This window comes from Vigna umbellata, chromosome 5 (genome assembly GCF_029865625.1).
Source record: "Vigna umbellata cultivar VRB3 chromosome 5, Vumbellata_1.0, whole genome shotgun sequence".
In the NCBI taxonomy this organism is placed as follows: Eukaryota; Viridiplantae; Streptophyta; class Magnoliopsida; order Fabales; family Fabaceae; genus Vigna; species Vigna umbellata.
The window spans coordinates 22,605,207-22,749,385 of record NC_142169.1 but is presented as its reverse complement, the minus strand read 5'-3'; the positions used below and the strand labels follow the sequence as shown (position 1 = coordinate 22,749,385).

At 32.9% G+C, this 144,179-nt stretch overlaps 11 protein-coding genes and 1 pseudogene across 17 annotated transcripts in view; 9 read left to right on the top strand and 3 right to left on the bottom strand.

Annotated features, from left to right (window-relative positions):
• The first annotated feature begins 1,220 nt into the window (after nt 1–1,220).
• On the top strand, nt 1,221–6,535 carry LOC124846339 (putative galactinol--sucrose galactosyltransferase 2). 3 transcript variants are annotated; one of them, XM_047323575.2, is made up of 15 exons: nt 1,221–1,414; nt 1,970–2,105; nt 2,304–2,511; nt 2,758–2,999; nt 3,319–3,409; nt 3,511–3,559; nt 3,647–3,738; nt 3,832–3,939; nt 4,096–4,218; nt 4,316–4,868; nt 4,987–5,054; nt 5,155–5,289; nt 5,376–5,593; nt 5,689–5,777; nt 5,859–6,535. In XM_047323575.2, exons 2-15 carry the CDS (start codon nt 1,979–1,981, stop codon nt 6,219–6,221), a joined length of 2,466 nt encoding a protein of 821 aa, XP_047179531.1. In that variant the 5' UTR covers nt 1,221–1,414; nt 1,970–1,978; the 3' UTR covers nt 6,222–6,535. The 3 variants fall into 3 exon arrangements, with proteins under 3 accessions (XP_047179531.1, XP_047179532.1, XP_087972262.1); XM_047323576.2 differs by lacking the exon at nt 1,970–2,105; XM_088116136.1 differs by lacking the exons at nt 1,221–1,414; nt 1,970–2,105 and adding an exon at nt 1,440–1,544.
• Nucleotides 6,536–24,983: 18,448 nt separating this feature from the next.
• LOC124846342 (polygalacturonase-like) lies at nt 24,984–29,260 on the top strand. Its single transcript, XM_047323580.2, has 9 exons — nt 24,984–25,383; nt 25,479–25,604; nt 27,199–27,366; nt 27,492–27,512; nt 27,626–27,833; nt 28,123–28,204; nt 28,308–28,416; nt 28,495–28,614; nt 28,693–29,260. Exons 1-9 carry the CDS (start codon nt 25,114–25,116, stop codon nt 28,927–28,929), a joined length of 1,341 nt encoding a protein of 446 aa, XP_047179536.2. The 5' UTR covers nt 24,984–25,113; the 3' UTR covers nt 28,930–29,260.
• A 6,896-nt stretch (nt 29,261–36,156) lies between these two features.
• On the top strand, nt 36,157–37,980 carry LOC124846340 (zinc finger AN1 and C2H2 domain-containing stress-associated protein 13-like). The gene is made up of 2 exons (XM_047323577.2): nt 36,157–36,424; nt 36,984–37,980. Exons 1-2 carry the CDS (start codon nt 36,326–36,328, stop codon nt 37,755–37,757), a joined length of 873 nt encoding a protein of 290 aa, XP_047179533.1. The 5' UTR covers nt 36,157–36,325; the 3' UTR covers nt 37,758–37,980.
• A 3,253-nt stretch (nt 37,981–41,233) lies between these two features.
• On the top strand, nt 41,234–49,187 carry LOC124846344 (protein SEMI-ROLLED LEAF 2-like). The gene is made up of 20 exons (XM_088114968.1): nt 41,234–41,511; nt 41,607–41,988; nt 42,482–42,556; nt 42,666–42,781; nt 42,963–43,077; nt 43,225–43,353; nt 43,884–43,931; nt 44,294–44,499; nt 44,589–44,785; nt 44,893–45,185; nt 45,391–45,540; nt 45,640–46,059; nt 46,253–46,402; nt 47,024–47,096; nt 47,417–47,544; nt 47,639–47,839; nt 47,925–48,023; nt 48,108–48,224; nt 48,331–48,558; nt 48,737–49,187. Exons 2-20 carry the CDS (start codon nt 41,827–41,829, stop codon nt 48,899–48,901), a joined length of 3,072 nt encoding a protein of 1,023 aa, XP_087971094.1. The 5' UTR covers nt 41,234–41,511; nt 41,607–41,826; the 3' UTR covers nt 48,902–49,187.
• A 1,284-nt stretch (nt 49,188–50,471) lies between these two features.
• Nucleotides 50,472–52,091, top strand: LOC124846343 (uncharacterized). The gene is made up of 3 exons (XM_047323581.2): nt 50,472–50,539; nt 51,558–51,665; nt 51,748–52,091. Exons 2-3 carry the CDS (start codon nt 51,572–51,574, stop codon nt 51,891–51,893), a joined length of 240 nt encoding a protein of 79 aa, XP_047179537.2. The 5' UTR covers nt 50,472–50,539; nt 51,558–51,571; the 3' UTR covers nt 51,894–52,091.
• A 2,775-nt stretch (nt 52,092–54,866) lies between these two features.
• On the bottom strand, nt 54,867–58,999 carry LOC124846337 (Leucine-rich repeat protein kinase family protein). 2 transcript variants are annotated; one of them, XM_047323574.2, is made up of 3 exons: nt 58,684–58,999; nt 55,847–58,463; nt 54,867–55,601 (listed from the first exon to the last, which is right to left on the bottom strand). In XM_047323574.2, the coding sequence occupies exons 2-3, from the start codon at nt 58,182–58,184 to the stop codon at nt 55,276–55,278; spliced, it is 2,664 nt and encodes an 887-aa protein (XP_047179530.1). In that variant the 5' UTR covers nt 58,185–58,463; nt 58,684–58,999; the 3' UTR covers nt 54,867–55,275. The 2 variants fall into 2 exon arrangements, with proteins under 2 accessions (XP_047179530.1, XP_047179529.1); XM_047323573.2 differs by having other exon boundaries at nt 58,713–58,999.
• Nucleotides 59,000–76,390: 17,391 nt separating this feature from the next.
• LOC124822592 (putative disease resistance protein RGA1) lies at nt 76,391–84,150 on the top strand. Of its 2 annotated transcripts, XM_088092192.1 has the most exons (3): nt 76,391–76,761; nt 76,885–78,479; nt 83,057–84,150. In XM_088092192.1, exons 1-3 carry the CDS (start codon nt 76,456–76,458, stop codon nt 83,667–83,669), a joined length of 2,514 nt encoding a protein of 837 aa, XP_087948318.1. In that variant the 5' UTR covers nt 76,391–76,455; the 3' UTR covers nt 83,670–84,150. The 2 variants fall into 2 exon arrangements, with proteins under 2 accessions (XP_087948318.1, XP_087948319.1); XM_088092193.1 differs by lacking the exon at nt 76,391–76,761 and having other exon boundaries at nt 76,768–78,494; nt 83,069–84,150.
• Nucleotides 84,151–84,630: 480 nt separating this feature from the next.
• Nucleotides 84,631–89,840, top strand: LOC148197940 (uncharacterized). The gene is made up of 3 exons (XM_088092191.1): nt 84,631–87,653; nt 89,238–89,339; nt 89,449–89,840. The coding sequence occupies exons 1-3, from the start codon at nt 87,379–87,381 to the stop codon at nt 89,612–89,614; spliced, it is 543 nt and encodes a 180-aa protein (XP_087948317.1). The 5' UTR covers nt 84,631–87,378; the 3' UTR covers nt 89,615–89,840.
• Nucleotides 89,841–93,503: 3,663 nt separating this feature from the next.
• On the top strand, nt 93,504–96,343 carry LOC124819795 (putative disease resistance protein RGA1; annotated as a pseudogene).
• A 1,283-nt stretch (nt 96,344–97,626) lies between these two features.
• Nucleotides 97,627–126,120, top strand: LOC124819797 (Insulinase (Peptidase family M16) family protein). The gene is made up of 26 exons (XM_047291377.2): nt 97,627–97,930; nt 98,054–98,129; nt 98,773–98,840; nt 103,296–103,387; nt 103,457–103,530; nt 103,619–103,662; nt 108,937–108,988; nt 109,908–110,030; nt 110,125–110,237; nt 110,328–110,490; nt 110,798–110,890; nt 111,134–111,219; nt 111,530–111,616; nt 111,710–111,813; nt 111,992–112,094; nt 112,260–112,355; nt 112,454–112,643; nt 112,754–112,815; nt 113,520–113,624; nt 123,412–123,613; nt 123,691–123,899; nt 124,538–124,662; nt 124,739–124,790; nt 124,880–124,966; nt 125,331–125,453; nt 125,613–126,120. The coding sequence occupies exons 1-26, from the start codon at nt 97,811–97,813 to the stop codon at nt 125,853–125,855; spliced, it is 2,892 nt and encodes a 963-aa protein (XP_047147333.2). The 5' UTR covers nt 97,627–97,810; the 3' UTR covers nt 125,856–126,120.
• A 6,132-nt stretch (nt 126,121–132,252) lies between these two features.
• Nucleotides 132,253–135,027, bottom strand: LOC124819798 (putative disease resistance protein RGA1). Its single transcript, XM_088091600.1, is given in 2 exon segments — nt 132,253–132,465; nt 132,530–135,027. Coding segments are annotated over 2 exon segments (2,499 nt in total). The 5' UTR covers nt 134,951–135,027; the 3' UTR covers nt 132,253–132,387.
• A 5,899-nt stretch (nt 135,028–140,926) lies between these two features.
• The window catches only part of LOC124845132 (putative disease resistance protein RGA3), an 8,418-nt gene continuing 5,165 nt past the window's right edge, over nt 140,927–144,179 (bottom strand). The window contains exon 2 of one of the 3 annotated variants that reach the window (XM_088115513.1): nt 140,927–141,979. In XM_088115513.1, coding sequence (XP_087971639.1) covers nt 141,459–141,979 — 521 coding nt within the window. In that variant the 3' untranslated portion in view covers nt 140,927–141,458. Of the gene's footprint in view, nt 142,025–144,179 lie in introns of all 3 variants that reach the window. The other 2 variants (XM_088115514.1, XM_088115515.1) reach the window with 2 other exon arrangements.

Sequence of the window (144,179 nt, the reverse complement as noted above, 5' to 3'; positions counted from 1 at the left end):
TGCTATAAAATAATTCAGCGAAAATAAAAGTAATATTTTAAATTATCTTATTCGTATTATAGCAGATATTTCATTTCTAATAAAATTACACATTTTTTAATACTAGATGTTTAGATAAACACTATTATTACAATAATGACGTTACTTTTGGCCTCATAAAAAGCTGTGGTTTTTATCACGTTGTTCCCAAAGGATGAACAAGATATGCGAATATTTGGGGGGCTTCAATCACGAATCACGAATAAGAATAATACAATGTATTGGTCTACCAGATTGGAATAACCTATTTTATATATTCATGATAAATATATAAATCCAATTTTGATAAAAAGTAAACAATAAATATAATATTGTATAATAATAATAATAATAATCAATGTTGTTTACAATAAAATAATATTTAAATGTTTAATTAATTTTTTTCCTGAAATATTAATAAACAATATAATAATATTTATTTTAAAATTTTCATACCCAATATTCTTTTTGATAATTGGTGGTGAAGAAGCAGAGTTCTGAGATCCTGTTTGGGCTGCTTGGTAGCAGTTCAATTTCCAACATGTTTATAATTTCACTCAATTATAAGACTACTTCCCACCTATTTAAACTTACCCCATAGTTTTGCGTGCAATTTCCTTTCCCTCTCGGTAACCAAATTAGCTCTTACCAATAATCGGTATAAAATCTCACTTGTTCAAATTTATTTTATATTAAACTCTCTTTTTTGAAAAAAAAAGTTTAATTTGGTTTATAATAATTTAAACTAAAATTTATCACCTTCTTGACGCACTCCATAATATGCAAAAAGGAATAGTTATTTGGCCATTGGGAGGTAGAACAATAATTTAAAACATGTTTAATAGTTTGCTCTTGCAAAACAAACTATTGTATTTTACCAGAACATTACATGCAATTGATATTTTCGACAAAAAAACTATTCTGATTTTCCTCAAAGAATTGACGTATTTATCTCAGAATTATCTAGATCAATTCAATGTTCCAAGAATCCTGCTTCAACACTTCACAATCACATGTGTCCACGTAATCATCGACGTCTTTTTCGGCCGCCATTATCATCACAATGATCTTCCTTCTTTCTACATCAAGTCACAATCACGTCACCACGTCTTGATCCAACGCCTCACAACACTCCACGTGTCGGAATCGGAATGCACACCAAGCCTCCGCCACGCTATAAAAGCCACCTTCCTCTGTGTTCATCCAATATCTCGCACCAAAATTTGAGAAGCTAGTGATCAATCTTCAGCCCTGTGCTGAGTGTGTTTCTTCGTTCCTCCACCTTCTTCCATTGGAGGACATTCTCCTCCAGGAATATAGGATAACACTTTTTCTCTTCTCCAAATTCTTAAGTTAACTCTTCCTTCATTATCACCTTCTCCTGACGGTAACTTTGGTGAGTTCAGTTTTTCGTTGCGTAGCAGTAACTGTAATTTTACTTGGAGGAGATTTATGAAATCTTGCTTTGGATTGCGCGTTGGAAATTAAGATTTTCTTTTACTATTTCGGAGGAGACCAAGTACAAGGTCGGGGTCACGCTAGATCTCTCTAGATTCTGTTAACGTTGTCTTTTTTTTCGTTGACAAAACTGCCCTCGTGTCTTGCGGAAACTGCACTGTTAGGCAGTACCCCCAGATGATTTCTGATGCTATTTTCTTTTGTTGCAACTCAGCTTTCCTAAAAGGAAGAAAAAGAAACTGCACCGATTAATTATAAAATTCTATTTCAGATGAAGTTTGGTTTTAGCTTTTGCTATGTTCTAACTTCTCCTTGTTTTTTAATATGTCGTCGATTTTCTTTAACCAATAGTGAGACCAGAGTTAGGGAGAAGTATAGCAACAAAGCATGATTGCACTAAACGACAAAGATAAAAAAAAAAAGGAAGGACCATATTTTTGTAGGTTCATTTTAGAGTTTGATTGTTAATTTTCTTCCAACTTTTGGGGTATAGGTTAAAAAGATGACGGTACTAAAGACAACACCAACGCAGTTCCCTATGTGGATTCCTCCATTCCGTGAACCACGTCGCTGTCTATCTAACATGTGCTTAACCTTTGGCATCCATCACCATCGTCATAAGCCCCTAGGTCTATAATACGAAACTCCTTAACAATTTTAGACTGAGTTAAGTATCATGATAATATACATAAAAAAAATCAGCTTATGTGGTATTTTGTAGTTTTTGGAGTCTTAATAATTGAATATTTGTAAATTTTGTTGAGATGCAGTGAATTTTAATTTTTATAATATAATAATCTCTGTGTTGTTTCGATTTGGTCATACAGTTGTGAAGTGTTCGAAAATGACTGTCACTCCTAAGATCTCCGTCAACGATAAGAAATTGGTTGTTCATGGCAAGACCATATTAACAGGAGTACCGGACAACATTGTGCTGACTCCAGGATCTGGAAGTGGCCTAGAGACTGGTGCTTTTGTTGGTGCTACTGCTTCTCACAGCAAAAGTCTCCATGTCTTTCCGATGGGTGTCTTGGAGTAAGTTCTTCTTGTTTTTTCCTCACTTCACATGTAGTCTATATCACATCCAACATGTTCTATTTTCACTTGTCAGAGAAAGTAACGAAATTGTTATAATTTGCTCAAGTATATATAAGCGTAGAAAATTTGACAGTAGCAAGTTAAACTGGATGTGTGTTTGGATCTGTAACCATAAGTGTAGGCTTTGACATTACATGAATTGGTGATTTCTAATTTCTCATTTCTGATATAATCTTGGAATAGGGAGCTCCGGTTCATGTGTTGCTTCCGGTTCAAGTTATGGTGGATGACTCAGAGAATGGGAACATGTGGGAGGGATGTTCCACTGGAGACACAGTTCATGCTGATTGAGAGCAAAGAGAGTGAAGTGGATGGAGAGAATTCTCCAATCATCTACACTGTCTTTCTTCCTCTTCTCGAAGGTCCATTCCGAGCTGTTCTTCAAGGCAATGACAAGAACGAGATAGAGATTTGCCTCGAGAGTGGTGAGTAAACTCTTGGCCATGCAAAATGGTTTGGTGGTGAAAGGCTACATAGAAGTCTTCCGTCGTGTCATAACATAGTTTAGTGCCATAGCTGCTGTTAATTCAGTTCCTTCCCTTCCCTTCAGCCATACTTTTAAGGGGTGGAGCTGTCATTTGTGGATTGAATTGAGCTGCATAAACTTCTCTCGATGAGTCAATCAATTGAATCAAACAAATGGAGTTTATAGCTTTGGTCCTTTGGAGAATATGTATATATAGCATGGCGTCCCAAAGAACCGAAACGACCCTTTTCTTTTTGGTATGTGGTATGGTTTTGCAGGGGATAACGCTGTTGAGACTGATCAAGGCCTTCACCTAGTTTACATGCATGCTGGGACCAACCCCTTTGAAGTCATCAATCAAGCAGTGAAGTAAGGCACCCCCGTTTGTGTTTTCCATCTAAATTGATTACAAAACAAATAAGTGTATGCTGACAATTATATTTACTGATTCCTTCTCTTGTTCTTTCTAGGGCTGTGGAAAAACACATGCAAACTTTTCTTCACCGTGAGAAGAAAAAGGTAAGACCCTTTTCTCATGGCTCTAGCTATTATGCCAAGCTAATACATAACGGATCTTTTTAACCTTTTATTGTTGGTTTTTTGCAGTTGCCATCTTTTCTTGACTGGTTTGGTTGGTGCACATGGGATGCTTTCTATACTAATGTCACAGCTGAGGGTGTTGAGGAAGGCCTGAAAAGGTAATTAGTAAGAGAAATTGAGTACATGTTTCTCATTAACTGAAGAAAAGATGATGTTTATAGAACACTGAAATTTGTTCAATATGATTACAGTCTATCTGCGGGAGCTACACCACCACGGTTCCTAATCATAGATGATGGCTGGCAAGAGATTGAAAGTAAACAAAAGGATGTTGACTGTGTTGTACAAGAAGGGGCACAGTAAGATTTCTCTGTTTCTGTAATTGATTACTATTTAGTGACATTTTGCTTAATTCAATACCTATCTCAATTATAAAGTCCTAATGTTCAAGAGAATACCAATTGTTATTTTTGTAATTTATCTGATTAAATCACTATAAACCATGATGATTGCAGGTTTGCTACTAGGCTGACTGGTATTAGAGAGAATACTAAATTTCAGAAGAAAACACACGACAATGAGCAGACATCAGGTCTGAAGCATTTGGTAGAAGGAGTAAAGCAGCATCACAACGTGAAGTATGATCATGGATCTTTTAATCCTTTTCAATATTGTTTAAATAGCTTGCCTAATCAAGTTTCTGAATTATTGATTGGTTCCTCTGTTCATGAACAGAAATGTTTATGTATGGCATGCACTAGCTGGTTATTGGGGTGGAGTGAAACCAGCAGCAACTGGCATGGAGCATTATGACACTGCCTTGGCATATCCAGTGCAGTCACCAGGTGTGCTTGGAAACCAACCAGACATTGTCATGGACAGCTTGGCCGTACATGGCCTGGGCCTAGTGCACCCAAAGAAGGTTTTCAACTTCTACAATGAGCTCCATGCTTACTTGGCTTCTTGTGGAGTGGATGGAGTGAAGGTTGATGTGCAGAACATTATTGAGACCCTTGGTGCTGGACATGGTGGAAGAGTCTCTCTTACACGAAGCTATCATCACGCCCTTGAGGCTTCCATTAGTCGTAACTTCACTGAGAATGGATGCATTGCTTGCATGTGTCACAACACTGACGGCCTTTACAGTTCCAAGCAGACTGCTGTTGTGAGAGCCTCTGATGATTTCTACCCTCGTGATCCTGCTTCCCACACCATCCATATTTCTTCTGTTGCATACAACTCACTTTTCCTTGGAGAATTCATGCAACCAGATTGGGACATGTTTCATGTGAGTAGAAATGTGCATTCATCTTAATTGATATTTTACCCTCTGCCCTCTTTTTTCCTTGGTAAATTTTCACGAGCTATAAATATTCTTGTTAACAAAAAGATCTTTGTGATTTCAGAGTTTACATCCTGCAGCAGAATATCATGCTGCAGCTCGTGCAATTGGTGGATGTCCAATTTATGTGAGGTATAGTGATGTTCATTCATTGCACTTGCACATCTTTTCATTACATGAAATTGGCACCATTGTTATGCGTTTTTTTAATTTTTTTATGATGCTTTTCCAGTGACAAACCAGGCAACCACAATTTTGATCTTCTTAAGAAGCTGGTTCTTCCTGATGGTTCGGTTCTCCGAGCACAATTACCAGGGAGGCCAACTCGTGATTCTCTGTTTGTTGATCCAGCCAGAGATGGGACTAGGTTTGTTTATTTAAATCTTCCTTCTTTATAAGGCTATGTTCCATAGACATGAATTGGTGACTCATTTAATAAACTACAATTTTCAGCTTGCTCAAAATCTGGAACATGAACAAATGTTCTGGAGTTGTTGGTGTATTTAACTGCCAAGGTGCTGGGTGGTGCAAGTTAGAGAAGAAAACTCGCATCCATGATACATCTCCCGGTACACTAACTGGCTCTGTCTGTGCCTCTGATGTTGACCTTATCACCCAAGTAGCAGGTCCTGAATGGCTTGGAGAGACTATTGTTTATGCTTACAGATCAGGTACTATTAATTTACTCTGTCATTCCCTTACCATCAGTTTTAGTATATACAAAGTATGTGTAATACAAGATGAAATAACTATCTCCAAATTTCAGGTGAGGTGATTCGGCTATCAAAGGGGGTTTCTGTTCCGGTGACACTGAAAGTTCTTGAGTTTGAACTTTTCCATTTCTGTCCAATCCATGTGAGGATCCACTATTAGCTTTAGATTTTCTGTCTGACTTTGACGTATGCTTAACTTAACTACTATTGTTTTATTGAACAGGAAATAGCACCTGGTATTTCATTTGCAGCGATAGGGCTACTTGATATGTTCAACACTGGAGGAGCTGTGGAGCTGGTTGAAATTCACAGAGCCTCTAACAACAAACCAGAACTGTTTGATGGTGAGGTGTTATCAGAATTAACCTGTTCTCTGAGTCCTAACCGAGCAGCAGCAGCAACTGTTTCTCTTAGAGTCAGGGGAAGAGGCAGGTTTGGAGTTTACTCCTCTCAACGCCCAGTGAAGTGTGTAGTAGATGGCTCTGAAACAGACTTCAACTATGAGTCAGAGAGTGGGTTGGCAACCTTCTCCATCCCAGTTCCTCAAGAGGAGATGTATAGATGGGCAATAGAGATCCAAGTTTGAGTCTTTTTTGAAGACCTGGTGTTTGATGAAATGCCGTGTCAGGAAAAGGGTGTTGCTGTAGTTAGCATTGACTCATTGAGGGAATTGTTGGAGACATGGGGGTGGTGAAATACCAAAAAATAAGTTGATTATAATAACTGAGTTGTAGAGTAGCTATGTTGTAGTAGGGAAGTGCTTTTGTTGTAATTTAATGCATGTAGTTGAGAGTAGCATTTCATCAGTGGGAGAGAGGAACACATAATGATGTCCATCAAGGATGTCCCATGTTTTTTTCCTCTGAATAAAAAGTTCACGTCTGTTCGAGTTTTATGTCAGTTAAGGATGTCAGTAACAGATTTAAAAGGTGAATTTGGATGATATCTCAATGATTTGTGTTTGCGTGCACAATAATAATATAAGCAGTAATCTAGAATTCAATGCGCTAAAACAATACGCAATAATGATGAAGAAGTACGCGAATTGCAAAAGGTAAATCTAATCAAACTTTGTGAGTGTACCATCAACTTCAACTAGTTCTTACCTTGCCCAGAAAAATGCTAAGATGGAAGGTTGTGTAGCAAATACTTCCATTTCAACTTTTTAGATAATTTGCTTTTACGTTTCAAGGCGTTTAAATATTTTATTTTTTATTTTTTAAATTTTTATTTCAATAGATTCTATTTTTAATTTTCAAGAAATTTAAATATTTTATTGAAATAACACAATTCAAATTTATTAAGTTTTGAATTTTTTATTTGGATATAATATTTTGATTACAAAAATATGTCTACACAACATTTATGTTGTCTATGAAAAATAATTTCTATAGATATTGATAAAATAGCTGATGTTCTTTAAAAAAGTATCTCGTTAATTTTAATTAATAGGATTCTCAAGCAAAATGATTTAAAAATAGTTTTAGCCTACATTAATAAATAAATAATCATAAAAATATTAATTGGAAAATCACTTTTATCAACAATAAATATAAGAATTAGGGGTGGATAGGGATGGACAAAGTGTACTATATTACATTATAGTATAAAAGTTTATAATTAACTATAAAACAGTTCTGTTTTCAAAATAAATATATTAAATAATTGAATTATAAAACAGTTCTGTTTTCAAAATAAATATATTAAATAATTGAATTGAACTATTAGAGGTAGTTCAATGAACTATATTTTAGTTCACTGTAATACAGTAAACTATAGTGCAGTAAGCAAATTTAGTTACACTATTTTTCTGACTTATGATAGCAATCTAGTCTTATTCCTTGAAGTAGCTGTCATATCCAAAAATCTTGATCAACTCACTTATCAAACAGATAAATCTTGACCCTATTCTTTTCACATGCATCTTGCTTTTCAGTTGGCAAACATCACACAACTTGTCATTATTATCTACCGGTTCTCTTAAAAGAATTTCTAAGCTCTTTAATTCAAGAAAACTTCATTTCATATAGACCCGGAGAACATGAATATAAAGTGAACATAGATTATGCTAGCTAGTAAACCAGAATTATGTCAAATGAGATTAAATCTAATTATGAAGAAACTTTCTGAATCCAATATAATAAAATAGATTTAATAATGAATCATCATAATGTTCCTTTTTCTATGTAACACTGCAAAAAATAGAGGGCTAGACTGTAAAATAGTGCAGCATATCATAAATTGAAATTGTCTGTGTTTAGAATCATTGAAATTGAAATTGACTGTAAAAACAAAATTTCCATGGACAGTTAAACTGGTAAAGCAAGTGGGAATATATGCAGTACCAAAAAGAAGAACACCATCTTTTGCAATTTCAAAGAGCTCACTGGTTGAACGGTCAATAGGAAGACATTTCTGAAGGAACTCATCCTTTGCAAGATAGTGATTTATATGTGTTATATATGATGCTTTCTCAGATTCACTAATTGTGTGAAGCAATGTGGTTGTAGCTGCCTTGAGGAAAGTTGGGGCAATCTTTGGATTACTTCCAGCTCTAGAATTTGAAAAAGTTTGGAATTTCAAGTAGACCTGTCATCATTTGCATCATTATTCCAGTTGGATCAGAATTTGACGCAGAAAACATTAGTTCAAAGTAAATTTTCTTTCTTTTTTTACTATTTCAGTGATATTGAATAGATTTAAGATTCGAAACCATGAAAACAGATGGATCCAGATAAAAAACAAAAGGTGTTGGGTAACAGCGGTACTTGTTCCCTCCTCCGTGAACCCCAAAATGGGCACTGTGCGGAAGCGTAAAAATAAAAGCGTATGCGTAAGAAAAAATTAACACTGAAAATTTTAACGTGGAAAATCCTCTCGAAAAAAACCACGGGACCTAGTCCAGAAAAATATCTCTACTATGAAAGTAGGATTACAGTGTTTCTCTCACTCTCTGAGGATCTCTCAATTAATCTCACCCTCTCGGATGGTATACAAAACTCTCACTTTCACACACTCACAAAACAGACTCTCTCTGTTTTTCACTCACACTAATGTGGCTTCACTTCTCTCTTCACCGGTTTTGATTCTCGGTGGTTCTTCCCTTGCTCTCTGCTTCTTGAATCTTCACGCTGCATTCCTTATTTATGAAAGAAGAAAGATGCAAGAAAACAAAAAATGGTTGGTGTAGTGGAGCACTTCATTTCCGTGAAACAAGGAGAAATGGAGACATTTTCTCCAACTTTCGGTGCACTATACTTTGTTCAGCAAGTGGTGGATGGGTCCCTTCTTTGTTTTATTCCAACAAAACTCCCCCATAAAACAAAAATGGGTCTTCCATCCCTTCTTGACTTAATTTGAAGGTACCAAGATACCAGCACCTTGGCAACAGTCTTCAACCTTCTTGGTTGGTACTGATTTAGTCATCATGTCAGACCAATTCAAGTCTGTATGGATTTTCTCTATCTTCAATTTCTTCTCATCCAGCGCTTCTCGTATCCAGTGATACCGCACGTCGATATGCTTCGAGCGTGAATGGAACATGGGGTTCTTGGTCAGATGAATGGTACTTTGATTATCACAGTTCACCACATAATCATCTTGATTATGTCCTAATTCACTTAGGAAATTCTTCATCCATAACATCTCTTTAGAGGCTTCAGTCACCGCTACATACTCTGCTTCAGCAGTAGACAATGTCACACATTTTTGTAGCTTTGACTGCCAAGAAACAGCTCCCCCTGCAAAAGTAATCAGATAACCTGATGTTGACTTCCTTGAATCGACATCTCCAGCCATGTCTGAGTCTGAATATCCGATTAGCTTTAGATCTCCATTGCCAAAACACAAGCTTCTTTTGGCAGATCCTCTTAGATACCTCAGTATCCACTTAACAGCTTCCCAATGCTCCTTTCCTGGATTCGACAGGAATCTGCTCACAACTCCTATAGCATAGCCAATATCTGGCCTTGTACAAACCATTGCATACATAAGGCTACCCACGGCAGAAGAGTAGGGTACCTTGCTCATTTCTTCTTTTTCTTCTTCATTCTTTGGACATTGAGACTTGCTGAGTTTGAAATGTCCAGCAATTGGAACACGAGCAGATTTGGCATTGTGCATGTTGAACCTTTTGAGAATCTTCTCAATGTAATCTTCTTGAGATACCCATAGCATTCTTCTAGAACGATCTCTGGAGATTTTCATTCCAAGTATCTTCTTTACTGCACCCAGGTCTTTCATTGCAAAAGACTTGCTTAATGCCTTCTTGAGAGCAGCTATTTTAATTTTGTCCTTCCCTACAATCAACATATCATCAACATACAAGAGAAGTATGATGGACTCACCATTTTCATAATGCTTCACAAACACGCAATGATCTGCGGAGGTCTTCTTGAAATTATGTTGGATCATGAAGGAATCGAATTTCTTGTACCATTGTCTTGGAGCTTGCTTCAGACCATAGAGGCTTTTCTTCAGACGACACACCAAGTGTTCTTTGCCCGGTTCTTCAAAACCCTCTGGTTGCTTCATGTAAATTTCTTCTTCTAGGTCTCCATGTAAGAATGCTGTCTTGACGTCCAGTTGTTCAATCTCCAAGTCTAGTGTTGCTGCCAGACCGAAAATTGCTCTAATGGATGTCATCTTCACCACTGGTGAAAATATTTCGTCGAAGTCTATTCCTTTCTTCTGGTTGCACCCCTTCACGACAATTCGTGCTTTGTACCTTGGGCTTGGGTTGTTCTCTTCATTCTTGAGCTTGAACACCCATTTGTTCTGCAATGCTCTCCTTTCTTTTGGTAATTCTACCAAATCATAAGTCTGATTTTCCTTTAAGGATTGCATCTCTTCTTCCATGGCTTGCAACCATTTGTCTTTGTCTTTCATCTCCATTGCTTCTACAAAGCTTTGAGGTTCGCCTTCATCAGTAAAATTAACATATTCATCTGAAAAATACCTTCTTGACGGTTGCTTCTGTCTTGTTGATCGTCTCAATTGGGGTTCTTGCGGAGCATCCTCAATTGGTTGATCTTCCGTCAGATTAGGTTGATCTGTTTCTTCAGCCATTTCATCAAGTTGTAACTCTGGTTCAGCTTGATGAGTCTCTCCCCCTAAGTTGTTCATCACAATAGGGCTTTGATCACTTATCAGCTTAAATGTTGGTTTCTCCACTTTCTTGATGTCTAGGATTGTCTGATCTTCAAAGAACACCACATCTCTGCTTCGAGCAATCTTTCTGTTTGCAGGATCCCATAATCTGAAACCAAATTCATCTCTCGGAGAACCAAGGTATATGCACTCTTTCGCCTTAGCATCGAGCTTTGCTCTTTCATCTTTCGGAATGTGAACAGATGCCTTACATCCGAAGACTTTCAAGTTGCGATATGAGGCCTTTTTACCGGACCATACTTCTTCTGGTATCTTACCGTTTAATGGTCTTGATGGTGATAAGTTGATCAAATCAGCTGCTGTCACCACTGCCTCCCCCCAGAATGACTTGGGAAGTTTTGCGTGAGACAACATGCTCCTGACCTTCTCGGCAATCGTTCTGTTGAATCTTTCAGCTACACCATTCATCTGAGGTGTCTTGGGAGGTACTTTCTCATGTTTGATCCCATGAGTCTTGCAATAGTACTCGAACGGACCTCTATACTCTCCACCATTATCACTTCTCAGACATTTCAACTTTCTACCAGTTTCACGTTCAACTGAGGCGTGAAACTCCTTGAAGATTCGTAGAACTTCATCTTTTCTCTTCAATGGATAGACCCACAATTTTCTGGAGTGGTCATCAATGAAGGTAACAAAATATTGAGCACCACCAAGGGATTTTTCAGATGTTGAACAAACATCTGAGTGTACAAGATCCAAAATATGCTCTTTTCTTCTTCCATTTTCAGATCTACGGAAGGACACTCTATGCTGCTTACCTGCTAAGCAGTCTTCACATAATTCAAGTGGTTGTCCTTTTATACTTTGGAGATGATCTTTCGCAAGGATCTCTAATCCTTTCTCGCTCATGTGGCCCAGTCTTTTGTGCCACAACTCCTTACTTTCTTCTTGAGCAACATTTGTCTCTCCTTTGTATATTTGTCCTTGCATGCAGTACAAGGAGCCTTCCTTCTTTCCTCGAGCAACAATCATGCTTCCTCGGCTAAGTTTCCATTTTCCATCTCCAAACTGGTTGTTCATTCCAGCATCATCTAGCTTACCGACTGAGATAAGGTTTAGACGCATCTCTGGTACATGTCTTACCTCCTTCAGCACAAGTTTGTTTCCATTTTCTGTCGTCAAAGTCACTTCTCCTATGCCCACAATTTTGCTTGTGACATGATTTCCCATCTTCACTGTTCCAAAGTCTCCTTTTTGATAGGATGAGAAGAATCCCTCATGAGGAGTAACATGGAAAGATGCTCCGGTATCTACTATCCAAGTGCAATCATCAAAAGCAATATTTAGATAGTTTACCTCAGTGATAAGGAACACATTCTCATCATTTGATACCACCGCCGTTGTGGTCTTTTCTTCCAGCTTCTTTTTGGGATCCACCACATCAGGGTGTACAGTTCCATTCTTCTGATCTCTCTTCAGGAATCTACATTCTGGCTTCTTGTGACCATCTTTTCCACAATAAAAGCATGTCAAACCTTTGGAACGAGACTTGAATCTTCCTCGTGACTTTTCACGTTTTCCTTTGCTTCTGTTTTCACTCCTTCCTCTATTCTCAACAACATTGGCTTCTGAGTGACTACTCGATCCCCTTTCTTTCCTTCTGGATTCTTCATTTAGTAAACTGTCTGTGATGTTATCCAGACTGAGCTTTCCATCTGGTGCTGAGTTACTGAGAGTGACCACCAACGTGTCCCAACTCTCCGGTAGAGAACTAAGGAGTAAAAGAGCTTGTAGCTCGTCATCAATCTTCATATCCGCTTTCATTAACTGGTTCACAATACCTTTGAAGGTATTGAGATGCTCGATCATATTCTGGTCGTCAGAATACTCCAACTTTACGAGTCGTCTGACTAGGTGAGCTTTGTTCCTGGGAGTCTTCTTTTGAATCATTGATTCAAGCTTTGTCCATAACTCATACGCATTGGTATAAGTCGATACATGCTCAAAGAGACTTCTGTCGATGTATTTCCGAATCATAGCCACCGCTTTACGATTCAGAATCTCCCAGTCTTTTTCGGTCTTCCCTTCCGGAATTTCCAGATTTGTGATCGGCTCATACAAATCCTTGCAGTATAGATGATCTTCCATCATCGGCTTCCAGTAGGAATAATTATCCGCAGTTAGCTTGAACATGTCTCCTTCCATCTTGAGTTTCACAGGATTTCTGACTTTTTTTGAACCGGTAGCTCTGATACCACTGTTGGGTAACAGCGGTACTTGTTCCCTCCTCCGTGAACCCCAAAATGGGCACTGTGCGGAAGCGTAAAAATAAAAGCGTATGCGTAAGAAAAAATTAACACTGAAAATTTTAACGTGGAAAATCCTCTCGAAAAAAACCACGGGACCTAGTCCAGAAAAATATCTCTACTATGAAAGTAGGATTACAGTGTTTCTCTCACTCTCTGAGGATCTCTCAATTAATCTCACCCTCTCGGATGGTATACAAAACTCTCACTTTCACACACTCACAAAACAGACTCTCTCTGTTTTTCACTCACACTAATGTGGCTTCACTTCTCTCTTCACCGGTTTTGATTCTCGGTGGTTCTTCCCTTGCTCTCTGCTTCTTGAATCTTCACGCTGCATTCCTTATTTATGAAAGAAGAAAGATGCAAGAAAACAAAAAATGGTTGGTGTAGTGGAGCACTTCATTTCCGTGAAACAAGGAGAAATGGAGACATTTTCTCCAACTTTCGGTGCACTATACTTTGTTCAGCAAGTGGTGGATGGGTCCCTTCTTTGTTTTATTCCAACAAAAGGGAATAAGGCGATGCATAGTGCAGATACAAAATTCAAAAAGAAGCCACAAGATCCATAACCCTGAAAAGATGATTAGCAAATGAAATTGACAAAATAAAACTCACCTTAAGAAACAATTCAAAAACAACTTCATCCTCAGTGTTTTGATACAAATCCTTCACACAAGAAGCTTACTCTTCTTCACTCATATTCTCTCCCACCACCTTCAACCTTGACATCTTCGAAGCAAAATCTACAATCACAAGCCTCCCACACTCTCCCTCCTCATGCTCATGAACTACACAAACACACATTATTGAGTGACTCCACACCATGTATTTGTAAACCAAGCAGATTGTCTCAGAATTTTTTATATAACTACTATAAAAATAGTGACTACTATAGCAAAAATGTTTCTTCCATCAAGTATTCAAAAACTTTAATGACCCTAGTCAGAAGCTGATTTACAATCCGACATGACCTTTGCTCAAAACTGGACACTAAAATTTATCATATAACATATATGAGAAGAGTGCAAGTAATAATTAAAGTGCTTAAAGTACTACTGGCCTACATAGAAGTTACGAAACCAAAACCTCGATAACTAACAAATTGTCGCAGAGCTTTCTTAAAGCACTGAAATGATCTTCTAATCATCCAAATTAGTAGCAGTTAAAGGTCCCACTTCATCTTGAGAGATTATCTCTACAAAAATAAAATAAAATATTTTATCATTCTTGAACACTTAAAATATAAATTAAAAAATATATAAATTTGTCATATAATATCACCTTGCTCAAATTTATCAAGTTCTTTAGGATTCTCATAAAAAAATATATAAAAATGTGTTCCTTTTAGCTAATCTTGTGTGCAAACAAGCACTTTCACTATTTTAGGTGTTAGACAACTACGAGAAGGACTAACCACTCTTCCTCTTGTACTGAATGCACACTCTGATGCTATGGTAGAGATAGAAATGACTAAAACCTCTCAAGCCATGTTCGTAAGGATAGGAAATCTATTCGAGTTGACTTTCTACCAATGTAAAATATCAAGCTCAACTGACTTTATATAAGGTCCTTTCTCAAATATTTATCAAGCTCTGATATATAATCAAATCTACATCTTGTAGCTCTTAGGTAGAAACTCATGCCATGAGGATCATCATCTAGTTGAGATTCATGTTGGCTACTTTGAGAACCCTCCTCAACACCTTGATATTGTTCATAAAGTGTTTTTAAATATGACAGTAATTTTGATTTCAATTCACTAGCCATACTAAATTCAAATAGGTAGTCAATGAAGTAATTAATAAAATCCAACTTACTCTTAGGGTCAAGCACAACAATAATCAATAATGAGATATTAATTCTATTAGCATTTCCCTAATATTTTTCATACTTACACTTCATCTCATTGCCATCAATCTTATGCTCACATCTCTACTCTCAAAATATTGTCAAATCTTTTTACCAATTCCAAACACTTCCTTTATATACATATGACTGGTGACATAAGAAGAACAAAAAATGCGTAGGATAGAGTCATAAAACATATTTAAAAATGCTAGAACATGTTAGGTACAAACAAAGTCTCACATCAGATAAAACAAGAGATGAACATGAGTTTATATACACATAAGATACCTCCATTGATAAGAGGCTTTTTGGAGTGGTACCAAAAGCAAATTCATGAGACCTTTTGGTGTGTATGTTGAACCTCCCAACAAATTGTATCGGAGCCGATAATATGAAAGAGAGTAATATTGCTCAAACTATATTATTTAATCTAAAAATATATATAAATTTTAAAATTAATTATGTTTAAAGAATTTCTCCACAATACATAAAATATTTGGTATAAATAAAAAATTATATAAATTTGTGGAAGTTATATCTATCTAAAGCTACGATTATTTTTCTCCTTTTCTTTGTTTTGGGTAACATTGTAAAATATTGAGAGTGGTAAATAAAAACTAACTCTTTTTACTGAAAAATATATTCCTTCGCTTTTTTATTATTATTTTAAAAGTAAACCAACCTATTATGGTTCTGAAACTACATTATGTGAATATTTTGTACAAAATTAATTTGCTTGAAAAGAACTAAGTAAGGCATGGAGTAGATATTATTTAACATCTCACATTCCAAATAGGTAATATCTTTCAAAATTTATTCTATACATCATTAATATAATTTTTTTAAAAATATTAACTGCTGGACTTAAATGTATATTTTTTAACCTATTTTATAGTTTGTAATAAATGTCTAAATTCAATTTTGTTATTATTTTAATAATTATATATTTTACTTTATTTCATCAGTGCAGTGAAACTCACGAGAGATACTAACTACAACAGTGGTTTCTCCTATAATTCCATCCTTTCTTTCCCAATATCTTTTACAAATTCTTCATTCTTTCCTTGGAATTTCAGTTTTCATTTAAAGTTCTTTCTATTCGCCGTAGCTGACAAAGGAAAGGTTAGCTCAATATCTTTATAAATTTTTCGTGGCTTTCATCTATAGTTAGTTAAAGTCTTTTAGGTATCCTACCAACTGCCAACGTGATTAAATGTTTTTAGATAAATTTATTTGACAGAAGTTTCTATATATTACAACTATTTTAATTACAGTATCATTTTTTTTGTTTAAATTACAACTAGATAAGACTAAAACCATTTATTTAATTGCTTTGGACAACTTTCTCCATTCCTATCATCTCAAAATATTTCACATATTAACAATTTTTATCATTTATAAAAAAAAACTTTTGTTTAACCAATTCTATTTTCTGAAAATTATATTATTAAAATTTATGAACACAGCCACAAAAAGTAGACTAATATCAATACATGGTTTTCTTGTTTTTTAATAACATCCTGATTTAGTAAATATTGGCAGAGAAATTGTGAAAAAATGCAGAGGGTTCGTTTGACAATGAGAATTTACTATTCTCGAAATTTGAGACGAGAATAAGTGAGGAGACAATGAAATTTGGAATTTGTCTAAGGAAAAAAAAAGATACATTTTATCTACACTTAACTTAAATTATGATCAATGTTTTGGAAGAAAAACAATTATAATTAACACCAATTACTAATTATCCAAATTTAAGTTAACAGAAAATACCATAAGGTTGATGAAGAATCAATATAATATTAATTTATAGGTAACATTGACATATCTTAATAAAATAATAAATTTAACTATCATTAACAAAATATAATTATGGTTCACTTTTACATGGAAAAATTCCGTTAATATTAATAAAAAAACCGTCGAACCGGGAATATTTGAACTTGAATCAACACTATCTCCATTAAAAAAATGTGAAGAAAAATAAATAAATTTGAAAGATGAAAAAAATATGAAAAACCTCGTAAACTTACTTTTTAAATTATATTTAAAGTATTTAATTTTAAAAAATAAAATTATATCATAAATATTTATAATGTTAATTTCTTTCAAAATTTTATATCCAGATAAAATATTATATCAACTTTAAATTCTCTATAAAATTAAATTATCCTTCGAAAAGTTACATGTGTAAACATACAATAAATTATCAGATTTTGGATAAGTACAATATTATGCATCTCTCTAATATCACAAGTGATTATAAAAATGTTTGGAAAGGTATTTTTATAAAAACTTCAGAAAAGGGTAAAAAAGAAATCTGACTTTGTAAAAACTCTCCCATCTGGTTATTCAACTTTTTATTTTAAATTATATAATTATTCATTTTACCGATAAGAAATTTCTATAATGCCAAAAGAAGTTATATAGTTCCTCCACGAACACGAGGCCCAATATATCAATAGATATTGGCTTTTATTTCCTGCAACCTCACAATTTATTCTCGAACCTCCAAATTTTCAAAATAACTATTTTACCCATCCTAAAAGTGATTTCTAGATTATATATTTTAGAAAAAATTTAGAACAAGTTTTTAAAATTTTCAAAATCAAATTTTCGAACTAAGGTTTTCAGAACAGAATTTCTAAAATAAAATTTTCAAAATGCATAAAATGCATTGTGGAACAAATTTTTTAGAATAAAATTTTCAAAATAAACTTTTCTAAATGCATATATTGTCATCTTAAACCACTTTTCTAAAAATATATTTTGATGAAATATGTTTCATGGAAAGAATTTTTCACAAGATTAAAATGTATTTTTGAATGAGTTTTTTTTCATCTATCTTTCTTTTGAACAACGATAATGATGAAAGTGACAATAATGATGATAGTGACATCGTTTTCTGTATATTAGAACACAATGGACTTATTTTGTAAGTGTTTCAAATAAGGTGTAGAAATCTTTAAGTTTATGTATACATTTTAGTTTTTTTAGAATGCATTGATAAATTCTTAAGTTGTAGAATTGTTTTATATATATATATATATATATATATATATATATATATATATATATATATATATATAATTTGATAGATTTAGTCTCTTTTGGATAATATTTTTTTATAAAGTAAATCAATGAAATTATTTTGTATTTGAATTGTATTTGTTGTTATATATAGGTAACAATAATGCTATAAATGGAGAAAAAACTAAAAAAATATTAAAAATATTCATTTATTATGACAATTATAAAGTTTAATTACATTTTCTATATCAAGTACTACAGGTAATTTTCATAATAAGTTGAACTTTTGATAAGTGTCTAAATTAAGTAAATTTTAAAATAATTTTAGCATTTATCTTGTTTTAATTTTGTTTAATTCACCTTGTTTTTCAAATTTAAGGATCATAATAGAGTTAAAGTGAAAAAACAAAGAAATTGTATTAGAATCATGCAATTCTGGGTAAATTGTGATTGTTGCAGTTGAGTGATAAAAATGAGGTAAATTGTGATTGATGCAGTTAAGTGGTAGAAATGGTGTTAAGCACCAAAAAGGCAGTTAAGGAAACTCTTCTGAAGAGAAAACCTCAAAACACCCACCTTTAGAAAGATCTAAAATGTAACTTGTATAGCTTGAGCCCAAAATGTGTGGCTTAAGTCTTAAGAAACACAATTTGGAAAGATATGGAATGAAACCTTTGTGGCTAAGTGTCAAAGCTAGTGTTGAACACCACCCTTGACAATTTATAAATACAAACATCATGTTCTCATTTTAGGTATTGAGTGGAGAACTAAATATGTAGTAGTAGTGTAGACATACAATGTTGAAGGCTTGAGAGAAATGTTTTCATTATAAATATTATGTCTAGATGATGTTGGGATTGTATTGCAATATTCTATTAGTAGTTGAACTCTATCATGTTGAAGTTGGATGTAATCAATTATAACTCTCTATACTTTTACTTCTTGGATATTTATCTATATTTTCATTTAATCTACTTGTGAATTAGTTTATGCTTGTTGTTGGATGAATTGATCACTCGTTTGATTTCACTAACTTGGGATTGTGTAGGAAGTCGTTCCAAGTTGTAGTCCAACTAATTATCATTCTACTTTTAGATATGATCTAAGGCTCTAGGTGGTTATGAAGTCCTGATCTTAATGTAAATAATTTATTTAAGCAATTTGATATGGTGTTATCCTTTGATCCTATAGAAGAAGAGCTTGAGGAAAAGTTATTGCAATTCAAAGAACATATGACAATATCAAAGAGCAAACACAATGCCCCATGAATATTAGAATTCAAAAGAGATGAAAATTATAGCTTAAAGCACATTTATAGAATAGTTAAGGGAGTTAAAAGTATTTGTAGTTTTCTTTTAATTTTCAAGTTATTTTTGGGCCTAATGTTTTGGGCTTTCTTTTAGGGTTTTTTAAGTAGCTTAAACATTTGTGCTTATATATAGGAACATCAAATACACTTGTAGGCACCTTGGTTGGTCAATATATGAATTTTGAATTCAATAAGAGAGGATTCTCTTTATTCTTGTCATAGAACTCTGATTTTTATCAAAGATGGACTTCTTTGTGGCGAATCTTCATGGACTCATCAATCTACTAAATTGTGGCATCCTCTTACTTTGGTTCTTATCAAAGATGGAAATATTTGTGATGAATCTTTATTGACTCATCAATATGCTAGATTGTAGTGTCCTCATCTCTATCTTAATTTTGCATTCTTTCCTAATTTATTTTTCTTTGTACTAATTGAGGATTCAAATTTAGAAGGGATCGTTTTTTTTATATAGGATCGTATCACAATCACTAAGAGATCATATTGAAATTTCATGATCTTAGGCTTTAAGTGCTAGGAATAGACCTAGAATTACATTTAAAAAGCACTTTCAAGACAATGAATGATTTGTGTAAGTACATAGACAAGATCAGTAGCGGCGCAATGGGAAGAGGATAAGATGATATCTAGTCATAGCATCCACTCAACTTAATCTATATAATATATACTGATGGATTTTTGGCATTTAATAATTTCTGACACACTTTTTGATTTGTTAGTTAAATTTATCAATGAATATTTTACCAACGAATTTTTTTATCATCGATAGTCTATCGGTAAACTAGAATTAGTGACATATTTTGTTATTATTGACAAATTTTGTCTACTACTGACAAATTTTGTTTGTCAGTAATTAATGACTTTCTTGTAGCGTATAAATGACAAAGTCTTTGCACAATACTCTCATTTGAAGAAATAATTGTACACCACATGTGATGAGTCGCTCCATGCGAGAATCCAAACCAAAGGCAGCGGAGGCAAGTGCTAGTGATTTAGCAGTAGTGGTGTAGGGGTGAAATTAATGGTGATGGTGATGTTTGAAGAGCTCTAGGTGAAGGGGAAGAACTAGCTCAGATGGCCTTCCACTGGAAGGAAGCTAGATGGAGAGGGAAAGATCATTTGGGTGACTTTTGGCAGAGTTTCGGGTGCTGGAAAATGCTTCAGCAAAGTAAAACTCATTAATCATCAAAAGTGGTTTTTACAAGTGACCTAAGGTGAATTTATAGGATATTCACCTAGCTTTGTACGGTGCTGATGAAATCAAAATATGGTGGATCACAATCCACGTGGCAAAGCAAGGAAGAAATGCTGAAATCTAGAAGCAGCACGAAATACATGTGCTAAATAAAATCTGCCATGTTGTCGTGATTTATTTCTTCTTCTCTTGATCTCTTCTATCCTTTCCCTTGTGCTGGTTTGGCCCATTATGGATCATCTAATTGGGCTCCTAGCTTCCACTCAAAACGGATGAATAAGGCTTGTCCTTCTAAGTTTAACTCTTCCAAGTCATGTTGGAGCTTTCTAGTTATGCTTCGAGTGATGGGTCCGTGATTGGTCTTGGAACCCAAGTCATCAACATGTAAGAAGGTTATTGCAAACATATTAATAATTCTAGTCAAAATGTTTTTACTTTAAAAAATATTCGTGTTACAGTGACAATGATCAAGTTGTTTTTCTTTGAAATTGTTTGTCAAAAGTTTATGACAAATTTCTAGACACAAATTTTTGTTAAAAGTTCATTATCCATAAAGGAAGTGAAAATGACTTTACTTGAAGATTGAAAAAAACAAATTACCAATTCATATAAAGAAACTATCTTCAAAGAATAAAAGAAACAAAGAAAAGTTTTCAAAGAAGATGGTATAAATTATGTAACAAAAATAAGAACAATAGATGTCATAACTAAATTGATGTGAGATATGTTCTTGAGTTTTTGCAAAAGTTTAATTTCATTAAGCATTTTATACTTTGTTGAGCATATCAAGATGAAGGTGGAGTTTACAAGTTTCTAGAGGTGCCTTAATAATTATGAAGATGGACATATTATATTAATAACCTCCAAACCTATGCGCCAAAGTTGTTTTTTAGTGTTTAATTGTTAGTCTGCGCATAATTTGAAGCTTCTCATAATGCTCTTTATAAATTGTTACATTATCTTTGTTAACATCACCGCAAAACGAGGATTTTGTAAGATGTTCATATTCTCATTTTTATTTTCCATGCTTTGAAAAATACATATTTATTTATAATAATTTTTTCTAAAAAATTCATTAAATAGACATAACACAAGTCAAATTCACATAAAGAATTAACATCATCTTTAATATAAAACCTTAAGATTTTTAATATGCTACTAACTTTTTTACATCTACTTACTTAAAGTCCTTACTTTATTATTTCCATCATCAATTCACTCAATTCCTATTATTATGAATAAAAGAAGAGCTAAATGATCTTCTTGTCATCTTGTCTCAAACTTCTCTTCACACTAAATTTCTTATTGGGACTTCCTTTTTACAAAATCTCAAACATTTCTTTTTTCATATAAAACAAGTTCCATTATATACAATAACATACTTTTGTTATCCACTTTAAAAATTCAACTCTTCGTTCTTGGCCTCATCTAATACCTCATTCTAATAATAAAGCACTTTCTAAAACATTTCTGACTTCTAAAAATGCACTTTGAATTTCATCAATAACTTTATTCGATGACTATCTTATTGTGAAGAAAAAGACGTCTTTTAAACCCATCTTTTAGTTTGTTTGCAAACTTAGGATGATAAACACACCATTTGTAACGAACAATTTAGAATTAATTTACGAAAATAACACATATATACAATAATTAGAAAGCATGTAATTGAAAAGATATCTAACCGAACTTTGTAAACGATCAACTTCAAGTTCTTACTCAGTTATGCTGCCAAAGATATGGTAAATAAGCTGGTGATGTACGTTACGATAACATATTATCGTGTGCTCCATACTTAGAGGTTTTCTATCAAAAAACAAAATCATGATTACCATCTCATGCAACCAACAAAATTCCTCCATCTACATTATGAAGCCCTATTGTCCAAATAAATCATTATCTCTTTGGTAGAGGTAACACTCCTTAATTTAGGCTTTTATATAAATCAAATTGCAAATAATAAATATATGAAATAGGGAGTATTAATTATGGTTTGTCGATAGATAATATTAAAAGCAAAGTTTTTTTTTAATCAAATCGCAGGTCTCTTTTCTTAATACGATTCTCTTTCGTAGAACCAGTTGCATTGTTTATCATTGATTTGTGAAAAAGATATATATTAGCACATTATATGAACGTTTGACTCTTTTCTAAAATTCATCTCATTATAAATCTCACATATAACTAGTAATTTATGTACAAAAATTATATTAAATTTACTTGACTTTATTATTGATTCTTATGAGACTGTAGTCGATTAAGAAAAAACGCCAAACAAAAGATTATAATAATTTAGTAGATAATAGTTTGCGTATAAAAAATTAAAAGATAATAATCCTGTATACCTAGAAACTTCAAATATCATTATAATTTTAATTATTCAGTTATTATAAAATTAATTGAATAATTTATATTTCTAATAATGATGTAAAATCGTATATATAAATGGTGCGAGGTAAATTCAAGAATAGAGATAAACGAAGGTCGTTCTCAAACTGAAGCCAACTCCCTTCTAAATGAAAGTAAAATTAAGATTAGAAAATATTGAAGTTGAATAAAAATCATACAAATCTATTTAGATGACCAGATTTAGTTAACATGCTTAATCCCTTCTGATAGATGGGTTACTTGTTGAATAATTCTTACTAATTACAAACCCTATCATGCACATGCATATAGTTGTTAAGGCGGTTTTACCATAATGAAAATTAACCATTTTTGCTTATATATTTATCCGTTGAATACAAGAGAGATGGAGTTTCAGGGAGGTCTGGCATTTCATCATGACATGAATATAGTGACAAAAGCTAAGGAAACCTTTAGCCACAATAAGTTAATGCTAAGTTTCAAAATGAAATGTCTTCTACTCCAAAACCATCTTAAGCATTTTACGACAACTAAAGCTGTCTTGTGATAACAATGCTAACAAATATACCATTGCTAGAAGGAAACCATAGATTACACGTTTGAGGTACATGCGTGTCTCAAAAACCCATATTCCTCGTTGTGACAAGCGTTTGTGTGTTGGGCTGTATACTTCATCACAATCATCACCATATATGCTACTTTCATATGATCATCGAACAAAGAAAATTTCCAGAAATACAATCATTCAAGTATTAACTGTAATTAATGTCACGATCGTGTACCTAAATATTCAATGTCAATGGTGTACAATGTTATCTACTTCAGAATTAAAAGAATAATCATGCATACAAGATTCAAGCTCACGCAACCATGTTAATAGTTTAAAACCGAAAATGATTACTAGGAGAAAATACACTGGAATATTTAAGCATTTCAATGCCAGCACTCATTATGTTTTCTTTTAATACGCAATGTGTGGGGTGTTGGATATTTTCATATGAATGATGAATTACTAGGTTTTTCGTAATTCTTAGGAATTTTCCAAAATATATAGATAAAGATATTGATGGAGCTAATGGAAGGACGACAGGAATTATAGAGAGGGAAAAAACTTTGAATTTGTGTTGTCTTGAAATATGCTCTAATTAAAGAGAGATAATATGTTGACACTCAAAAAGAATGAAATCACTTGACAACGACAACTTCATATATTAATATTTTAATTATATCTTTTTACATTTTAATATAAATTATTTTATCATTAGAATAGGTTATAAAGTGAATGTATGTTGTTTTATGTGGTGTGAAAGTATAATTTTTCAAAATTAAATAGCCAAGCACAAATCGAAATATATAATTGTTTAACTTGATTAGCTTAAACTATTTTAGAACCTTTTTCTCAATATAAAAAAAATCAAATTCAAAGTCTTATATAAAGAGAAGTTATCTTGTTGTAACTATATAAGCTAACAAACATTACGTATGACCACCATGCTGTAACTATCTAATCTAATAAACATCTACATGTATTATATGAAGCTGTTGCATTATTAATTTGAAACTTTTTTTTTATAATTATTTCAATTTATTTACTTCATTCAATCTTATTTTATTAAATTATGTACTTCGTATAGGACATTAATTTATTTGATTAATACCAATTTAGTGATCAATCAACAACTCAATTTATATATCAATAATTTTTTATTTATAAATTAATATCTAAACTGATTATAGTGATTAATTAATATTTTTTCTCTAAACACATTATAAAGAATTCTTAAATTTACATTAAAATTAGAATAAGAAGGACTAAAAAAAAGAACGAAACACATGATATACATTACATGTGCATAATATATTAATGAGAAACTCGTAGATGAACATTTTTTATGAGTATGAGAAAAAAGTCAATGATTACGGATAATCCTTTGGTATGAATACGGTAATATTTACGAAATATTTATATTTTTAGGGCATAAAGGCATGTGTATAGTATATTAATGTGAAAGTCGTACGTGAACATTTCGATACAAGTATGGAGAAAAAGTGAAAGGTTAGGGACTGATCCTTTCGTATGAATCTGGTATATATGCATAACATATCAACATCTTTTTTTTCCTTAATTTTTTTTCTTTAATTTCTTTTGTCTATAAATACACAAGCTCCCTTAACTCGTAGTTCCACACACCAAGCTACCAAAACCATTTTCATCAAAACAACAGTCTCAAAAACCTTTGAAAGAACAATATATCTATTTTCTTCTATTTTTCTGATATAATAGACAATAATGGCCCTCCTCAAACACCTCCTCTTCTCCTTCACCATTTTCATCATTTCTTTTGTTTTTTGTTATGGCAGCTTGCAAGAGGACCCACTCACCAGTATATATGTTCATCATTCACCTTCCGTTGATGATGGTGGGACATTATTCAAGAACTTCAACAAGCAAAGCGCAAATGTTTTGAGCTTAAACAGGTTTGAGAAGCGTGGCTCCCTTAAAAAGGTTAATGTCAATGATTATGGAGCTAAGAGGAATGGTGATACTGATGACTCAGAGGTACTTCAACAAAACAAAGTTTTTCTTCTTCTTCTTCTTCTTCCTTTTAGCTTGCACAGTGTCTATTATTCATAATTGGATGTGGGATATTTCAGGCTTTCAAAAAGGCTTGGGATGAAGTATGTGATTCTGGGGAAGCAATTCTTGTGGTGCCTAAGGACAATTATCTTCTCAAACCAATAAGATTCTCTGGCCCTTGCAAACCTAACATTGAAGTCCAGGTTACTTACACTGAAATTACGCTTTCTCCTCATTTATGCTTCGTCTATAACGCAAAAAAAAAAAATTGTATTGTAGACAAATTTGAAAAGAATTTTACAGATACAGGAAAATTTTATAAAAGGCATTTAGGCTAAGTTATGGAAATCAAACGACTTTAAATGAATTCACTTTGACACATGAGTCAGAAATGAAGTCGTACATCTCTAAAACGATTTCAGACTTTGTCTTGTAGTCGATTCCAGAAAGCTAAACTTGTACATAGGAGACATGACTTCATCTGAAATAGACAAAGCTCTCTAATAATTGATTATCAAAGAGTTTTAGTGTTATTACAAGGAGTTTTTTTTTTGTTATGTGGGCTATGTTCTATCTGAAATAGACAAAGCTCTCTAATAATTGATTATCAAAGAGTTTTAGTGTTATTACAAGGAGTTTTTTTTTTGTTATGTGGGCTATGTTCTTAAATTGTATGTAATTAGTAATTATTATAATTTTCATTTAAATATAAAAGAAATGTTAATTTGTATATAATTAGTAATTATTACAATTTTCATTTAAATGTAATAATAGAAATGTTAATTTGTATATAATTAGTAATTATTACAGTTTTCATTTAAATTTCTATAAACAATTATTAATAGAAATTTTATATTTATATAATATTTGATTTTATTTCAAACAAAACAATTTAACATAAGATAAAAAAGTATCATTACAACAATTAGAGAAGTCTTAAACATTCTTAATATGAAACATTACAAATGACATAAAATTTTAAATATACATCTATTTTTTATTTTTCTTTGTTCGAGTATGTAACTCTATGATTTGATGCCCTCGTATTGTTTAGTAAGAGTTGGGAGACGAATATCTCTACTAAACAATACGAGGATATCAAATCCTGAAGTTACATAAACGAACAAGAAAAAATAAGAAATAGATAGATATTTTATTTTTTATATTATTTGTAATGTTTTATATTAAGAATGTGTAAGACTCTCTAATGGTTGTAACATTACTATCTTATGTTAAATTGTTATGTTTGAAATAAAATCAAATATGATATAAAATATAAAATTTCTATCAATAATAATTTATATAAATCTAAATGGAAACAGTAATAATTATTAATTATATACAAATTAACATTTCTATTATTACATTTAAATCGAAATGGTAATAATTACTAATTATATACAAATTAATATTTCTATTATTATATTTAAATGAAAATTGTAATAATTATTAATTATATACAAATTAACAAACATAACCCACAAAATAAATAAAAAAACTCTTTGTTTTAACACTAAAATCCTCTAGTAACATTATGAGAGATTTTTTCTCAAGGTAAAGTCTACAACTTCACCTTTGACCCATGTGTCAAGGATGAAGTCATGAAAAGAGTACAATTTCTTCATTTGTAGTTGTATGAGCACCCTACGCCTTGCCTAAAAACTTAATTTTTTTACGTAAAATATTAATGTTTTTCAAATTTTTCGACGTGAAAAAACCCAAAAAATTTATTAGTTAGTCAGTATCTATATCAGTGACTTCTGTTAACAAAAATGAACTACTGATGTAAATTTTCAGATTTCTGGAACACTTGAAGCAGCAGATGATCCATCAGATTATGACGAGGACAGCAGACACTGGCTTGTGTTTGAAAAAATTAAGAACCTGTATGTTTATGGTGGTGGAACCCTCGATGGAAATGGCAAAGTATGGTGGGAAAACTCATGCAAAAAGAACAAAAAGCGAGTAAGATATTACGATAAGTCCAATATTATTTTATTCAGTTATTATATACCAATACTATCTACGTGTTGTGTTAATTTATATTCAAAAGAATATTGATTTATATATTTTTCTGCTTTCTTTTGCAGCCTTGCAAGGATGCTCCAACAGTATGTGTAGCTTTGTCAAAGACTATCAAGGAAATTGGATTGAAATTAATATAAAGCATATAATATACTATGTTAGCTAAATTAACGATGATTTAATTATTTTTGTTTTGTAGGCTCTGACTTTCGATAGGTGTGAGGACTTGACAGTTGAGAACTTGAACATAGAAAATGCTCAACAAATCCACGTTTCATTCCAAGACTCCGAGAATGTTAAGGTTTCTGGCCTTAACGTGAATGCACCAGAGGACAGCCCCAACACCGATGGGATTCATGTCACGAAAACAAAAAACATCCAAATCTCAGATTCTGTCATTGGAACTGGTATCCCAGATGATACAAATATTTCATTTGAGCAAACGTTTTCTTTTTTATTTTCATATAAAAAGCAATATCTGATCTTTTATAATTTTTCTCAAAAATATATAAGAAATAAAATAACATATTTATAATTACAAATAAAATAAACGACAAATGCTTATCATTCTCAAACCAAATGGTGGCAATTAAAATCTCAAATGTAAAACCAGAATAAATCATTTCACATTAAATGTTGACTGTAAAATTTTGTATATATCTTTTTTCATAGATATCATTATCATTATCATTTCAGGTGATGATTGTATATCTATTGTACATGGATCTAAAAATGTAGAAGCTACAAACATTACATGTGGACCGGGACATGGTATCAGGTAATTAGCATCACATCAACAAGTATCTCTTCAAATACTATTACAAACTTTCCATATGTTATTCTGTATTAATTATTTTATTTGCAATGGTGGGCTGTTTCAGTATCGGAAGCTTAGGTGCAGGAAAATCCAAGGATGTTGTTTCGGGAATAAAAGTGAACGGAGCCAAGATTTTTGGAACCAAAAATGGAGTTAGAATCAAGACATGGCAGGTAAAAAATAATTTGAACTTGTATATATGTGCTAAAAATGAAAGTCAACACAATCTTTTGGGTCAACCCTATATGCAGGGAGGTTCAGGAAGTGCTAGTGACATCAAGTTTCAGAACATTGAGATGAGCAACGTGACCAACCCCATAATAATAAATCAGAATTACTGTGACAAGAAAAAAAGGCCATGCCAAAAAGCGGTAAACATAAACAACACTTTTGCTAATGTTGAAACAAATTGACATGTATCATTATTATTCACGAATGATTATACATAGGGCTCGGAGAAATCCGCTGTAGAAATCAAGAATGTGGTGTACGAGAACATCAGTGGTACAAGTGCTTCTGATGTAGCTGTGAAGTTTGACTGCAGTGAGAAATTTCCATGCCAGAAGATAAAATTGCAGAACATAGACCTTGCATGTGAAGGAGGAGATGATGCTGAGGCTCTGTGTAACAATGTTGATAAGTTATCTTACATAGGACACGTTAAGCCTCGTTGCAGTAAAGAATGAAACTTTTACATACTTCTCGTATATATGAATAATACAACACGTACATAAATAAATAAATATAAGTCATTTAATTTTTGGATGGCACAATTTGGAAGTTATTTTTAACTTCTGAATTCTGCAATCTGAAAATTCATTTTTAAGAATAAAAATTGGCTTTTGAATTAGATAATTAAAAAAATAGACATTATTTTATATAGGTAGAGGAAAACAATTACAGAGGTGCATAAAGAAGCTCTCTTAGGCCCATTGTAAAATCCAGATTGACAATATCAAACCCAAATTGCTTATGGCTTCATCTCTGATTAGTAAAAAATTGTCTTGCCCTACTATTCATGTCAGATTTTAGAGAAACAATTGTTCTCTCATTTTTTATTCTTTATTCTCTATGGATTCATTAAAGATTACTTTTATTTGTTAGTAAACCTTTATTTATCGTGAAAATTTTAGATAGCATTAACTTTATTCATATGAACTTTTGAGAGAAGTTTGAAGAGGCTTAAACGAGAATAGTTATTTTATGAATTTGGAGAGATTTGCGAAAAAAGAAAGAATGAAATTACTTTAATTTAATCAGTAATTTGAGATTGAATTTTTTTTAAAAGACAGTTAAGTATTTGGAAAGAATATTGTATCACTCACTAATTCTAGACAACTCGAATATGGTTGTCTCTGTTGAATAATACATGTAATTTATAAAAAATAATAATTTGTTTCTTAGTGTTAAAAGTTATGTATAGTAAAAACAATGTTTTTGCTACCCGAATATTAAAAAAAAAAAGGAAGTTACGTTTTATAATTAAAAAATATAAAAATTATTTTTTAAATCAAAGGAGTGAGCGACGGAACCTCGCCCAATTTAATAAATCATTTTCTCTAGGATAACGTACACGTTCTTTATATTATTTTTTCATCATCCTGCGACCAAAATTCTTATAAAAATCATGATTAGTTTCAAATCCAAAATTTATACTGAAAAGGACATAGTGAATGTTTTCTAACAAAGATTTGATAAGAAGAACTAATCAATGCATTGAGTTGAGTGCCACAATTTTTGTTTGAGTTTAAAAAGAAAAATAGAAAACACGCGTTGTAAAGTTTAGAAACCACGCTACTTTTTCTTCTTCTTTCGGTTTAAGGATCAAAGTGCATGACTTGTTAAATGGAAGTTATACTTCATAAAGCTTCTAGAAATAATATTTTGGAAACTTTAACTTTTAATCATCTAACTTACTATCATAAAGCTTCATTGTTGTTGTCAATATTTGTGCAAAATAGGTTAAGAAGTTGAGAAAGTGTTAATTTTTTTTTACCAATAGAAAAGTTTAGTTCTCGGAATAAAATGCAAAACTCTCCCTTTTAACTAGTTGTTGAAGCAACGGTAAGATTCCAATAGGGGAATGAAAGAAAGCTTGGAAACTCTGTTTGGCTTTTTAATGGCATGTGTAACGGCATGGAGAACTTTTGCTTTGTACTATTGAATAGCAACTTCTTGCCATCATGCTGGTGGCATCTTTAAACACACATTTCAGATTCTATGAAAAAAGTAAAATCTAAGGGGCCAAAGTTGCAATCACCTGAAAATTTCTGGGACACAAATTAAACCTTCTCATCATGACTGCTTCCACTAACCTTCTCATAAACAACAGTGTCATGTTTGAAAAATAAATCTCTTGTAATGCTGAAAAACTGTAGTTTCCCTTTCTTAAAACAATCCCATCAACCGTTTTTCAACTAAGATAAGCTACAGACAAATAAAAAATGGCTTTAATGCTCAAAGACAAATTTTCAGATTTAATTTGGTTGATTAAAAACTGAAATACATGCATCCTTTATTTTCCCCTTCTGTTCTCTGTGAATCTCCAAGTAGTACTACTAGCATGTTACATCTTTACAAATGTTGGAAGATGTTTTGTAATATGCTCTTTTACTGGGACGATGGTGTTGAAAGAAGAAGAAATGAATGAGCAGCAATATAAAACCAAAACAGAAAGTCCAATAGCACAACTAGGTGAATCTAACATGAATATAGGTTCTGCAACTGACACAATGCTACTCTATACATCAGTTAAAGCTATGTAACTTTTCCCCAACATTTGTATCACTTGGCTAGCCAAAGCAAAGCATTTATCAACTTCTATACTGACTTACAATGTTTGTGTTAGAATAGAATGCATCTGATAAGAGCTTTTCTGATTCATTTACTTGCATCCCCTGCTGGTGCTGGTGCTTGTGCTGGTGCTGGTTTTGGTTCTTCTGGTGGAGATGGAGGTGGAAGTCCTCCATCAATGCAACTTCTACACTTCTTTTCAACCCATCCTTCAATGTCGTTCTCCCCATTGCCCCCAAAGTGCCTTCCACCACACAGTCTAGCAATCATTCCTGCAATGACACCCACTATTGTGATCACTGCTATGACCACCACAAGTGTCTCAATTGACCTATGTGAATAACGGTTTGGTTCCACCACTTTGGGTGGTGTCTCAACAAAGGGCTGCATTTCACTCCCCATCTTGAACAAAATGATTCTGCTCAACTCCAACACAGCCCTGAATATAAAGATGAAATCTTGATTGGCCCAGTTGAAAATGGTGACCCTATAATGACATATATTTATTGCAAGTTAAGCAATAAGAGAAAAATGGGGAAATGAGACAGCACAAAGTTGGATTCTGGTTTCTGAATGTCAAGCATAGAGTACACAGTAATGGTGTCAAAGTGAGTGGGGTATCATTAACTACTACTGATAAGTGAGAAAATGTGTTGTGGCTATAAAATAGGATTCCAGTGGTTATGAATACATGTCATTTTTTGTCTTTGGTCTTTTTATGTTATTATGTTGCATTTCTTTTTTGTTGGTCTGCTTTATTTGACTGGTTTCCTTGTAAAATAAAAGAAGGTGTGACTTTTGAGGTGCAAAACATAGATGAAGGCCAAAAGCTTCTGACTCCACATTAACTCGTTAATAATATATGGTTTGAAATGGGACTTATAGCTTGTCAGAGGAGGGTGGGGGTCTTGGATTCAATGGATTGCATTGCAATTTGTAACCTCAACCTCAAATTATTTGATTTCTCTTCCCTAGTTTGTCCTTTGTGATGTCACATGTTAATGTTCAATCTTTTAGTCTGTGACCCCCCAAAGAACCTAGTGATTTTGTTTGTTTTTCCTCTTGAAATTTTCCCTAGGCTTTTCCTCGCTACTAACCTTGTCTTTTATATGTCTTTAGCAATTTGAGAGTTATGAGCTCTGCATTCCCCTCTGTGACTCAAATTGGGTGGTTTGTCAAGTTGTAGAAACTTTAATGAGTACGATCACCTGAGCATTGAAGAGAAGGGACATCCTTCAATGTGACTCATCAGACACATCTGTCACCTCTACATGCATGGACCATCGTAATTTGCTTGACTCAGATATATTTGTTCTATTATCAAGATAAGAAAAACCACCATTTTTTTCTTCAAAAAACAAAATAGAGTCTATTTTGCTTTCTGTAATTTCCATATTCATTTTCATTCTTTTTGGGTAAATTTGGTTATGTTTCTCTAAGGGGTATATGGTAGATGACACTTGTGGGTGTTAGTTTACCTGTCGCTGTTTCAGGCATTAGTATTTGCATGTTGATTCAGTAGTGCAAATTAAAAATTATGACCCATATGAGGACGATTCCTCTAAAATAATCCATCTTTGAAATCTGGGATATTTTTGAAATCTTTGAAATTATATGGAGATGATTCAAAACCAACCATAAATTCATTTAAAAAAGTTGGACTTACATTAATTTAAACATCATATATTTCTAATGATGGTTAAAAACTCATGGATTCAAAATTTATAACACAAATGTATAAAAAATAAGAAAAAAGAATTTATACAATTTGTACAATAGTGGTATTGGTGGAGTAAAGTTTAGGTTAATTGTTTAAGTAGGAGAAGATTTTATGATACAAAAATTAGAGATTTCTTTTTGTGTGAAGGCTTTTTATGAAATTATACAACTTCAACATGACATGGTAAATTATTCAATTTGTCAAGGGTGTGTTACATTCAATTCTATGTTGATTCCACTCTGAATGACTATGTGGAGGGAAATTGATTCAAAGATTTGATTTGTATTGTTGGAGCAAAATTTTTTCATTATGAAACTATGTTTAGGAACGTGGAAACTCTCTTGTATATTCAATCAACTAAGCTCATAATTTATAGAATTGTCAGTAATGTTAAGAGTGATAAATTTGAAGACAAATTGATCGATAAAAGTTTCATAATTTTTTTTTGTTAAAGGAAATATATTATCTAATTTTATTCATGAGAAACAAAAATATTTTTTCTTTATGAGTATAGAGTATAAAAAGACACATACATATTTTAATGACTGTATATTATATAAGAAATAATTTTGAATGGTTGAAAAATGTTTACATCACAAATTGAAAAACAAAAATGAAAATCATAATAATGACATGATAACCCTCCATGAATGTTATGTGATATTTTCTAATCATTCCAAGGCTTAAACATCTGTTTATAAATCCAAATGTTGCTAATGAATGACATGTAAATGAAAGGAAATGTGCTGAGTTCATTCATCTAAAGTAGATTATTTGTTTTATAATAAAACAAATTGTTCTTGAATAATGTTTTATACACTATGATATTGTTCTATTATCCAATAGTTTTACATTGCTTAGGAATCGATACTAAAAGTAGTTTAAATATTTCTTCATCCTTTCATCCTCTGAGGTGTCTTTTAAGGACAAAATCATGACATAACTCTAATCTCCAAACCAGACAATATCTTGGAAAGACGATAATTTACTTTAATCATATCACTCGACAGACTTGGGATCAAAACATATACAATTCATCTACATTGTGTTTGGATGAGAAAATTTAGCAATTAAAAGAAATTGAAATACATGGTATTTAAATTATTTAAAATTTAATTATCTTCGTTTCTTAAATATTTTATTTGGATTGAGTAATTAAAATATCTTATATTCCTTTTTGTTTTTTATTTGGATAAAGCAATTTGATTTTTATTTTAAGGAAAACTTCTATTTTAAAAATACCTGAATAACTTAATTCTACCTTTTAATCTTGAACAATAATTCTTAACATTAAGTCTGACAAACTCATCCCGACCTTGGTCCGAGTTGACTCGACTTAATCTTCAGTTCAAACTGATTTGTCTTGACTTTTGATTTGGCAAACACATCTTACTTTCGACCCAAGTCAACTTGTCTTGAACTTCAATTCGTCTTGAACTTCAACTCGAACCAACTTAACTTAGGTTTTGCCTAGATCGACTTCATGCAAGGCCGACCTAGGACGACCTTCAACCACAATTTTGTTTCTAATTATATTCTTTAATTAATTATCTTTTTAAATTAAAATATTTATTTTACCTATTTCACTCTTTAAATGGACATTTTTCTAAATTTCATATTTTTTTAATTTATTGTTTTTTAAAATTTAACCATTTTTTAAACTGAAATAACTATATATAGTAAAATCATCTACAAAATAAATAAAATTTATCTATAATAAATTATAACAATTATTTATATATTTTTTATAATTATCATAATAATAATAATTTTATTATTTTTATTTTCATAAAAAAGGTAAAAACATGTGCATAACACATGTGTGTGTGTGTATATATATATATATATATATATATATATATATATATATATATATATATATATATATATATATATATATATATATATATATATATATATATATATATATATATATATGGGTTTGCTAACGCGCGTACGCCTGTTTTTCAGTTGGTACATTTTAGCAATGTGTAGCGGATTTTAGTAGAAAAAATATCCTTATATATCATGGATTCTAAGTTTTAAGATTAAGGGTATTTTAATAATTTTCATTCTCAAAACTTAAAAAAAAAAAAAAAACCCCAAACCCTTACTCACCTCTCTCATTCCTCTCAATCCTTTATCTTTCATCTCTCTCACTCCAACCTTTTCTCTGTCATCCCTATTGTACCCCAATTGAAAAATCAGAAACACTTGCCTTTAAAAAATTTGTCTTTGTAAAGAGTTGAGTCATTGACATATTTACCTTCAGGCAAAGGTTCATTCAAGATCTCTTCAATTTCACTATCTTCACTAACCTCTCTAATTTTATCTGCATAGGTTGAATCATCATCTCTAAAAAAACCTTCAGGCCAATTACCAATTCTTTCGGATGTCATTATGCTTGTGAAAATTAGATAAAATTATATACAACAAAAATTATAAAATGAAAACTCATTATAAAGTCATTTTTTGTAAGAAATTGTTTAACAACGAGTGTTTCTGATTTTTTTTCCAGGCCAATTACCAATTTCTTTGATGTCATTATGCTTGTGAAAATTAGATAAAATTAGATAAGACAAAAATTATAAAATAAAAACTCATTATAAAATCATTTTTTGTAAGAAATTGTTTAACAGCGAGTATTTCTGATTTTTTCCAGGTCAATTATCAATTCCTTTATGCTTGTGAAAATTGGATAAAATTAGAAAAGACAAAAATTATAAGATGAAAACGTAAGATTGTTTAACGGCAAGTGTTTCTGATTTTTTTCAATTGGGGCTACAGTAGGGATGATAGAGAAAAAATTGGAATGAGAAAGAGGAAAAAGAAAGGGTTGAGAGAAATGAGAGAGGTGAGTAAGGGTTTGGGGGTTCTTTTCTTTTAGTTTTGAGAATGGAAATTATATTATAATCCATGATATATAGGGATATTTTTGTCTACTAAAACCCGGTACACATTGCTAAAATATACCAACTGAAAAACAGGCGTACGCGCGTTAGCAAACCCCATATATATATATATATATATATATATGTATTAATGTCCACTGTTTTAAAAGGATTCGAGTCATTTTGTTGACAACTATGCTAAATTGAATATTCAGTAATAACGGAAATTATCATTTTAATCTTTTAAGAGTTACCTGATGTACCAAGGATTTAATATTTCAATTACAATGGTTGTTTTGTTCAATTTCGTAACATTGTGATGTTCATATTTGGACACACTGAAGTGACAAGAGTGACGGAGTGGAAACGGCCGAACAAGAACCAATTAGTGTGTTATATTATTATTATCGGAATTAATTAAAATAGTTAATATTATTGCTAATTATATTTTAATAATAGATTAGATGACTTTTGAAGGAGACGATTCCCTCCTTTTCCTGGATTTCTGGTTAACTCTGTCATCTCTTTCTTTCCACGCTATATCCTCTCAATTCAACCCAAAAAAACATTCTCTCTCAAAATTCATATTCGATTTTCAATTTGTGAAGGGAAGGAGAGAGGGGGAGAGAGGGAGAGAATTCGTTTTCTCTCCTCTGCGTTGGGTAAAGCTTAATTTGGATGGGGACTCCGGAATTTCCAAATCTCGGCAACCATTGTTCTGTTTCCGATTGCAGGCAGCTTGATTTCTTGCCCTTCACATGCGATCGCTGTGATCAGGTTTTTCATTTCTCTCTCTCTCTTTTTTTATTTTTTATTAATTTATATGCTCATATTCTATCTATTTCATCATTACATTGCATAGTTATATGATTGCATTGAATCATTTATATTTCCGCGTTTTTACCTGTCAAATTTCAGTTTCAAATTTTCGCATGAATGAAAGGAACATAATTAGAAGATCTAGTAATGGTGTTTCTAATGCTTATTCTCTATAGAAATTTATCTTATCATTAATAAAGATGATTTTGTTTTGTGTCGTGACTCAAAATCAAGTAACTGGTAGAATTGTGGATTTCTATTCTTCTGGTTTACAATTACACTTTCACTTCTTCTCTTCAATTTCCTCAATTTTTTGTGAATTTCTTTGTTTCTTTTTTGTGTGTATTTGATCCTATCGAGCAGAGGGTCTTGTTGAGTAAAGGCATTGATTAGGAGATTTATAAATATAAAATTTTATTGTCAGATAAAATTTTGTGTTACTTGAAAAGAATGCAATAAAACTTATAACAATTTATGAACTCTTTGGTTGAGCTAACACATGCACAATTTCTTGCAGATATATTGTTTGGAGCACCGAGGTTATATTGAGCACAAGTGCACAAAGCCCAACAAAGAAGATGTCAAAGTTGTCATATGTCCCCTTTGCGCAAAAGGAGTTCGCCTCATTCCAGATCAAGATCCCAACATGGCTTGGGACCATCATGTTAACATTGATTGTGATCCATCAAATTACGAAAAAGTGACAAAGAAGAGAAAATGCCCTGCCCCTGGATGCAGAGAGGTATTGGTATTCTCCAACACCATCAAGTGCAGGGATTGCCTGGAAGACCATTGTTTGAAGCACCGGTTTGGCCCTGATCACAAATGTTCTGGTCCCAAAAAATTAGAGACAAGTTTTTCATTCATGAGTTTATTTAATACGATTAAAAAAGAGGAGCCAAAGCCCACTTTAACTTCGACGGCATCATCTAAGTGGACTTCAAGCTTTCTCAGCGTGGCTTCTAACATTCGTGCCTCAGCTGAAGCGAGCATGTCAAAATTGAGCAATGAAATTAACCATGTTTGGCTGGCAGCAAGGGATAGTGCGGGACCGAACAGTGGCAGTGGAAATAAAAATGACCTTCAAGAGGAATCTTGCACTCAATGTGGTGTAAAGTTTTCCTCTGCCATTTCTTTGGTGGATCATGTGCAACAAGTTCATGAAAGCAATGGGAAACCAGTAGGGGTTAAGAAGATTGAGGCATGCCCCAAGTGTAGTGGAGGGTTTGTTGACCCGGTATCCCTAGTGGAGCATGTTGAGAGAGATCATGGTGGTGGTTCTGGGGCATAGAAAATTCAAGTTTTTTAATGAATTTTCTTTTTATACGTATTATTCAATCACCATTTTGTTCTGTTTTATAGCAGAAGAATGTGAATACTAATTTGAAAATGAGGCTAGATTTGTTCCCAATGGTCTTGTAGTTATGTCATTATTTAATGTCTAGATCACTATGTCATTTCTTCAAACATTATACCTTCATGTTTAGAATCAATCGAATGGTTTCGTTTCGGCCTGTTTCTCAATTCAATCAAAATATTTTTAAATATATAAAATTTTGATATATCAGTGACTGAAATTTAGCTAGATTTTCATATGAAAATATGAAATCTCCTTTTCTAATTTCCGTATCTGGAAAGTCCTTATTTTTTCAATGTTCGCTCTCTCATCCTATTTTTATAAATAATTAAAAATATTTTACTATTACAACTTTTAATTACAATAACAACAGTATTTTTCTTATTGAAATTATTAAACATCAAACTATAAAAAATATTTGTTGTCATCATATTTCTTTTTAGTTTTTTCAATGAAGATGATTCCATGTTTCGTATTTCAATAAACTTTACATTGGAAATTACTGACCTAATACAAATAGAGTTCATTTCCGTGTATAAATATATTAGATAACATATTAAACAGGTTAAATATGTTTTTAATTTTAAATATTGTTTTGATTTTAAAATTAAAGAAATTAAATTTATTATTTTAAAATATTAATTATTGGTTTAATTAATAATTTGTTTCCTATATTTAAATTTATAATTCATTTTTATCTATATTATTTTTTCAATTAAATTCAATATTTATTATAAAGATTTTTTTAAAATTAACATTATTCAGATTATATCAAAATTTGAAAAGTATATCATGTCAAATGATTTAAAATGTATAACAGGTCAAAATTTAGATACACATATAAAACCATAGGAATATTAAAGTAGATGATAATTTAGATTTTAATAATTAACAAATTTTAAATCGTATTAATATCTTTTTAATGAAAAAAATCAAATTGATATTTTAAAAAAAATATAAAATCATATTGAGTTTTTTAAAAAAAACAACAAAGATTCAATAATCAAATTATTAATTAAACCTAAATTATTCTAGTTATATAAAAGCTTTACAACTTTATCATACATTTATATATATATATATATATTATATATATATATATATATATATATATATATATATATATATTTGTGTGTGAACGAAACTTCCCTTTTTAACTTATTGTTTTGACGTGGTGTACCATTCAGAATTTGCGTTAACAGTTGCACATGCTGCAGGGAAAAAAATTCTTGGTGAGATACTTCGTGTAGTTGTTGTATGGAAAAATCACATTAAGTTATCTCCAAGTAGCTTTCCAAGATTTACTAACCTTTTTCAATTAAAATATTTTAATAAAAAATTCCTGCAGTTAGATTAAATCAAAAAGTGATTTCACAAAAAAATTCAATTATGCATATAGAGAACAATAAGAGAAATTGCACTACCATGTTCCCTTCTCCTGTATTTATCCACACAAACTCGTACTTTTATTAGTTAATTTGAAAATTATCAATAAAAATAACATATACATATTTAAAACCTTCACAAGCAAACAACGTGCAAATGGTTAAATACGTTGTACAATATTTAGAACATACAAAAATTAAGAGTAGGTGAATTGATTTCTTAATAAAAACATATAGTTTAAAAAAATTTCAAAGTTACAATATTCTTTTATCATAATAACATTTAAATAAAAATGATAAGAAAACAAAAATTACACAAATTATTTTATATTAGTTTAATTAAAAGATTCTACATTGAATTGTTAATCACTCTTAAAAGAGATTAAAGATTAAAGTAAAGTGAGGTTATGAGTAAGAAAAATTTAGAAAATAAAACACTTCTTTTGATAAGAGATGAGAAACACCTTTCCTGAAATCTACAAGAGATTAAATAAAGATACATCTTTTAAATTACAGGTTGAGATTAAAAAACATTGAATCACACAAGATATTATCAGTTTTACTTAGCAACTTCCTATCTATTTATAGATGCCATTTTCAAAATTAGAATTAGAATATGAAAAATTAACTTACAATTGTCACTAACATGGTAAGCAACAATAAACTATTCTTGCAGTTTCTCCAAAACAATTTTTCTGTGCAATAATCAATTAGTTTAGTGAGCGTTATTAGTGCTTTTGTTGCTTGGTTCTAGCTTTTGGCTTCTGACATTCAATTTTCTTCATCTTACTTAATATACAAAAATGATATGATTTCAATAACTAAATTTATAATCTTTAATGGAACTCTTGAATCTAAACATGTAGTCTTTAATATAATTCTTGAATCTAAACATTTTTTAAGTATCTAAGAATTCTTCGTAAATTACTATTGAATGTAAGCATTCTTTAATTATTTAATAGTTTTCCATAAATCATTATCATGAACTTTGACTTTTTCTCATTTATTATCATCATTAAAATTTTACTAGTATATCATTAAAATTTTACTAGTATTGAAGATTGGGAATAAGACGTTGATCTTCTTCTTTAATCAAGACAAATGACTAATTCATGTTCATTTTTATAGCATGTAAATAATATGTTTTTGTAAGTAATGATTTCACTAGTATAAAATTCATCAACCAAAACATATATATAAGTGACATATTAAAATTATCAACAGACTATAAAAATAACAATATATATTCATGAAAAACTTTCATTGTTAAATATATATTTATTTTGAATTGACTATATTTTGTTTTTTTATTTCTTAGACCATGGATTCTAACATATGATGTCCCCTAGCTTAAGTGGAAACTTAGGCTAAAAGCACTCAATTTGATCTCTCTCTTGTTCTTTGGTGTTTCAAATGAGTAATCTCTCTCTTTTCTTCTTGAGAGTTCCCTTTACTTATAAATGTGCCAACTCCCCTTTATCTTGTTTCGAATAGCTAGTCTCTCTCTTTTTTTCCTGACGAGAGTTCCTTTTACTTATAAATATATCAACTCTCATTTATCTTGTGCCACTTGGGCATTTATCTATCCCATGATCAGGCCGTTACAATTTCTCTCTCGTATCCAAGTATGAATATTAATTAACTAATTTATCCAAGTATGAATATTAATTAACTAATTTATCCAAGTATGAATATTAATTAACTAATTAAGATTTATAAAGTACTGAAACAATTAAATATGTTTTAAAAAACCGCCCATTTTGTCACCTTCAACTTTTAAGTAAAAGGTTTAAGAACTTTTGAGATAAAAATAATTTGTTTAACTAATAACAACTTTTAAATGTTAACTATGTAAATTTAATAATCCTCAAAATTTGAACTCACAATTTAATAATTATAAATAAAATAGTGACATTACATGTCTTGAAAATAGATTAAGAAAAAAAAAAGAGAGAGAATTGAGAATGATTAGGTTTTTTCTTTGTTTAAATTGAAGGATAGACCACTATTTGTGAAGGGAGGGAATGTGCAAATTCTCATACCGAAATCGTGCTAATTAATGAATCAATAAATGGAATAAATAGAAGAAAGTATTGGAAGAGGAAGAGGAGGGAAATGATCCCTCACAAACCGTTTCATCAACCTGCAATTTTCCTTTCCTCCTCGATTCCACCTTTCTTTCATTCCAATCAATGTTTCCTCCTTCACCCCCATACACATGAATTTTCAACATCACATTCTGTAATAGATTCACACCATCATTTCATTTCTCATTTCCATGTTTCAAGGGATTCCCCACCCTGGTGCCTTTCCCTCCTTCAATTTTACATTATTTACCTCCCCAATGTTTTTATGACATTTTTCTCATCAAATTCTGATGTTACATTAATTTTTGCAGTTTCAGGTCCAGATTGATCGATCACCTGCAAAATTTACTACATATGTAGGCTTGTGGTTGAATTGAAGGGATACCCTTTTGATATTTTGGCCTTTCTTTCCCTTATGCATGTTCAGAATCGGACTTTTTTGAGGAAGGGAAAGAAGGCAAAATTCTGAACCAAACTTGTTAAATTTTGTAACTTTTTCCATCATTTAATTGGTTTTTGGTTTTGGTAACAATGAGAAAAAAAGTGACTAATAAGGTCTCTGGTGTTCTTTCCCGCCAAGTTTTGCCTGTTTGTGGCAATCTTTGTGTCTTCTGCCCTGCTCTGAGGGCAAGGTCAAGACAACCTGTTAAGAGGTATAAGAAGCTCATTGCTGATATTTTTCCTCGTAATCAGGTTTGTTGTTTCTGTCTTTTTTTCTTTTCTTCACTTAATTCACCCTTTTCTCTTTAGTTTCATGTCTCCCTATTCATTACATATTGTCATTTCAAGACTAGTTCATTGTCCAACCCATTTATGTTTTTGTAGTTCAAGTTTTGGATACTTGTCTCCACAAAAACAACAAATAGTTCCTCATACACTTTTCCTCGTTGTTGGTGTGAAAATCCTACTAGAGCACATATTGAACAAGCAAATAAATACAAACTTATTTTAATCTTGAATTGAGGTAGTTAAGTAGGCTAGTGAGGTTCAAGGTATGTAAACAATTCAATTCAAGCACAATTAAATATGTAAAATAATGCAAGCTTGATGTATATATACTAAAAGATCCATGCTTACGTGTCAATTAATGGCCTTAGTCTAATTGACTTATTCATTCCTTTTGTGTTCATATTTGTCTCTCAAAATACCTACGACATTGATTTTACTTTTGTTTATGAGATGACAGGAGGAAGGACCAAATGATAGGCAAATAGGAAAACTATGTGATTATGCTGCCAGAAATCCTTTACGCATACCAAAGGTATATGCAACCTTTAAACAAAACGTTCATAAAGTTTAAATGTATTTTATTATATATCTTGCATATATTGATTCTTGTATATGTTCACTGACGTTATATAATTTATCAGATCATGCAGGTCCTTGAGCAAAGATGCTACAAGGAGTTACGAAACGAGAATCTCCATTCAGCCAAAATAGTGATGTGCGTTTACAGGAAATTTTTATTTTCTTGTAAAGAGCAAATGTGAGTTCATATTTCTATCATCTTTACGCTTGTATATAGATGGATCATGTCTGTTATAATATATCAGAAGTTTTTGGTTTATCATGTATATGTGTTAGAATCAATTCATAGTAATATTTTGAATACATAGTTGTGAACTTATTTTTCATAGTTGTGAACTTATTTTTCTTTGTTGACACAGACCATTGTTTGCGAATAGCTTGCTAAGTATTATTCACACGCTACTAGATCAATCACGTCAAGATGAAATGATAATTATAGGATGTCAAGTTTTGTTTGATTTTGTAAATAATCAGGTTGGTTTTTATTGTTTCTTCTACAATTACAAGTCTTAAGTTCAATAATTTGAAAATTATAATTCGATTTTCATTTCTTGTATCCTTAAGAGTTTTGACTAGAAAAACATATATGTAAGGCTATATATACGTTTATGAAATTTGCAGAATGATGGAAGCTACCTATTCAACTTAGAAGCTGTTATCCCAAAACTTTGTCTATTAGCCCAAGAAACAGGGGATGATGAAAGGGCAAGAATCAGTCGTTCAACTGGTTTGAAAGCACTTTCAGCAATGGTATTTATTTAATAATAATTTCACCACTGTTTTTATTATTAACTCCTTTATCGAATAATTTAATTCTAGTATTTTCATCCACCTTTTTATAATGGGGTAGTTGCAATTTTGCTTTATAACTATTCCACATTCCAAATAAGTTCATGTTATCTTTGTATTTTAACTTCGATGATCCAATAGTTGCTTTAAATTTACCTTAGTCCTAAGTTAATTCCTACTGTGAATCTAAAAAGTGTTTTTTTTTTTATATTTTTAGAACTAATTTTATGGTCAATTGACATGTTTGCTTACCAGTGTAGTTCACAATTTTATTTTATTTTTATATTTTTCGTGATCATTAAAAGCTCTTATATAATCTGGGTTTCATATTGTGACTTAAATTGACTGTGATAAGTATTTGTTTCTTTTTGAATGGAATTGATTTATTTCTGTGGTATTTCCCTTTTTTTCAGTAATTTCTCTCCTTTCTTCAATTTTAGCATAATTTATACACACATCCTATTGAATTAAATGACTATTTTGCTTTATAGGTTCGATTTATGGGTGAAAATTCTCACATGTCGGTTGAATTTGATAACGTAAGTAAACTTTTACTTTTCAATGTTATGAGTACTTAGTTTTGTAATATTTGCGGATATATAATGTTTAGCCTGCATCATGCACGTGCTCGCTGCCATCTTATGCAAAATTACATTTTGTATGCACACACTCTCTAAATCTTTATAAGATTAATTTGCAAAGAAATGTTGGTAATAAACCTAGTGTTAGCCAACATTTTAAATTGAATTTTTATACCATTTTTCTACTATGTTGGAGTTAAAAAGAGTAACAGTTTATTACAATAATTTGCATTATTATATGTTCATTACTAATGACTGTATTCTTATATGTTATCTATATGGGTATTAATATATTAAAATTTTCAATCTATTTATTGTAGATCGTTTGTGTTGTCTTGGAAAATTATGAAATTCCCAAGGACAATTTATCAAATACTGATGATGATGAGGAAAAAGGAGTGGAGAATACGTGGGTCGAAGATGTGATGGTCGATGAGGATGAAAACTCTCCTTTGCATGATGTCAAAACGAGGAACCCTTCGTGGACGAAAGTTGTTAACGATAAAGGCGAATTGATTGTAGCCATGTAATTATTTTTATAATAGTAAATATTGGCAATAAATTTATGCTATCTTGCACTTATCTCATTGGCTTAACATTCGTAAATTCACACAGGGAAGATGACAAGAATCCCGCTTTTTGGTCTGGGGTTTGTTTGCATAATATGGCCAACTTAGCCAAGGAGGGAACTACTATACGTCGTGTGATGGAATCTATATTCCGGTACTTCGATAATGGAAACTTATGGTCTATAGACCATGGCCTTGCCATTTCTGTTTTGAAGGATATATTATTTTTGATGGATGATTCGGGTAGACTTACTTATTTCATGTTACACTTCCCTTGTATCGTATGATGTTTTGTTGATTGTTACTACTTTTTATGTTTTCTCTTTCATTTTGTCTGCATCTTGTTGCAGAGAAAAACACACATGTGTTGCTATCAATGTTAATTAAACACATGGATCATAAAACTGTCCTTAAAGAACCTCATATGCAACTTGACATTGTCGAGGTCACCACTTCACTTTCCCGATATGCAAAGGTCCAACCTTCTGTATCAATAATTGGTGCAGTGAGTGATATGATGAGACATTTGCGGAGGTGCATACATTGTTCCTTAGATGAGTCAAAGATGTCCCCCGATGAAATAAACTGGCATAAGAATTTCAGAAGAATTGTGGATAAGTGCCTTGTAAAGTTGTCAAATAAGGTACACCAATTTTTACAGTTTTCATTCAAGTTTATACTTAAACTTCACATGACAGCTGAACTGGAAATGTTTTGAATGACTAATATGTATGATTTTTGTTGCCATTAAAACGTGGTTGAAGTTATAATATATGTAGTTGTACACAGTATTACATTTATCATAAAAAGTAAAGGAAGAGATCTAACCTTCTTCTACTCATGAATAGGTTGGAGAAGCAGAGCCAATTCTTGATGTTATGGCTGTGATGTTAGAGAACATCTCAGTTACCACATCAAACTCTAGAAACACAATCCATGCTGTAAATAGAACTGCTCAAATTGTAGCCTCCTTACCTTATAAGTCGAATCAGAATAAGGCAAGTAGTGGATATTCTCGGTGTTGGTCTTTCTTCTATGATTCATTGCTTTGATTTTTATGGATAAATTTGCTTATAAAACCTTAATTTACATCCCAGGCATTCCCTGAGACCTTGCTTCATCAATTGCTCCTGGCTATGGTCCATCCAGATCATGAAACACGAGCCGTAGCTCATCGTATCTTTTCTGTTATTCTTGTGCCAGCCTCTATACTTCCTGGTCGGAGCTTGTCGATTTCTGACCGCAAGCCATCAAGTGTTCCACGAACTCTCTCACGAGCAGTCTCTGTTTTCTCTTCTTCAGCCGTCTTATTTGAGAAGTTAAGACTGGAGAAAGGTTCAAGTGAAAAATCAATTCAGTATAAAGAAAACAATTCTGGAGAGGTTGACTCAACTAATAGCAATGGTGGGATCGTAAACAAGTTAAAGTCAATGCATAATCGGGTGAATAGCATAAATAATCCTCCCCTACAATTCGAAGTTGATGAAATTGCTGCAAAAAATGATGATAAAAACTCGGTGAGTCTCACATTGATTAGTTTTCACTAATGATTTCATTATTGGAAACATAGTAGTTAGATGATTAATTCTCACATTTCCAATATGGGTGAATACAAACTCCCACTCAAACCACTATGTGCTTTTCTTAAATTATCTTGAGATTGAAGTTATCAGGGTTAACAGTGTTGATCAATTTTTCACTTGTATATAGATGGTTGCTGCTCTTAAGCTGAGTAGGGTTCAGATAAATCGATTACTATCATCAATTTGGGTACAATCTATATCTCCTACAAATGTGCCTGCAAATTATGAAGCCATTGCTTATTCATACACTTTGGTGCTGCTTGTTTCACGAGAAAAGGTGATGATTAGATTCTTGATATTGTTTTCTTTCTTGGTATAATTTACTTTTTTTTAAGGGGTCCTCTTTTTATGATGTTTTGTGCTTTTTTTCCCCTTTTATTCATGAAAATGTGCATTTACATCATTATTTTTTATTCATATTTAAGTTTTTGAATGTTTCAATCCTCGAAGCACATGGAAAAAGTAGGGAAATGGATAAAAATAAAGATGGAGAATTTGGAATAAAATGTTCCATTACATGGATTAGTTATTGATGGCGTTAAATTAAGCTCCTATTTGTGGTCTGCATCTTTGATGTAATATCATCAATTATGTTACACTTTACTTTATTCATCTATTGTCTACAATTATTTATATGTCCATAACAACTGTATTGTGATGTCTATTTTTCATATTATATTTGTGAATTTATTATGGAATGTTAAGGTCCACCATGTAACCTAAAGTCGTAAACTATTCACCCAAAGATATAATATGTATGTTAGCATTGCTTTAGGATCTTACCATTAAAATGGAGAAATGGTCAAGGTTGTTTAGAGTATTTTCATTCTTTCGTTTTAATGAACGGGACTTTCTTTTCCTTCAAAATTATTTTCCAAAATTACTTTGCCTTTTGCAGAATTCATATCATGAGTTACTGGTTCGAAGTTTTCAACTTGCTTTTTCTTTATGGAATATTTCTCTAAAGGAAGGTGAGTTATTCATATTATAGTTAAATTTGATACATCCGATATATTTATATTGGACAACAAAATCATTCTTCTTTTCTATTACTAAAACTATATATTATACTCACACTTACAATTGATCATTAAGTGGTACTGTGCTTCTAATAAACATTAGCCAATAATTTGTATACTATAAAAAGGCTTGGAAATTGTAGTTTGGTGAGGAGTCTTCGAAACAAAAGTACCATATGGTCGTTCATTTTATTAGAAAGCAAACACATTTTATTACCTTTGTTGTTGAAATGTTAGTTCTTTCAGCTCTTAGTTCCTAATTTATATTGTAGGGTCATTACCACCATCTCGTCGAAGATCACTCTTTACTCTGGCTACTTCAATGATTGTGTTTTCTTCAAAAGAATACAACATTGACCGTCTTGTCAAAAGTGCCAAAGGAGTGCTTTTGGATAAAAAGGTAGTGTCCAAACAAAAGTTTTCCGACGCCTTACCTTATTATTTGTAAATGTTTTCACCATATAACCTTTAATGTTTTCATCAACTGAATTCAGATTGATCCTTACCTTCAATTAGTTGAAGATTATAAGTTGCAAGTTGTCAACTTTCCACCAGAAAGTCTAACCATCATCTATGGATCTAAAGAAGACGATGATAGGGCCACACAAACGCTTTCCGAGTTATTGGGTTCTATTAACGAAACACGAGAAATCTTTGCTTCTGAAATCATTAAGTGCTTGGAGATGTTTGCAAAAGTAAAACTTTCACTTGTGTTTAGGACTGTCAATAGATAAAAATAGTTGAATTTCTGGACATGATGAACCTTTATCATTTATGCAGGCCGAATTATCTTCAATTAAGGAACAACTGCTGGAAGACTTTGCACCGAATGCTATAAGTGAACTTGGATCTCAATTAACAGTGAATATGGCCACAACGGTGACTTAAATGAATTTCTTTTTGGAGTTAATAAACTTATGTACGTTCCTAATTACGATTGACAGTTAATTTCACAACTTACAGGGTGCTTTAATGGCTGACGACTTCACTTTTGAACCATTTGAAAGTCAAACTAAACTAAATCGTGCTTTATCCGTAGAGGCCCCTAGTCTTCTAAGTGCTAATCAACTTATAGACCTAGTACGTGACCCCTTCTTTATTGTTGTACATTTTCTGTGTTCTTTGTATTGTGTTTTAAGTTCTTCTATTAATTACACAAAAAATTGGCGTTTCACTTTGAATGTAGGCTTCGGAAACACCTAATCCAGCTGGGAGGATTTCTGTATCAAACGCATCTTTCATGCCATACAATGATATGGCTGATAAGTGCGAGGTGCTTTTGATGGAAAAGCATAGGATGTCTAGATTGATGAGTGCCCAACAAAAGCAAGATAGTTTAGAGGACTCTCTTCTGATGAATCAAGATAACGCATTTAAAAACATGGAATCCTCTAACCAAATGGATTTCCAGAAGGTAGTTAAACTTTCATGCTTACATTCAATAACTACGTATGCTTGTTTTTGTTTTTACCTAACAAAGGTTTATTATATTATCTGCATAAAAATGTATGGTTGTACATCAACTGTATGACATTATAAATGTACCTTGAAAATAGGCTTACCCTTCATATACACATACATTTGAAATGCAGGTGGGCATTCCTCCCTTTGACGATAATGTTGGTGTGGATTTATACAGAGGAACTTCTGGTGCTCTTCCAATGTTGTGTGCAACTGAATATCAAACACATCCTCATTCTTTCCAACTTCCAGCAGCAAGCCCCTATGATAACTTTCTAAAAGCTGCTGGTTGTTGATCTTGTAGTTATGCTAAATTACACACTTTACAAGCTAGTAAAAAATTCATGATGAAGGAAGTGAGCAGTGGATCACAAAGGGAAGGTTTTTAATAAGAACTTTACTGGTGGACAAGGCAAAGATATATCAAGAAATATTAGTATTCTTATTCTGATCATATGTTCAATTTTGATACATGATTCTGTATAAACTTTCTTTATTGATTGGTATGTTGTCGACTTAGGCTTCATACTAAGCAGCCCTTGTAAAATGCTGAGTATAATTTCAGTCTGCATTTTGTGTTCACTATGATCTAATGTTTACTGCTAGATTGGATAAACTTATTCATGAGCATATGTAGAATTAGAAGAAAAAAAAGTTGTGTAATTTAAAATTAATTCATAAACGAAACCATTTATAAAAATGATTTTCGATTAGATTTTTTTCAATCTGATTTATACCTAATGAATACATTAATTTTAGTTTAGGAGGATGATTCCTTTTTTCATTTTTTTTTATTTTCTATATTTTAAAAATCTTTTATAAAGAAGTTGATAGAAATCAACTGGTATAGAAGTTAAATACTGAATTTAATTCACTGGTTTTCCTATTTCTCTCTGTCTCCATAACTACCTTAAAAACAGTTATGCTTACCCTCTAACCAACATTAAAACTACCAACTAATTAAACAAACTGTCAACAATTATTACAACAACTATCTTATTTTCTGCAAACCCTGTAGATCATTAAAATTGGTTTCTTTTCTTATAGTACTTACTTATAATAAGATGTAATATAAGTTTCCTCCAAACAAACTTTATATTAAAACAAGATTTTAATTGAATACATATACCAACACTTTTTTCCTCTAATGTTGATATTGGATTATGACTAAAATAAATATCTTTCCCCACGATATTGTGCTTTATAAAAGTGAATTGCAAGAAAGGATATTGTAACAATTTGAGTTATTGTAACAATTTGAGTTATGTTCAAAGAATTGTACAAAAAAAGTTATGTTAATAGAATTGCAAAGATTAAGTTTAGTTAATTTTGGTTGGAAACTGAATCATAAATTGAAATTAATTAACTGTGTTTGTCACTGTAGTAATAGTAATGGGAGTTGAGTGACTGTTCTTCACTACTAGTTAAATTAAAGATATAATATGAAATAACGTTAAAACATAATAATGAATGCTCATTTATTTAGTTTTTTTTTATGATTTGTTGATTTTAACTGATCATTTAGCTCCATATTGTTAATAAATGTTGTTGGCTAAAATATGATTGCAAGCATAATAAGAATGTGGAAGGCACAAAATAAGGTTTAAGAAATAATAATCCATAGTAGATCCACAAAAAGTTAAAATATAAAACACATCTAATTTGATTTCCTGAAAACTTACTTTCAGAATATATATTTTGAAATTTAAATTTAAATATTTCGGAAAAATAATATTTAAAAAAATATATTAATAAATTTGGAAGGTAAATATAAATATCAACTGACGTTGAAAATAGTTTGGGCCGTAGAATAATGGGCCGAGTTGGTAAAGTAGCCCAGCCCATATATGTAGTGAATGGAGAAAGTGAAGTAGAAGCGTTCTTGTTTCTCTTCTTCCATTTCGTTCTTTCGCTCAATAGATCTCGAGCTTCAGGTACGAACCCTAGACTTCTTCTTTTACCTTTTCGATTTCATGCCTCGCATGAATTTATCTCAAATGTCTTATTTTTTCTCGTTTAATTATCCTCTTGGCTGGGTCGATTATCTGAAGATTCAATAGACTCCAATTAGGACCGGATGTAACTTCTTTTTTTCCAACTTTTAAGTTTTTATTACTTGATTCAACCAATACATGGCACGATTAGGGATGTGTTGCTTTTACCAAATTTACATTTTTAGTGCAAATTTGATTTCAATTCCACAATTTCCCCTTGAAATTTGCCTAATCTTCTGTAAACTGGTTTCTGTGAGAATGCCTTACCTTTTCTATGCTCAGTGGTTCCAATGAAGAAGCCTGTTTGCTTTCTCGTGATGGACTTTATAGTGTAAAATGTCTTTTACATAATCGCCTAACCTTTAGGCTTATTAATATTTTGGATGATAAGTCTTAAAAGTGTTCCCACATGCAATATAAAGGTTTTGTTCTTACAACTTTCGGTTGATGTATCATTCCATATGATTTGACTCCTCACGGTTTCTGTTTTCTTCAGTTTGTCATGTTAATCTATTCAACCATCACTTGAAGCTAGCATTTTGTGGGTTGCTATCTAATATCCTTGAGTCTCGAGTTGTTCGTTTGTTTTGTTAATCTATACAACAATCTCCTTAAGCTAGCATTTTGTATTTGTTTATATTTGTTATTGAGGGTTGCAGTCTAATATCAGAGTCTCGAGTTGTTAGGCTGTTTAGCATTTAAACAGCATGTAGTTTTTGTCAAAGGGATTTCCGCTTTGTAAGATTTTGGGAATGTAGTTGCTTTACCACTTTAACCAACACGATTTCATTCATTCTTTTGGTGCCTGTGTAGTTTAGTGTGAAATTCCACCTTGATTGTATTTTGCAATTTATTGTGTCGTACCATCTGTTTAATTGGATAGGAGTTGTCTCTGCCATTCATGTAGCCGTTTTCTTTCGATTTTGAATTTTGATTTATTTATTCTTTTGTTTTTTAGCGTATTCTGCAGTCATGTCAACCAAGTATATCGTTTCTGCTATTCTTGGATCGTTTGGAATTGCATGGGTTTGTGATTATTATGTTTCAGAAAAAAAGATATTTGGAGGTGAGTAGAGTCTTCCACCTGAAACAATTTGCTTTCTGGCTTTGTTTTTACAGTGTGTAACTCCCCTAACTGATTTCTTCAGGTAGTACCCCTGGCACTATTACAAACAAAGAGTGGGAGGAAGAGACTGACAAAAAATTTCAGGCATGGCCTCGTACGGCTGGTCCACCAGTTGTGATGAATCCCGTAACTCGCCAAAATTTTGTCGTCAAGTCTCGTTCTGAGTGATAAATTTTTGTTCATGAATTTTGAGTTAATTGGTGCACCTTGATCATGGGATATGTTTCCATAAATGATGGTCATATGTTTGAGGTAAAACTCCTCCAGTTCAATTAGTGTTTCTATGTTTTAACGTAAATGTTTACTTGCTTAATAAAAGGTTGTTTAAACAAAATGGATTGATTAATGCATATTCTTGTATTCAAATTCTCTGTTTAGTCTCTACCTTGCTATGAATGTGAATCAATGCGTGAAAATTATGTTTAGCAGAGGTATTCTAAAAAATATTACTAGTGGTATATGCTACTATCGGGTGCATTTAGCCAGTGTCATTCGGTGAGAGCAATCAACTTTGGATTGTTTCCCCTTGCTTTAAAATTACAAGTGCGGTGTTGAACGTATGGTGGTTGATTGAATTTTTCCATGCGAATTGATTGGTTTGCATCATGGTCCATTATCAGTAATTTGTGAATCTCTCACCAAATCCGAGTGAGGGTGTTCTAAGAGCAAGTTTTAGCTTTATTCAGCGGTAAAACAACACGCAGAAAACTCATTCTTAATATTGTGTGGAAAGAAAATTGCTGATTTACTTAATTTCTGCTCTTTTTGGTGGCTTTTAGAATTTATTGTTGGGTGGCAGCTGGAGAACCTCGTCCTTTGACTTGACGAGATGTGATAGTGTTTGGGAGGAAAAAAATTGGATGAGTTGTGAATTGAAATTGTTTCTTAAGAAATGAAAGAGGCTTGTTTTAAGAAAATTCGGGGCTTGTATCCAGGAGAATGCAATACTGATTACAATTTTCAATGATCTAAAAGAATATTTAACAAAATGTATAAGTCGTTGGTTTTGTAATCATGACCGTTATTGCAGTTTATTCTCTAAAAGTGCATTTCCCGAATTTAGAGTAGCCAAATTAATTATGCAAAATTGGGAATGGATTATGAATAATTGGAAAACAAATTATTTGATGAACCAGCCATTGATAATTTGACTAGTGGTGGACAAGCTGGTTGGTTGGACAAATAAAGTTATCTCTAAATTTCTTGCTGATTTAAAAGGGAACTGAATGTAAAATTGAGTCATTGGTTTAGGGGAAATAAAAATATATATTATGTTGACGTTTAAATTAATTGATTTGAAGAGACTAATAATCAATTATGAAAAATTATTCACAATGGATTATAATTGGGAAAATAAATGTTTTTCGTAATAAAATAATATTTACAATTGATTATCATTGATAGTAAAAATAAGCTTATTGTTAAATTTCTTTCTTGATCTATTGAGAAATCGTGTGTTGCGGGATTTGTATGTTTATTTCTCTTCACTTATATTTTCCATTCCTCCTTTCGATAAATGTCATTAAAATTTGGCACAATCATATGTTAACCCAATTTTTTTTATAACATCAAAAGAAAACACGTGCCATTTTTATTTATTTTTAAAATACATCAATATAATAATAAATAAATAATGAATTTTTAAAAAAAATAACATGTGTATTGGTTCAAAATATTATCAAAAAAATTGTGTTAAAATATTTTTTTCTAAACTTTGTTTTTACCCGAGTGATATTACACTAACTTTATCTTATTTGTAGTTTGACAACTGAAGTAAACAAAAACAAGTATCTAAAATTCAATATTATCTCACAACTCAAATATAAGGAAAACAGTCCAAAGAATTAAATATAGACAAATTTCAATCCTCTAAACCTTATTTATTCTACTATTTTAAAACTACTTTTATTTTTAGATCAAACGTAATTCTTAAAAATATAATTTTCCGACATCTTAAAAGTAAAAATATATCTTTTATTATATATAGAAACAAGATAAATTTAACTACAATTCTTAATTAGCATTAAAGTAATTTATTTTACATATAAATTAAGTCCAAATTTATATAAGTTTACTCGAATTACATATTCACACTCGGACACGTGCAATGCGAAAATCATGTCACTTTGTATCAAACACCATGGTGCTTCTGGGTGGACATGCGTATGTATAATATAGGAAGAATGGAAACCAAACATGCCGTTGAAGTTCATTAATTTAGGTTTAAATAAATTTTTTTAAGTGTTGATTTGTATTTTAAATATTCAATAAATCCTTTTTCCAAATAAAATACCTAATAACTTGTACTTTTTTGGTTTAAGTTCATAAAAAATGTATTTGAATTTTATTTTTATTATCATATTGACTCTTGTAATAGATTCCTTGGTTTTTTATATATGTGCTCTTTCAATTTAATTTTTTATCATAGAAATTTATATATATTTTTCATATTTTTATTATTATAGGTAATAAAAGAAATTTAATAAACGTAATTTTCAATTATTCAAAATCTCAATTTACAAGTTTCAACTTTATAATATACACATCAGTAGTAGAAGGAAAAAGCTGATAACAAATATTTATATTAAAACATTTAATTTATTAAGTACCTAATATATGCTTTCTTTTATTAAAATTAATCATAGAGAAACTAAAATTTATTAACATTTTATTTAAAATCAAACTAAGAGACGGCCACACAAATATACTCGTAAATTAGTGTTGATCTTTGAATCAAGCTTCTTTCGCAATCCAAATGAGTGATATATATCCACATCAAGGTATCATGGTCCTACCAAACAAAAACCTGTTCATTATCTATACACCAAAAGGAGATCACTAAAGGTACATATGCCACAGAAGACAGCGACCATAGTAGAAAGATGACATGTATCTTAAGATTTTTAATTATGCAGTGAATACTTTGAAAAGGAAAATGTGAGGTCACACTATGTAACACATCAGAAATGAATTTTCAACTTATGTTTTAAGTAAGTTTAAAAATATAATTTATAGTAATATTTTGGACAATGAAAGGTTTAGTTATGTATGTCAAAAGTGGTAAAACATATCCAGCAGAATGTGCTGCATGTGGACAATTCAGTTGTATAGTCTGTGATCTCAAAAAAAGTAAACTAAAGATTCTCAGTTTCAATGGGAACAGATTGATTGATAGGTGAGATCTCCCAAATGAGTAAATACAATATGAAAACTGTGATTAGATTATATGCAAGAGGAACTGATATATCTTGTTTCAAAGTCCTTGCATTTATCCTCCCTCAACCTAACCATACTGTCCAACTCAAATAGATAAGCTAGCTGCCATTTTACAACTAACCCTTTGGACAACCTAGAAAGGTGAAGTTCTATCAATGCCTGAATTTACTTTCACACCACCTTCACCATCTGAAGTAACTCCTCATACAAGTCTACTATTTAATGTTGTTGTATTACTCATCAGTTCCTCTGTATCCATGAGATTTTGCATACATCAAATCTTCAACGACATAGACTACAGCACAGAATAGAATACTTGAGTAGCTTGCTGTTCTCAGTTTTGCTTTATTTCCCGTAGCATTTCCACTACATTCTTCATTTTCGGTCGTTTGGCTGGTGTGTTGTCGGTGCACAGCAATGCAACCTTCAAAGCAGCAAGCATTTCTTTCCTCCAGCTAAAGGAAACTGTGCTAAGCCTGGCATCCAATATCTGCTCTGGAGTTTCTCCTCTCACTGGAGCACTGTGAACCCATTTCACCAAATCTACACCTTCACCAAAATCCTCATCAACTGGTAATCTGGTTGTGAGGATCTCCAACAGAACAACACCGTAGCTATAAACATTTCCTGGTGCTGTCACTTGCATGGTATATGCATATTCTGCATTGCAGATGAAATGTAACATGAAGCATGCTAAACACAACAAAAGTAGTAGAATTTAATTTGTATGTAATTTAATTAACCTCACAAACCAATTATAAATCATCATTACATTCACATGAATTTTAATGTAATATTGTCAAAATAATTAACTATGTGTAAAGAGATGATAATGCAAAGACTATATACTGTAAAAGTTAATAGGGTGAATAGATGGGAGAATTGCATGTCAGAAAGTAGCATACCTGGAGGTATGTAACCGAAGGAACCAGCAACTGCACTAATACTTGCAGTGCCTTTGGTTGGATCCAGAAGTTTTGAAATCTCTATCTCCCCAACTAATGGTTTGAAATTTGCATCCAAGAGAACATTGCCAGAAGAAATATCAAGATGGATGATTGCCACATGATGAAGGAAAGCCAAACCTTCTGCCACGCCAATGGCAATGGACAATCTAGAGGGCCAGTCAGGTTGATATTCAGCTTTCCGGGTAGATTCATGGAGAAGTTGAGCCAGTGTTCCGTTTGGAAAATAATGATGCAAGAGAAGAGCAACATCTTCATAAATAACATAGCCAATGGGACGCACGAGATTATCATGACAAACTTTGCTCAGTCTTTCAAGTTCTCTAATCATCTTGTTCTGGTGGTGGATAATAGTCTTGTCTACAGACTTCAATCTCCTAACAGATAAAACCACCCCAGAAGGCATGATTGCCTTGTAAACTGTGCTGAAAGTCCCGCTGCTGAGCTTATTAGAGTCTTTCAGAGTTGCTTTAACAACAGCATCAAGGTCTACTGCTTGCTTGAGATTATCAACAAAAACAGTCCCTGCAATTATAGTTGGGTTGTCGTTGATGCTCTCATCAACAATCTCAGCATCTTTGGCTACTTTTTCTTGCCTCTCTCTGATCATAAACAGCAAGACAACTATAGTTACTGACATAAAAACAGCCAAACCAGAACCAATTACAGCTAGTATGATTCTGTAAGAAACCCGATGATGGTAAGCCTTGTGATCATCATAAAGGGTTCCACATGAAGGATTTATAGGCTCTCCACAAAGTCCTTTGTTGCCCAAAAAACTTGAACTAGGACTCTTCTGGAATGGTACAAATGTTGGTACCAGGCCTGCTAACAGATTATTTGAGAAGTTCACCTCTATCAAGCTCAACATTCCCTTAAGTTCAGGTGGGATATTACCCGATATTCGATTGTTTGAAACATCCAGTGAAACAAGTTTGTCCAGTTTTCCCAATTCAGGGGGCAGAAGTCCATGAAGATGATTGAAGCTCAAATTTAAAGCTATTTGTAAGTTCCTGATGCGCCCAATCTCAGGAGGAATAGTTCCAGTCAAAATATTACTGCCCAATTGTAATTCAAGAAGTTTTGCACAATTACCAATTTCATGGGGGATCTCTCCTCTTATGAAATTCTGATCCAACAGCAAGTACTGCAACCGGGTGATATTGCAGATTTCATTTGGTATTGTCCCATTGAATCTGTTGTTGCTAATATCAAGCTTGTTAAGATTTTTGCAACTCAGAATTGATATTGGAATATCGCCAAATAGGCTATTTCCAGAAAGAATTAATTCCTGAAGATTCATAAGTTGTCCAAAGTCTTGTGGAATTGTTCCAGTAAATCCATTTGAAGCCAAATTCAAGAGAGTAAGATTAGAACACTGAGAAAATTCTGCCACCACCTCACCAGAAAGATTATTATTATCAGCTTCAAAGTAGGTTAGGCTACTAAGATTTCCAATGGTCTTAGGAATGGTACCTACTAGATGGTTGTTTCCAATTCGAACGCTGGAAAGGGCTTTGCAATTCCCAATTTCCTCAGGAAGTTCGCCACTAAAATTATTCTGGGTGAGAACCAGAACTTCCAGCTTCCCTGGAACAAAAATGCTAGCTGGTATTGGACCTTCAAGCTGGTTAGAGTGCAAGTTAAGTATTTGAAGCTCAGAAATTGAGCCTAGATCATCTGGAATCCTGCCATCTAAACGGTTCTCATAAGCAGTGAAAAGCCTCAGATTAGTTAAATTTCCCACCCAGGAAGGTATAAGACCACTCAAATGATTACTAGAAATTTGAAAATCTTGCAATTTCTCTAAGCCCTGAAGTTCCATTGGTATTTCTCCCTCAAGCACATTATTGGAAAGGTTCAATGATTTGAGGTTTCTGAGACCACCCAACTGAGGTGGAATTGAACCTTGGATCTTATTTGAAGACAAATCCAAAACTTCAAGATCAGATAAATTTCCAAAAGCAGGAGGAATGAATCCATCAAAGTTATTATTTGAAAGATCAAGCCGCTTCAATGCTTTGAGCTCAGACATTAAAGTTACATTACCTCGAAGATTCCGATGAGACAGATCCAAGCTCTCCACCATTGAGTGGTTACCACAGTTGACACCCTGCCAAGTGCAGTAATCTGAGTTGTTGGCATCCCCCCATCCAGGGACCCTAAGCTCTTGGTTGATGGCCTGTAATATAGCTTGCTCCTGAAGCTCAGCACCAACAAGCTCAAAACATGACATGCACCAAGCTAGCAGAATGTGTAACAAGCATAGAGCTTCCATCACTGTACACCGTTCTCTGCTGAAGTGAAGTGTAAGTGCTCCCACTCCACTCAACAGTGCTTTTCTCCAAGAGGCAAAATCGTTATCAAAACTCTACCAAACACTGTACCACAGCATTAACAACTCTTGTCTCTTGTTCTTTTCACCATAAAAGTCCACCTTTCCTTCACGATGAATTTTCCCTTTTCTTGAACGTGAGGATTTGGAATCTAGTATCCCCTCAGCTGCTGCTTGCTTGCACCGCTTCAAGGGAAAAACCTTTATAAGCTTTCACCAACCCTGAAATGAAGTAAATAACCCCATAAACATATCAACATCTAGGAGAAAACCCATTTGAGATTTGAGAATAATGAAAAACAGTGCTGCCATTAAAGTCCTGCTATTACCCAGTTCCAGAAAAAAAAAATTGGAGAAAAAAAAAAGAGAGAAAGCTTTCACTTTCAGTTGAAAGAAACCAAGAAGGATAAATAAAAGAGACAAAAGGGGAAGCATTATGAACCGTGGGTTGCATATGAAACATTGCCATACTTGGTAGCAGAAGAAAACATGAACTGCAGAGGTAACAGAGAAAGTGACTACAGCGGTGCAGAGGAAAACTCCTTCAATCTTGAGTGAACAGTGAGTGATGAAATGGGTGAAGGAGCTAAGAGAGAAAGAGTTCAATGCTTTATCGCAGGGTTCACGGACCAGGTGTTTTCTAATGTCTCAGAGAGAGAGAGAGAGAGAGAGAGAGAGAGAGAGAAACGGGAATGAAATTCTTTGCCATGTAGATGTAGGCATCACGAGAAATGGGCAGTCATCACTGAATGAAAGCTGCATAAAACTCCTGTCTCATTGCATGTGGGGCACACTTTAACACAGCGTTCTCTGTTTGGGACGGAGCATAATTGGGCGCCATCAATTCTCATCCTCAAAAATCAAATCTTTATTTTCTAATGTTCTACTTTCTATTGGTGAAAAATGAAAAGCAAATAAAAAAAAATACCCCAAATGAAAATCTAAATAGGAAAATGCATTTTTCATTGATAAACTAAACTTTAGCCCTCCCTTCACTCTGCATGATATTGATGCCAAATAGCGAACAAAAGTTGGCTCGGTAGCAGTAGAAAATTGAACATACATTCTTTGAAAAAAAAAAAACGTGTGCTTGATTGTCACTGACATTTCAGTAGTTTTTGTAATCCATAAAAGTGTAGTTTGAGTCATAAAGTCCTCAATGGTCCTTACGAGTTTTTGTAACTAAATTTTTAAACTTGTTATAGGTAAGAAAATGTAGATATTAACCAAATGCAGAAAATGATAGACAGTTTCTGTGTTTTCAGTGTTGTGAATCTGTGTAGTGTTTAATTTGTTGTTACATATTTAAAGTAATTGAGAAAATGCATAGCAGAGATGGTGGAGGGATGTCAGAAGCTAGCAAATATTTTCTTGGTCATAGAAGGAGGGGAATAAGGGCCCGGATGGGAAATTAATTTGCTGTGCCTATTGTTTCTTCCCAAAATTATCATGGATTTGAGAAGACAATAAAGTTGTGCTGCAAATATCACATTATCTAATCCTAGGATTCCCTCAATGTAGGCTTATTTTATATAGGGAATGAGACTTCCCTTTTTCAGAATATATTTCATTTTTTGTTCAATAAATATATCTAAACAATTTTCACAGAGGTTCTGTATTTCTGGGCCCCTATCTACTGCTCCCATTCATGCATCTTATTTTCACCTAAATGATCAAAACTTTCTTCTTCCCTATAAACTTAGCCTACATTTCTAGCATTCATGAATCCAGTTTCTTCAATCATGAAAGGGAAACATTAACAAGCATGCATGATAAAAGGGTTTCGGTGCATGTTAAATCAGAAAGATAATTAGTAACATTCTGTTTATATCTCAGTTATAGTACACCAATGGAGCCAGTGATTCCATCACCATTCACCAAGTTACAGTGTCAATTATAAGGTACTTGGATGTGTTTTGAACTTCCCTCACTTATATGTGAAACTTCTAATCCTATGAATTCAAAGCATTCAAACTTGGAAGTTTACATATACTCTAGAATGTCAATTATAAGGTATTTAAATTCATTTGCTACCTACAATTCACCTAAACTTTATTTCAAGCATGATTGAGCAATCAAACTGGTCAGTCAGTCTTTCTTATGGTGCTTTAAATCTCTACCTTCACCTTAATGCTGATATCAGAATCTTATCTTTCTTCTTGAAGACAACACTCAACACAACTCAAACAGTTATTGAAATCAATGCAATATTGCCATTGGAAAGCGAAATCTCTTGAATGGAGTGAATAAAATGACATGGTTGCGCAAAGCAGTGAGACAAACCATATGCTTGCTAACAAGTGGCAAAATTCTATGTTTTACCTTAATTCTCTGTGTGTCATTTTTAAATGGCAGATAATACATCACATTAACTAGGTACACCATTAATTACTATTCGTGTTTAAAAAATTCACTGGTGTCAAAAAGCATATTACTTTAGAAAGCATATTTTGTCCTTTAATTGTTCTCTCTGTCATCATTACCATCGTTAATTACTACACAGGTTAGCATTGTATACTTTATATAAAAGGTTATTTTATACAAGTTTAATTAAGTTTTAATTGTATGGTAAAATTTGATTATCTTTAAGTGACTTTCCATTAAATTTGTTCAGATATATTGAATATGTAAAATTCATATATTTTTTAATTGAATTTTTCTATTTAAATTAATAAAAGAGTTAACCCATGTAAATAATGATGTGGAAGTATTAAGAAAGTATAACATCTTTATCTAATGGATTTTTAATTAAACTAATAAAAATCATTGTTTTACATTAATCATAATACTATTTTATATTAACCAAATAATTTCATAATTTTTTATACATGAAAGTAAGTAAGACTACGAAGTTTATTTTATACAAACCACACTCGCCTCACTCAATTCATAAAAATATTAAACAATATATATTAATTAAAAAATATAAACATTATAAATATTCTCAGTAGATTAAAAATATGTATATATTATTATTTTTCTATCTTTCTGAACTTCTTGTTTTATTTCTTTAACTTTATCATTTGATATTATATAGGGTATTTTTTACTGTTTCTTTTCAGCCCTGTGTCGAAAATTAGGATGTAGATGTATGATTTTCATTACATTATAATTTAGCAGACAAAAGTTTTGAAAAAAGTCAATATCAATGAACATGGTTGTGGACCATGTGTCTGCAAAGAAAGCGGAGAAAGGGGAAAGTGTTACTGTTTTCTCTTACAAAGCATGATAATGACGAACGATCTCATTCACCACAGATGTTATATTTGAATTTCAACAAAGGTATGGCAAAAATCAGAAAAAGTAAACAATCAATTATATTAAAATATAACCTAATCTGATCACTCATCCCTTTAATATTAATGTGGTTTATGCTTTAATATAATAGCACTTAAAAACCTCCACATAAAACTGTTAAGACTACAAGTATATAAATAAAAAATTAAATATAAAGAAAAAAAATCATAAATACTAAATTTTTATTGTTTTTGAATTAAATTAAAATTGCTCTCATATAAAGTTTTGATGAATTTTAATGAAATAAGAGATAATTTATATGCGAGATTAACATTATTTTTAATCTAAAATCTTAATATTTTAAGACGTAAGTAGTGTGAATTTTTTATGAGTCATATCTTATTTACGTTGTTTTTGTAATAAACATTTTCAAAAAGTCTTGTCGGAGTGAAATATTTGTTTTAATAACTATCGAATCAAAGACAAACATGTCTTATTATAATAAATAATACATGTAAAATGGTATTTTTATTATTAATGTTTTTTCACGATAGAAAAGTATTAATATAAAGAAACATATATGTGAAAAAGAGATTGTTGTGAATTTAAAAATAAATCCAAAATTTTACATTAAATAAAAAAAATTAAACACCTTATAAAATAATACCCACCAATAATATCGAATCTTTTCTAAAAATCTATTAGAAATATGATAAATTTTGATCTAAAGGTTGATTTTTCATCAGTATTGAAAAGTAGGAAGTGAGAGTTTGAAAGGTAACGATACTTTGACAACATTTTTTTGACAACATTTTAATATTATCTACGTGTCATTCTGTGATTGGTCTATATTGGTGTTTATGATTATTATTATTCATTGTGGAATAATTTTGGATCAATCACATAATGACACGTAGACAATATTAAAATGTTGTCAAAAAAATATTGTCAAAGTATCATTGTCCGAGTTTGAAGGGGTAAAAGAAAAGAAAAGATTAAATGAAATAATTTGATATGGTGAGTGGGACCAAAGCAATGGGCAAGGGTGTAGAGGCATCTTGGAGACAGGTAGGTCCATATGACAGTAAGGTGGCCACCATTATACATTATCATATCAAAAGAAACTTTAAAACAATGTTGCAAAATTCATATTCTTCCTTCACAAACTTTCCCTCTTCATTAACTTTCTCTTACAAAAGCCAAGGACAACATCATGCTTCTCCGTCCTAACACATTTTTTAAAACATATTTCATTACTTTTCTTTTTTTCCTACCCAAATCCCTCCAAGATTTCTTCCAATTTTCAAAACTTATATCCATCTTTATTATAACTTTTTAATCTTATGTAATTACGCTTATAAATATGGCTAGAGTTTAATTACTTGAACTTTTAAGGATGTTAAACTATTTTTTTCTTCAAATGAATTATATTTTTTAATCAAATTGCATTTTTAATCGGATAGACTGGTTGATTAGTTTTGTGGACCTTCCTTATAACAACCCCTTTTGTTTTTTTCAAAAACAGAGTAATGAATGGAAAAGTTACTTGATAAATAATAAGTTAGCTTTCAGATAATAAATTAGATTTTAACTTTGAATCTAAGTTGGTACCCTGTTTTGTTGGATTAGAAACGTGTAGTAATTAAATTAGTTCATAAATGAGCTATAACTTTTATTATATAAATGAAATGTATGCTTCTAACTAAAAATATATTACTATGTTATTGTAATTTTATATATTTTTTTCAAATAATCGAATTCTTATTAAATATTTTATTATTTTTATTTATTTTTTTAAAATTTATAAGTGCTTTCTTTTGTTGTATTTGGAGAATTTATTTTGTTTAAATGAGATTATATAACGAGTACGAATTAACTTTATTTTTATTTGTTTTTTATACACTTTTTTCTTTAAATTTTTAATTTAAATTAATGCTACATAATTTTCTTTTTACGGTGTCCCATAACTTTTTTCAATTTGTAATTTTTTTTTTAAAAATTTTGAAATACATAAAATAAAAATATCCATCAAATATATAAAAAAAAGTGGAATAATTGTTATCTCAATATAGTTGAGATAGGTAATAATAAACAAAAAAAAATTAAGAATAAGATGAAAATGTATTAAAATATATATAATATATAAGCTACTGGCTACAATCTATAAACTAATGGAAGTAGTTTATAGCTTATAAGCTAAAAGCTTCTAAAATAAGCTATTTTAAAGTACTCATCAAATACTCTTGTGTTGGTTGAACTAGTTTTTCAAGTTACTAAAATAAATCAGTAGCTAACATGTTAGTCTTACAAAACATAGTCTTATAGTCCATAAGTTTGGAGACTTGCGTGCAAGTCCATGTTTTATACCTAATCCTAAAACATCTAAGACACATCCCTAGGAGCATTCTATTAAGTAAATTTGAACATATCAAATTCTAAGAATGACCTTCTAGATCTGTCTCCATATTTTAAATTATAATTACTGAATCCTCTCATAATCCATGTATTAAAAATAGAACAAATAAACATATTAAAATATAATCCTAACAATTTAATATATTGAAATGATTTTTAATCAAAAACAATTCTAAGGATCACTTGTTTTTCTTCAAAATTTTAGATATTCAACATATAAATAAAACAATATAAGAAGAAATTAAATTACCAATATAAAACAGAGGATAACAATATTATATATTCATTTATAAGTAGGAAAGAAATAATTCATTTGATCCTAAATTTTTTTACATATGGTAACTTTTCAACAAATGAAAATGACAAGTGTAATAACAAAATTCTAAAACTATTAAGTTGATTCAAAAATGACATGTAACAATAAAAAAAAAAGGCATTTATACTTATATTTTTTATATAAAAATAGACTGACCATTAAGAGAAGATTCAACATACATAATTATATAAACATAACAAATTTTATAGTCTTTCGAAAGATAAGTATCCTAAGATATTGTTCATAAAATTTAGATTTGTAAAAGTAGTATATGCTTGTTATTCGAGCTTCAATTAAACACATTCAATCAAAATAGAATATACAATTTAATAAAGGTTGTATGAATTAGTCATAAAACAACTATAGCAACATTGACTACACACGTAATATACGATATGGTGAAAAGTATGACATTGAATAAATTTGCAATTATAAGAATGAAGGACTGGCACTTAAAGGCTAAAGCATGGGTTGAATTTAGAATGAAAATTGCATTAGTGAAATGATAGTACTTGTGTAGAGTTGAGTAGTTGGGAGTTATTTAATAGTTGAAAAGGGTAGCTTTACGAAGAAAAGTGATAAAAGAAAATAAAAACGAAGCGGAAAGCAAATTAATGGTATGATTATTCGTAAAACGGGTGTGATGTAGCAATAATGAGAGTGTTATAATAGAAATGGTATGATATGATGCATTGATGATAAGTAGAAGAAGAAAATGAATGTAATGGAAAGACATGATTGTAGGAAATGCATGTGCATGGATGATGGGTGTGAGAGAAAGTGAATTGGGAGATTAAGATGGAAAAGCAATGAAAAAGCATAATGTAGTGATTGAGACGAGGCTCTCCCTTTAGTAGACATGCATCATGAACCTTCTATCATTTCTTGTCTCACCTCCCTACCCATCAAAACCACCTAAGCTTTCCCTTTTGGATTTTTCTTAGCTACTTCCCCCCACACCCCTATCTCATTTATTCAAAACCATTCATCCATTTATAAAACATATTTCTCATTAACATCTCCTCTACTCGACCAGCTTCTCCTCATTATTCTATTCAAATTAATGATTAATGATTTAAGTTAAAATACTATTTCATATTCATATTTTTTAAAAAATTATATTTCATATTTATATTTTTTTAAATTTAATTTTTTAAATTATCTTTTACTTAATTTTTAATTAGAAAAAAAAACTAATGAACTAGGTCATTTTATTTCATCTTTGATCCATCAATTTCACATACTAAATTGATCAAACTAAAATAAATTTTAATGTAGCTCTTGTTTAATTTGCTTGACACTAAGATTACATACTAAACACATGCTATAAATTTTGTAATATAGTTTATTAATTTGGATCCGATAAACTTAATAATTTTATTAAATATATTAAAGAATTCTTTTTACCAATATGTAAAAGGATTAGTCGTTACACTTAAGATTAGAACCCAATATGCGGTGAATCTCACCCACAATATTTTGCATTAAAAATACTCCTTTTGTTAAAACAAGATCGTATAAGCAAATCTTGTTTTGGAGTTTAACATATTTATCTAACAAAATAACGTCTATAAATCAATCATCTAGGATAAACACATTGAATGTTATATGTGTAAACGCTATCCTAAACGTTAAATGTTACTCCAATCATATTTTGCCTAGACGCTAATACACATATCATGCATAAACACTTATGAATGTGTAACTCTTTTAACGCATATACGAAATAATAATGTATTATCTATTGTGTTGTACTCTCTTTTTCTGTGGAGTTCATTAAAGTACATAGCTTTATTCAAAAGTTATGCATTGGATTAGAAGAATGTTAGGAGATATATAGGAAGATATTATGAGAATGTTTCCTCAATGCTTTCTATCTGACGTATCTCTACAAGCAGTACAATTGTCTCTATAAGAAACAACATAGCATCTGACTTTGTACCTAAAGGCTACCCACCCTACATGAAAGTCAAAGTAACGAATCTTTTTTGAAGAAACCTATATAAGGAGGTGTGAAGAGAAAAGTAGAACAAAATTTATTATTGCTCTTACGTTGTCAACATTCTCTGCTTAGGTCGTTTAGACTTTCTTTTTGGAAAAGAAAAACTTTATTACAAGTTTTCAAATATTCATTGTATTGAAAATATATCCTCTCTAAGAGAGTCATTATATGATTTATAAAAACACTTTTTTGTTTTGTATATTCAAAAGTAAATTAAAATATTTATTAATTTAACTCAGTGGAGTTAAACGATCTAATGGTTGGACTAGTGTAAAATAAAAAATGATAAAACTGAGTTAAGTTAGTTTGTAAAACCAAGATTGATCAAACTCGTTTGTAATGTTTTAAAATTTTAAAGTAATTAAGAAACAACGAGATATAATTAAAAAATTGGAGTAAATTAATATATTCAAGTTTTTTTATTTGCAGTTTGAAACTTAAAAATGTGTATTAAACTACATAATTTAAAATAGTAATTTAAAAATTAAATGTAACTTCTGGATTTTGTAATTCAGTCTTGTAAGACTCTAGAGTTCTATAGAGAAGCACGTCGAGGTGGCACCGGCGTGAAAACAAGGTGGCAGTTTTGTCTTTCAAATATCTCATCGAGGTGCAGGACGAAATCATGCGGGTACAGAATGAAATACCCTAAATTAAACTCTATTCTATAACCCGCATCTTAAATGTGTTTTTAATTTTAATAGATCATATCTCTTCCGCTTAATCTTCGGGTTATACAGACTTATCTACAGTCACAAAACATATAATTAACAAAAACTGAATATACTTAAAGCACTTTTTAAATGTTCCTTAAATTAAAATGTCTTAAAATAAAATTTTAAATTTAAATACAAAGTTAAACATTAAATTACATAATAAAATATAAAATAATCACATAAAAAGACGTACATCAAAATCATTCGCCAATTACTTTTTATTTCATCTTTATTATACAAGTAATACAAACCATTTTTTGAAATCCACATTTAATTTTGGGTTAAATATGTTTTTAGTCCATGAACTATCAAGCGATTTTGGTTTTAGTCCCTACTTAGAACTTTGATGGTTTTTAGTCCTTATTGTTTTGAAACTCTGAGTAATAGTCCTTAAAATTGGACGGTGTTAAGTTTCACTGGATGTGGCAAACGGCGTTGCCACGTGATCACTGATCTGCTCTATTCTCTGTTTGCCACGTTGGATGTTTAAGCGTTTGAACTGAGATTAAGTTAGTTAATCACTTCGTGAGCGCGGACGTCGTTTCGAATGGCGTGTGCAAGAAGCGGAAGGTATCGCGGTCGTGGCGGTCGCACCTGGCGTCGGGGAGCTGGAGCCTGAGCCGGGAGCAGGGGAGCAAGCTGCTCGGGAGGCAGTTCCGCGACGATATCCTGTACGTTTGCGACTGGCCGGGTTGCGTGCACAAGGAGGAGAAGAGGAAGTACCGCCTCTTTAGAGGCGTTTTCAAGAACTTCAAACGCACTAGGGTTTGGAGAACCATTCACGACGGCAATAAGAGGAAATTTCCCCTTCACGGTTTTCTTTTTCTTTTTATCATCGCTCAAGCTTCTTCTTTCTGTGTTACGGCAACAAGAGGAAATTTCCCTTTGGTTCAGTGTGTACAATCACTCCACCGTTTCCTCCACCAACATTAACATCAGTGCCACCTCCTTGTCCTTGGTTTCCCTTTTCTACACCAACATTTACACCACCATTCCCTACATCTACCGCGGTCTCTTTCTCTTCCTTCCAATCTACATACTTTGCAGGTTTAACTTAAGAAAACTGTAATAATCTGAATGAGAAAAAGACAACTCACCTAATAATCTGCATACGTTTTCAGATTTAAAAATGTATTTCCAATTATGTAATGAATAAATTTAGAATTCGTTTTCAGATTCGTTTTAGAAACCTGTAATGCATTTTCATATTAGAAATCCAAAATGCAATTTTAGATAAGAAAATATATTTTGAATTGGAAAATCCAAAACATGATATAAAAAATTGCCCAATCTAAAAGTGCTAACCACGGGCAATTTTTATTTTTCTAACAGTGCATGAAGAAACAATGGAGTGGAGGAAGAAAGAGTCTTCCTTAATCTTAAAAACAAAGAGACTGTCGAAAAGCATAGCCTGAAAAAAAAAATTGAATTAACTAAAATAATTGTGAACTATTCTTCATTTTTTGTGTTGTTTTGTAAGAATTGTACTGACCAGGATGTAGCAAATCAGTGATGGCTTTGGGCATTGATGTGGTGGGAAGCATGGACTTCCAGTAAAAGTTCCTCTTGTTCAACGTACAAGATATCGTCGCGGAACTGCCTCCCGAACAGCTTGCTCCCCTGCTCCCGGCTCAGGCTCCAGCTCCCCGACGCCAGGTGCGACCGCCACGACCGCGATACCTTCCGCTTCTTGCACACGCCATTCGAAACGACGTCCGCGCTCACGAAGTGATTAACTAACTTAATCTCAGTTTAAACACTTAAACATCCAACGTGGCAGACAGAGAATAGAGCAGATCAGTGATCACGTGACAACGCCGTTTGCCACATCCACTGAAACTTAACACCGTCCAATTTTAAGGACTATTACTCAGAGTTTCAAAACAATAAGGACTAAAAACCATCAAAGTTCTAAGTAGGGACTAAAAACAAAATCGCTTGATAATTCAGGGACTAAAAACATATTTAACCCTTTAATTTTTAGCTTAAAAATACGAAGTCACGTCTTGACACATTTCGGGTTACATGGCTGGTCTGCAAACTTTTACCTAAATACCCATTTCTATCTAACATGGACAACCATAATTACTTTTTGCAGTTTCGTCATAGTATTTGGTGTGATTTGAAGGTCAAGGAGATATATTATAGAGAGTGCTTAAACCTTTTAAGAGGATATGTTGTCTCTTAATTTTTGTAGTGCTGTACCCTTCAAACCTAAATTAAGAATACTTTACATGCATAAATTTTAAAAACCTTCAAACCTAAATTAGGACTACTTTACATGCAGAAATTTTAAAAACTAATTATTAGAATGATTTAATCTTTGTTTTAAGTTTACTTTTGCAACGAAAATATTAATATGCTTTTGAAATGAAATATTAATTTGTTTTAATTAATATTTATATTTTAATCCAATTAAATAAATTAATAATTTAAAAGTAATATTTTTGGAATCTAATAATATGAATACGTCAAGAAAATGAAGTTAAAATGTTACCTGATGCAACCTATATCCTACACACAACCTATTCTTGCATAGGATAAGGTTAGTTCAATAATTTACAACTCAAAGCAAACTGATTATGTGTTTCTTTTCGATTTGTCCCATCACTATGCCTAGTAGAGAAACAAGAAAATATGTTTTTACAAATTGTGCATTTGTTTGAAATTGCTGAGTTTAAATCTTATCCAAACGCACGTTCGTTTTTGTCAAAATTATCTTCGGTTATCACTTCATGCACCCTATAAAACTTCTTCCAGTACTCAATCATTTTTCTATCACTTCTGGAATTTATTTTTTGAAATACAATAAACAATCCCCAATTTTTTTCCAGAAACATATCACTCTCTATTTATTATATACCGACATTTTAATTTGTCAATATTTACTAATGAAATGTCTAATTTATATAATAATAATATTTTTCTGATAATAGTAATTTATAATTGTTTATATTAATAACGTTTAATATATGTGATTTTTAATCTAGATTAATATAATAAAAATTATATATTTAATACATTTAAAAAAAATTGTATTTTTTTAATATTTATATATTAATATTACGTATCTTATCTTATTATTTTAAAATAAATGTATGTTTGACATATGAAATATATTGTATCTAAGCATCATAGCTCTGTTTTCCTATTAAGAAGAATATTTTTGAATAAGTTTTGATGGAGTGTGGAGAGAAATTGGATAGGGTGTAGGATGCATCAGCCGATATCTTCTATGCGGTGACTTAGCCTAGGGTGTTACTCCCTCCACCACTACATTTTCTTCCTCCACCTCTCCAATTCTATTACATATTTTTTAAATTACAAAACTAACTTTTTATAATTACAAAAATAACCTTTATACTTTTTAATCCTAATTATTTACTTTAACTCTAAAATCTATCTTTCTACCCCTTTTCACCCACCTCCCAACCTCCTCAGATTCTCATCCAAACTCCATCATATCCGTTTCTCATCTTCCATTTTTCCTCCATATCAGTTTTCTTCCTCCTTCAACGGTTCGGCGGTGGGGGCGGTGTGCGACGCGAGAGTGCAACAGTGCGGCGGTGAGAATCCGTAAAAAAAAACTGTAAAATATAAACCGTATAATCTTTAAACGGATGTTGACATCCGTTGACGGATGCTCATATACGTTTAAAGATTATACGATTTATATTTTAGGGTTTTATTACGCACCTTCACGAACCTCTCACACCTCTGAACCAGCACCTTGAAGCACCACCACACTCACGACTGAAGATGAATTGTTTTCCCCACTTTCAATCTTACTAAACACAAAGTTCACCACACTCTCACGCCACAATTCTATAAAAGAGAAGAAGAAGTGGAACATGAGAGACAACCCAAGGATAGTGGAACGTAAGAGACAACCTGGGAAAAATAATAAAGAGAAAGAGGAAAGAATGATAAAGAGAATGAATATCCACGTGAGATTTTAAATAATATTAACCCTAAAATTTTAATAAGGATAAAATAGAAATGAAAAATAAAGAAAAAGGTAAAAGGGGAATGGGTGGTAGAGGAAGGTTGTGGTGGTGGAGGGAGTAACACCCTAATATCATTGACAAAATAGATCCAATCTAGTTTTAATCCAATTTAAATTGGATTGAAAAAAATCCAAATCTAGTTAGTCTAGTTAAAATGAATTTGGACTAGATTTGAATTATAAATCTAATCCATTTAATTGGATCTAGATTGGAACCATATTGAAAAATCTATTTCATGCTTATATGTCACATGTACTTTGATTTTTCAGTCTACTTTGCCAAAAGATATATTGGTCATATGTTCTTTTTCATGCCGTGCATATCATAAATATGCAAAATCTCCACATGAAATATTATATAAATTATCTCCCACTTATTTGAATCTTTATGCTTTGCCTATAAACTTTATCCTTGGGTTAGGAGATGTGTTTTTCTTGGGTATAAAAGTGTTATTAAAGGTATGTTCTTTTTGATATTGGTAATAGAAAAATCTTTATAAATAGGAATCTTATCTTTTATGAATATGTGTTTTCTTATAAGAAACTTTAAAGTATTATTGATCATGGTGATAATTATCATTTTTAATCAACCACAATATTTTAATTTTTTGATGGAATAGTCACAATAGTCAAAATCAAGAAAATAATTGACATACAAAATTTGATTGATAGAAGTAACAAGGAAACTATGCAAAACTCTTGTATATGAGAAATGACCCAACATGAAGCAAGTTGTTAATCTCCTTAAGACCTTGTTCTTTTGAGTGAATTTGAGGGGATTTGAAGATAAATTTTTTTGTCGTTTATTTGAGTGAATTTGGAAGTAAATGAGAGTGAATTTGGAAATAAAATTTGTGAGAATCAGTATAGAATTGTATTGACGTGACAAATTAAAAAAATTTATTTCCAAATTCACTCTCATTTACCTCCAAATTCACTCAAATAAATGACAAAAAAATTTATCTTCAAATTCTCTCAAATCCACTCCCTCAATCCACTTAAAAGAACAAGGCCTAAAAGACAAGAACATGGCGGAAGCAAAACATTTTAGAATTAGGATAACTCTATTTGTAGAATTGGCTTATGAACTTCCAATGTTTTTTTTTTACTTGGAACATTTTGGTACTTTGATGTAATTATTTTGTTATGTTAATTTAATTGAATAAAATGTTTGTCAATATTTTTGGTGTCATAATTTTTTTTTATATTTTAAATTGTCATTATTAAAAGTAAATTTTATTGAATTACAAACCTATAAATATAGGTGAATAATTATTTTAAATTATGACAATGATAATAATGACAATTATAAACATTATAATATAACGTGAATAATGACATTTTCATGTGATTTGATTTTTGCTTAAAAAATTACGGTAGTTTTAATTACTGTTATTTATTCAAGAAACCACCATTTTGTACAATGTAATAAATGACCTTTGTTGCGTGTCATATTATATTTTATAACGGTTTTCAAACCCGTCACAGGCATAAATTATGATGGTTAAAACTGTCACATTATATGAAAATAGTTGCTGTAATTTACGTAATTTTTTGTAGTGTTCGTTAATAGCACATACGTTCTTGTTGTCATCAATGCTTGGTATTGTTGTTGGGATAATCTGAAATTTTGGCCGCCGAACTCTGCGCAGAATCACTTTGTTTCTTGTTTAGTCTCAACATTATTGGTAGAATTATTTTTAAAGAACTTGTGTACAGGTGGGTAACCGTGCTTTTCGTAGCAAATGTAAGCAATGTGACCATTTCTTCCAGTATGTGCAAACTTTCTTCTTGTTAAAGTTTCTTGCATTCTTGTTTTCAAAGTTTTGAGGATCCATTTTTCTTGTAGCAATTGGCTCCAGAATGACCACTCTAGCCACAGAAAGTGCATTTATTCGAAGCAATGACATTAATTTTCGAATCCACTAACGTAAAGAAATTATTCCCAATGATCTCTACCTTTCTTGTTGAGAGACAAAAGAGAAAATTTTGGAGAGGGGTGAATGGGTTCAATAAGAAGCACATGATACCTTATATTGTTGTATTGATCATTCAGCCCCCTTAAAAATTGCATAACCTGATCTTTAGTTTTCCTCTGAGCAATCTGAGACGCCATCTGACAGGAGCACTTGGTGGAGCAACTGCATGTGGGATCAGGTCGAAAATTATCCAATTCAGCCCAATAGTTCTTAATTTCATAAAGAAACCTGTGGCAGTAAGATCTCCTTGTTTTAATGATGATGCTTCCATGTGTAGCTCCGAAATTCTCTGAAGATTTCCTAATGTTCATTGCTGTATTGAACATGAAACAAATGAAGCTTTGTTGCCATAGTAGTCCTACTTTACTCAAGTGTCCATTAATTTATTTAACATTTTAATTAAAAAGAATAAACACTTCTTAAAAATATCATGCAGAAAAATGAATTATTAAAAAAAATCCCGATTAGAAAAACATATATTAAATTCAAGATATTTTAATAATTTTAAAATTTAGTTTAAAATAAGAAAAATAAAAGGTAACTATTTATCATCATGACTTTATAGTTAACGTTACCTGTGTTAGTTGTTTTTTAAAATAAAAAAATAAAAAGTAATTATTTATCATCCAAAGTTTTAGTAATATTTTTAATTATAATATTTTAAGGAATATATAATCTTTAGGAATATAAAATTTTCAGAAATGAATGTGATTCCATAAAATAAATAAGACTTTTTATTATAATTTTTTACATATAGTGTTCTTGTAGTAGCTGATTTAATGTAAAACCTTGTTAAAATATGAGATTTTAAGAGTGATTAATACATGTTATTTTAGAAGTGCACTTTGAGAAAAACTTAGCAGAATGTTTGACTTAGAAGTTGTTACAAGCACTTGCTTTTAATATCATAACACCAAATACAGTATACACTATTTAGCCTTTTCATTTGTTTCCAGATAGAAAGAGAAAACAACATGCATCCAGCAACAAGCATATAGAAAAACTTTTTCGTTTATATTTAACTAAGGTTACAAAGAGCTTTTTAAGAGAAAAGATAATATATTTCTGAATAGATTATTATCCATAAAAAATTAAAAATTAGTTGAAATAATCACAAATATATGTTAATTGATTTATGCAAAATTATTCGGTTTAGCGGCAAAAATATATTTAAAAATTATATATATATATATATATATATATATATATATATATATATATATATATATATATATGAGATATTATTAATTAACTTTTTGGAGGAGATTCATGAAGTAATATCCATTACTTTTAACAGAAAGAAAATATGTTATTAAAAATATAAATAAAAGTTGCAAAAAATAATCTGTTACCAAGATGTTGCCTTTAGATGACATGATTCACTCATTTTTAAAAAAACAACTAACGTGTAACTATAAAAATTATAAATTCCTAAAAATATTATAATTAAAAATATTTCGGGTGAAAAATAACTATCTTTTATTTTATTTTTTATTTTAAAAAACAACTAATACAAGCAACTATAAAATCATGGATAATAAATAACTACTTTTTATTTTTTTTATTTTAAATTAAATTTTAAAATTATTAAAATAACCTTCGATTTAAAGTATGTTTTTTAATGGAGACTTATTTTAATCTAAAACATGGTACTAACTAGAAAAAACATTACATTAACTAGAAAACGTTACATAAATTAGTAAATCCCATATATATATATATATATATATATATATATATATATATATATATATATATATATATATATATATATATATATATGGGTTTGTTAACGCAGGTAGTTGGTAAGGAATGTGTACCAAAAATACCCTTATATATATATATATTATAGATTCTAAGTTTTAAGGTTAAGGATATTTTAATAATTTTCATTCTCAAAACTAAAAAAAAGAAACCCCAAACCCTTACTCACCTCTCTCATTCCTCTCAACCGTTTCTCTTTCATCTCTTTCACTCCAACCTTTTTTTCTGTCATCCTACTGTTGTCCTAATTAAAAAAATCAGAAACACTTGTGGTTAAACAATTTACCTTTGTAAAGAGTTGAGTTATTGATATATTCACCTTCAGGCAAAGGTTCATTCAAGACCTCTTCAATTTCACCATCTTCACTAACCTCTCTAATTTCATCATCTGCATATGTTGAACCATCATTTCTAAAAAAAACCCTCTAGGGTAATTACCAATTCCTTCGGATGTCATTATGCTTCTGAAAATTAGATAAAATTATATACGACAATTATAAAATGAAAACTCATTATAAAATCATTTTTTGTAAGAAATTGTTTAAGAGCAAGTATTTCTGATTTTTTCCAGTTCAATTACCCATTCCTTTATGCTTGTGAAAATTGGATAAAATTAGATAAGACAAAAATTATAAAATGAAAACCCATTATAAAATCATTTTTTTGTAAGATTGTTTAACCGCCAGTGTTTCTGATTTTTTTCACTTGGGGCTACCATAGGATGACAGAGAAAATGTTGGAGTGAGAGAGATGAAAGTGAAAGGGTTGAGAGGAATGAGGGAGGTGAGCAAGGGTTTGAGTTTTTTTTTTTAGTTTTGAGAATGAAAATTATTAAAATATCCTTAACCTTAAAACTTAGAATCCATAGGATATTTTTGTCTACTAAAACACAATACACATTGCTAAAATGTACAAACTGAAAAACAGGCCTGCGTTAACAAACCCATATATATATATATATATATATATATATATATATATATATATATATATATATATATATATATATATATATATATATATATATATATATATATATATATAAATTTTTACGAGTGTCAGAGCTGGCATTGGAATGATTAACACGTTTAACAAATCAAATCAGAATGATTATCGCGTTTAACAAATCAAAAGAGAACAATTTAAACAAATTAAAAGAGTAACGAAGATAAAAAATTACACAATTAACTTTTATCATAAAGATCTACCTCCACTTGATAATCTCAACTAATCTCAACTTAAAATTAACTTTAACTAGCACAAACCAACCAATTAAAGATTAGTACACCTACTTAACTATATATGTGTCTTGTCTTTGTACAGTATTTTCGTGTCTATATATGTGTTTCCTAGATAATAAACCTACTTGACTTGATTAGCGTGTCCATTAATTTATTTAACATTTTAATTACAAATAAACAAGAAACCTTTTAAAAATATCAAGTAGAAAAATGAACTATTGAAAAACATAAAATACTAAATTGAGAATCTTAAAACTCTCAATCTATTTAACGTTTTAATAAAACAAAAACATCAAAATAAACAGCATAATATATATAAAATACTTCAGACTTAAACACAATTGGTTGACTTGTCATAAGATAAACAAAGAAAACATAAAAGTAACACTTAACCTTAAAGTGAAAAGTGTTGACCTTTAGAGACATAAACTCATTAAGTTGACTTATCATAAGACTATCGGGTATAATGGACGTGGAGGCACATTCCACACAAACATAAACTTCTATACAAACTACTTTCTGCTCTTTCACTAAGAACATGGCTGAATATTTTGTCTTCGAGATTGCTGAATTATTGCTGGGGAAGCTTGCATCTAATCTTTATGAAGAAGTTTCTCGAGCCTTTGATCTGTACGAGGATGTGCAAAGTTTCAGAGAAACCTTGTCAATTGTAAACGGCGTGCTGTTGGATGCTGAGGAGAAGAAGGAGAAGAAGCATGGGTTGCGTGAATGGCTCAGGCAGATTCAAAACGTATGCTTAGATGCTGAAGATGTGTTGGATGGATTTGAGTGCCAAAACCTCAGAAAACAAGTTCTCAAAGCTTCCGGCACCACCAGGATGAAGGTAAACCACTTCTTTTCTTCATCTAATTCTCTTGTTTTCCGTTTTAGGATGGCTAGGAAAATAAAAAATGTTACACGTAGATTGAATAAGATAGCAGCTGATGGGAACAAGTTTGGTCTTGAGAGAATTGATGTTGACAACAGACTTGTCCAAAGGAGAGAAATGACTTATTCCCATGTTGATGCTTCGGGGGTGATTGGAAGGGAGAGTGATAGGGAAGAAATTATCAAGCTTTTGATGCAACCTCACCCTAATGGTGATGGTTATGGAGATCAAAGTGTTTGTGTTATTCCCATAGTGGGTATTGGAGGGTTGGGAAAGACCACACTTGCAAAGTTGGTGTTCAAGGATAACAGAATAGATGATCTTTTCCAGTTGAAGATGTGGGTGTGTATCTCTGATGACTTTGACATAAGACAGATACTTATTAAAATCATCAACTCTGCTTCTGATCCAATCATTTCTGTTGTTCCTCAAGAAAGCATGAACAACTTAGATATTGAGCAGTTACAAGGTCGTCTTAGACACGAACTTTCTTGTCAGAAGTATCTACTAGTCTTGGATGACGTATGGAATGATAATCGTGCAAAATGGATAGAGTTGAAAGATTTAATTAAAGTGGGTGCAGTAGGAAGCAAAATCTTGGTGACAACAAGAAGTACCTCAATTGCTTCAATGATGGGCACTGTTCCCTCGTATGTTTTAGAAGGTCTTTCAGTAGAGAATTGCTTATCTCTGTTTCTGAAATGGGCATTTAGGGAAGGGGAAGAAAAAGAACATCCATATCTAGTGGATATTGGAAAAGAAATAGTGAAAAAGTGTCGAGGGGTTCCTCTAGCAGTGAAAACTTCAGGAAGTTCCCTCTTCTCAGTTTTTGATTCACAAAGATGGGAAATTATGAGAGACCATGAGCTATGGAACCGAAAACAACAGAAAGATGACATTTTACCTTCACTAAAGTTGAGCTATGATCAAATGCCATCCTATTTGAGGCACTGTTTTGCTTTCTTTTCTCTTTATCCCAAAGATTTTGGCTTTACCAGTGCTGAAATTGCTAACTTTTGGGCCACACTTGGATTACTTCGATCTCCATTTGGAAGTCAAAAGATAGAGAATATTGGAAAAGCATATATTAATGAGTTATATTCCAGGTCATTTTTGGAGGACTTTGAGGACTTTGGCACAGTTTATTATTTTAAACTACATGATTTGGTACATGATCTTTCGCTGTATGTTGCGAAAGAAGAGTTTCTAATGGTTAACTCCAATAGTCGCAATATACCAGAGCAAGTAAGACATATATCAGTTGTTGAAAATGATTCACTAAGCCATAGTTTGTTCCCCAAGTCCAGAGTTGTGAGAACTATAATATTTCCCGTTAATGGAGTGGGTGTTGGCAGTGAATCTCTTTTGGAAACATGGATAGAGAGATACAAGTACTTACGACATTTAGATTTAAGTAATTCATCTTTTGAGAAACTTCCTAATTCAATTGCTAAATTGGAGCATCTGCGAGCTCTCAGCCTTGACAATAATTCCAAAATAAAAAGACTTCCTAATTCTTTTTGCGGACTCCAAAACTTACAAATGTTGTCTTTAAGAAGATGCTTGGGGCTTGAAACATTGCCTAAACGATTAGGGATGTTAATCAGCCTCCGAAAATTGTATATAACCACAAAGCAGTCTGTTTTGTCAGAGGATGAATTTGCAAGTTTGATCAATCTTGTTGATTAATGACTATTGGAAATTAAAAAAAAAAAAAAATTAAAATTATATGTTATGCTATTCTTTAGGAAAATAAAAATCATGTTGACTAGTAGAATTTATTTGCTATTTTCTAGACACTAAGAGCACTAGTTTGTTAGTGGTTATAGAGGCCAACATTTTCGTACATTTACGTTCACTTATTTGCTTTATAAAAGCAATTGCACTCCAAAAATTAAGATTAAGCAGTTTAATATTCCTCTGTTCCACTCTCTCATTTTTCTCTGTTCCACTCTCTCAACCTTTCCTTCAATAAAATAACCAACAAATTGGTATCTAGAGCTACGTCTTACGGGACCTATGGATGCTGAAACAAGTTTCTCTCAAGTTGCTCCTCCTATCTTTGATGGAGATAACTATGATCTCTAGGCCATAAAAATGCAGAACTTCCTAGAGGCTTTGGATCTTTGGGAAGCAGTGGAGGAGGATTACGAAATTGCTCCGCTGCCCGACAACCCCACTATAGCCCAGATGAAAACCTACAAGGAGAAAAAAACCAGAAAAGCAAAGGCAAAGGCATGTTTATTTTCTGGTGTTTCAAAAATAATTTTCACCAGGATCATGTCTCACAACACAGCAAAAGCAATTTGGGATTACTTGAAGGAAGAATATGCAGGAGATGAGAGGATTAGAAGCATGCAAGTATTGAATTTAATGAGAGAATTTGAGCTGCAGCGAATGAAAGAATCAGACACCATAAAAGAGTACTCAAATACGTTGCTTGGCATTGCCAACAAAGTACGATTGTTGGGCACCGCTTTTTCTGATTCAAGAATTGTTGAAAAAATTCTTGTATCAGTACCAGAGAGATATGAAGCTTCTATAGCTACCTTGGAGAACACAAAGGATCTATCTAAAATCACTTTGGCAGAGGTGATGCATGCCTTACAGGCCCAAGAGCAAAGAAGACTTATGAGGCAAGAAGGATCTGTGGAGGGTGCTTTTCAAGTCCAATTCCAGAGCAATGGCAATAAACAGAAAAAGAAGCAGAACAATTACACCAAACCTGGAAGATTAAACAAGATCAACAAGAGTAATGATAATCAGGTTTTTCCACCTTGTCCTCATTGTAAAAAAACCAATCATCCACAAAAAAGGTGCTGGTGGAGACCTGATGTAAAGTGTCATAAGTGTGGGCAGCTAGGGCACATGGAAAAGATTTGCAAATCTCATCAACAACAAGGAGAAGTTAAGGTTGCTGAGGATCAACCACAAGAGGAACAATTGTTTGCTGTTACATGCTTTGCTGCCAATAGCTCCACAGAAAGTTGGCTCATAGACAGTGGTTGCACAAATCATATGAGTTATGATCGAGAGCTCTTTAAAAAACTTGACAAAACTGCACTTTCTAAAGTCAGAGTAGGTAATGGAGCATATATTGCAGTAAAAGGCAAAGGAACAGTGGCAATTGAAGGTCAAACAGGTTTGAAACTAATTTCAGATGTTTTATATGTTCCAGAAATTAACCAAAACCTGTTGAGTGTTCCTCAATTGCTTGAAAAAGGTTATAAGGTGTTGTTTGAAGATAAAAACTGCATAATCAAAGATTCAGCAGGCAAGGAAGTATTTAAAGTTAGAATGAAAAGAAAAAGCTTTGCTTTGGACTTCATGAGTGAAGAACATGCTGCAGTGCACAAAGAGGTCAGCAATACAATACTTTGGCATAAAAGATTGGGCCATTTTCACCACAGTGCTCTAATATTCTTGAAGAAGAATAACATGGTCAGAGGCTTACTTGATATAGAAGAAGAATCTCCTACATGCATTGCTTGTCAGTATGGAAAGCAAACAAGACTCCCATTTCCACAAAACAAGACTTGGAGGGCTATACAAAATCTACAATTGATACATACAGATGTTGGAGGACCTATGAGCACACCATCATTGAATGGCAGTAGGTATTATATTATTTTCATTGATGACATGACAAGAATGTGTTGGATATATTTTATGAAGTTTAAATATGAAGTTGCTGACATTTTTTGGAAGTTTAAAACTTTGGTGGAAAATCAAAGCAAGTGCAAAATGCAGATGATCAGATCCGACAATGGAACTGAATATACTTCAAAAAAGTTTAACAAGTTTTGTGAAGATACAGGTATAGAACACCAGCTTACAACCCCTTATTCACCTCAGCAAAATGGCACCGCAGAAAGGAAAAATCGGACAATTATGGAGATGGCTAGGTGCTTACTTCATGACAAAGATTTGCCTAAAAAATTCTGGGCAGAGGCTGTAAATACTGCAGTGTTTTTACTCAATAGATTGCCAACAAAAGCTTTACAACAGAGAACGCCTTTTGAAGCATGGTACGGTTACAAACCTGAGTTGTTTAATTTAAAGATATTTGGTTGCTTGTGTTTCTCTTATATTCCTCATATTAAGAGAGACAAATTGGACAAGAAAGCAGAACCTGGAATTTTTGTAGGCTATAGCTTGATTTCAAAGGCCTACAGGATCTATCTTCCACACAAAAACAAAGTCAGTGTTAGCAGGGATGTGAAATTCTTGGAGTTTGACTGTTGGAGCTGGAAAGACAACAAATTCCTTGAACAATTTGATTGTTTGAACTGGAAAGGCAACAATGACCTTGGATTGCAGGAGGAGAATGAAGATGTGGATGATGAACCTGTCAGAGGAACAAGATTGCTTTCTGACATCTATCAAAGGTGTAATGTTGCTGTCATGGAACCTGGTGGATATGAAGAGGCTGCAACTGACAAAAAATGGATAAATGCTATGGAAGAGGAGCTCAAAATGATTGAAAAAAATCAGACGTGGGAGTTGGTGGATAGACCTAGTCATAAGAAGGCCATTGGAGTAAAGTGGGTTTATAGAACCAAGTTCAATCCCGATGGTTCTGTGAACAAGTACAAGGCAAGACTTGTTGTCAAGGGATATGCTCAGATGTTTGGGGTGGATTTCTCTGAAACATTTGCCCCAGTTGCCAGGTTAGACACAATAAGATTGCTGCTAGCACTAGTTGCACAAAAGGGCTGGCTTATACATCAATTGGATGTAAAATCAGCATTTTTGAATGGATATTTGGAGGAAGAAATTTTTGTGGAACAGCCAGAAGGTTTTGCTCTTCAAGGACAAGAAGACAAGGTTTATCTACTGAAAAAGGCATTATATGGTTTGAAACAAGCACCAAGGTCTTGGTATAGCAGAATTGATGCACATTTAATGAGCTTAGGCTTTGTGAAAAGTCTGAGTGAGTACACCTTATATATTAAAAAGGTGAATGAAGATATACTTATGATATCTCTGTATGTTGATGACTTATTTGTTACAGGAAATTGTAAGGAGATGATTGACAAGTTTAAAGAAGAAATGGAAAATGTTTTCGAAATGACAGACCTTGGAAAGATGACATTTTTTCTTGGTATGCAAGTGCAACAAAAGAAGAATGAAATATTTGTGTGCCAAGAAAAGTATGCAAAGGAAGTGCTTATGAAGTTCAACATGGGAGAGTGTAAGTCAGCTGCAACTCCAATGAACCAAAAAGAAAAGTTCTGCAGAGAAGATGGTGCTGAAAAGGTTGATGAAAAGCTGTTTAGATCCTTAATTGGATGCTTAATGTATTTAACTGCCACCAGACCAGACATCATGCATTCAGTGAGTTTGTTATCAAGGTACATGCATTGTGCTAGTGAAATTCATTTTCAAGCAGCAAAAAGAATTCTTAGATATGTTAAAGGCACAATTGATTATGGTATACGGTTCAAGAAAGTTGAAAGCTTAAGTTTTCATGGTTATTCAGATAGTGATTGGGCAGGATGTGTTGATGATATGAGAAGCACTTCTGGTTATTGTTTCTCACTTGGTTCTGGAGTTTTTTCATGGTGTTCCAAAAAACAAGAAATTATAGCTCAATCAACAGCAGAAGCAGAGTATGTTGCTGCTGCAGCTGCTGTAAATCAAACTGTCTGGATAAGGAAGATCATGGCTGATTTACACATAGAACAAGAAGACAACACAAAGATTTTTGTTGATAATCAAGCTGCAATTTCAATTGCCAATAATCCTGTTTTTCATGGCAAAACAAAGCATTTTAAGATAAAACTTTTCCTTTTAAGAGAAGTTCAAAGAGAAGGACAAGTGAAACTAGTCTACTGCAAATCAGAAGATCAAGTTGCTGATATCCTAACCAAGGCACTTCCAAAATCTAGATTTGAGTTCTTGAGACAAAAGCTTGGAGTTTGCAGTTCCAAAGTCAAGGAGGAGTGTTGATTAATGACTATTGGAAATTAAAAAAAAAAAAAATTAAAATTATATGTTATGCTATTTTTTAGGAAAATAAAAGTTATGTTGACTAGTAGAATTTATTTGCTATTTTCTAGGCACTAAGAGCACTAGTTTGTTAGTGGTTATAGAGGCCAACATTTTCGTACATTTACGTTCACTTATTTGCTTTATAAAAGCAATTGCACTCCAAAAATTAAGATTAAGCAGTTTAATATTCCTCTGTTCCACTCTCTCATTTTTCTCTGTTCCACTCTCTCAACCTTTCCTTCAATAAAATAACCAACAATCTTCATACTCTGATTTTTGAATACTGTGACAATTTGAAGTTTTTGTTCCGAGGGGCACAACCACAACTCTCGTCCCTTGAGGTTTTGATCATTCAATCATGTGGGAGCCTAGAGTCCTTACCTCTTCATATTCTCCCTAAACTTGAGGTTCTGATTGTAACAAGGTGCGTCATGCTAAATCTGTCCTTGAACAGTGAAAGACCAATCCAAAAATTGAAGATGAAATATTTGCATATTGAGCATTGTCCACGGCAACACACGCTGCCTGAATGGATTCAAGCAGCCTCCAACACTTTGAGAACATTGTTAATTTTAAATTTTCATTGTCTTGAGATGCTTCCCGAGTGGCTTAGCACAATGACACGTCTTAAGATGCTTCATATTGTTAACTGTCCTCAGTTGTTTCATCTGCCATGTGACATGCATTGTCTAAGAACCCTTGAAGATTTGATCATAGATGGTTGTCCTGAATTGGGTAGAAAATGTGAACCTCATTCTGGTGAGTATTGGTCCTTCATCGCTCACATCAAATGTGTTTCTATTGGAGAAACAAGAAAAAGGAAACTCCTTTTTCAAATGCTTTCACGACTGGGCTTGAACTGCACTTAGTAAAATTGAAATTGAAATGTTGCACAACATGGGGGCTGCAGTTGAATTTCTGATCATGAATGAAATCATCTGACAAAAGTATTATTTTTTGGCCGTCTCAACAGATATTTACAGTGTTATGGCTGGTCTATTGAATGTTTCAACATTTAATATGTGAAAAAAGATATGGGTTAGTTGGACTTTTTTATTGTGCATGTCTACCTATAACATACAACCGGCTATGCTTCGATTCTGTTAACTTCATGTTCTTACCAAACCACAAAAAAAGAGTTCTATCGTTGGATTACATACTATGGATTTTATGCATGTCATTAATTTGTTCAGAATCCATCCATTTTAAATCTGTTGTGATATGTTTCTGTTTTCCATTATTAACTGATATATGCTATCAGTTTTCTCTTTCTGTATATTTGAAAGAAGATTCTTTAGTAAGTTAATTTCTTGATTCACAGAAATAAGATTTTTCTTTCCTTGTTCTCTCTATACGTTTTCTATCACAGTAATAATGTTCATCAGGTTTTATAAGTTGTTTATAAAGATCTAATATGATTAAATACCACATCCAATATGTGTATATAGATATACATAAGTTTTATATTTCTTTCACCACAGATAGCACAAAACATTGTGTATATAGATATAGCCAAAAACATTTGGGAAGATGTGAAAGAAAGATTCTCAATGGGAGATTATTTTAGAATCTCTGATATGTTACAAGAAATACATTCGGTGAAGCATGGAGAAAGAAGCGTCCGCCAGTTCTATACTGATCTAAGAGCAAGAGATATTTCTGATAATAAAGATTTAAAGAAAGGTAATAGTCAAGGTAACAATTCTTTCACTCTTGCACAAGTCCAGAAGCTGTTAAATCTTTTACAGGATTCTTCCAATCATAACATCAACCAAATACATAGCTATAAGTGAGAATCATCTGCAAAGAAATCACAATCAGGTAATACTTCTTGGATTCTTGACACGGGTGCTATTGACCATGTCACCCATTCTAAAATTCATTTCGTTGCTTCTTATAAAATTAAACCTGTTCTGATAAAACTGCCCAACGATTCATATCTTATAGCTGATCAAGCTGGAACTATCAAATTCTCTGAAGATTTATCTTTACATTCCAGAATTTTCTTTCAATTTAATCTCTGGGCAGCGGCTAATTGAAGATATAAATTGTCAACGAACTTTTCTTACAAGAATTATCAGGACAGTGTTACATTTAAGATGATTGGACGTGGTGTCTTGAGAAAATGATTGTATTACCTTCAGAAATTTTCTTCTAAACAGTATTTTGTTAACATTGTTCAAAACTATGAAAAATCTGACATGGATGTTTGGCATTTTAGGCTAGGACATCCTTTTACTAAAGTTGTTTAACTATTGTGAGAAAGTTTTCCTGTGTTGGATCCTTTTAAGATGTTTAGCATTTTAGGCTAGGACATCCTTCTAATAAAAAAAGTGGTATTAAACATACATGAGAGATTTTATAGTGGACGACAAAATTTTATAACAAAATTTTATAGTGGACGACAAAAAAGATTCAAATTTTGAGAACAAATCTATAATAATTCATATCCATATTGTTTTCAGTTTATTTAAATGGATTTATTCCAAATCTAAATTCATATTTTTAGATTTCAAATTCAATCTACTTAATTAGATTTAGATTGTATCAATTTTTAGATTTTGAATATCCAAAATCAAGAAACTTCTAAGTTGAGACAAGGTGATTGAGGACTAGACCGAAGGTTAACCTGAGTTAGTTTTGGTTGAAGGTTGGCCTGCATCAGTCCCGATCAAAGGTCGAATGGAGTTAACCTTGGCCGACTCGGTCAAGGTCAAAGCTGAAGCTAGGCTAAGTCGATCCTAACCAAAGATCGACTTGAGTCATTCATGGTTGAAAGTTAGTCGAGTTAGTCCTGACAAAAGGACAAGATGGCCCCACCAATGGTCACCTCGTGTCGAATCTAGTCAAAGGTTGAGCTGAGTCGATCAAGAACTAAGTTCGAGATGAGTCAACCTAAGTTGAAGAATTGGACTGAGTCGGCCTAAGCCAACACATTGAGCCAAGATGGCCCAACACATATCTAATTGACCTAATAATAAAGTATATTAAATCAATCTCACTAAATTTAATATCATGGGTGTTACTCCCTCCACCACTACATTTTCTCCCTCTACCTCCCCAATTCTATTACATATTTTTTAAATTACAAAACTAACTTTTTATAATTACAAAAGTAACCTTTATACTTTTTAATCCTAATTATTTACTTTAACCCTAAAATCTATCTTTCTACCCCTTCTCACCCACCTCCCAACCTTCTCAGATTCTCATCCAAACTCCATCATATCCGTTTCTCATCTTCCATTTTTCCTCCATATCAGTTTTCTTCCTCCTTCAGCGGTTCGGCGGTGGGGGCGGTGTGCGACGCGAGAGTGCAACAGTGCGGCGGTGAGAATCCGTAAAAAAAAACTGTAAAATATAAACCGTATAATCTTTAAACGGATGTTGACACCGTTGACGGATGCTCATATCCGTTTAAAGATTATATGATTTATATTTTAGGGTTGATTTATATTTTAGGGTTTTATTACGCACCTTCACGAACCTCTCACACCTTTGAACCAGCACCTTGAAGCACCACCACACTCACGACTGATATTGCATTTTGGAAGTGTATTGTATTGATTGCTATTGATTGATTATTTTGGTTTATCACTTTGACAAACCTATTTTGATCAACAACCTTGGTCGACCTATTTGATTTGATTACCTTTAGCCAATAAATCTAAACCGATCATATTTGGTTGATCATTCTTTGACCAACCATTTTTGGTCGACTATCCTTTGGCCGATCTCTTGGATAGATCACTTTTGGTCGATCACTTGGTTGATTGATTTCAAAATGAAGGTTAGATTAACAAGAATATAATCACGAATCATTAATATTATTGATTAAGGCATGATTATCAACAAAAAGTAAAAACCCATAATAATTAATATAAATAAAAAAAAAGAAAAGAAACCCCCCAAACCCTTACTCAGCTCTCTCATTGCTGAAAAAAAATTAGAAACACTTGCTGTTAAACAATTTCTTAAAAAAATGATTTTATAATGAGTTTTCATTTTATAATTTTTGTCTTATATAATTTTATTTAATTTTCACAAGCATAATGACATATGAAAGAATTGGTAATTGGCTTGGAAAAATTCAGAAACACTCGTTGTTAAACAATTTCTTACAAAAAATGATTTTATAATGAGTTTTTATTTTATAATTTTTGTCTTATCTAACTTTATCTAATTTTCACAAGCATAATGACATCCAAAGATATTGATAATTGGCCTGAAAAAATGAGAAACACTCGTGGTTACATAAGAAAGAATTGGTAATTGACCTAAAGGGTTTTTTAGCGATGATGATTCAAAGTCTGCAGATGATGATTCAACTTCTACGGATGATGAAATTAGAGAGGTTAGTGAAAAAGATGAAATTGAAGAGATCTTGAACCTTTGCCTGAGGACAAATATGTCAATGATTTAACTCTTTACTAAAGCAAATTGTTTAATGGTGGCAAATTGTTAAAACTATCTTTTCGGTAGAATCATATCTCCAAATCAAGTTGAACAAGTTTTGTCTGGAAGTGGTTTCTCAAATAAACTCATACATCACTGTAAACTTTACATCTCAACTACGAAATGGATTCTTCCAGTAATAATTTTTCTTACCAATCTCATGTGAACTCCTTGTCTATTAGAACAAATCACTTCGCAGAAACGTTAATTGACCCTTGTCATGGATTCACTTTATTGTTGCATAGCATTCTTAGAGATTCACTAATTGAACTAATGGGGCTTGCAGTAGAATTTGGCTGCTGCCGCTGCTGCTGTGAGAGCACATGTGGTGAGGTGGATCTGTTGGTGTCTTCTGAAGAAGTTGTGGTTGTTTGTCAGATTCACTGTTGTTATGTCATGTATGCTAGCCATTCTCTTGTCTTTGCCTCCTGAAAGCTGCCTTATGAAGTACTTGTGAGCATGGCTAACCACTTGTGTTGGGGTTCTAGAGATCACAAAATTGCGAGAAATATTTCTCCAATCTCCTTTCCCATATTTCTTCAAACCCAGTAGAAACAATCTGCAGGGAACATCCATAGGATGTTTAAATTCCAAAACTTTAAAGTAAAGAAAACAAAATTTTCACCTAACAAACCATATATATATATATATATATATATATATATATATATATATATATATATTCTCTTTTTTCATTTATATATACTTTACTACGTATTTTGCCTTTAAATATTGATGCAAATGCAATATTTTTGTTAAAGCTGAGAATTGGAACTAATAAATTTCTTCATGATTTTGAATTACTATATAGTGATTAATATTGGAGCAAACGTAAGTCGGATTTGGTCTTACAGTACATGCTTTGGGTACTGGGCTCGTAGGGATTCCTTCGATGGGGTTATCTATGTTATCCTATCATTTTCTCTGCACAGGGGAATATGTTAAATAAACTTAAATTAAGAAAGGAGTTTATTTGTAATTTTGAGAGAATTTTATTTTGTGTCTTTTATTTTTCAGTTGCAATATTTTGTTTTCTGATCTTTAATGGGTCTGTTTCTATTTTAGTTAGTTATTGAGTCAGTTTCCTTTGGCCCAGACAACTAGTGAAGCTAGGCTCGTTTTACAATTCTGTTTTTCAGTTTCTATTGTGTACACGGTTTGTTATCTACTGCGGCTATTTAAATAGCTTGCGGCATTCAATTTATAATACATTAAATTATCAGAAACATTATTTTGGTGTGTGTTGCTAGGTTAGTTTATTTAACAGAATATGTGTCATTTTTTTTTCTTTCTTGAACCACACTAATCCATCTCCCAATTCTGCTTTACCTCAGCGTCCTCTTCTTGGATTTCGAATGTTCTTTTTTATATTCCTTGTCATTGTTCCCATTCCATTGTATCAATAGTCATTCAAATTGGATTTTAAACCAAAATCCATCACGTGAAAGGTCAGTTGTTTCATTCAAGCTATCAATTGTTTTGTCTATGTGATAACTCTTCAATTTGACTGCTACAACTACATTTTATCTTTGCATATCGATATGCAAAGCTTTAGTCTAGTTACTCTTTGAGAGTGCACATGATCTTTGATAGTAACTTTTCATCTGATAACAGTAAGTACTTTTCAACAAAAAGAGCTTTAAATAGCATTTTTCACTATCTGAAGTTGGCATAGTTATCTTCTTCACATGACCAGTTTATTGCAGCTGCTCATAGAGTAGGTGATTTTGTAGTTTACACTTGTACTATTTTCAAATATCTAAAATAACAAAAAAAAAAAGAATATTTAATTTGTGTCTACATCATAGTTTTCTGCGTAATCGTTCTATTTGATGTTGTTTTCACTTTATTAATCCTACCCAGTATTAATATTTCTAAAATGCTCTGTAGCCAATGGATTTATTATTTCTATCTACTATGTTTCATGATTTATTTTCTCCCGTTTATGATACATATTTTCATTAACCGGTTTCTATGTGCAGGAAATACAAGCTTCTCAATGTTTTAGAATTCAATAGCTTAAGGAAGCGAATGTCAGTGATAGTGGAAGATGAAGAAGGGAAGATTTTGCTTCTTTACAAAAGGTGCAGACAAGTTTGTGATAAACTTGCCTATAACCTTAAATGGTTATGAATTTCAAAATTTATCCTGTGATTCACCCTATTGACCCACCTTGAGTATTGTTTTCATTAGCATCGTGTTTGAAAGAATTGCCAAGAATGGAAGGAAATTTGAAGAGAAAACCATGGAGCACTTGTATGAATATGCTGATGCAGGTCTGAGAACCCTTATACTGGCCTATTGTGAGCTTGGTGCAGAAGAATACAAGGAGTTCGATAATGAATTCTCCAAGGCCTAGAATTTAGTTAGTGCTGATAAAGAGAGATTGATTGAGGAAGTAGCAGATAAGATTGAGAAGAACTTGCCCTTCTTGGTGCCACTGCTGTGGAGGACCAGCCCCAAGGAGGGGTAAGCTAATAAAATTGTATTGTTGAATAGGTAAAACATTGTAAGAAGTTTGTTATTTCTTGTATGTATTTATCCAGGAGTTTGTTAAAAAATAGAAGTTGTATTTGTCTTTTTAATTTTATTTACTAGTATAAAAATCGCGTTTGACATATTAAAAATAATCGGTGAAATATCACAACTATAAATTAACCAAGAGTTCAACTATTTATGAAAGAAATAAACTCGAGGTAGGATGTCGCAAAGACGAAATGTAAGAAAAAAAAATAAAAAACAAAAAAAACATTTAAGTTTATAAAGAAATTTCGTTGAATAAACTTAAATGTGAATAATTACAAATTGTTATATTAATTGTTTTAAGAGATTTTAAAAATACTTCTAACAATGATTATAACATGTAATAAAGTTCATTAATTATAGTAATTATAGTTAATACGTATAATTGAATGATCATGTCAAAGAGCTTATAAATAATCTATGTACGTACATAGTAAGTCATAATACAAAGTGTATTTTCGGAAAAACTTGTTATCAACAATTTCACATGTTAATGCATAAATATATTAAAGTATGAAATGTATGGATGATTTTCCCTTAAATTATTTATCAAATTCGGATCCCTAGTTTTCTTGAAGTTCAATGTTTCTAGACAAATATATAGAAACAAACATACTCAGGTAAAGAAAATTCAAAAAATAGGTAGCATGGTCACATTACCTGAATATCTATAAGAGAAGAGAAAAAAAAAACACTTCAACTTTTAATTTCTTCAGTAACCTCCGTTCTGGATCCATGGTTTGTTTCCCATAGTTGTAAAGGCATCATCTCTCCCAACCCTGTATTTATAGAACATACAAGAAAATATTATTACCGACAGAAATAAAGAAAGCATTGTAAATTATTAGCCCCCTAAGCAAAACAAAAAAAACTCAGCATTGGGGAGACATGAACTTCAGACTAAACGGGTAAAAGTCATAAACTAAAAAAACCAAATCATTTTCAACACAATAGACTCTTGAACATAAAACTAATAACTTTCTTCAATAATATATTGTTCAATACTCGAGTCTGTAAGACACCCACTGATGGCACAGATAATCATCTTTGTATGATCTTTAAAGCTTTTCAAAGTCAGCCTCGTCATAGCAACAGTGCACTTATTTTCCCCGGACAACCTGGTTATTTTAGTAAAGATAGCTCCAAGTTAGTATGATTCCATCTGATATACCTTCCATTAGTAAAAATTATGGGCAGACCTTGTCTAAATGTACCCGTCCGTGACTATCTCTCCATTGTTCTGAAAGAGAGTAATATTGCTCAAACTATTATTTAATCTAAAATATATATAAATTTTCAAAATTAATTCTGTTCGAAGAATTTCTCCCTAATACATAAAATATTTGGTATAAATAAAAAATTATATAAATTAATTTGTGGAAGTTATATTTGTCTAAAGCTACTGTTAAATATAGTGAAAATTATATATGGGATTAATCTCCCTTGTGTTAAACACACATAAGGTTCTCTATTTATAATAGAATAGAAATAAGAAATAATAACAAACTAACTGAAAGATAAAAGAAGAAATATGGGCTAAGCCCAAAATACAAATAAGAAATAATAACAAACTAACTGAAAGATAAAAGATAAAGATAAAAGATAAAGATAAAAGATAAAGATAAAAGATATAATATTTCTAACACTCCCCCTCAAGCTGGAGCATACAAATTGTATGAACCAAGCTTGAAATAATTGAACTTGATTTTGAACTAGATGATTTGTCTTCAAGAGTGTGAGGCAAGCAGAGATGGGTTATCACATCTCAATGAACAAACAGCAGTGGAGAAGGAGGCAATAAACACTTCAACTTCAAAAGTGGATGAAGGAGAGCAGCGGAGAAGAAGGCAATAAACACTTCAACTTCAGAAGTGGATGAAGGAGAGCAGCGGAGAAGGAGGCAATAAACACTTCAACTTCAGAAGTGGATGAAGGAGAGCAGCGGAGAAGGAGGCAATAAACACTTCAACTTCAGAAGTGGATGAAGGAGAGCAGCGGAGAAGGAGGCAATAAACACTTCAACTTCAGAAGTGGATGAAGGAGAGCAGCGGAGAAGGAGGCAATAAACACTTCAACTTCAGAAGTGGATGAAGGAGAGCAGCGGAGAAGGAGGCAATAAACGCAGCAGATCTGCGCGGCAGATACAATAAGAAAGGAAGAACAAGGCAAGAACAACAATATAGAGGCGAAACCCTCTACTACAGAGGCGAAACCCTCTACTACAGAGGCGAAACCCTCTACTACAGAGGCGAAACCCTCTACTACAGAGGCGAAACCCTCTACTACAGAGGCGAAACCCTCTACTACAGAGGCGAAACCCTCTACTACAGAGGCGAAACCCTCTACTACAGAGGCGAAACCCTCTACTACAGAGGCGAAACCCTCTACTACAGAGGCGAAACCCTCTACTACAGAGGCGAAACCCTCTACTACAGAGGCGAAACCCTCTACTACAGAGGCGAAACCCTCTACTACAGAGGCGAAGCACAAAAAAACGCAGAAAGAAGAAGGAGGTCCGAAGATGCGGAAGCATGCGGTGAGAAGAAGACAGACGTCGATGGCAGCAATGGCTGCTCTGGAAGGTCTGAACAGAGAGAGGGAGGTTCGGTGAGACGACTAGGTTTGATACCTACGCTGAGAAGGCGGCGCGTGATGAACACGCGTTCGAGATCTATTTCCGGAGAGTGGAGGCGCGTGACAGCGCATGCAGACGAGACAAAGACGACGACCGCCAGGGTTAGGTCGCGCTTGAAGAGACGGTCCAGATCCACTGGTCACCGGTCGGAACTGTGACGGTGGCCTGCGAGAAGGCGGCTGGTTCAGAGGAGGCAGTGGTTCCCAAGAGACTTGTCTCTTTGATTCTGGGTGCTGAGATTTAAGAAGAAGAGAAAATGAATCTTATGAAATTTTTAGGGGTTGCCGACGGTCATGACGGCCGACCGCCGGCAGACAGCAAAGACCACCAGAAGAGATCAGAAAACCTGCTCTGATACCATGTTAAATATAGTGAAAATTATATATGGGATTAATCTCCCTTGTGTTAAACACACATAAGGTTCTCTATTTATAATAGAATAGAAATAAGAAATAATAACAAACTAACTGAAAGATAAAAGAAGAAATATAGACTAAGTCCAAAATACAAATAAGAAATAATAACAAACTAACTGAAAGATAAAAGATAAAAATAAAAATAAAAGATATAATATTTCTAACAGCTACAATTATTTTTCTCCTTTTCTTTGTCTAGGGTAGCATTGTAAAATATTGAGAGTGGTAAATAAAAACTAACTCTTTTTACTGAACAATATATTTTTTCGCATATTTTTTTTTAATAGTAAACCAACATTTTAGACCGGTTCTAAAACTTCCCGTCTAAAAATGGTTGACTATCTTATCTTTTATTTTATTAAGATTTGGCATAATTATTTTCTACCATTCCGCTAAATGCTTCTAGAGAAATTTATTTTACAGAAGGTTCAATTACAACTTTCTTAGGTATGTTTTTTTTGTTTAAAGTACAACTAGATAAAACTAAAACCAGGTATTTAATTGCTTTGGACAAGTATAATTTCAAAATATATTATGATTACTAATTTTTATCATTTATGAAAAAAAAACTTTTTGTTTAACCAATTCTATTTTCTGGAAATTATATTATTAAAATTTATGGACACAACACTAATATCAATAGTTTTCTTGCTTTTTAATAAAATAAAATCGGTGGTAGCAGAGCAAGTGGCATGACTTGACTTAGAAACACTGTTTTTCCTTTCCATCTCATCTCTGCCTTTTGCATTTTAGGTATGGCGGAATCATTTCTCTTCAGCATCGCAGACTCACTCGTTGCAAAACTTGCTTCTGATGCTTTTCAAGAAGCTTTTCGATTGGTAGGTTTGTACGACAATCTCCGACACTTTAGAAAGACTCTCTCTTTAGTTAAGGCTGTTCTGTTAGATGCTCAACAAAAGCAAGATCACAATCATGAGCTGCGAGAATGGCTCACTCAACTCAAAAATATCTTCTTGGATGCCGAAGATGTTTTGGATGAATTCGAGTGTGAAACACTACGAAATAAAGTGGTCAAAGGTCATGGTAGCACCAAAGACAAGGTAAGTCACTTCTTCTCAACCTCTAATCCACTTCTTTTTCGTTACCAAATGGTTCAACAAATTAAAGATATCAGCAACAGACTAGACAAGATTGCATCTGATAGGCATAAGTTTATTCTTCAAATAGTTGATGTTGACACACGTGTTGTTCATCGGAGAGATATGACATATTCCCGTGTGAGTGATTCAGATGTGATAGGAAGGAAAAACGACAAACAAAAGATCATAGAGCTTTTGATGCAGCAGAATCCTAATGATGATGATACAAGTCTATCTGTTATCCCCATTGTGGGGATTGGAGGCTTGGGAAAGACTACCCTTGCAAGGTTTGTATTCAATGATAACAAGATCCGGGAGTGCTTCCCATTGAGAATGTGGGTTTGTGTTTCTGACGAATTTGATATCAAGCAACTGATAATCAAAATCATCAATTCTGCCAGTGATCTAGCTTCTGCAGATGCTCCTTCTCGACAACACAAATGGAAGACGTTGGATCTGGAGCAATTGCAAAATCAACTCACAAACAAACTTTTCGGTCAAAAGTTTCTACTTGTCTTGGATGACGTATGGAACGAAAACCGTGTTAAATGGGTTGATCTGAGGAATTTAATCCAAGTAAGTGCAGCAGGAAGTAAAATTCTTGTGACCACACGTAGTCATTCAATTGCTTCCATGATGGGCACACTGCCCTCTCACAATTTAGAAGGTCTTTCTGAGGAGGACTCATTGTCTCTATTTGTCAAGTGGGCATTTAAAGAAGGAGAAGAGGAAAAACATCCTCACTTAATAAACATTGGGAGACAAATTGTGAAAAAATGCAGAGGGGTTCCTTTGGCTGTGAGAACACTAGGTTGTTTACTATTCTCGAAATTTGAGGCTAGTGAATGGGAATATGTGAGTCATAATGAAATTTGGAATTTGCCTCAGAAAAATGATGACATTTTACCTGCCCTTAAACTGAGTTATGATCTTTTGCCATCCTATTTGAGGCAATGTTTTGCATTGTTTTCCCTTTACCCAAAGGATTATGTATTCAATAGTTATGAAATGACTTCGCTTTGGGGGGCACTTGGACTCATTGCATTACCAGAAAAGAACAGGACACTTGAATATGTGACCAATCAATATTTGGATGAACTTCAGTCAAGATCTTTTCTTCAAGATTTTGTAAAGTTTGGCACTACTTATAAATTTAGAATACATGATTTGGTGCATGATCTCGCTCTCTTTGTTTCAAAGGATGAGTGTGTACATTTAAGTTCCAACATCAAATATATTCCAGATAATGTTCGGCATCTATCTTTTGCTGAAAGCAGTTTGTTTGGTAATTTATTCACCAAAAAATTGGTAGCTTTGAGAACCATACTGTTTCCAGAGGTACTCAACACTTGTCTGTCAAAGTTCAAATACTTGCGAGTTTTGGATTTACGGTCTTCGACAATTGAGACTTTGCCCCGTAACTTTTCTAAGTTGAAACATCTGAGATATTTGGACTTAGGCTACAATGACAACATTAAGAGACTCCCTGAGTCTATTTGCAAGCTCCAAAGTTTGCAAGTGTTAAAGCTTGACGGATGCATGGAGCTTGAAGCATTGCCCAAAAAATTAAGGAAACTGATCAGTCTTCGTTATTTTAACTTTAGCACAACGCAATCTGTTTTTCCTAACAAGGAGATTGCCAGTTTGGGCTCGCTTGAAATAATGTCCATTAAATCATGCCATAATGTGGAGTCCATCTTCGGAGGGGTGAAATTCCCTGCTCTTAAAACATTGAATGTTTTCGACTGTCCGAGTCTAAAGTCTTTGTCGCTGGATAGTCAAAATTTTCCTCAATTAGAAACATTGTTTGTTGGTGGCTGCGGTAATTTGGACTTGCAACTGTGGAAGAGCCACCATGAAAAAGAAAGCCCCAAGCTGAAGTTAAAAGTTGTTGCATTTTCAAGATTATCACAGTTGGTGGCCTTGCCTGAATGGCTTCAGGAAGCTGCCAACTCCTTACAGTACTTGCTTGTTTTAGATTGCCCCAATATTGAAACTTTTCCAGAGTGGCTGTCAACTCTGACTGGTCTGAAAGCACTTCGTTTAATAGATTGCCCAAATTTGATATCTCTCCCTGATAACATCGACCACCTCACTGCACTTGAAAGTTTGAAAATTGGAAGTTGTCCTAAGTTATGTAAAAAGTATCAACCCCATGTTGGGGAGCTTTGGTCCAAAATATCACACATAAAAAACGTTATGATTGATGAACTAGAGGAGCCTGAAGAATTATAGGAAGAGCCAGACGTAGTTCCAAGACCCTTATTTTCTTTTATTAAGGTATTTTTCATAGTGTTCATTGTTTTATGGTTTTTCATTTTTTTTTTCTCGAGAAAATTAGTTGGGGCCATTTCAATTTAGAATGCCTTCATGTGTTGTTGGGTAATAGACATTTTAAAAAATATTTAATGGTATATATGTAACTCTTTATCACTCTTATACAATTTTAAAAGGTATATTCTTGAAAATGTTTTTCAATACACCGTAAAAAACAGAGAAAGGATGATCACAATAAAGATCAAATTAAATTCTTTATCTTTCTCTTCTAAAAGTTTGGTGCATAATTTTGTAAAAAGTAAGTTGTTTTACGGATATGGAAATTTTAACAATTTCAAAAAATTGAAAATTAAAATATGAGATTTGAATTATATTAAAATAAATTATCTTCATTTTTATGATTTATTTTAGATAAAGTAATTGATATATCTTGAATTTCAATTTTTTTCATTGGATAAATTAAATTAATTTTGTTTTAAAACTTATTAACTTGACCTTTGAATTAAGTTTGTTCGGCTTGATTTTTAATTTAAGTCAATTCGTCTAATTTTAAAAACTCTTGCAGATTAATTTGCAAAAGGTTAAAAATTCTAGCAAATTGAAAAAAAAAAACTTTACTAACAAACTCACGTTATAATTTTAACTAAATAAATAATAACCCAAATACATTAAATAATGTATATGTGACCTAGAAATATTAACCATATAATCATATATGTATATTTACTAGCTTAAAATTTGTCATTATATATCTTAAATATAACCAAATAATCTCATCTTCTAGTTATTAATTTGTCATTTATTATATTAATCGTAAATAAACTTATCAATAATGAAAAAATAAAAACTTATGATAAAATGTGTAACATGAAAATAACTTATCCATTTCTAACATTAAAAAGACGTATAGGCTTTACATTTATAATAATTATTTTTGTGCTTATTTTCTTTTATATTTATACCTTTTGTAACTAAGATTGACCGAATATAATTCACAAACGACAAGTTCATTTTCTTCCACTAACACAATCAGCATGAATCTTGTCAGCCAGCCGCCGCAATAATGCTGATTTCTAATTTTTTTTTATCTAAATTGTCCACTATTGTTGTTATATTTCATTAAGATTTTCAAACAATCATTTATAATGTAATTAATGGTCTTGAACATAATTAATCTAAACAATAGACCGTCTATGATCACTATTGTTTTCTATCGTATCCTACTTTTTAATATTTAAATTAACATACTTTTTACTCAAATTAAAAACATTCTTTTATGGTAGTAATTATTTAATCTTTTATGTGTTTTTATTCTCTATTTTAACAAACTTTATGGATTTGTATTTTATCTAATTTTTATTTATATTTTTTTTATCAAATTACAAATACACTGAACCAACTCAGTTACCAGTACAAAAATAGAGTCTTCGTCGTCGTCTTTCCTTACTTTTACTTGTCACCAAGAAATATCAATCTTCCGCAGCACTCTTCTCAATTCGAGTTTCGAGCGCAAGGAACATAACAGAAAAACGCAATCATTACCTTCCATCGCCACCGAGTCTGAACAAGAACGAGTTAGGGTTGTAATCAGAGCGAGGGAGAAAATGGCTGTGAAGGACGACGTGGAAATCGTGAAGGCTCGCATCGACAAGAGGGATTACAGAAGAGTCGTGCTTAGCAACTCGCTCCAAGTGCTCCTCATTAGCGATCCCGTTACCGATAAGGTCGACTTCCTCTTCGATCTCTGATTCTGATTCCGATAGGGTCAGATTCTCTTTTTTCAGTATAAATTCACTCGCTCACTTCACGATTTTTTCGTTTCTGTGATTCGATTTTTTTCATTGCAGTGTGCTGCTTCCATGAACGTTGGCGTCGGTTACTTCAGTGATCCTGCTGGCCTCGAAGGCCTCGCCCATTTCCTCGGTATTTTTTCCTTTTCCTGCTTTGATTGTCGCGTATAGGTTTCGAATTGTGTAGGATTCTGTTCGATGTGTTATGAATCTGAAGAAGATTCCTTGTTTGAAGTTTGACAGTGCAATTGTATTTTATAATGGTTTTAAAACTGGTCCATGAGCATGATTTTGGCCTCAATGTTAAGGCCTTTTTGTTTCCGCTACCGCAATTTTGGCGACATCGGCCATATTTGTTTGGGAACGTGATGAAACTGCGACAATTTATTTGAAACTAGCATAACCAGTATTGTATTACAGGAGAGGGAAATGAGATAGAGGATTTGAATGGGACCTTTTGTGATAGTGGGAAACACGTTAAGCAATCCATATATTTGATAAGAGGATAGGATAGAGTGTAGACATCAAAAAGAGGAGATAGTAGTTGGAGCACTTTGGGTTCATACTTTGAGATATAGAACGTTATGCATTACTGCTAGGAATAGAGAAAAATAAGATACTAGATTCTAGCATCTGGACTTTATTATTTATACCAAGAATTATATTTTAATGGCTAATGGGTGGGTGCTGACAGTTTACCTGTTTTTTTTTTTTTTTTGAAATGAAATTTATTTCAAGAATTTTATTCTGGTTATTTCTTTGTTTTTGGTTGACAGAACACATGCTGTTTTATGCGAGTGAAAAATACCCAGTTGAAGATAGCTACTCCAAGTATATTAGTGAGGTATCGTGATGTCTGCTACTTTAAGTTGTGAAAAGTGCCATGGAATTTAGCTGCCACTCATTATGGAAATAGGCTACAATTATTTTTAACCTTTTTTTTCCTGATGTATTTCAGCTCTTCAATTTTATTTATCCTTCATTCTATGAAATGAAAAAGTCGAAGAAAATATTTAATGGTTGTTTCATATATCCTAATTCCTAATCTTATTGGCACTTATGGATAAGAATGTCAGTCACTGTTGAAATTTTTGTCAAAAGTATTAAATTTAGGAGAAATAATATATTTCTTATTATTTGTTTCCTTACATACATTGGATATAATAATAGCAAGATACTGAAAATATAACAAATTAAATAATGAGAATAGTATCTAAAGTTTTCTAAAATATATTTTAAAACTCCTCCTCAAGCTGGTGAATAAGTGTTTTCCATTTCCTTTCAAAATTATTGCCGCTCAGCCCCTTGGTGAATATGTCTGCAAGTTGACCTTGAATGGACACTTATAGCTTGCAAATCAAACCACTGTCAAACTTTTCTTTGATAAAATGTCTATCCACCACACTATGTTTGGTTCTATCATGCTGTACTGGATTGTGGGCTATACTAATTGGAGATTTATTATCACAATATAACCTCATAGGTTCATCCCACTTTATCCTTAAGTCTTCCAATATAATCTTCAGCCATAAAATTCACATATTCCTTGTATTGCGCGGAATTATGCTTCAACACTAGATCTAGCTACCACACTTTGTTTTTTCTCTTCCAAGTTACTAGATTTCCACCAAGAAAGGTACAATATCTAGTAATTGACCTCCTATCCACAATTGAACTTGCATAATCAACATCTGTATATGCCTCAAGACTAGCATTCTTAATTCTTTTGAACAAAATTCCTCTTCCTAGAGTCCCTTTCAAATACTGGAACATTCTAAGTGTAGCTTGTAAATGTGCTTCCTTTGGTTGGTGCATAAATTGGCTAACTAAGCTCACAACAAAGGAAATATCTGGCCTAGTGTGAGATAGGTAAATCAGTCTTCCCACAAGTCTTTGGTACATTTAATTATCCACAAAAACATCTTCCTCTGCACCTCCCAACTTTATATTTGGATCAACACTGGTTTGTAGGAAGTTTTACTTGTTTCTTGTAGCAAATCAGTGATATATTTTTGTTGGGATATGAAAATTTCTTTCTTGGAATGGGCTACTTCAATACCCAAAAATTATTTTAGCTTCCCGAAAGTCTTGATTTTGAATTCCTTGGCAAGGCTTTGGTTCAACCTTTATTATTCCTTTTTATCATTCTCAGTAATAATTATATCATCCACATAAACCAATAGTACTGTTACCCCCTGAATCAGAATGTTTGATGAATAAAGTGTGGTGCCCTTGGCTCTGTTTCTATTTAAGATTTGTCATAACTTTGGGGAATCTTCCAAACCATTCTCTTGGTTACTGTTTCAACCAGTATAGTGCTTGTTTTAGTTTGCAAACTATGTTGGCCTCAACCTGTCCCGTATACCCAGGTGGTATCTCCATGTATATTTCTTTTTCTAGATCCCCATGTAGGAATGCATTTTTTACATCAAATTGTTGTAGTTCCTAATCATAGTTTGCTGCTAATGACAAAATTACTCTAATCGTGTTCATTTTGGCAACCAGTGCAAAATTCTCTAAGTAATCAACTCCATATGTTTGGGTGAATCACTTGGCCACCAACCTCACTTTATACCTCTCAATAGTCCCATTGGCCTTGTACTTCACAGTATAAACCCACTTGCACCTAGTAACCCTTTTTCTAGGCGGTAGGGTGACTAGCTGCCAAGTATTGTTTGTCCACTGCCTTCTCCAAGTCCATGGCTTGTTTCCATTTTGTGTCAATTAATGCCTCAAATACAGAAGAAGGTGCAATCGTGGTGTTTAGGCTTAATCTTTGGCATTATCAGACCTAATTTTTTTATATTAACCCTAAATTGATTTTTAATCATTGAAGCAAACTGTAGAAAACAAAGCTGACCTCAGATTTGTGTTTAAGAAGGAAAATCCATGTTACCCTTGTACAATCATCTATAAAGGTTATAAATCATTTAGCCCTTGATGTGCTAGGAATATTAGAGGGACCCCACACATTCGTATGAACAATTTAAAATGGAGAATTGCTTGCTTTATTGCTGATAGGAAAAGGTATAAGCCTGTGTTTGGCAAGCTCACACACCTCCCAATGAAGACTTTCTAGATATAAATTTTTAAACAAGGAAGGAAATATTAACTTTATGACCTGAAATAAAGGATGTCCCAAATGACAATGAAACAATTGGATTTTTTCTTTGGTGGTCATGGAGGATTCAAATATTAGAGAGTGACTCTCGATGGGCAGACTCAAATCTTCCATGTAGTAAAGGCCATTCCATTCTCTAGCATGTCCAATCATCCTCCTTGACTTCTTGTCCTGTAATATACAAGAGTTGCTATGAAATACTACATTACATAAGAGGTCCTTGGTAAGTTTTTGTATAGATATCAGACTTGTGGATAATTTAAGGACATGAAGAACATTTTGTAGTATTATGGTTGGGGTTATTTGGACGTCTCCTTGTCTAGCTATAGTTATGAGGGTTCCATCACATGTAGAAATTTTCTTGTTGCTGGGACATGAGGAATATGTAGAGAAGTGTTTAGGGAATGGTGTCATATGGTCTGTGGCTCCAGAGTCTAGTATCTGCGATTGGGATCTCTAGCATTAGACTCCTTCTAATTTCTTCACTCTCAATAATTGCCATTACTTCATTGAGTCCAGGAACCTTCTCCTTTCCTAATATTTTGATTTTGACTTGGTCATATTCTTGGTTTAGGCCTACCAAGGAATCATACACCTGGTCTTGTTCAATGTATTCTCTTAGAATTGTTGAATCCTTAGAACACTTGGCCTTTATGACCCTATAATAATCTAATTCCATCCATAATGATTTGAGTTGATTCGTGTACTCCATGACAATTTTAGTGTATTGTTTGACTGCTATTGTTTTTACTTTCACCTCATAAATTTGGGCAACATCTTTTGGCTTAGAGTAGGTTTGCTCTATTGCAATCCATATAGCCTTCACAGAAGTGAGGAACGTGCACATATCGCTACTTTCGAGAACCATTGAGTCCATAGCCATGCCATGATCATGGAGTCTTCTTCATCCCATGACTTGAATCTGGCATTTCCTTTTAGGATGGTCTTAATGAAATTCTAGGGTTGGGCAACAATGAACGCTGCAATCAAATCACACAGTCAAAGGCTCCCAAGGATTGGGAGCTCTGATACCATATTAAATTTAGGAGAAATAATATACTTCTTATTATTTGTCTCCTTACATACATTGGATATATATATATATATATATATATATATATATATATATATATGTGTATATATATATACACATATATATATATATACACACATATATACACACACACACATATATACACACACACACATATATACACACACACACATATATACACACACACAGGAGCTTGTTGAATATTTTAGGAAATAAAAGCAGTTTACAGAACAAATCCCTGGAATTGTGGGATTGTTATACTAGTAATAATAGCAAGATATAGAGAATATCACAAATTAAATACATGGGAAAAATTTCCTAAAATATATTTTGACAAAAAGCATTACTTGAATAAGGAGAAGCAAATTCTGAATTGCGTGTGGAGCGTTAGGATGATTGAGTATTGATAACATGATTGAGTATCTGCAAAGAGAAGTGCGTGAGTGGGAAAAATGGCAGATTTTAAATATCTGTATTAGAATTTCTTGACAGGTGAGTATGACTTTAAGAAACAGAGATGTGTTTCCTGTTTACATGTTATAATACAGGGGACATATTTCTAGGTCAAAATGAACTGCATAGATATTTTACCTTTTTAAAATGATTGTTTTGTCATGTATGGTCTGTATTTATTAAACGCCACAATGACTTTGCCATGTTTTTAAACTTGGAGGGTTTAGGATTTAAGACCTGCATTTTTGGTTCTTGTGGTGAAGCGGTCAGAATGTGGTCTCTTTTGCTCTCAAGTATTCCCAAGGGCTTGTTTGGGAGAAGGGCAAAGGGAAAGGAGTGGGGGAAAATCTGTATTAGACTTTTCTGTTTTTCTGCAAACTGTATAAGACTTCAATCGCTTATAGCTGCAATTTTTGAGCTTGCATTATGTTATGTTTTTAGTTTGATGCATCTGGCCTACTACTCTGCTAGTATCTATGCTGATACATATTCTACTTTTAAGATGGTTAAGAGTTTCAATTTTTTTATTTTGTATTAAACATCAACATCAGTTCGGGCTTAGAAAGCTGGAGCAATTCCATTGATTTATTATTTTTTAAAAATATTCTTAAATTTTTTTCAAACAACGTTTTTTTTTTTGTTTCATTTCTGTGTCTGCTTTTCTGATGCAGCATGGAGGAAGCACCAATGCTTTTACATCATCTGAACACACCAACTATTATTTTGAAGTTAACACAGACGGCTTTGAAGAGGCCCTGGACAGGTAGGTCCTGCTCTTTATTGTTTCCTCTTTTAATCCCTTATAAAAGTTCTAAGTATGTTTGTCTTCCAGATTTGCTCAGTTCTTTACTAAACCATTGATGTCTCCTGATGCCACCATGAGGGAAATTAAAGCTGTTGATTCGGGTTAGCCAATCTTTTCGTTGTTTGATGTCTTTTGTTTTATTTCCTTATTTCTTATTGGCATACTATTCCTCTGCTTTCTCTTTTACAGAAAACAAGAAGAATTTATTATCTGATGGATGGAGAATGAACCAGGTATGTGCTATTGCTTTTATATAATTTTTAGGGGGGCTTTGTGGTAAAGTTGGTTGGTTGGTTGGTTGTTTGAGATGAAATTCAGTGTTGCTTTTAGGAGACAGATTTTCCAGTAGTATAGCAGATCTCCTCTATTTTTGTTTATGATGGGAATAGTGTAATACACATTCTTAATTATCAATAGCACTCTATAGTGGTGCAGAGTGGCCACAGAATGTTACATTGTATCAGTGCCTTTTTGAATAGTGGATGTAGTGGTTGCAATTGCAGCCAAAATAGTGGCCATTGTGGATCTAGAGTAAGGCTTTTTGCAAAACCGATTTTTCCCTCATAACAACCTCACTTTAAGTTGGGGGTGTGGGGTGGGTTAGAGGCAAATCCGATTTCCCTATTCAATAGAATTTAAAATATTCCCTTATAGGATATAGTTTCCGGTGCTTCTTAACTCACCCACCCTTTATTCGTCCCTCTAAACTATGATTGTTTTGAACTTTGAACCCCAAACCTCTGTTCTTTTCTCTGTGCAACACATATCCTCACCTTCTATTGATATTTAAGATATATTGCATTTAAAATATTAATGTCTTTCAGATTTTGTTTGTTTTCTTGACTTCTATTGTATCTTTTGCTTTTAAAAACGTATGACCTTTTATTGTAAATTATGAATCCATTATGAATTTTTTTCCTTATATCATCAATTAGAAAACTTTTTTCCTTATTTTTTTACTTAAAGGATCACTTGTAATATTTAGTCTTGTCCTTTTTCTTCCATTTTTGTGTTTGGTGTGGCTTTTACTTATGGTGTTTTTAGTGTGATGAAAATTGAAAGTCAGTTTGGTAAGTGATGCTTGAGGGGCCAGGGTCTCATGACAATAATTTGTTGCTTCTAAATATGGAAGAACTATGGTTGCTTCTTATTGAATATAGTAAAACTAGGTATAAGATTATTCTCTCTTGTGCCTAAAACATGTATAGGGTAATATATTTATAATGAAGAATTATACAAGTATATATGAAAACTAAACATAAATATAGTAAATAGAAGATATTGTTAAAAACAATATCTACCAATATTAAACAATATCAGAAGTCTACATTTCCATAATTAACGTAAAACATAATATATCTAACATCTATGTTTTCCTAATTAACATAAAACACAATATATCTAACTCTCTCCCTCAAGCATGTGCATATAAATTGTATGTACCAAGCTTGTTACAAATATAATCAATTCTCAGTTCCTTTAAAAAACTTAGTGAAAATATCTTTAATTGATTGTTTGAGTTAACGAACTCAGTCTTGATGTCTCCAAATACAATCTTTTCTCGAATGAAATGACAATCAATCTTAATGTGTTTGGCCTTTTCATGAAAGACAGGATTAGAACTGATGTGAAGAGCTGCTTGATTGTCACATATAAGTGTCATTTGAGTGACATCTCCAAATTGTAATTCTCTAAGCAATTGCTTAAGCCAAACAAGTTCACAAGTGGTTCAGGCCATAGTTTTATATTATGCTTCTGCATTAGATCTTGTCACAACACTTTGTTTCTTGGTCTTCCAAGAAATCAAGTTACCACTAATGAAGACATAATTACCCAGAGATATATCTTCTATCAGAAGGTTATCCTGCTCAATCAACATCTGAATAGCAAACAACTTTTTTATGAATCTACCAAACAAAGAAAGATGAGAGAAAGATCAAAGCACACAAAGATTTATACTGGTTCAACTTTTCTCAAGCCGGCATCCAGTCTTTCCTCAACAATCTTAGTTGGGGGGCAATCCACTAATCAAGATTTGAGTACAAGAATACAATGACGCTCTCAATTGCTATCCTCACACTATTCAAATCTGAAACAACAAATACAAGAAAGGATTTTATCACTCTCAAACAACAAAAGAGATGATACACTCAATCTCTAACAATATAAGAGAGGAAACACTCACGCTCTAACCTGGCCTACCAAGCACAAGTGCTAAATCAAATACAAGGTACAAGAACCTGATATTATAACACTCTTATAGTGCAGATTAATCAAAACATATGAAGTCCAATGAATCTTGAATGAATTCTTGATTGCTTGAACACCAATGAAGCTTGAATTCCTCCAAGAATGCTTCTTGAGAAAACCTGTACTCAAAACTCAGAGAAAACGTTAGAGTCAGGTCTCAAGTCTGGTTTATATAGAAATACCAAATCCTGTTGCAGTTTAATCGATTATGTTAATTGCGTAATCTATTATACTTTTCGTTCTGTTTTAATCGATTAAGGTACTTATGTAATCGATTATTTTGACATTTATGCTTATAACTTCTTCTTTCAACTAACCTAACAAATTAGGTTATTTGTATAATGAATTAGACCTTTCTTTTTGTTTTAATCGATTATGCAACTTATATAATCGATTATTTTGCCACTATGCCTTGTTTCTCATCCATTTGCCTTTCTTAACCATTTGCCTTTCTTAACAGATTATGTTATCTGTATAACAAATTATGTCTTTCTCTCTGTTTTAATCTATTATGTAACTAATGTAATCGATTATAACTGAGCATTTTACCCTGTTTTGCATTCCAAGTGTTCTGGCTTAATCTAATGGATTATATCACTAATGAAATCGATTATTTCTATCAAAAACATAGATTTTCAATCTGTTTAGGCTTATTTCATTAATCATTTTATGATTAATACATCTAGCACTAACATGTTAATGATTTAAACACTTGTTATGCCATTTTGTTGTGCAAGGATGATTAAAACCATTTCTAATCATTTTAAACCATTCATCTTCAAAAACTAATATATGTGGAGTCTAGGTTCCCCCTATCAACAGGAACCGTATAAAAATACCTTTTCCAGGAGATCCTTTAATGTAATTTAATATACGGATGACTGCATTCCAATGATCTTCAGACGGGGAATTGAGAAATCGGCTCACCATACGAACTGCAAAGGAAATGTTAGGACGAGTAATAATAAGGTAATTTAATTTCCCAACCAATCTTCTATATTACTCAAGATCTGAAGTAGGCTTCCCCTGATTTTGTAGGAGTTTGGTATTAGGAACCATGGGTGTGTCAATAGGTTTTGAATTCATCAACTCAGTTTCCTCTAAAATATCAAATGCATACTTCTTTTGACATATAACAATACTATTGTTAGATTATGCTACCTTAATACCCAAGAAGTACCTGAGTTTGCCAGGATCTTTGGTTTGAAAATGGTGGCAAAGATGTTGTTTCATTTGGGAGATGCCATGGTGGTCACAATTTGAAAGAACAATGTCATCCACATATATTATCAAATAGACACATCCAACACTTGAGTGATGGTAAAATAAGTAATGATCTGCCTCACTTCGAGTCATACCAAATTGTTGAACGACACCACTAAATTTGCCAAACCAGGCCCTAGGAGACTATTTTAGACCATATAAAGATTTGCGAACACGACATACAAATCTAGAAGATTCCCTCTGAGCAACAAATCTGAAAGGTTGCTCCATCTAAATTTCTTCTTGTAAATTTTCATTGAGAAAAACATTTTTGATATTGAGTTGATAAAGAGGCCATTGTTGAAGAGCAACCATGACCAGAAATAAACAAACAAAAGCCATCTTTGCCAATGGAGAAAAAAGTATCTCCACAATCGAATCCAAAATTTGTGTAGCCTTTGGTTACAAGTTGAGCTTTGAGATGATCAATAGTACCATCAGGATCACCTTTGATAGCAAAAACCCACTTGCAACCAGCAACATATTTCCTAGACAGTAATGGGACGAGATCCCAAGTTCCACTATTCTGAAGAGCACACAGTTCATCCAGCATGACCTGACACCAACCAGGATGGACTAAGGTATCCTTGACAGATTTAGGAATGGACATAAAAGAAATAGATGAAAGGTATGTATAAAAAGGTGAAGACAATCTATGGTAACTCAAAGCAATATAATGTGGAGAGAGATTACAAGTAGAACTTATATCTTTACAAAGGGCAATTGGAAGAGTCGGAGGAGACAAAATAGTTGGCACTTGAAGTGACACTTGGTGGTTGTAGGGAATGATGTCTTCGACAATAAACCTGAAGTGGAGGTGGAAAAGGAGAATCTGACGGTGGACTAGGCACAACTAGTGGATCACTGACAACAGGAATATTAACTGTAGTAGACAAAGACACATTAGAAGAAAAAGGACCCTTAAAATACAAAAAAGACTCATTGAAGATGACATCCGTGGCAATAAAATAACGATTAAGAGAAGGAGAACAACATTTATATCCTTTTCGTGATGGAGTAAATCCTAAAAAAACACATTTGTGTGATTTAAGAGATAACTTATCTAGACCAGGACTAAAATTATGAACAAAACATGTAGACCCAAAAACTTTAATAGGTAAGGGATGCATGGGGAAATAAAATAGAATGAGGAGTGCAAACCTCACCTTACAAGTCGGTTTTGTGGGGTTGAGTTAAGCTTAAAGTCCATCTCTTAACATGGTATCTAGAGTTAGGGTTTCTCGGTAACTCATACATTTGTTCGATATTGTTAAGATATTGTTAGTTATAATATCCTATGTTGGTTACAATATTATGTGTATTTGGGCCTAGTCCATATTTTATTTATTATTCATTAGAAATACATTACCCTTTGTGTATTTTCTACACAAGGGGAATTAGCCCTAACCCTAATTTTCACTACTTTCAACATGGTATCAGAGCCATAAGTTAGAGCTCATCCTAGCGAAATTTGTTATTTGTTGGATCTATTGTTCCACCCTCTATCAGATCATCCATTAATGTCTAGTCCCACACTCAAGATGTATATGTCTCGGTGTGAGGGAAGTGTGTTGGAAGTCTTACATTGATTATAGATAAGGCCATTTCATAATATATAAGTGGGTGCAAACTTTACCTTACAAGCTAGTTTTGTGGTGCTGAGTTAGACTTATAGTCCATTTCTTAACATCTTTCAAATCTCAGCCTAGGATTGACTAGTCTTAGTATCATTATTTACTAACCAAAGAATAGATTCATAATTTATTTGATACTCAAAGAGGTTGGACTGATTTGTTTCTTTGGAGTTCATCCATTTTTCTTCCTTTCCCGATTTTATTAATCCTCCTTATATACTTAATGTTTCTCTTCCAATATGTATTTGGATCATTGGGTGCTTTATTCGCATTGAAAATTTTGTTATTAAGCCTCTTATGGAGAAATGGTTGTAATCTCTCTTGGTCTCCTCCCTCCCTGAAACATTACTATATATGCAGCTTCAGAAACATCTCAGTGATGAAGATCATCCCTATCACAAATTTAGCACAGGTCAGTGGTATATTTAATTTCTTGTCTTTTAAACTCATACAATTGAACTTTTAACTTTTGCACCATCCTACTTGTGGTTGCATTATTTTGTGAAATAACTGATGGTTATCCGTAGGTTATGTGTCCAAAATCTTTTGAAACATCCATTATGATATTTTTTCCTAATTATTTTTAGCACTAAGAATAATTGGCTTCTTGATAAATATGATAATGAAGGCTAGGAGCTAGATTTAATATTTATTGAAGTTATCCTTTTGGCTTGCCAGAGACACGTGGAATATTTTTCTGTCAAACCAAAACATGAGGAAGTATTTTCAGACTGATGCTTTGTAATGCTCATTGTGACATGCCTTCTTCATTGTTAACTTCATTACTTTAGAGAATCTGTCTTTGTAATTCTATCTGCTTAAATGCATTATTGTGTATTAAAATTCAAATAAATTTTGTCTACCATGAATAAACTCAATGGAGCATTTTGCTACAAACTTCTTTGAAGTACATTGGGAATGTCATGGCTATATTTTGGATATGAAGACAGCAGAGTCTTTGATTTTAGAAATATTTGGATCTCTATCTTTTCTTTTATCACGTGGATAGGTGCTGACTTCTGAGGCAACTGGAAGATATTTCCTTATAATTTCCCTGGAGTTTATTTAAAAAAATAATAAACTTCCAAATGCCAAATTATGTTTTTTTTTAAATAATAATTAATTTCATGTTATGTGCAATATTATCATGTCATTCATTGATTTGATTTTGAACCTAATAACTCTGGTGATTAATGCTTAAAACTATACTTAATAGTAATTTGTTCTAACAGAAATATGTTTGTCCAAATGAAGCTGGAATGTTTGTAATAGCTATCATTGTTGCAATATGCTTTTCATCATAATAATTATTACAATGCTCTAATTTTTAGGGAACTGGGACACTTTGGAAGTTAAACCTAAAGCAAGAGGATTAGACACAAGGGAGGAGCTTCTCAAGTTTTATGATGAAAACTATTCTGCTAATTTAATGCATCTAGTTATATACACAAATGGTAACAAAAATCTTGTTTACAGTATGTCGGTTGAATTATTTTTTATCTTTTTTGAATTGCTACAATCTAATTATTTGTGCATGGATATTGTCAGAAAGCCTTGATAAAATTCAAAACCTTGTAGAAGAAAAGTTCCAGGATATTAGAAACACCAACAAAAGTTGTTTCCATCCTTGTGGTCAGCCATGCAAATCAGAACATTTGCAGGTGCAGATTTTGTATATCTTAATGGTAAAAACTAACCAATTTCCTTACAATGGATTCTAATCTATTTCTTATTTTGGGTATCTGTTTCAGATTGTTGTCAGGGCTGTCCCAATAAAGCAAGGTCATAAATTGAGAATTGCATGGCCAGTAACCCCTGAAATTCATCATTACACTGAAGGGCCAAGCAGGTATCTCGGCCATCTCATTGGTCATGAAGGAGAAGGGTCTTTATATTACATCTTAAAAAAATTGGGTGGGTACTCTCCATCTGTTGCACATTTCATTATTAGTTTTGGGGTTATTGTCTCACTCAGTCCCTTTCTTTTTACATGGAATTGGTGCTAATTGATGACGCACTTACTTAAACCTTTTGGATTTCTTTACCTTTGTCATTGATAAGCATATGATTCTCTGGATTTCATTACCTTCATCATTGATAAGCATATGATTCTCTGGAGTTTGAATCAATGCTTTTCTGATACATGCTTATGCATACCTTCTAGCTTCTACATGTTATAAATTTCTCATTTTAATCGCCTAGAAAAAAATTCCATTTGCAGGGTGGGCTACAAGCTTGTCTGCAGGTGAATCAGATTGGAGTTTGGATTTCGCATTCTTTTCAGTTGTAATTGATCTTACTGATTCTGGTCATGGTTAGCTTTCTCTGTCCCTCTCCCCTCCATGTTTTTCTTCTTTGTTGCACATATTTATCCTCTTTTAAAAATTTGTTAACTTGTGCATGTGCTCTTCATTGCAGTTATGCAATTGTTAAATTTACTACTGCTACTAATACTACTATTACTGCTACTACTACCACTTTTACTAAATTCAAGGTTTTTTATCTATAGTTTTGTTGATTCTTTGAACTCATTTTTACTCTTTTTAATTATTTACAGAGCACGTAGAAGATATCATTGGGTTGTTGTTCAAATACATCGAGCTTCTACAACACTCTGGTGTTTGCGAATGGATTTTTCAAGAGGTATGAATCTAGTTGAGAAAATGAACAATTTTTAACTTTTAAGGGAATAAAAGCTCATTTTTTAAATTTAGCTTGAAAGTAACATGTAATGTAAGTCAAAAAAAAAAAAAAAGCAAGGACAAATGTGATCTTACAATTGCAATCTTCATTGATGATTATGAATTTCGTGTATGCCTCACCTGTGGTTGTAGGTCTATAGTTTCCCACAGGCAAATTGTTGAACTACATTATTTTGGTATCAATTTCTTTTCCTTATTTTGTTCCACAAATGGTCTAAACAACAAGTACGGATTTTTGTATGTTGATGAAGCTTTCAGCAATTTGTGAGACCAAGTTCCATTATCAGGACAAAATTCCTCCCAGTGATTATGTTGTTGATATTGCATCAAATATGCAGGTACTCCATATTTCTTTTTCTAGATAAATAAATAACTTTGCAGGGGAGCTTCTTGATTGAAATTAAATTATTAATGGATCTTTTATTTTACAGTTTTATCCTGTGAAAGATTGGTTGACAGGATCATCCTTGCCTTTTAAGTTTAGCCCAAATGTTATCCATATGGTACTGGGTCAGCTTTCTGCAGACAACGTTCGGTAAGTGTAACTAAATCAAGGCTATGAATTTATTATATGAAAGATGTGAAGAACCAACTCTCCAAAACTGTTATTTCACTCAACAAAGAAAAAATTGATTAAAGTGTTTGAGATACTGTATCAGTAGTGCTGTGACTTAGTCATGATTAAATTTAAACTAGAACACATTCTCATGCAGAATCTTTTGGGTGTCCAAAAATTTTGAAGGGCATACTGATAAGGTGGAGCCATGGTATGGAACTGGGTATTCCCTTGAAAAGATCACTGGCTCTGTTATTCAGGTATGTGTTTATATGAATAATAATGTTGATTTTTGGACTGTCTTGTTCATTTAGATAATTTTCTGTTTTTCACATGGAATTCACTATGTCTCTATTTTCAGTGATATGTTGAAATTGTTATGAAAAGATGGAACTTGATAAACCTCATAATGCTTGCATTTGCAGGGGTGGATGGCTTCTGCTCCTAATGAAAACTTGCATCTTCCAGCTCCTAACAACTTCATTCCAACTGACTTGTCACTTAAAGTTGTGCAAGAAAAGGTATAATATATTTTTTAATTATATGTATGTGTGTGGTGGTGGGGGGTGGGGTGTTGCACCATGGTTATCTTCATCATATTATGAATACTTGGAAACAGGTGAAGTTCCCAGTTTTGTTAAGGAGGTCAACTTATTCAGCCTTATGGTACAAGCCAGACACATTGTTTTCTACACCCAAGGCTTACGTTAAGATTGATTTCAATTGCCCATATGCTGGAAGCTCTCCTGAGGCTGAGGTTTTGGTGCATATTTTCACACAATTATTGATGGATTACTTGAATGACTATGGTAGGTTTCTAGGTTTAGATGGACTTTGCTTCGTACTCAATTGTTTCTTCATATTGTATCGACTAAGTTGCTAAATACAAGTTGAAGGAGTTCTTAATTTCTTTTCTTAGCTTATTATGCTCAGGTTGCTGGTCTATATTATAGCATAACTCACACAGATGGTGGTTTCCAGGTACTCTTGTAACGTATTTTAGTTTGCAACATTACAATTTCTGAATTTGAACGTTAAATATGACTCTATAATCACCGTTGATGAATGCTAGCTAGATGCTTTCTTGCACACTCTTTTCAACACTTTATTAGATGAAACTAATAGTGTACCTACTGGATAGGATTGAGAGGCCTGGCAAAAGGTAGTGAGACTGATGTAAATTGAAAAGATAGTGTTTCTCACATTTCTTTAATCAATAATATGCATTATTGCATTTTTTTTGGTTCAATTGTAACATATAGAAGATCCTAAGTGATTTGAAATTTAATTGTTTAAAATATACCTGAGTTCAGTTCTACACTTTACTACTATAATTCATTAAAATAACAGACATCATGTGAAGGTTGACAATTTGGATCCTGATAATCATGAGTTTGATATTTGAAACCATAATAAAGGGTTAAATTTTTTATTATACCAGGGAGGGATAACGTAGACGTTTAATTTGGAAGATTTCCTATTCTCATTATGATAAACCCATAGAGTTTTATTTATCTATTAACTCCTTTTGTATCTTAATTAAACCTTCAAGCTCTTTGGCTGCTTTGTACTGTGAAATTTGTGTGGGAGTATAAATGAAAATAGAACAGAACTTATTTTTACCTCTGCCCGCTTTGATGAAATGTATTACTTCATTCTCTTAATTAAAATGCCATATTTTTTAGGTGACACTCCTTGGTTATAATCACAAGTTAAGGATATTACTCGAAACAATAGTTGAAAAGATTTCAACATTTGAAGTGAAAACTGACAGGTTTTCTGTCATCAAGGTACTTTAGCTTACATTTCTCACATGGGATTTAATTATCTCATTCTTGTCATTTGGAGATCGAATTGCTTTTTTATTTTGTGTACCATTTGACAAGGCTGATTCATTGATGGATTCTTCTCTTCTACACACTGTCTTTTTCCATCAAACATTGGCAATTACTTTCTTCCATATACTCTAGTATTCCATCATATTTTTTAAACCCATTATCAATTTCATGTCTAAGGTGTGCCTCATGCTGGTGCCTCTTATATTCATGGATTGTTTTGTGCTTCTAGCTCCCTATGTTTTGCTTGAGGATAGTATTATGTCACTATCACTGAAAAAGGATTACAATTTTTTTTGTCATTATTTATGTTAAGCAGTGTATCTTGTCATTAAATAATCTATAGCATCTCAATTTGTTTTATGATGAAATAAAATAACCTTTATACTTGGGAATCAATGTGTTAGTTTAAAATTTCAACTATTCTATTGAAATATATTAATCATGTTTTCAAAGAGAATAATTTTGTGGTTCATAAGAAAAGACTAATTTTCTGTATATTCTAATACAAATACTTGAGATAAATACAAAAGAATAAAAATGAATTAGAGTCTAACTCCCGTTTCTTGAGTTCTCATATTTATAGTGATATTGAAAGTTCAAATTTGATGAGAGGAACAAGAAAAGAATAAGAAAGGTCACACCTAGAAACTAGGTACAACCAAAGCACTCCCCCTCAAGGATTTTGTTAGCACATTTGCAAGTTGATTATTGGATCCCTTAGTACATATTTCTTTGGACAACAACTTTTCTTAAACAAAATGATAGTCATTTTCTATGTTTTTAGTCCTCTTGTGAAATATTGGATTCGAAGCAATGTGAAGAGCAACTTGGTTATCGCAATTCATCTTCATTTGCTGAATCTCACAAAAATTTAATTCAAAGTTGGATAAACGCTTTGCCTGTACAATTAAATGTGTTTTCTTGGGCCATTCTTGTCTTCAGAAAGGGTATTGTTATTCTCTGGAAATCAAGAAGTCTGTATCCGTTGATATCACCTTTTCTGAACATACTTCTTTCTTCTCTTTGTCTATCAAAGAGGTTTATTCCATCCAACAGGTCCTTCCTATACCATTGGTTGATTTTGTTTTACCTCGTGCTTCTGATGATCCTAATCTTGTTTAATATCCTCTTGAACAATCATCACCTTCTCTTATTACCTACCAATGTAGGACCCAAATGAATAGTCCAATGCTCCAAGGTGAATTCTCTTCAAGTTCTTCTCAATCATGACTCAATACCACAACTACTAATAATGATGATTCAACATAGCCCATTGCTCTCCGGAAAGGTACTCGTTGTACCTATGATCCACATCCTATTTATAATTTCTCAACTATCACAAGTTGTCTCCTTCAAATTGTTCTTTCATATCCTTTGTGTCTTCTATCACTATTCCCGAAAGTCTGAATCAAGTACTTGATCATCCTTCATGGCGACAAGCCATGATTGTAGAGATGTTGGCCCTTGACAATAATGGCACATGGGACTTAGTACCCCTTCCACCTAAGAAGATGATTGTTGAATGTCGATGGGTTTATGCCATTAAATTTGGCTCCAATGGTGAAGTTGATTGTCTCTGTTAGGATATTTATCCTATTTTATCATCATTATAGTGTGTCAAGGGTTACCCTATTTATCATGATTATATTGTGTCTAGGATTACCCTATTTATCATGATTATATTGTGTCTAGGGTTACCCTATTTATCATGTATTTGTGTATCAATTTATTCTTATAAATAGAAGATTGTGAGAGGGATCAATTAAGCCCTCAAGAATTATTTCTTTTCAATCTTAAGTTGGTATCAGAGCGGGTCGATCCCGCTCTGGTTTCTGTCTCGTAATATATATCTGTCCGGCGCCACAGTTCTTCGTCGCCCGCCGCTACCCGCCGTCGGCCACCGTCAACCGCCGGCCACCGTCGCCGCCGCCGGCCACCGTCCGGCCACCGTCGCCGCCGGCCACCGTCGTCCGTCGCCGGCCGCCGTTCACCGGCCGCTGTTGCCGGCCACCGGTTGTCCATCACTGTCACAGTTTCCTTCGTCTAAACCCTTAGGGTTTTCTTGTTCCTCGCTAGTACTATTTGTCTTCTTCAGAGATGGCGTCTGGCAGTACTCTTTCCTTCTCTGGAAGTCCATCAATTACCTCCGAGAAGCTAAATGGAAAAAATTATCTATCATGGTCTGCTGCTGTTGAAATGTGGTTCCTTGGCCAAGGGCATTATGACCACCTTGAGCGAGATGGAAGCCATGTGCCTACTGAAAAAGCTGATCAGTGGAAACAAGCAGATTTCCAGTTGTGTACCCTGTTATGGCAATCAGTGGAACCCAAACTTCTTGTATCTTTGAGGGCTTTCAAAACTTGTCACTCCGTTTGGAAGAAAGCCCAAAGCATTTATGCCAACGATATTCAACGTCTCTATGACACTACGAACAAGCTTGCATCTCTTAAAATGGCAGACCATGATATGGTGTCCTTCATGGCTGAAGCCCAATCTGCTATCGAAGAACTTAGGATGTTTTTGGAAGTAGATCCATTAGAGGATATCAAAAAGAAACTAGACAAATTTTACATGGTGTTGATCCTTCGTGCCCTACATCCCGATTTTGATCATCTCAGAGATCAACTTCTAACTAGTCATGAGGTTCCCTCTATGGAAACATTGACCACTCGCCTTCTGCGTGTCCCGGTATCTCAAACTCAAGAAGCGCATGAACTAGTGGAACCATCTGTCATGGTTGCCACACGAGGAAGAGGAGGACGTGGCACTAGAGGAGGAGGACGAGGAGGTCGGGGACGTACTCAATGCACATATTGTAAAAGGATGGGTCATACTCAAGAGAATTGCTACTCCTTACATGGTTTCCCTTCCAAAACCGCCAATATTTCGAAGACTGAAACTTCCACTTCGAAAACTGAAACCTCCACTTCTATGTTTTCTGAGGATGAATATCAAGAGTATTTAAGGTTAAAGTCTAACAGCTTGGCACAACCATCTCAATCTCCCAATACATCAACAGCCTGCGTTTCTCAATCTATGGAATGTCAAAATTCATGGGTAATTGACTCAGGTGCTTCTGATCACATTTCTGGTAATACCTCTTTGTTCTCATCTATTTCCTTTCGAGAAAAACCTCATTTCATAACCCTTGCAAATGGATCTAAAACTTCTTCCAAAGGAGTCGGTCATGTTTCTTTGTCTCCCTCCCTCAATCTCAACTCAGTCCTTTTTGTCCCTAATTGTCCTTTTAATTTAATTTCCTTAAGCCAGTTGACTAAAATGTTAAATTGTTCAATAACCTTTGATCATAAATCTTTTGTTATACAGGAGCGTGGTTCGGGGAGACAGATTGGAGAAGGATATGAAGCTGGCGGATTATACCATTTTGGATCTCGTCCAAGGGTGTCTTGTGTTGATGCTCCTAATCCTAAAGTGCTACATGATCGACTTGGCCATCCTCATTTGTCCAAATTAAAAAAGATGTGTCCTGAACTTAGTGGTCTCCAAACTTTAGAATGTGAGTCATGTCAATTAGGAAAACATGTTAGATCTTCCTTTCCTAAAAGGTCTCAATCAATATGTAATTCTAGTTTTTCCATCATCCATTCTGATATATGGGGACCTAGTCGTATCTCCTCCTTTGGTTTTAGATATTTTGTTACCTTTATTGATGAATATTCAAGATGTACTTGGGTTTATCTTATGAAAAATCGTTCTGAATTGTTAGTTATCTTTACATCCTTTTTGAATGAAATCAAGAATCAATTTGGTCAAGTAATCAAAATATTAAGAACTGATAATGCAAAAGAGTATTTCTCATCCTCCTTTTCTGCCATCTTGAGTTCCCATGGTATCTTACATCAGTCTACTTGTCCTCATACACCACAACAAAATGGTATAGCAGAACGAAAAAATAGACACTTGGTTGAAACTGCTCGTACCCTTTTGCTTGGTGCCCATATTCCTGTCCATCACTGGGGGGATGCCATCTTAACTTCATGTTATCTTATTAATAGGATGCCCTCCTCCTCTCTTGATAATAAAGTCCCTTTCTCCATTTTGTTTCCTAATGATCCTCTCTTTCATACATCTCCCCGAGTGTTTGGCTGTGTATGTTTTGTTCATGACATGTCTCCAGGTCTAGACAAACTCTCCGCTCGCGCTCTCAAATGTGTCTTCTTAGGCTATTCTCGACTTCAAAAAGGATATCGGTGTTACTCTCCTGAAACTAAGAAGTATTACATGTCTGCCAATGTCACATTCTTTGAACAGACTCCTTACTTCTCTCCATCTGTTCAGGATGTTTCTATCCTCCAGCAAGTCCTTCCTATTCCAATGGTTGAGTCAAATATTGTGTTTTTCTGGGAGGAAACATTATTTCATGGAAAAGTAAGAAACAGAATGTAGTAGCTCGATCAACCGCGGAAGCCGAGTATAGGGCAATGGCATCATTAACATGTGAACTTATATGGGTGAAACAATTCCTTCAAGAGCTTAAATTTTGTGACATCCATACTATGAAGATGTATTGCGACAATCAAGCTGCTCTCCACATTGCATCAAATCCAGTGTTTCACGAGAGGACTAAACATATAGAAATTGATTGTCATTTTGTTCGTGAAAAGTTGTTGACCAAAGAAATATGTACTGAGTTTATTGGGTCAAACGATCAACTCGCAGATGTATTGACTAAGTCATTAAGGGGTCCTCGGATTGAGTTTATTTGTTCCAAGCTTGGTACATACAATTTGTATGCTCCAGCTTGAGGGGGAGTGTTAGGATATTTATCCTATTTTATCATCATTATAGTGTGTCAAGGGTTACCCTATTTATCATGATTATATTGTGTCTAGGATTACCCTATTTATCATGATTATATTGTGTCTAGGGTTACCCTATTTATCATGTATTTGTGTATCAATTTATTCTTATAAATAGAAGATTGTGAGAGGGATCAATTAAGCCCTCAAGAATTATTTCTTTTCAATCTTAAGTGTCTCAAAGCACAATTAGTTGCCAAGGATGCACTTAGATCTATGGTCTTGATTATAGTGATACATTTTCTCCAGTGGCCAATGTTGGAAGTCCTACATCGACTAGAGATAAGGCCAATTCATAATTTATAAGTGGGTGCAAACCTCACCCTACAAGCCGGTTTTGTGGGGTTGAGTTAGGCTTAAAGTCCACTTCTAACATGGTATTAGAGCCATGGTTAGAGCCTATCCTAGCGATATTTGTTTTTTGTTGGACATATTGTTCCACCCGCTATCGGGTCGCTATCGGACCACCCATTAAAAATGTCTAATCCCACGCTCGAGATGTATATACCTCGGCGTGAGGGGGGTGTGTTGGAAGTCCCACATCGACTAGAGATAAGGCCAATTTATAATTTATAAGTGGGTGCAAACCTCACCCTACAAACCGGTTTTGTGGGGTTGAGTTAGGCTTAAAGTCCGCTTCTAACAGCCAAAATGAGTATCGTTCATCTTTTCTTTGTCATGGCAGCTATTCATCTTCAGCCACTTGATATTAAAAGTGTTTCTCTTCATGGTCTAGAAGAGGAAGTCTACATGGAGCCACCTCTTGGGTTTGTTGCTCAAGAGAGTCTAGGGTTTGTAAGTTGCATTGCTCTATCAATGGCCTCAAGCCGGTTTTATAGGGTTGAGTTAGGCTTAAAGTCCACTTCTAACATGGTATTAGAGCCATGGTTAGAGCCTATCCTAGTGATATTTGTTGTTTGTTGAGCATATTGTTCCACCCGCTATCGGGCCACTATCGGACCACCCATTAAAAATGTCTAATCTCACGCTCGAGACGTATATACCTCGGCGTGAGGGGGGTGTGTTGGAAGTCCCACATCGACTAGAGATAAGGCCAATTCATAATTTATAAGTGGGTGCAAACCTCACCCTACAAGCCGGTTTTTTGGGGTTGAGTTAGACTTAAAGTCCACTTCTAATAGCCAAAATGAGTATCGTTCATCTTTTCTTTGTCATGGCAACTATTCATCTTCAGCCACTTGATATTAAAAGTGTTTCTCTTCATGGTCTAGAAGAGGAAGTCTACATGGAGCCACCTCCTGGGTTTGTTGCTCAAGAGAGTCTAGGGTTTGCAAGTTGCATTGCTCTATCGATGGCCTCAAGCAATCACCATGTACTTGGTTTGGAAAATTAGCTACATTATTCAAACTTTAGGCTGAAAAGTAGTGAAACAAATAATTTAATTTTGTATTGTCATACCTCTTCTAGAAAATGTGTTTACTTAATAGTGTGTTAGGTTCCTAGATAGAGGAACCTAAGAACACCACTGCAAAACACCCAAACTCACTGAAAAGATCTCGTATTATTGATTATAGGCACCAAGAATTGCAAGAATTCCTCCAAGGGACAATGTTCCCTTGACACAGGATGGCAATGATCCGGTCAACAATTCTCTAAAACATCCAAAACATCCCCTCTTACGAAGACCCCTCCTACTATATAAAGAAAGTCTTACTCAACCTAACAACCTAAGTAACAACTAATTATTCATCTGTTTCCTCCTCTCATACACATTATATCCTATCAGTATGTTGATGATGCAGTCATTATAAGGAATGGTGATGTTAGAATATATCACGAAAACTTGTGCAAACATTTTCAAGCCAAGGATTTTGGAAGCCTCAAATACTCAAAGTATTGAAGTAGCTTAGTCAAAGGGTGTTGTAAACACTCAATGGAAGTATACTCTATGTTAGAAGTGGACTTTAAGCCTAACTCAACCCCACAAAACCGGCTTGTAAGGTGAGGTTTGCACCCACTTATATACTATGAATTATCCTTATCTCTAGTTGATGTGGAACTTCTAACACACCTCCCTCACGCTGAGGTATATACATCTCGAGTGTAGGATTAGACATTTTTAATGGGTGGTCCGATAGCGGGTAGAACAATATGCCCAGCAAACAACAAATATTGCTAGGATAGGCTCTAACCATGGCTTTGATACCATGTTAGAAGTGGACTTTAAGCCTAACTCAACCCCACAAAACCGGCTTATAAGGTGAGGTTTGCACCCACTTTTATACTATGAATTGTCCTTATCTCTAGTTGATGTGGAACTTCCAACACTCTAAATATTCTAAAAGAGACAATATGATTGACTATGGACTAGTGGATAGTCCTATGGACCTAGATAAAAAACTGTTAAGAAGTAGACTTTAAGCCTAACTCAACCCCACAAAGTCGGCTTGTAAAGTGAGGTTTGCACCCACTTATATACTCTAAATTGGCCTTATCTCTAGCCGATGTGGGACTTCCAACACACCTATCTCACGCCAAGGTATATACATCTCGAGGGTGAGACTAGACATTAATGGGTGGTCCGATAGCGGTCCGATAGCGGGTGAAACAATATGCCCAACAAACAACAAATATCGCTAGGATAGGCTATAACATGGCTCTGATACCATGTTAAGAAGTGAACTTTAAGCCTAATTCAACCCCACAAATAGGCTTGTAAGCTGAAGTTTGCATCCACTTATATACTCTAAATTAGCTTTATCTCTAGTTGATGTGGGACTTTCAACAAAAACTAATAACAAAACAAGGTTAATCTTTCTTGGATCCCGAAAGATATCAAAAATTGGTTTGGAAACTTATTTATCTTACTATTATTATAATTGACTTGTCATTTGTAGTTGGTCATGTTAGCCAATTCATGTAGGCCCTTTGTATTGGTCGCTGGAATGCTATCATCCATATCCAAAGATTCCTCAAATAGGCTCCAAGATATTATGCATCCCCTACTATAGAATATTGTGTCTACCTTGGAGGAAATATTATTTCTTGGAAAACTAAGAAACAAAGTATAGTTTCCTATTCAACTCTTGAAGTTGAATATAGGGTAATGGAGTCTGTTACATGTGAACTTGTATAGGTGAAACAATTCCTTCAATTTTGAGATTCATCAAATGAAAGTGTGTTGTGATAACCAAGTTGTTCTCCACATTGCTTCCGATCTTGTGTTTCACAAGAGAAATAAACAAGTAGAAATTGATTGTCATTTATTATAGAAAAGTTGTTGACCAAGGAAAAACATAATGAGTTTATTGAATGTAATGATCAACTTGCAGATGTATCAACAAAATCCTTAAGGGGGGTTCAAATTGAATTTATTTTTTTCAAGTTTGATATATACAATTTGTATACTTCTGTACGAGGACAAGTGTTAGAATAGGTATTAAATATAGCATTGGTGAATAGTGAGTTGACCAGGGAGGCGAATCTTAACCATAATTCTAGATACCATCTTAAGAAGTAAAGTCTAACTCAATCTTATAAAACTGACTTGTACGGTGCAATTTACATCCATTTATATATATTGTAAATTCGTCTTATTTCTAGTCGATGTAGAGTTTGCAACAGGTGAGAACTTTATTTTGTGGGACAAGAACTAGAAAATTGTTCCTAAATCTAGTGTTGAAGCTGAGTACTATGCTATGGTAGTAGCTGCATGTGAGATTACATGACCCAAGCAACTTTTCCTTTTGTTAAAATTTGGATATATAGATGATACTTGACTAATATGTGAGGATGAAACTGCCATTCACATTGGATCAAAGACAACTTTTCTAGAGCGAACTAAAAACATAGAAGTTGTTGTCATTTTGTGTGTGAGAAGGTGCTCTCTGGAGAAGTCATCACCAGAACTCCAATGACCCACCTGCAGCATGCTCACTAAATCCCTAAAGACCTTTTGATTGACAACATTTGTAACATGCTTGACTCATATGGCATATATATCTACAACTTAAGAAGTGTAAAAGATATGATCTAATCCTAATAATTAGGGAAATATTTACAATTAATTATTAAGGATATTCTCCATTATTGGCCATTGTTAAGTTTCACTAAATTATGTTTTAAATGATTATAAATGAAATATTTTCATCTATGAACACAATTCACAACAACAATAATAATTTTGTTTTCAAATTTAAATAAATATATTTTCTAACGATGATATTTTGGAAACTAAAGTATAAATTATTTTTAAACTTACACGTTAGCTATTTAACTTCACGATGCTAATATACATGTATGTATATGTGTATGTGTCAAAATATATTTTAGGAAATTTTAGATATTATTCGCATCTATTTAATGTTATATTCTTTTTGTCTTGCTATTATTACTAGAATAACAATCCCACAATTCCAGGAATTTGTTCCATACAATAGGTTGTTCATTCAATGAGCTCTGGTATATATATATATTCAATGCATGTAAGGAGATAAATAATAAGAAATATATTCTCTCTCCTAAATTTAAGAGTACGTGTTTCTTTGTGTTAAATTTCTCTTACACTAGTGTTTCATTAGTGTTCATGAATCTTATGATTCACGACTTAAAAAATGGGCCTTCCAATTCATAATTTATATCCCATCTTAACTACCATGATAAAGGCCTATAGATTAATAAACAAATTAATCCGAAGTTAAATACTAAATACAGAAAAAAAGAAGTAAATAATATTGAAATTCATACAATTTGTACAAGCATATAATTCCGTGAAATCCTGGGAGCCATATGCTGCTTTGTATCATAATAAGAAAATATGCTTACAAATGAGTATGAACATGTGTGTTCAGTATTTGATTTATAAATTATCTATGCCCACATTATTACATTACATTTTCTCTTGAATTATTAATTTCTTTAGTCAAATTTATTTAGCTTTTCATATATCATTTTATCAGGAAATGGTAACCAAGGAATATCAGAATATGAAGTACCAACAACCTTATCAGCAGGCTATGAACTATTGCTCTTTGATCTTACAAGATCATACCTGGCCTTGGATAGAACAACTCGACTTGCTTCCTGCTCTTCAAGTTGAAGATGTTGCTAAATTCGTACCATTAATGCTCTCTAGGACATTTTTAGAGTTCTATATAGCAGGTTCTTAGGCCTTTCTCTCTCTTTATTGATGGCAAGAGTTATTTTTTATTTCAACTGGAGTGAAATTTTCTGTACAGGGAACATTGAAAGCCATGAAGCAGAGTCAATGGTCAAGCACGTAGAAAATGTTCTCTTTAATTATTCAAAACCTCTGTGCAAACCTTTATTCTCATCTCAACATTTGGTGAATCGGGTTGTTAAACTTAAAAGTGGCATGAATTACTTCTACCCTTCAGAATGTCTTAATCCTGAAAATGAGAATTCTGCTCTTCTGCACTATATACAGGTAAGTTTAGTAATAGTCTTTTGTTCATGATTTGTATTAAGATATGTCTGGCTACCTAGACCAATATGCATCACTCCATCCTAATATGACTTTTGACTGGAAAAGCATATTCTTAACTTATGCCTATTTTTATTTTGGCTGTGAGTATATTTCAAATGATGCCAACAGACCGAGTAACTTTGATGAACCTGGCTTTTAAAAGCTATACTGTTAGTATATTGCTTTAATTAGTCTCTTTAGTGTAGTCATCAAAATTGACTATCTGAAAATCATCTTGATGGGAACCCTACCTTCTATATCAATTGTTCACGATAATTACATCGTATTGCACTCAATGTCTCTTTTGAGGATCATATATCCCTGGACAACAAATTTTGGTATATCCAATGTGAAATAATCCTTAATTTTGACTAGTTGAAGTGTTTAATTTTGTACTATTTTAATTTTGTCTAAACTGGGTGGAAATTCTGTTACATGAATTTTCATTATGTAGGCCAAAATGTTCAGTTATTTCTGTGTACATATTTAGACATGTATCATTCTCCTACCTTTTTTGCCTTGCCATTTGATCAGATTTTAATTTTTTCATTGAAATTTTGAAGCCATTATTTCTTATTGCCCTCCTATTAAATTTGTAGGTTGGTCGTGATGACTTTAAGCTGAATGTTAAACTTCAGCTTTTTGCTCTTGTTGCAAAGCAACCAACCTTTCATCAGCTACGATCGGTTGAGCAGCTGGGGTACATTACTGTGCTCTTGCAGAGGTATGTTGATGGCATCCTGTATGTATTCAGCTTGAAAAACTTACTTGTTTTTAACTTCAATTTTAAACATGTCTAGGAATGATTGTGGTATACGTGGACTACAGTTTATTATCCAATCCACAGAAAAGGTATTTTCCTACTCGGAACTTGGAAAAAATCTAAATTAATATTTAAATTATGACATATTCTTAAGCCCATCATTAAACTTTCTTCTCAGTCTCCCGGGAACATTGAGCAAAGGGTCGAGGCATTTCTCAAAATGTTTGAGACCAAGATTTATGAGATGACAATAGATGAGTTCAAGGTTTGATAGCTCTATTAATATTTTAGTTAGTTTGCTGCAAATGCTGTTCCTTAATCATGATTGAAATATTCAATAATAATACTTCTCCATAGATACGTCTGTCCTACACCTTGTGAGCTCTGAATTAAATGCTCACTGGAAGCATTACAAACATAGATGTCTGGAACGGTAGAGGATATCTACATGTCCACTTGATGTGAAAATTTGGCTATGCAATATAGCAGCTATTGGACTTGTAGTGTTACTTGAAAACCAATATTGAGCATTTACTGCACAGTTCGAGCTTAACAAATCAGTATAATCTGTGTTGGTAATTGTGTTCTGCATACCTCATTCATGTGACTTCTGTAATGCATATATGCAGAGTAATGTAAATGCTTTGATAGATGTGAAGCTAGAGAAACACAAAAATTTGAGGGAAGAATCATCATTTTTCTGGCGGGAGATTAACGATGGTACTTTGAGGTTTGATAGGAGAGACCATGAGGTATATACTTCTTTCTGTTGTATGAATTTACGAATTAAAGTTGGATGAATTGACTTGAAAATTGAAATTAGTGAAGAAACTCCAATATAGTTAACTAGTGAAGGGTATAGCGCTACACTTGAATTGTGTAAGTGACACTATTGTATGGATTTGGATCAGGTTGAAGCATTAAGGCAGCTCACTCTTCAAGAATTGATAGATTTCTTCAATGAATATGTGAAAGTTGGTGCAGCTCGAAAGAAAACATTAAGTGTACGAGTTCATGGGAACCGGCATTCATCTGAGTACAAAGCCGAAGTCTCAGATCCACACTCGGCTAGAATAGATAATATATTTACATTTAGAAGATCACAGTCTCTTTATGGTTCATTTAAAGGACTTTCTGGGCAGATGAAATTATAGACTGGATCCTCCAGGTTTAAAACCTCCTCACCTTAAAGGAATACTTGATCGAAAGAACACATTCAAATTTCATTGGAACCTACAGCCTTCATTATTGCTTTCGATGTGCCTCATTATTATTACTTACTACGTGCCTCATTTGTTACCTCCCAAAATTATGTACGAAATTTTGTTATTCAACTATAGATCGGAGTGGAACTGTTCCAGAAATAATGTAGTTGATACAAAGAGAATTTGGAGCAAAAAGACTGATGACTATTATTCATTCATGTGTCTCAGAAGTGATTTAATACTTATGTAGTAAAGGTGGCTTGTGTAACAAGCTGGACATTAGCTATAACTTTCGAATAACCAAGTGATATCTAATTTCAAAGGAAAAAGTTAATTTGACACAGATTAAAAAAAAAATCATTTGACACTACTTTTAATAATATAATAATATATATTATGATTTTAAATTAAAAATATATATAATTATAATCAAAATGTTATTATCTAATCGTGGCAAATTTTGTTGTGTCAAATTACCACTGCTCATTTACAAAATTTGTAGTCTTCGTAGGCTTCAAATGACGACTGATATTATTTTCCTTTCTATTATTTCCCCACCTCACCTATCTGTCTTCCACGATCATCTCTCTATTTTCTTCCACACTCTCATCTCTTCCCTCTCCCACTCTTGCTCATCCCCCAATTAATGTTATTCTTTCGTTTTCTTAGTAAAAGCTCAAATTAGTTTTAGAAAAACAAGTGTTAGCCGAGGGTCATTGAAAAATCATGTTTGCATATAGGTTCTTCGGTATTAGATTTAAGAAAAAGTACGTGTCTGCATATCAAATACTTTAATGATTTTAAGGATTAATATAAGTTTTTATTCTTTCTTTTCTCTTTCTCTTCTCTTTCCCTTTCCCTTTCATTTCCCTCATTGTCCTTTTCCTTCCCTTCAGTTACCCTTCCAATATTCTCTTTCCTATTTTTCTTCTTAACAATAGCGATAATCCATATTCAGATCCGTTGATGAACAACAATCATTCTCAAGTTATATTTCATTGTGGTCTACCCTAATATTAATGAAATTGGTCATTCGGAATTTGCGTGTTGATTTCTTTCAGATACGTTTGTAGAAGTATTGTTTTGTATCCATTCATAGTAGTGGTTTTTTTTATTTATATTTGCTCAGGTAAAACAGTCACGATCGGAAAATAAATAAGAAAAAATATTTTTGACAACTATTTTTTTCTTAAATAACTACTAATCTTTTTAATCGTAATATAGTATACTCAAATGATAATAAGTATAAAATAAATTTTAAAATAAAATTAGAATATGCGTGGTAGTATAATAGCTATATAAAACCACAAAGGTATAAAAAGCATACCAACTCAAATAAAAAATAAATATGAGATTGTGTCTACATGTTTTCATATTTTTTTATTGATTTTTTTCTTGAAATGTTTTGTTATGGAGTTTTTGGTTTTGATTTGATTTTAAATTCTATAATACTTATTTTTCATCGCTTTGTATCTATTTTATTTTTATTTCTCTAATTCCCTTCTTCAATTAGTTAAGTGGGATATTAAATTTGATTTCTACATTCTTTAAGAACCTGTTCTTTGGGGTTCTCTTCTATAAGAATGACACATTGTTTCGTTTCAATGATAAAGATTGTCAAGATCGATTATTGCACACAAGAATCCGTGCTAAGAAATTGGCCTTAGATGGACGAACGTACAAAGACTGTATCGGTAGTAGCGTCAAATTGTGAACTTAATTTAACGTACCTTTCAAAGATGTCTGAGAAAGGTTGAACTTGTTTTCCGGTTGAAAATCTAAATTCAACTTAATTTGTAGGGATTTATGGATTAAATTGAACTATGAACAATTCAAGAAAGATTAAAAATAAAAAATGTTAAAAAACACCTCTAAACAAATAAGAAATATTAAAAAAATCATTACTATATACCTTTATTCAAAGCAGATATAAATTAATTTGCCTTTAATGTGATAAATTTTCCCACTTCATTTAGGTAGGTTATTAGATGGGTTTTTCGATTGATTTTAGTATGTTTTAACATCCTCGAATATCCAGCAATTTGAGTTTTCCATAAAGAAAACAGAATCTTTTAAGAGATTTTGTTCGTTAGTAGAGCATGAATCGGGGCAGTCTTGTTTTTTCTTAGGAGATTTATGAGAGAGATTTATCGATAATATGACATAAATGAAACCAATATAAAGAATTGACACTGTTTTATGTTTAATATTAAGATAATAAATTAGTAGATTTATTTCTTATATATTATTGAACTTTTATAACTTTTACAACAGTTGAATTTCTAAGAGGTAAAATATGAAAAAGATAGATGGAACTTGTTTGTTGATAGATATCATGAAGGTCATGTTGGGTCTAGAGAGAGAATGAGGTTCATCGAAGAGACACAAATATCAATTAGATTTAAGTTTAATCATATAAGAAATTGACATCACCCTTTGTCTTAAACCTTAAGATAATAAATTTCTCATAAACCCAGCTTAAACAAGGTAATCAGTTTCAACCGTTCTTAACTTGCTCAGGTATACTTTGAGTACGTGAATTTACCATCAGAAACCCCTCCTTCGCAACATACAGTGCAAGATCATGCACCAAATCGTGTACTTTGAAAAAATAGAAGAATCCATAGTCAGTGAAATCCTGAAGATAAGATCTTGAATGTAGCTCTTTTAAATATTGTCTTTTGAATTCCATCCGGGGATTGAAGTAGTCAAAGTACGCCCAAGGATTGTGTTAATAAAACGAAAATCTTAGGGAAAAAGTGAGAAGTAAGCAAAACGTGCTTCAGTTGGGGGATCATTGTTAACATTACTTGTCCACTAGTTTAGCTTTGATTTATTAAAGTTAGTTATGACAACTATTTTGTATAAACAGAACAATTTTGTTTAGTTCAACTATTTTAACTAAAAACTATTAATTGAGCGACAGAGCTCACGGAGAGAGAAACCCTGAATTTTACTACTACCACTTTTACTAAATTCAAGCTTTGTTATCTCTATAGTTTTTAAATTTAGCTTGAAAGTAACATGTAATTTAAGTAAAAAAAATAAAAACACAAAGCACGGACAAATGTGATCTTACAATTGCAATCTTTATTGATGATTGTAAATTTCGTGTATGCTTCACCTGTGGTGGTAGGTTTAGGATAAACTTAGATTTTTAGAGATTCATTAAAATCTTATTTTATTAGTTTTGGATTTAGTAATATTTGGTTTGATTTTGATAAAGATAAAATAGATATAGACAATTTTGATTTTCCTTTTATTTAGAAGAGTATTATTTTATTTTATTGATATAAGATAGAGATAGATTAAGTAGATTTTATTTTAAGTTAATTGATATTCTATTGTCAGTTTTTATTATTTGTACTTGGCCCAAGACTCTATTTGTACCTATTTAAAGGTTATCAAGGTTCAATGAAAATTAACCCAGTGAATTGAAGAGTCAAATTATTTGTGTGGGTCACGTTTCTTTTAACAAAGTGGTATCAGAGCTTTATGCTCTGAGTACCGAAAAAGAAAAAAAAATAGAAGAAAAAGTTAAACACCGTGAGGAAAAAAGTGAGTGCTTGTTTTTTTTGTGAGAGATGACAAAGGTAACGGAATGAGTGTGCCACAATTGTCAGAAAAGATAAATTATGACAATTGGTCTTTGCAGATGAAGGTTCTTTTTGGATCCCAAGATATATGGGACATAGTAGAGGAGGGGTGCAATGAACCCGCGGATGATGAGCATCAAACAATGAACCAGATTGCTACATTGAAAAAGACACGACAGATCGACTTTGTACTTTCTTGGATTCAAGAAAATAGATAATGCAAAGTCATCAAAAGAAGCATGGGAAATTTTAAAGGTGGAATACAAAGGAGATACCTCCGTGAAGCATGTCCGAGTCCAAGCCCTTAGAAGAGAGTTTGAACATATGGAGATGGATGAAAAGGAAGGAGTTGGCGAGTTTATAGCTCGAGTGCAGAAGATGGCCAACCAACTTGGAATGAATGAAGAGGAGGTTCCTCCTAACCGGGTTGCGGAAAAGATTCTTGAGAAATCTGACGGATGATTTTGAAAGTATCGTGGTCACTATTGAAGAGAAAAAGGATTTGTCAACTCTCATTGTGGAGGAGTTAGCTGGGTCATTAAAACCCACGAACTAAGGAAAATGAAGAAAAAGAGGGAACCCGACGGTCAAGCACTACATACATAGTTTGACTCGAATGAAACTTAGATTACTTAGAGCTGAGGTCCTGAAGGCAAAGGACGAGGTGAACGTGGCCGAGGTAATTTTAAGAATGAGAGTGAAAAGCAAACTAGTCAGTAGAATTGGCGTGACCGAAGACAAGGGAAAGGCTGAAGAGATCAGTTAGGAGTTTAGTGTTTTACGTGTGGCAAGTATGGCCACTATGCAAACGAGTGTCAATAAAAAAAGTGCTACAATTGTGGTAAGTCTAGTCACATTGCTAAATTTTGTCTAGCTGAGAAGAAAAGTGAGAGAAACCTTCTTACGGAAGAAGAATATGAAGAAAAGTTTAGAATCTTGTTGATGGCAAAGAGCTTGGATGCGGTGGACATGGAGAGCCCGATCTCAAAAGTGGATAAAGTGATCTCTATAAAGGATGCAACAATTGTGGAGAAGGAAAACCTAGAGGAAAAACTCAAACAAAAAGATGAAGAGATTCAACGGATATGGAGGCTTCTAGATTAAGCAAATGAGATTATGAATAAACAAAAGGTCGAGTTTAAGGAACTGAAGAAAGCAACTCTTGACAAGGAGGAAGAAGCATCTAATGTTCTTGAACCAGATGAAAAAGAGAAAGAGGAAGATGAAGATGTTGAGAAGAATCAAGGTATGAGAAGCTCGGATATTGAGATAGCAAAAAATATATTGATTAAAATTTCAGAGGAGATGAAGAAGTCGGCCAATGTTGTTGAGAAGTCGGCTAAGATTATTGAGAAATCGCCTAAGGTCAGAAACGAGTTTGTCGAGGTTATTAGGAAGTCAGACATAACAAAGTCAGTCAAAGTAAAGAGGTCTACCAAGGTAAAAGATAGGAGGGCCAGAAGAAAAAAAAAGAAGTCAAATCTGATTGAAAAAAGCAAGTCTAGTATGGATGATGCACATGGAAAGCCAAAATAAAGGATGATGAAAAATTTAAGTTTATGGAGAAGTTTTGTTAAGATAAACTTAAATTTTAAGGATTCATTAAAATATTATTTTATTAGTTTTGGGTTTAGTAATATTTGGTTTGATTTTGATAGAAATAAAATAGATATAAATAGTTTTGATTTTCCTTTTATTTAGGAGAGTATTATTTTATTTTATTGATATAAGCTGAGATAGATTAATTAGATTTTATTCTAAGTTAGTTAATATTTTATTGTCAGCTTTTATTATTTGTACCTATTTAAAAGTTACCAAAGTTTAATGAAAATTAACCCAGTGAATTGAAGAGTCAAATTATTTGTATGAGTCAGTTTCTTTTAACAGTAGGTCTATATTTTCCAACAGGCAAACGGTTGAACTACATTAACATTTTGGTAATTTCTTTTCTTTTTTTCTTTTCCAGACATGGTCTAAACAACATCTATGGATTTTTCTATGTTGATGAAGCTTTCAGCAGTTTGTGAGACTAAGTTTCATTATCAGGAAAAAATTCCTCCCAGTGCTTATGTTCTTGATATTGCGTACAATATGATGCTACTCCATGTTTATTTTTCTCAATAAGTAAATAACTTTGCAGGGGAACTTCTTGATGGGAATTAAATTATTAATGGATCTTTTATTTTACAGTTGTATCCTGTGAGAGATTGGTTTACAGGATCATCCTTGCTTGTTAAGTTTAGCCCACACTTAATAACACTAACTAATGGAAATAAAATGTAAAAGATAAAATATCTGGATAACAAAGCATTTATAAAAATTATATTAAAAGTTGTAGTAATGCAAACTCTAACATAAAAAGCCATAAGGTATAGTGCAAAAATAGTTATGTGTGTTTGTATTATGTAATGTGTGCCCACGAAGCTCGCGCATTAAAATTTCTATATATGTCTTATACTTCTACGTTTCACAAGTGAAAGACAATGTTTAACTCACTGAAATGTATAAGTATAGATGAAATACTGAAGTATGTCAATATTAATGATAGACAATGCAAAGCAGTTAAAAGGAGCAAATATAGAACTATTGCACAACTATATCATGGAGGTCTCTCTAAATTGAAATGCCTTAGCTACTAGCTCCAACTAATTTTCACGAGAGAAAAACTGAAAACCACACAAAGAAAATCAACATTATAAAAAACACATACAGAAAATAATAAATAGAGAAAATAAGGCGCTTCCGACTATGTCTGGCTCTTTCTCTTGTTCTTCTCAGGTTCTTGTGGTTCATGAATCACAATGTCTTTGATGTGTGATATTTTGGGCCAAAACCCTCCAACATTGGTTCATATATTTTATGTAAGTTAGGACAACCTCTAATTCTCAAACTTTCAAGTGCAGTGAGGTGATGAATGTTATCTGGCAGAGATACCAGATTTGGACAATTTATTAAATCAAGTGCTTTGAGATCAGTCAGAGTTGTTAACCAATATGGAAGTCTTTCAATATTGTCACAATTTAAAACATACAAGCGCTGCAAGGATTTGCTAGCTTCCTGAAGCCATTTAGGCAGGGCCACCATCTGTGATAAACCGAAAAATAATACAAGTTTTAGCTTCAGCTTCGGGCTTTCTTCTTTATGGTGGCCCTTACTCTGTCCCAAGTCCAAGTTACCGCAGTTCTTAACAAGCAATGTTTCTAATTCAGGAAAGTTTTGACCATCCAGAGACAATGATTTTAGACTTTGACAATCCCCAACGCATAATGTTTTAAGAGAAGGGAATTTCACCCCTCCAAAGATTTGACCATCCAGAGACAATGATTTTAGACTTTGACAATCCCCAACGCATAATGTTTTAAGAGAAGGGAATTTCACCCCTCCAAAGATGGACTCCACATTATGGCACCATTCAATGCTCAAGTATTCAAGCGACCCCAATTTGGCGATCTCATTCACAGGCAAAACAATTTGCTTTGTGCTAAAAAACAAATAACGGAGACTGATTAATTTTCTTAATCCTTTGGGCAATACTTCCAGCTCTACGCATCCCCTAATTATCAACACTTGCAAACTTTGGAGCTTGCAAATAGAATCGGGGAGTCTCTTAATGTTGAGATTTTTGCTAATGTCCAAATATCTCAAATGCTTCATCTTAGCAATGGTACGGGGCAAAGTCTCTAATGTCAAACCACGTAAATCCAAAACTCGCAAGCATTTGAACTTTGACAGACACGTATTTAGTATAGCTTCTCCGTTGGCACCTACTGCACCATTTGGAAACAGTACGGTTCTCACAGCTGCTGATTTTTTTATGACTAAATTGTCAAACAAACTGTTTCCAGCAAAAGACAGATGCCGAACATTTTCTGGAATATTTTGAATGTTGAAACGCACGTGTAGACACTCATCCGTCGCAACAAATAGGGCGAGATCATGCACCAAATCATGTATTCTAAAATTGTAAGAAGTGCCAAAGTTTACAAAATCTTGGAGAAAGGATCTTGACAGGAGTTCATGCAAATATTGATTGGCCACATCTTCAAGTGTTTTATTCGTTTTTGGTAGTGTAATGAGCCCATGTGCCTCCCAAAGCGCAGTCATTTTATAACTATTGAATAAATAATCCTTTGGGTAAAGGGAAAACAATGCAAAACATTGCCTCAAATAGGATGGCAAGAGATCATAACTCAGTTTAAGGGCAGGTAAAATGTCATCTTTTTTCTGAGGCAAATTCCAGATTTCACTGTCACTCACATATTCCCATTCACTGTCCTCAAATTTGGAGAATAGTAAACTACCTAATGTTCTCACTGCCAATGGAACCCCTCTGCATTTTTTCACAATTTCTCTGCCAATATTTACTAAGTGAGGATGTTTTTCCTCCTCTCCTTCTTTAAATGCCCACTTCACAAACAGAGACAATGACTCTTCTTTGGAAAGACCTTCTAAAATGTGAGAGGGAACTGTACCCATCATGGAAGCAATCGAATGACTACGTGTGGTCACTACAACTTTACTTCCTGCTCCACTTACTTGGATTAAATTCCTCAACTCAACCCATTTAACACGGTCTTCGTTCCATACGTCATCCAAAACAAGAAGAAATTTTTTACCGGAAAGTTTTCTTTTCAATTGGTTTTGCAGTTGCTCCAGATCCATCTTGTTCAAATTCTGTTGGTGAGGAGGAACATCTACATCATTGGCAGAATTGATGATTTTGATAACTAGTTGCCTAATGTCAAAGTCATCAGAAACACACACCCACATCTTCCATGGGAAGCACTCCTGGATCCTGTTGTCATTGAACACAAACTTTGCAAGTGTAGTCTTTCCCAAGCCTCCAATCCCCACAATTGGGATAACAGATAGAATTGTATCATCATCATTAGGATTCTGCTGCATCAAAAGTTCTATTATCTTTTCTTTATCGTGTTTTCTTCCTATCACATCTGAATCACTCACACGGGAGTGTGTCATATCTCTCCGATGAACAACACGTGTGTCAACATCAATTATTTGAAGACTAAACTTATGCCTATCCGCTGCAACCTTGTCTAGTCTGTTGTTGATATGTTTAATTTGTCGTGCCATCTTGCAACGAAAAACAAGTGGATTAGAGGTTGAGAGGAAGTGACTTACCTTGTCTTTGGTGCTATCATGAGCTTTGACCACTTTGTTTCGCAGTGTTTGGCACTCAAATTCATCCAAAACATCTTCAGCTTCGGAGAAGACAATTTTAAGTTGAGTGAGCCATTCGCGGAGTTGGTGGTTGTGATCTTGCTTTTGCTGAGCATCTAACAGAACAGCCTTGACTAAAGAGAGAGTCTTTGTAAGGTCTCGTAGATCGTGGTATAAACCCACCAATCGAGAAGCTTCTTGAAAAGCATGAGAAGCAAGCTTTTCTATGAGTGACTCTGCTATGCTGAACAGAAATGATTCAGCCATAGTTGTTTGAAATACGAATGGCAGAGATGAGATGGGAAGGGAAGACCGTGTTTATAAGTCATCTTTGCTGATGAATGGATTACAACTAGCCAATAATTAATGCCACTTGCTTTTTCCATGAATTTATGAAAAATATTGCTTTCACACACAGAATTTTTACATTCAATATTACATTTTCTTATTTTCTTATTTTCTTATTTTCTTATTTTTTTTATTTTTTCTTTTAAAAAAATACAAAAATTTATATCCAGAACGTATTTTCTAATCCAACTCAAAACGAAACAAAAATAGAAAAATTATAGCTTTAGACAATATTAATTTTGAGAATTCATATCCCAATTGCGATTAAACAATATTTTGGGCCATATAATTCTACAGTGGAAAAAGTCACAAGATGAACAGAATATTTTGTAGGACTAGCTGCCATTAGTCACAGGATGTTATCTAAACTTTTCTTTACAAACTGCAACACCAACTAATCTGGCCGAATAAACATGTTCTCTCTCCCCTTTCCACTACAATATTATACATTTTTCTTTGGATTACATTAGCGGTGACTAGAGCTGTCATTTTAATTTGAAACCCCAAGGCCAGTCCTGACCCTTCTTTAAAATAAGCCCCATTTTCTTGGCCCACATTTCAGGGGGCTTTTTCACAGCCCCCGGCCCCAACAGCCCTATGAAAGAGATTGATATTGGGTTAGGGCCGGGTCAACCCCTTCACCCCAAACAATAGTTTTCGTGCACTCTCACAACTCCTTCTTCTGGCATCATTTCCTTCACATCTCTCACGAACTTTCTTCCCTGATCATTCTCTTACAAGCACAAACCTACTTCAATCTCTAAAATCCCAAGCTCAAATGCAAAGAACACTCCCCCATGATCCCAACATCTTGAACAAGCATGACCAATCGTTGCCTTCTACAATCAAGCAATCACTGTAAAAAACCCCAACTTCTTGGAACAATCTCCACCAATCAAAACCCCTTTTGAATTAGACCCTCCATTGAAGGTAAGTATATATATATTTTTTTAGCTTAGCTTTTAAATGTTGAAGTTGTAATATGTTAGTATGAAGATGTAGAATATGTTCGAACGGAATGTGATTTCTGATTTTGATAGTGAGTTGGATTGAATGATTACTATCTATAATTCTGAAGTATCTATAAAATGTATGTTGTGAACACTGCTTGTCCAGTTATTGTTGACCGTGAGTAGAAATTTTATTTTAAATTTGAGTTAAACGTCATTGAAAGTTTGCAAGATTATTTGAATAAACTTCTTTGCCATCCTAGTAAGTAGCACTGAGAGAGGATCAAGCATCTACTGTTTTTGTCAGTCAGCTCATCTATGCAGATCCTACATTCAGCAACTTTTATACTTACAAAAATAAGAAAAATATGATGACTTTTTTTCTTCTATAAATAGATTAATGATGAAAAATAGACACATGATAAGAAAATTAAGATAAAAAGCAATGATGAAAATAATTTTTTCTCTACATGCTACAATAAAAATTCATTAATGACTCTGTTCTGTTAAAAAGAGATTGATTAGTTTCACAGACAAAGAACAAAACAAAAGAAGTGATAAAACTTGCTCTAGTTTTGCTTTATGATAAAATGTTCATGTCAGTTAATCCAAGGTGCATGCTTAGACTATTTTCTTTAACCCTTTATTTTTGTAATCTGAGCACACATAATGATGAATTTTCCAAGTTGTGTCAAAAGCTAAGATACTCTCAGAAAGTATGCTGCAAACAAAAAGACTTGAGTTTTGTGCCACAAAAATTATCGTGCTGCACAGGAATTTACAACTCTCCAGACTTGCATAGATTTGAGGAATTGTTTCTTATGGAAAGAGATTCACTTCATCTTTTCTTTTATAAATATGAACTGTTTTTAGATCAGACCAAGATAAATTGGATTAGAATGTTTAGCCTTCTTTAATTACTTATGTGCAGGTTATAATCACGTGGAATGATTTTATAAGACCGATGTTGTTTGTCTGTTTTGGTTCATTTTCAATAGGTTTGTTAGATTTATAAGCACTCCAAAAGTTCTAGATAGGTTTGTGACAATAGAGAAGGAGATTGTGCAGATTGAAGAAGGGTCAATTTAGTCAAGTGAGAGGACCAATTTGGTCGCAGAAGCAGAAGGTATGAATACAAAATCTTATTTCCCCTATCATCATTTTTAATTAAACTTTCTTGTGCTAAATTCTTATTTCTTTCAATAATTTTGCCGCTATTCAATTACAAAGGTCATTACTTTTTTCTTCTTTGAAAGTTCCGAATAGTATTAGATGCTAAACTAACATGATATAGCTTTATCTTTGGCTAATCTAATTGGAAGGGTACAAAATTACTTTGATTTTTTGTACGATCTTCTGTAAGAAAGACTAACACATGAACCATTAGGCAGTATCATTATCCATTTCTCACCTGGTGTGTTTAGCTGAAAGATGAGTTGTATATATTTATAAATTTATTCTTAGTTTTATAGGATTTACATTAATGTTTCATAAAGTTCTATAGAAGAAAGACCTATTTAAAAATAATTTTCATTTATCTATGCAGCTGTGTGCAATAGCTTTTAAATATGGACCACCTTAAGAGTAATCCTTTAACTTTGGTTGATGATCTTGCATCTGAAACTCCTGGTCCATCTGAGAGTGCTACCACCAATAAAAAAGAAGTCTCAAATGTTTGGAATTTTTTCACAAAAATAGGAAAAGATGAGGATGGCATTGAAAAGGTTGCATGTAAGTATTGTGGCAATAACTACAAAGTTGGAAAACATCCTGTTACTAAAAACAATTATGGAACTTCACATTTAAGTCGGCATGTCAATGCATGTAGAAGTATTGCAAACTTAGATGTGGATCTTTACCAAGAAGGAAAGTTTGGGATCCGAAAAATCAATCAAAAAATTCATCGGAAGTTACTTGCAAGAGCCATAATTAAACATAGTCTTCCTTATAATTTTGTCGAATATGAAGGAATTAGAGAATGGATAAAATACATTAATCCTAATGTTGACATGAAATGTAGGAACACTACCGTTTTAGATGTGGAAAAGGAATACCTTGAACAGAAGGATAAAGTTAAGGAAATGATGTCTAGGATTCCTAATAGAATTTTTTAACATCTGATGTTTGGACTGCAGTTACTTCTGAGGGATATATTTGCCTAACTGCACACTTTGTTGATGAAAATTGGAAATTAACAAGTAAGATTCTTAACTTCTGTCGAATGAAACCACCACATACAGGTGTTGAACTAGAAAGTGTTGTGTTTGATTGCCTAAAGCAATGGGGTATTGATAAGAAAATTTTCTCAATTACCCTGGACAATGCTTCTGCCAATAATAATTTGCAAGACATTCTAAAAAGCCATCTTTGTGTTCATAGAAATTTATTATGTGATGGTGAGTTTTTCCATGTACGATGTTGTGCTCATACTCTTAATTTGATAGTTCAAGATGGTTTAAAGGTGATTGACAAAGCAATCCATAATATTAGAGAGAGTATTAAGTATGTTAAATCATCAGATGGAAGAACTCTCAAATTCAAAGAATGTGTTAGTGATGTTGGCATAAATATGAGCATGGGTTTGAGATTAGATGTGACTACAAGATGGAATTCAACCTATTTAATGCTTGAAAGTGCAATCAAATATAAGGAAGCTTTTCAAATTCTCAAAGTGGTTGATAGAAATTATAAAAATTTTCCATCTTCTGAGGAATGGAATAGGGGAGAGAAAATATGTCAATTCTTAGAACCATTTTATGAGATTACAAACATGATGTCTGGTTCATCTTATCCCACTTCAAACTTGTATTTTATGCAAATTTGGAAAATTCAGCTTATCATTGAAGAGAATTTGTTGAATGAAGATGTCATCTTAAAGGATATGGCTATGAATATGAAAGAAAAGTTTCAAAAGTATTGGAAGGAGTATAGTATTGGGTTAGCTTTTGGAGCTATTCTTGATCCACGACTAAAGGTTGATTTTATAACATATTGTTATAAAAAATTGGATCCTCTAACCTATGCAGAGAAAACAAAGAAAGTGTTAGAGAAGTTCAAGAGGTTATTTAAAGAATATGTAAAGAATTTTTCTACCTCTAGTGTTTCTCTTTCCCAATCACCTACTGAATCCATCTTGATGTCTCAGTCCAATACTGAAGGGAAAAAGTTTAAGAGATCAAGGATTATTTCGGTAAGCATTTTATACCTAGTGTTCATTTTTTTTTCCAGTTTTTCTAGTTTTGTTTTGATAATTAATATGTAATGCATTGTAGGATTTTAAAATGTATCAAAATGAATCAAAATCTATCATTGGAAAGAACGAGATAGATGTTTATTTAGATGAACCAACAATAGATGATGATGAAGACAGTGAAGATTTTGATGTGCTCAAATATTGGAAGACTAATGAGAAAAAATTTGCCATATTGTCTATAATGGCTCGAGATGTGTTTAGTATTCCCATTACTACAGTGGCATCAGAGTCAGCTTTTAGCAAAGGTGGGCGTGTACTTTCGAAATATAGAAGCTCCATTCTTCCTGGGCACGTGCAAATGTTGATTTGTACTCAAAATTGGCTATATGGATTTTCTGAAAATCCTAGCGGTGAGTGTATATGTTATTATTTTTAAAATTACTTTACATTAAATTATTAATTATAGACTAGTTGTTTGATTGTATTTCAATTGCTTGTGATAGACGAAATTGTTGAAGATATATTTTTGCTCATGAGAGAAGTGATGAGTCTAAACTTTTAGAAGATGTTGAAAGTCTTCAACATTGAATAAAAGATGTTTCATTTGGCTTTGTCTCAGGTACTTCCCTTTCACTCATTTCCTTTTCTCCATATTGTCACTGTTTTGGGCTTTCCAGAATCAATGGGTCACTCTATGATTAACTGCGTTTGATTGTTTTCGAAGTGAGAATGGTTTGGGCGGGTTTTGGCTCTAAGATATCCCAGCATTTGGTGTATTATTCAGATTCTATGGCTAATGCAAATATTTATATTTTATGATGCCCTCAAAAAAATCTCTAAAGAAGTTGAAAATGCAAAAGAATAAAATTGAAAGTTTACTTGCATGGATGTGAATATTATTGTGGCGTTGCAGTGCACATACTTCTTAATGGTACTTTATTGATTGAGTTTCTATTAGCTATTTTTAATAAACTACAATTCATCTGTTATTGCATGATTTGGTTATTGTGATTACTTGTAGCGAAATCTACATGCAAGTTTTATTATAGATTTGATTTGCTTCATTTCTATACATGCAAAACTGTGATGGAGTGGAACAAACATCAGGCAAAGGTGAAAGTTTTATCTTTTGGTCAAAACAGGTTTAATCTTTTGGGCAAAGGTTTATCTTATAGAATAACAAATTACTATCTTAATTTTCTTAAAGTAGTTTTGTACATTATCCAATGTTTAACATTCATGATGATGCACTGTAATAAAAACGCTGCCATTATTGTATTTTGCTTAATTTTACTATTTTATTCTTATGTTTATATTTACTATTATTTTTGTGTTTGCAGCATTAAGGTTTTTTCAATGGGTTCTTTTGTTGGGTTGGTGATTCTTCTCCCTGTCAATTATGGTGTCCAGGAGGTTCAAAATGGAAGTTACTTTTCAATGAATTCTTTCACAGTATCTAATGTTAAAATAGGTTCAAATTGGTGAGATTGTTTTAGAAGATTCTTTCACAGTATCTTTCAATAATTTTATGTTTCTGTATATAAAATTTTGTAAAAAAGAAAACCCATGGGCTGGCCCTGACCCATAGGGCTTTAGGGGCTTTCAACCCTGTGGACTTTTTTAGTGAATGATTGTTTTTGGTCCTGTGGGCTTTTTTGGCCCCAACCCACGTGGGCTAGGGCCAAATCTTATTAAAAGGGCTTACTTGACAGTTCTAGCGGTGACGTATAAAACAAGAACAAACCCAATTTATTTTCAGTCAATTAAAATTTAAGATAAATTTTATTTTTTATAAGCTTAAAAGATAGTAAACATATTAATATAATATTTAATAAAAATTTAAAGTTAATATATTTTGTGGGAATACCTAGACTCGGTGAGGAACAACAAAAAGGCAAATCGAGCTATGCATAAAGAGTTGACAAAAAAGAGTTATTTAGTGCTTGCAGTTGTGGGAAAAATTCATCAAAACTAAATAAAACATGTTAAAAGTTTAAAATAATAAATTTATGAATAATAATTTTATGAATTTTTAGAGCTATGCATCTTGAATTTTTTTATGAATAATAATTTAATATGAAGTTAAATAAAAATTTCGAAATTTATGACTCTTTCTCAAACTAATCGCTGAAGTATTCAAAGGAAAGGTCAGAAATGCAAATACTTACAAGCAACGGCTTTACAAATGCTGAACAGTTTGTTAATTCTCTTGTCCCATACAATTTTTCGTTGTTAATAAATGGAATATTCAGCCACAGCATGTTTTTTATGCAACATTTCAGTGTTACTGATCGCGCAATCTTAACCGCATCTGCTGCAGCATTCGAACAAGGAGTTTCCCTTTTCTTGTCTCTCCAATGGAAACGCGTTTGATGTGATTGATGAAAGACCAGTACTCACCATTTTGTGGCTCACATTTTCTGCACAATTCAGGACAACCTTCTATGGTCAAATCATCAAGGGCAGTGAGGCTATGCATTTCACTGGGGAGACACAACAGTTTATGACAGTTAACAATATGGAGCCTCTTAAGACTACTCATTGTTTTGAGCCACTCAGGAAACATCTCAAGACTGTGACAATTCAAGATTAATAATGTCCGCAAAGTGTCAACTGATCCTTCAACCCATTGAGGCAATGTGTGCATCTTCGGACAATGCTCAAGATGCAGGAATTTCATCCTCAATCTGTGGATTGAACTTTCGTAGTTCAAATTTAGCATCTCACACCTTGATACAATCAGAACCTCTAGTTTAGGAAGAACATGAAGAGGTAAAAGCTGTAGGCTCCCACATGATTGAATTATTAGAATAAAAGGGCAGAATTGTATTTTCCCACACTCAGATATTACTTTACTTTAAAAGTAATGTGAGCACGTGAGAGTGAGAGAGAGACAGAACGTGGACAAAGAAAAATGAGAATCAGAGAGAATGAAAGCACCCCGAACTCTGCTAGGGTTTCAGCCCCTTTGGAGATCATCACCACGCACGGCTGAGCAACACCAGGATGCAGAGAAACAACCGGTCAAAGACTCACAAATGCACACAGGTAAACTGAATAATACCTCAAAAATTTTATTAACCTGTAAATGAATGATACAATGCTTACTTATACACAACCGCACACACTGTAACAGAATAGCTTCTGTTTTGTTTATTTTTCAACACTCCTCCTAAACAAAACGGTAAAGATAACATGATTTTGAAGAAAAACTAAAATTTTCAACCCATTTTACCGATTGATCGGTGAAATCTTCAACTTTTCCACTCCAATCTGCTTTCTAAGCTTTAGAAAGTGTTCCCCCTTCAGTGCTTTGGTGAGAATGTCTGCAATCTGGTCTTCAGATCTGCATAACACCACCTCTAGCTTCTTCTTGCTTACTTGTTCTCTGATGAAATGAAATCGTGTCTCGATGTGTTTGCTCCTACCATGTGAGGTAGGGTGCTTAGTCAGGTCAATGGCTGACTTGTTGTCAACAAGTAGTCGGACCTTCCCTCTCCCTTCAATCTTTAACTCCTTCATCAGTGAGTCAAGCCAGGCTGCTTGACAAGTGGCTTCACATGCCGCAATGTACTCTGCTTCACATGAAGACAGAGCTACAACAGGTTCCTTAGTAGAGCTCCAGGAGATAGGTGCTCCATCAAAGTAGAACACATATCCTGCTGTGCTTTTCCTGTCACCCTTGTCCCTACACTAGTCAGAGTCAGAGTAAGCAATTACTCTTCCCTCTCCTCCTGATCCATACTTAGGCAGAAGAATTCCATATTCAGTGGTACCTTTTAGATACCTTAGGATCCTCTTTACAACATTCAGATGAGACACTCTGGGGTTTTGCATAAATCTGCTGACCAAGCCCACACTGTAGCTAATATCAGGTCTTGTATTGCACAAGTACCTTAGGCTCCCAACCATTCTTCTATACTCAGTCGGGTCAACAACTTCTTCCTCAGGATCTTTCTCCAGTTTTATGCCCACCTCTGCTGGAGTAATAGCAGAGTTGCATTGATCCATGTTAAACTTAGTTAACATGTCTGTAATGTATCTAGACTGATGCATCATCATACCTGTATCAGTTGTAGTAAATTCAATCCCAAGAAAGTAACTCAGTTTACCCAGGTCACTCATCTCAAACTCTTTTAGCATCTGGGCCTTGAACTTGTTAATTCTCTCATCACTGCTGCCTGTAACCAACATATCATCTACATACAGGCACACAATCACCATATCCTTCTTGTCCTTCTTCTCATAACACTGAACATAAACTCCATGTTCAGACACGCATTTTTCAAAGCCAATGCTTCCCATGAATCCATCTATCTTCTGATTCCAGGCCCTTGGAGCTTGCTTAAGCCCATATAAGGCTTTCTTTAACCTGTATACCTTGTCCATGTGCTTCTTGACTTCAAAACCTTGAGGTTGAACCACATAGACTTCCTCTTCCAGGTCCCCATTTAGGAAGGCAGACTTTACATCTAATTGATGTAAAGCCCAGTTGTTTTGTACAGCCACTGACACTACTAGTCTCACTGTCTCCAATCTGGCCACAGGTGCAAATACCTCTCCATAATCAATTCCAGCTTGCTGTAAAAAACCTTTAGCCACCAATCTGGCTTTGTATCTAGTCACAACCCCTTGAGGATTTATCTTAGACTTATAAATCCATTTTAGAGCTATGGGTCTCTTGTTAGGAGGTAATTCAGTCAGTTCCCACGTCTGGTTTTTCACAATTGACCCAATTTCCTCCTGCATGGCCCTGTTCCATCTCTCATCCTTCACTGCCTCATCAAAATTCAAGGTTCAGCTTCTGCTATTAATGCAAAGTGAACAAAGTTACCTTCTGATGAGATAGTGGCCTCATATGCTAGGTCATAATCTCTCAAATAGGTTGGTAATTGAGTAACCCGAGAGGACCTCCTAACACTTTCCTCCCTCCTGCATGCTTCTGACTCTGCTGCAGGTTCACTCTCCAACACAATGGTTGGGTTTTCTCTTTCTTTATCCTCCC

What these genes read in the sequence shown, in the direction of transcription:
- LOC124846342 (XM_047323580.2), top strand. Translation starts at nt 25,114, where the DNA reads ATGGCCCTCCTCAAACACCTCCTCTTCTCCTTCACCATTTTCATCATT. An exon ending in CTTGCAAGGATGCTCCAACA is followed by an intron (nt 27,513 to 27,625) that starts GTATGTGTAGCT and finishes TTTGTTTTGTAG; the next exon opens with GCTCTGACTTTCGATAGGTG. An exon ending in AAAGGCCATGCCAAAAAGCG is followed by an intron (nt 28,615 to 28,692) that starts GTAAACATAAAC and finishes GATTATACATAG; the next exon opens with GGCTCGGAGAAATCCGCTGT.
- LOC124846343 (XM_047323581.2), top strand. Translation starts at nt 51,572, where the DNA reads ATGTCAACCAAGTATATCGTTTCTGCTATTCTTGGATCGTTTGGAATT. An exon ending in AGAAAAAAAGATATTTGGAG is followed by an intron (nt 51,666 to 51,747) that starts GTGAGTAGAGTC and finishes TGATTTCTTCAG; the next exon opens with GTAGTACCCCTGGCACTATT.
- LOC124846340 (XM_047323577.2), top strand. Translation starts at nt 36,326, where the DNA reads ATGGGGACTCCGGAATTTCCAAATCTCGGCAACCATTGTTCTGTTTCC. An exon ending in CATGCGATCGCTGTGATCAG is followed by an intron (nt 36,425 to 36,983) that starts GTTTTTCATTTC and finishes AATTTCTTGCAG; the next exon opens with ATATATTGTTTGGAGCACCG.
- LOC148197940 (XM_088092191.1), top strand. Translation starts at nt 87,379, where the DNA reads ATGGATTCTTCCAGTAATAATTTTTCTTACCAATCTCATGTGAACTCC. An exon ending in ATTCACTGTTGTTATGTCAT is followed by an intron (nt 87,654 to 89,237) that starts GTATGCTAGCCA and finishes TTCTATGTGCAG; the next exon opens with GAAATACAAGCTTCTCAATG. An exon ending in ATTTTGCTTCTTTACAAAAG is followed by an intron (nt 89,340 to 89,448) that starts GTGCAGACAAGT and finishes TGTTTTCATTAG; the next exon opens with CATCGTGTTTGAAAGAATTG.
- LOC124822592 (XM_088092192.1), top strand. Translation starts at nt 76,456, where the DNA reads ATGGCTGAATATTTTGTCTTCGAGATTGCTGAATTATTGCTGGGGAAG. An exon ending in CCGGCACCACCAGGATGAAG is followed by an intron (nt 76,762 to 76,884) that starts GTAAACCACTTC and finishes TTTGGTCTTGAG; the next exon opens with AGAATTGATGTTGACAACAG. An exon ending in GATGAATTTGCAAGTTTGAT is followed by an intron (nt 78,480 to 83,056) that starts CAATCTTGTTGA and finishes TAAAATAACCAA; the next exon opens with CAATCTTCATACTCTGATTT.
- LOC124846339 (XM_047323575.2), top strand. Translation starts at nt 1,979, where the DNA reads ATGACGGTACTAAAGACAACACCAACGCAGTTCCCTATGTGGATTCCT. An exon ending in CCATCGTCATAAGCCCCTAG is followed by an intron (nt 2,106 to 2,303) that starts GTCTATAATACG and finishes TTGGTCATACAG; the next exon opens with TTGTGAAGTGTTCGAAAATG. An exon ending in CCAGCCAGAGATGGGACTAG is followed by an intron (nt 5,290 to 5,375) that starts GTTTGTTTATTT and finishes TACAATTTTCAG; the next exon opens with CTTGCTCAAAATCTGGAACA.
- LOC124819797 (XM_047291377.2), top strand. Translation starts at nt 97,811, where the DNA reads ATGGCTGTGAAGGACGACGTGGAAATCGTGAAGGCTCGCATCGACAAG. An exon ending in TTTGAAGAGGCCCTGGACAG is followed by an intron (nt 103,388 to 103,456) that starts GTAGGTCCTGCT and finishes TTTGTCTTCCAG; the next exon opens with ATTTGCTCAGTTCTTTACTA. An exon ending in TTATCCAATCCACAGAAAAG is followed by an intron (nt 124,791 to 124,879) that starts GTATTTTCCTAC and finishes CTTTCTTCTCAG; the next exon opens with TCTCCCGGGAACATTGAGCA.
- LOC124846337 (XM_047323574.2), bottom strand. Translation starts at nt 58,184, where the DNA reads ATGGAAGCTCTATGCTTGTTACACATTCTGCTAGCTTGGTGCATGTCA. An exon ending in CTTCGGTTACATACCTCCAG is followed by an intron (nt 55,602 to 55,846) that starts GTATGCTACTTT and finishes TCTGCAATGCAG; the next exon opens with AATATGCATATACCATGCAA.
- LOC124846344 (XM_088114968.1), top strand. Translation starts at nt 41,827, where the DNA reads ATGAGAAAAAAAGTGACTAATAAGGTCTCTGGTGTTCTTTCCCGCCAA. An exon ending in GGCGAATTGATTGTAGCCAT is followed by an intron (nt 44,500 to 44,588) that starts GTAATTATTTTT and finishes AAATTCACACAG; the next exon opens with GGAAGATGACAAGAATCCCG. An exon ending in CTAATCAACTTATAGACCTA is followed by an intron (nt 48,225 to 48,330) that starts GTACGTGACCCC and finishes CTTTGAATGTAG; the next exon opens with GCTTCGGAAACACCTAATCC.